Below are 113,021 nucleotides of genomic sequence, written 5' to 3' on the forward strand. Positions count from 1 at the left end.
TTTGAGGCACTTCAAGAACGTCATGATCTTGTATAAGGCAGACAACGCCCTGATGTGCAACGTGTTCGCGATGACTCTGCAAGGGGCAGCTCAAGACTGGTTCCACACTCTACTGTCCGTATCGATAGACAACCTCAGGGAGTTCCCCCTCATTTTCACAAAGGAGTACACCTCTTACTGGACGGTCAGTAAGCAAGCAGACCACATGTTCAACATGAGCAAGAAGCCAAACAAGTCTCTTCGAGACTACCTCAGAAGATTAAGGCTGAGAAGGCAAACATCATAGGATGCAATGACCTAATTGCATCCTCAGCTTTCAAGAAGGGCTTGTCAACTAAACACGTGCTACACTGTGAGCTGACCATAACTCCAAGCCAAACCTTGGCAGAAGTCTTTGCGACGGCAAAGTGCTACGCACTCTGGGACGATGACCGTATTGCTGCGAAGAAAGCCAGCAAGCAAGCTGACCACTCGATAAGGCAGGCAAGCCAAAAGAGCAACAGGTTTGAACACAAAAACCGAGATAAGTGCAGATCGCGGCCACAAGAGAAAGTCCCGGAAACAGAAACCTTCACTGAGTTTACTATCCCGATCCACCAGATCCTGGCACAAGTGAAAGACAAGCCGTGAGTGAAGAGACCACCGCCTCTAATGGGAGACCTTGCTAAAAGAGATACCAGTAAACATTTCACATTCTATGGGAAGCACGGTCATTACAACAACATCTGCATGCGCGTTCTCTGCTCATTGCATGGAATTCATCACAAAGAAGGTCATCCAGCAGATCGAGGGCCGTGATGCAGTTACCTAGAAACCTCCATAAAAAGTCATACAGATCAACATCATCCTAGCAAACTCCCAGGAGTCTGGGCTGACCACTAACGAGCACAAGAGAAAGATCGCCTAGGAGACTTATGTTTCCCAAGTCACAACTAGCGAACCCATCATCGGCTTTCAAAAAGACTTGATCGGGCATGATCTGCCACATAATGATGTCCTAGCTATCTGCATCCAAATTGAACAAGTTGTAATCGAGTAAGTTTACGTGGACGAGGGCAGCACATCCAACATTCTGCAACTATCTATTATCCAACAAATGGGATTGGAGCCCAAGATCAACAAACTTGCCAGATCGCTCACCGGCTTCAATGGGGCCACGTCAATCACTGTGGGAACGATTGACCTTGACATCCACTCACCCGCGATGGTCTACTTGCAGACCTTCATGGTAATCAATTAGGTCTTCCCCTACAACGGAATCTTGGGCCGACCATGGATCAGCAAGAAGATCACAAATCAAGCCTCGGAAGTATACATGGCGAAGCACCCAAGGATGATCTTGTACCTTGACAAAGTTAAAGAATTGTTGAAGGCATTTCCTACCTTCACCATCCAACAAGTGCCCTGAGCAGAGAACGCGCATGCAGATGCATTGGCAAGCATAGGATCAGCGCTGGATACTCAGTTCAGATGCTTCATCCCGATCGAGCACCTTGACCAACCAAACATAGAAGAGGCAGAGCAGCCAGACTTGATGCAGATCGATGAGGATCCTAGTTGGCAAGACCCCATCATTGACTACCTAGTGAACGAAAACTTGCCCATGGACAACTCTGAGGCTAGGAAAATCAAATAGAAGGCTGCGAGATACTACATGAAAAGCGACATGCTTGTTCGCAGATCATACTCCGGCCCTCATCTTACTTGCATCAAGTATCAGCAAACGCTCGAGGTTCTTTTCAAAATACATGACGGAGAATGTGGGAATCACTTTGGGGGCATATCACTTCCCTAGAAAAATCTCAACATAAGCTATTTCTGGCCTACCATGCACCAAGACTCCACAGAGTATTCTCGAAAATGTTATCGATGCCAACGCTATAAGCCAATCCCTAGCCTGCCAGCCGAGAAATACTATTCACAGAATGGTCCATGGCCATTCATGTAGTGGGCCATTGACTTGGTAGAATCTATGCCGACGGCACTGCCAAGAAAGAGATTATGATTGTCACCACTGATTACTTCACTAAATGGATAGAGGCCGACGCTTTATCCTCTACCAAGGAAGCTGACGTCGAAAGGTTTATATGGAAGAACATCATCTGCTGGTTTGGTTGCCCGCAGTCGATAGTCACTGACAATGGTACAAAGTTCGTGGGCAGGCAGATCACCGCATTCTTTGCAAATTATGGCATCAAAAAATAAGTGGGCCCCACCTCAAAATCCGTAATCACATCCCCTCAAAACTAGGTATCAAATCAACCAGGGAGTAGTCGATACGATTCTCATTCATATTTTCCCTTAATAACTTCCAAAAATACCCTTACCACTTTACCATAATTCCAAAACACCCCAAACCCTAAAAAAAAAAAAAAAAAAAAAATAAACACTCACGCCAAGAAGTTTAAAGACGCTCCAACCTCTTTTTCACGTTAGCATTGCAGACATAGTCTCCCAGAAGCAGCAGCAATGCCTTGTGCTATGTAAGTCATTCTATCTATCTATCTATCTATTTTCTTCTTCTATCTTCTGTCTTCACATTCATTGCAAAACAAAGTACAGTCATGGATAAAGAAATTGATGATATTGTCATAGTTGACCATGTTGGTAATATATGAATGAAGTTTGATAGTAGAATATCACGATGGTGTGAATGGCAGAATTTATTTCCATTGGATTTGGAAAATCCTGTAGTTGGTGCAGAAAATAAACTGAATTATTGTTCCTTGTATTTCTAATTCATATTTTTCCCATGTTCCTTGTATTTCTAATTCATATAGTGTTGATTTGTGTTGAGAAAACAAACATAGTTTGCCTACCCTATCTATCGATCTTATTAATCTTTATTTGTACCATACATAATTTGTAACTGAAAGCCTGTTTTTCAATTTGGCACTTTATCTTTCACAAAGGCTTGTAGTGTGTCTGCTTTTGATAATTTGAGTGAATCATATATGCAAGATCATAAGGTTTGATTGGTGGCATATACAGAACACCTGGAGGCTTCTTATGTGCTTTAAGGTCTTTTCTGAAGAAAGAAAATTACACAAAACGATATGGAAATGGCCTCCTTGCATTTGAATGAATGAATTCATTTTGACCAACAGCATAATGCAAAAAAAAAAAAAAAAAAAATCTGAGTCCAGCAGCAGCATAAGAATTTTTTCACATATGTGAAACTATTTTTCATATCACATATATATAGTTGTGCATGTCTACAACAACAAAAAAAGGACAATACTCTTCTATTGTAATACGCAGACTTTACCTCAAATGAAATTAAACTTTACATGTATTATTGTATATTTAATTTTACAATTTTAGTTCTTTGCAGGTGTCAATAAAAGTGACTGTGAGTATATGATATATCTTGCCGAGCACGAAAGCAACGTTTAGCAAAGCAATATCATATCCCAAATTAGGTAAGGTTCTTGAAATTCAACTTTCTCATATAATGAGGTATTGATATCTTGAATAATATATATTATTTAATGTCATGTAGACAAATGGCTGATTAAGTTTGTCCACAAAGAAGAAACTACGTGTTACTATGACATTGCTTGCTTTTCATTCATTCTTTTTTTTAGAGCAGGAAACTCGAAAATTTCAATATAATTACATGTTATTCATCACTTATGTAGTAGATTGATTGTTTTTCATGTTATGTTTTCCTATTTAGATCGGTGCACTAGATACTAAGTTATATCAGGTTTTGATAAGAGTTTAAATTAAGTTGTACCTTGAGGTCCAAAACCTTGTGGAATAAGAAAAGGTTTTGAAGCCTATTAAGGGGTCCTATTTATTTCCTTTTTTAGTGAACCGTTTTGGTGGGCTTGGAAGATTAGTCAAGTCGGCCTTCGGTGATGAGTAGAGACGACTTGACCTAGCCCTATATAAGCTCAAGGCCATGCTCTCATCAGACACGTTCTCTCACCCTATTCTCATAAAAAAAAAAGAGCTGAAACAGATTCTGAGAGAGAGTAGAAGTCTTGAGCCGTTCCTGTTCTTGCTGGGATATTGGCTCCAGGTATGTATTTACGTATTTCAGATTGTGTGAAGGATCTTGAACACGCATATGATAGAAATCTAACATTTCATGCCTTTGACATTGACAGTGTCTGTTACATGACATTGCTTGCTTTTCATTCCTTTTGATTAAAAAAAAAAGGTGTCTTTTTGTTGTTATTTATTTTATGGAGTAGATCATTTATCGTCATGAGTTCTATTGCTACTTCAAGTGGAAAAGTAAAGGGTGGAAGGGGACAAAATAAGCGCTATTAGACAACTAAGGAGGATAACACATTGATGGAATGCTTGATGGAACTCCATCAGAATACCAATTGGCGAGGTGACTCAAGTTTTAAAAATGGATACTTGAATAAATTAGAAACTATGCTAAAAGTCAAACTTCCGAATCCTGGGTTGAAGGCATCACCCCATACTGAATCAAGGGTGAAGACTTTGAAGGGAAAATATGGTGCTTCAGCTGATGCATTATCTTAAAGTGGTTTTGGGTGGAATGAAGAGGAGATGATGTTGGTATGTGAGAAAAGTGTATTTCATTTGTGGGCGAAGGTAAATCTAAGCATATCCTATTCTATGCATATCAAATTAAAAAATAGATATATTATGCTATGTCTTTAATAATTTATTTAAGAATACTAATGCCATATATATAAGGTCTTAAATATTGATAGTTTCGGAAATATTGGTGGTTTAAAAACAAGGAAATATCGATAAAAATTGGATAAAAACCACGAAAATTATGATAAATACATGGAAATTTTTAATGAAACTTTAGAAGAAGTTTATTTAGTCAATCATCTATTATTTTGATACAAAAAATTGGAAGGAAATGCATTGCATAGTGGGTTTGTGTGATTTAAGTTGATCATATTGCGATCTGACAAACTCTGTGACTTAGAAAATCTGAAGTAATTAATGAAAGAGAATTAAACACCCCTTAGGTACGGATATTGATACAATTCCTCTAATTATTTATTCTTTGTAATACTTCAGTAACTTTCGCTTAATTTATCATATTTTAGTTTAGTTTTAATTTTGTTTTATGAAATTTCATAAAAAAAAAAAAATAAGGAGTCTTTATGTCTCGTTACAAAGGACCTCGTTTCAAAAAAATCCATCGTCTGGGGGCTTTACCGGGGCTAAGTAGGAAAAAGCCTAGAGCCGGAAGCAATCTTAGAAACCAATTGCGCCTTAGTAAAATATTTTACACTTTATAAATTGCATGATAGAATACATGAGTAACCTTATTTCACGTTATTCGCTGGATATGGTACACGTTGTTATGTCTATTAACTTATCAAAAATTGAAAAATAATTAAAGATGTAAACCAACTTGATTTGTCATGAAAATTAGGCACTTTACCATGCTTAAAAAATAATAGTGAAGATTGAAAATTAACTAAGAACATAAATAAATTTATCCAAAGAAGAATTAAATAGGAAATAAAGAAAATGATTATAGAAATTTAAGTAATTAAGCAACAATTTATTTCACGTTATTCATTGGACATGTTACACATTCTTATATTTATTATTTATCAAAAATTGAAAAATAATTAAAGATGTAAACCAATTTGATTTTTCATGAAAATTAGGCACTTTACCATGCTTAAAAAATAATAGTGAAGATTGAAAATTAACTAAGAACATAAATAAATTTATCCAAGGAAGAATTAAATAGCAAATAATGAAAATGATTATAGAGATTTAAGTAATTAAGCAACAATTTGAGGAGAATTTAGTAATGTAAGTACTTATAATGAATAATAAAATAATCAATAACATTAAATGGATTAAATAGAAAAGAAATAAATTATATTAAGTAATTAAGTCACATTTCCCACTTCTCAAGTACTTTCACGTTTTCCTGCCTCCCTCTCCCACTTCCCAAGGTTTTTTTTCCTTTTTTTTGTCTAAACTTCCCAAGGTTGCAGATACACGCAACCTGCCTTCTCTCTCTCTCTCTCTCTCTCTCTCTCTCTCTCTCTCTCTCTTTCTCTCTTTTGGGCATTCACCCATCTCTCCCTTTTTATTTTATTTATTTATTCCTCTTCTTTCTCTTCCGTTTCACACACACACACTCTCTCTCTCTCTCCCTTTCTTCTTCTATCTCTCCGTCTCTCTCCGTCTCTTTCTCTTCTTCCTCTTCCCTCTTCTCTCTCCTCCATCACAATCCAAAACAGTAAAACATAAAGACCCACTCCATACCTTTTTTCCCTCTTCTTCCCTTCTCTCTCTCGCTCTCCTCTATCAGTTTTTTTTTTCTTTCTTCTTCTATCTCTCCGTCTCTTTCCCTGCTTCCTCTTCCCTCTTCTCTCTCACTTCATCACAATCCAAAACAACAAAACATAAAAACCCACTCCATAAATTTTTTTTGTACTCTTCTTCCCTTCTCTCTCGCTCTCCTCTTTCTGTTTTTTTTTAAAAATTTTTTTTTTCCCTGAGTTGAGTTAAGATTGAGTTGAGAGATAGAGAAAGGTTGAGTTTCGGAGGCTGAGGGATTCATCTGAAGCCTGAGTTTAATTTTGTAAGTTCATATCGCGATATTATCGATAATATCGCAATATATTGTCCATTTAAAACTGCAACTTGAACGAAAATATCGTTACTGAAATATCGGCGAAATTATCGAGGAAATTATCGATAAATTGACGATATATATATATATATATATGGAAATGTGCTAAAATATCGCTACCCCAAAAAAACGATAATTTGTTCTATGTGTATATATATATATATATATATATATATATGGCAAGTGGTTTGTATGACAAGTCGTTTCCACATTACTATGCACTTGGAGAGATATATAAAAAAGATCATGCTATTGGAACAAATGCTAGAAATGCTAATGAGGATGAAGAAGACGTTAGGTGAGATTATAGAAGTGTTCATCAGAATAGAAGTGTAGGTGATGACTTTATTGAGGAGATGTTTTCACATCCTGATGGTGGGTCACAATATGGGGGATCAGAATATGGGGATCTCAATTTGAGGATGTTGAGGATTTGGAAGATGATGAGAGAACCTTTACACAACCAAATCCCCAACCCTCAAGTGGGAACCTTTACACAACCAAATCCCCAACCCTCACAACAACGTGCCCAACAGAAGAGACCTGCATAAGATGTAGCAAGTGATCCAAATCATCCTCGTAGGAACGTAAATGCTTTGGATGACATGTCTAACAAATTTGGACTTATGGCTGAAGCTGTAGTAGGAATGTCACCTCAACTTGCAGGCTTGATTAATGTTCTTTCAACAGAGAAGGATCTTGCTGATATGTAAGCTAAACTATGTGGTGAACTGAGGAAAATAGAATTCCTATCTCCTTTGCAAGTATTTCGTATCACCAACGTTTTAGTCAAAGAACACGATTTAATGAGGGTCTTCTTTACCATGACTGATGTAGAAAACAAAAGATTATGTATTTAATGTTATGGAGCATGGCTTACAGTGATTGTGATTGATGGGTAATGGGTGAATGACTTTTGTGGAGATTATATATCTCTTTTTTTGATAGTATGAAGATTATGTATTTAATCGTATGAAGATTATGCATGTTATTATTATTTGATTGTTTACTAGTTACGTATGTGAAAGATACAGAGAGCTTCCATTGAGGGATCCCTCAAATAAGCTTATTTGAGGGACACCTCTTGTAGGGCCCACTCCAGATTGTATTTCACTAATCCAAACCATCTATTTTGTAGATACTCATTCAAAGATCATCTCTACAAAAAATCACTTGAATCCGATATCATTTGATCATTCAATTGAGTTCTTGAAATTTTAGTACTTTCTTGAAGCACCGTGTTCATTGATTTTGTAGGACACAATTAGATATCAAAACTGTTTCCGATTTGTCTAATTTTTTGTAAGGATGATCTATGAATGAAGACCTAAAAAATAGATTGTTTGGATCGTTGAAAAAAAATTTATAGGGTATCCTAAAGGGCATCCCTCAAATAAAATTATTTGAGGGATCCCTCAATGGAAGGGGACTGGTGAAAGATATATATATTTATTAAAGTTTATTTTTTTTCATTTGAAATTGGCTTTGAACAAAAATGTTATTAACATTATCATTGAACTGGGCTCTTTTTGTTAATCATAATTAGTTTGGTCTCCTTAGCCAACCATTATTAATATATAGACATTAGTTATATTCACATAAACCCTCCCTATAGACACTAAAATACAAAATCCAATGGGCTATAATTTCTACCCAATGTTTCTTAGATCTAGCAACGACCAAGATACAATAGTAACAATTAATCAAAGCTCCCTAATAATTACCATTAATTAGCAATTAATCAGGAATGAATGATGGCGGTGAAATCGCGCATCCATGGGCGACGGGAATGGCGCTACCTCCATTTGACAGTCAAGAGAGAAGACAAAGCAGAGCTGACGATGACGATGGAAAAAGCAAGTTTGGTCCTTTTCACGTTCACAGTCTCATGGACCTACTTACTTCTACGACTACGACAATTTCCCCCTACTTTGAACAATGTGTGTGAAAGAAAGCTCTCCGTCAATCCCCAAATATATTCCGAAATGCCGCATATCTCTGCCTGCAGGTTGTTTCTCCAACTTACCATTCAGCTCATTTTTTTACCACTTGAATCCCTATTTTAGTTAGATTAGAAATCCTTCCTTGTAATCTCAATTCTCATGGCCTGTCTGTCCTGGCTCAGTCTTTGTATGCATGGAGTCAATAGGTATCTTATCTGATTGATTGAATTCATTCTTTCAGTTCAGGGGGTGTTTTCTCCAAATTTATTATTTAGTCTTCATGGGTCTCTCAATTTTCATATATTTTGAAATGGGTATCAGCAATTTCTTACTTTTGTGTGATAATTTGAAGTGGGTCTTCGCTATTTCTTCGTTTGGCTAGATATTGTGAAATGGGTACCTATCCATTTCACACCCACGGTGGTCCCTCTCTCTCTCTCTCTCTCTCTCTCTCTCTCATGTAAACTAGTATGGCGTAAAATTGAGGACTTGGGTAGGTGCTCAGCAAGCTATGTGTTCTAGTTGTGCGTTTGAAGTTATTTACCAAGAAACATTAGTCTTCAAAATAGGGTCTCAACGATTCTCCATTCTAATGATACATTTGGAAACTATTCAGTTTTATATTATTACCTTTCTTTTTTTAATACAGAGTCTTTGGTTTGTTGGTTGAGATTAGATCGGACTAGAAGTGAGTTCTAAGCAAAGCTGAGATTCAATTACCAGATATTGGTCCGGCAGTTTAGCTTCATCTTTATGGCTTACTTTGGATTTTCTTTTGCATGGTTTAGAAGCTCATAATTTCCCATACAAACCAAAGATACAACTGGGTTTTAAATTATGATTGATTTGAACCTTTCCCAGATTTGGACACTCAGATATCACTTAAGTTTCAAGCACAAGGGTCTCAAGGTGGTGTGGTGCTCTGTAATGATGCATTGATGATTTCTACTGAGATGCTGCGTTGCTGAAATTCAAGATGGACAGGCGGAGTCGGCTATGGCGAAGGAAGTCATCGGAGAAGAGTCCCGGCGAGACTGAGAGTTCAGGATCGATGTCTTCTCATTCTGAAAGATTTTCTGATGATCAGGTAGATGGCGTTGACATTGTTCTGATAAAATTCAATATTTTGCCTTTTGATAATTGGATTAACCAGTTCTATGATATTTTGAAAATTCTGTAATTGTGATTAGTTGGTCGATACTTAATCATCATTGCTGCTTTCCATTGCATAAAACCATGTCCCCCCCCCCCCAAACCCCCCACACAAAAACACACACACATATATAGTGCTGGTTTCGTCGCTTTGATTATACAATTACATGTACAATTTCAATAGAAAGAATACTCTTTATCTTAGTAAATTTTGCTATTTTGCATGTAGCTACTTCTCATTACAAAAAATCCCACCTTTGTGTTCTGCCATTTTTAGATGATCCACTACATGACAAAGACAATGACAAGTTACGTTCTTAGTTAACGTGTTTGGAATACTAGTATTCCTTGTCAATCTATGAGGATACGTAATAGCCCTCCTGCTCTTTTATTATGTCACATTCTGAAGGAATTCTCCATATATAACCTATATACATTGAGCTTTCTAATTTTAATTTGAGAAACATGGAAACCGTCTGATACCTATTTATGTCCATGTTTTATGATGGCTAAAAAACAAGGCTATTTTTCTTAAATTTAGTGGTAAACTGCCTTTATCAGACTCTCTAAACCAAGGTGAAAAGAGCAAGGGAATGATCAACAATTAAAAACTTTCATATGTTTTTGAGTGCCAGCTGAATATTTGTTTTTCAGGTGCATGCATATTTGTCTGTTTAAGTGATGTGGTTGACTAAATTCTAATTTTTCTTTCTTTTATGTCTAAGGCAAATCCAACTCATACCACTCTATTGCCAGAAGTCACTTCTAAAGCTCCACGCAATGAAGAAGAAGATAATGAAAGTGTCGAGACTTTGACAGAGAAATTATCAGCCGCCCTTCTTAATAGTAGTGCCAAAGATGACTTGGTAAAGCAGCATGCTAAAGTTGCAGAAGAAGCTGTCTCAGGTTTGAAATTTTCTGGCTTTCATTTTGTTCCCTCGCATTTAACTTTACTTTGAAAAAGGAAACTAAGGATGGAAATTCCAACATAGATATCCTAAATAAGAGAAAACATGTAGACAAAATAAATAGATGCAAAACTGTTTATCAACTGCAAGTTCTTCCTCTTTTTGGGCACATTTTATTATGAATGGTATCTTTTTTGTCTAAACCCTTTCATGAATGGTATTTAAAGACGTTATATCCCTTTTATATTATACTCATGATTAATCTGCCATGAGTTGATTATGATGAAACAATTTTCATTTTCGAAGACCAAGAGTTTCAAGAAAGTCATTCTTAATGTTTCAAGGGGAGGTTCACTCATCTTATCTTTCTTCAAGTATTTCTAGAATGGGTGCCCTGAGTATATAGAAATGGAAAATATTGGGTGTTGCTGAGCTGTTCCGTTTTAGGGTCAATGGTATGTCATAATTATTTTTACCTTTTATTACATTTCCTTATTCTGAAAGGGAATTAGTTGTTTCTCTTTGCCATTCAAATGTTAGGCTGGGAGAAGGCCGAAAATGAAGTGTTGGGTTTAAAACAGCAACTTGAGGCTGCAAATCAGAAAAACTCAGCTCTTGAAGACCGAGTTGGTCATCTTGATGGAGCACTAAAGGAATGCGTGAGGCAGATTCGACAGGCGAGAGAAGAGCAAGACCAGAATACCCGAGAAGTTGTTGCCATAAAAACTCGTGAATGGGAATCCTCAAAGTCCGTGCTTCAGAGTCAACTTGTTGATCTCCAAGCACAACTTCAGACTGCTAATACTGAAGCTGCTGCCTCAATTGATTTTGATTTGAGCTCAAAGCTTGAGGCTACTGAAAAAGAGAACTCTGCTCTTCAACTTAAGCTTCTTTCTCGAGTGAAGGAGCTAGAAGTCAGGACTATTGAGAGGGATTTAAGCGCACAAGCTGCAGAAACAGCCAGTAAGCAATATTTAGAGAGCATAAAGAGGGTGTCCAAGCTTGAAGCTGAGTGCCGTAGGCTAAAAGCCTTGACTTGTAAAACATTGCCTGCTAATGATCACAAACTGTTTTCTACTTCCTCAGTATACATAGAATCTTTTACAGATAGCCCGTCAGATAGTGGGGAGAGGGTACTGGCAATTGATCCAGATCCACATAAAGTGAGTGGCTTGTATCCAATTCAATATGATCCAAGCCAGTCAGATTCACGGGCATCTGCTCAAATCACAGAACATGGTCAGTTTAAGAATGAGAAGGATTTTGGAAAAAACCTTATGGTCCCTTCAGTAGAAATCAATCTCATGGATGATTTTCTTGAAATGGAACGGCTTGCTGCATTGTCAGATACAGAAAATGACAGCTGTCATCTTGAGTTGGGAATTGGATATCAACCTCACACTGAAGAAAACCCTTTAAAAACTGAATTTGAAACCATGATTCAAAGGGCCACAGAACTTGAGAGGAAGTTAGAGAAGATGGCAGCAGAAAAAGTGGAACTTGAGATGACTCTGAGTGAGTGTCAAAAGCAGCTTGAGACATCACAAAGTCAACTAGTGGAGGCTGATATGAAGTTGGAAGACCTTAAAAGAGAGTTAGCTCTTGCAAATGACTCAGTGTATGCTGCAGATGAGGAAGTAAAGACTTATCAAACAATGAGAGTAGTGGCAGAGTCGCAACTAAGAGCTGTTCAAACTGAATTCAACTCCTTGCTTTTAAAAGTTGGTTCACTAGAAGAAGAGGTTTGGAAGGAGCGAAATTTGTCAGCAGAAAATGTGGCCAAATGCCTGAAACTGGAGAATGAACTATTTAGTATGAAACATGAAGCTGAGTGCCAGCGTGAGGTTGAGCTCCAGCGGTTGGCCAGTACTAATGGTGAATTGAAGATAAAGCAGGTTAGTTTTCTTGGACACGCTAAAACTTGGTGACTATCTTATTTTAGATATGCTAAAGAAACTAATATCTAGTACAAAAACCAATTTTCAGTTAATAGTAACTATAAATGTCGGAGTTGAAGGAAAATTCAAAACAATGTAGCGAAAATGAGAATGCTAGATCGATGGTAGGATTGGGTAGAAGAGAAATCTGGAAGTCTATATATTGGATATACAATGGGACGTGCTAGGGATAGTATAAGAAGAGTTAGGCTTTAGTGGTATTTGGATAATATACAAATGTATACCATTAGAAGTACTTTAATCAAACTAAGACTGGTAGTACAGGGCCATGAATAACATGGGAAGAAGTAATATGAAACGATCTGAAAAAAATAGATCTGATAGGAGATCCTGCATATAATTGAAAAGAATGAAAGATGAGAGTTCAAATGGTTTGACACAGTATGATGGGGATTATGGAAAGGATGATGATGAAATGAACCCAAAGGTTCATGGTGCTAAACACCATATAAATCTGCTCCTTCCTCATAATTATCCTCTGACAATATGTTTGCATACAAAATTACTGTGGGTTACGTCATCACAGTACGCCCAGATGGAGTGACTCTTCTTGTGGCCCGAATAAGTACAGGATGGTTGAAAGATCTCGAGTTGGATATAGCACAAACCCATGACTGGACAAAGCCAGTCAAGGCAAGTGTCCTCTAAGGTTGCAGACAAGCAGCTGAAGCACAACCTATGTTAGGATCTTTTGGTAGAGACGCCACTCTCAATGACATATGTGTTGTGATTAAATGGATTGGTCCCAAAGTTTAACTGCTTGGAACAGGTTGGACAACACATGACAAGGGTACCTCCAACTGATCCTAATACCTGCACAGGACTCATTAAGGCCAATGAAGACACCTAGGTCACTTCTGTTTACCCTTTGTGGGACATAAAAAGTTGAGAGTATTTAGGATCCCCGACACAGCCATCTTTTTCCCCGTGGCGGCATATGATGATCAAATCAATTCCATGTAAGGAAATAATGCCCAGTAGAGTGAAATGAGCTGTGATATTAGCATGATTAGATACGTATTCCCTCATTTTCTTTGCAAGAGGCAAAAGTCATACTGGACCCAAGATTTGATTACTACTAAAATATGACCTCTGTTTAAGCGGAAAAAAACCCAGGAGATTGGAGTGAGCCACAATATTAACATTACCAGATACTTATCCCCTCAAGGACTTTTGGTCATCAAGAGGCAAGGATCACAGTGGATCCAGGTTTTGTTTATGACAAAAATATGTCCTATCATCTTGGGTTGCCTCTTAAACCCCAGATACAGAATCGAACCCGTACATGCAAAGGAAACCAAATATATGTAAAGCCTTTTTTGCAATTAACTATGAATCTTGTGGGCACGGTCATCTAAGTATGACCATACTTGCAAGCCTCTGGATATTTTCACTTTAAATTAATATATTCCCAAAATAGTCCATATTACGCTTTATCTTAATTTATGCAATAAGCAAACTGATGTTTATGGTGAAACAAATTCTCTTTGTCCTCCTGTAAGTTAGTTGGTTTGAGTTGAGACTTCAAACTTTGTCACAAAGGTGAAAAAGAAGGAAAGGCCTTTTAATCTTAGTAATTCTTAGATACTTTCTTGATTAAAGTTCATGCTGAACATGAAAATGTACTTCTACTACCTAACTTTTAATTAAACAAGGAATTTTTCAAATGATACTTGTGTACAGATTTTGGAAGTATAAAAGCCAATTCTTTTTTTGTGAATTATGTAAGTAATGTGAGGTCCATAACAAGTCTTTGGTTGACTTGCATCTAATGACACGACAAGCTATGTGCAATTCTGAAATAAGAAATGAAAGATTATGATGTTACATCTATCTATTATTCTTCATATATGCGGATTTTGACGTGTGCTTGTCTGTGGCAGGAGAAAGAACTAGCATTGGCTGCGAATAGATTTGCGGAGTGCCAGAAAACAATTGCATCTCTTGGCCAACAGTTGAAGTCACTTACAACTCTGGAGGACATCCTGGTGGACTCTGAGAGCCCACCAGAGCTCATTGAAGAAGGAATGCAGTGCCACGTAAATAGTGCGGAACCACATAATTTACACCCAAACCTGAATACTGCAAGGGTAATATAAATTTTGAAAGCAGCAGATAATTGACGAAATCCTTAAGTTTGGTGATGGCGGATTGTCCTCTGTTACTGTTATCAGCAAAAAGGGCTTAATGGATTTGGAGAACTTTTTGCCAGAGGTAAGAGCGGGACACAATATGAAAAATAATTAAAAAATTATAATAAGAAAATTTGGAAGGGAAAAAAATATAGTTTCAAGTTTTCATTGTAGAGCTAGAGCAGGTATATTTTTTTGGTGCTGTAGATTCAATGCCCGTGAATCAACAGTTTGTATTTACATACGTGGACGTAGTGGCAATGTTGAAAGAAGGTATAGTAATATACATAAGATTTAAAGTACTTTCAACCACTTCATTGCTTTGAGTCTCTTTCTCTAGTCACACAAGCACTTAACATTATAAGAAGAAAAGCAATTCTTTATGAAAGTAAAATCACCCTCCAAGGATCAACGCAAATCCAAATGTATCTCTTCTAGCCTCAGTTTACTGCAAATTTCATACTGCATGGAAATATACTCACAAGCAGCAACAAAAGCATAATTGCACGGCTTCGCGAAACTTTCGGAATGCGTAGCTGTTGTTAAACAAATTTTAAAATTAACTGAGTACACTCTATGATCTAAGTACACCTTAATATATAAATCAAAATGTAAAATTAACTAAGTATACCCTATTTGACTACCAAAAATATTCATGATACACCCTAATATACTCTATCACACAACACCAAATCCATTCGAGAGCTGGCTGTTGAACACTATCAGTCCACCAAGCTCACCTTGCTGCCAAACTTACTGCTTAACCCACCAAAGCCGCCGTCCAAACTTCAAATTATGTAATTGATTTTTGATTCTCTCTTAAGTGTTGTCAAATATTAGACTCAATTTTACCTTGATTGTTTTTAATTATTAAACAAAGAAAGGAAAACTATGATTCTTATTTATAGCCCAATCATAAAGCGAAAAGTATATTTCTCTTGCATCTACAGCATTTCAGTTTGTTTTCTCATTTTCTGGAAAGATTTGAGATGTCCTGCTTGCTTCTGGTCATTGATGGAAATCAGTTGGGTAACATCTTTGCACATGTGCTTGTCTGTAATGCATTTGTTCATTTGTAGTTTTAAAACTGTTCTTATGTGTATGCAACATATACGTGCTGAGGAAATGGTTTTGTCTCTGATCTAATTTAGTTGACCAAACTTGTTGCCTCCAAGAAATGATATTAAATGGATACGGAGAGGATGAAATCATGCTTCAACTTGCCTAACTGCTTGATTATAATGAAGATGGTAGTTTATTCTCATTCTCATGCATTAGTTTTACTGAGATTCATGAGGTTTTCGATCCAACTGTGTCCTACTTAATATATGACTCTTAAGTGAGGCCCGTTATTAGCAATTGTGAGATGAATCAATAATTGCTATGTAGGAAATCATTTTGGGTTTTCGAGTTCACCTGTCAAAATGGATAATGACAGTAGTGATTGCCAAGAGGGCAATGAGGCTAAGAACATGCGTTCAGCCCGCTGTTTTCACAAAACACGGAATCTGTTTTTCGAAAACAGATTCATATCCATGTACAAATATTGAAAACGATACATCGACGTTTTCAGCGTCTTCTGAAAACACAAAAAAGGCTGCTATTCTTTATTTTTTCTTTGAACTTTTAAGTTGTAACTTCTCTCTCTGCGCCTTACCCATATATCTTGGACGTTGGTTCTCAGTCTCCTCACAACAACCGACTGTTCATTTCTCTTGCAAGAACTACAATTGAAGGATAACCCACAGCGACCATGAAGAGAGAGCAGCTATTCTAAGTCTTGCTTCTATTGTAATCTCCATAACATATATGTCCTTTAAGATCGGTGATTTTCTTAAAGGGATATTGCATCAGGTGTCTTGTCATTACACTCCCCAAAAAAATGGGTTAGTGGAACTAAAAAATAGGCATATAATTGAGACTTCTGTTACCTTGATGACTGCAGCAGCTTTACCTCTTAAGTATTGGTCACATGTCTGTCTGCATGCTAGTTTTTTGATCAATCGAATGCCTTCTAGGACTTTGGGATTTCGTTCACCTTATCAAAAATTGTTTCAAAAACCACTTGAGTTACAGTCCCTACGGGTTTTTGGGTCTGCTGTGTTTCCATATCTTAGACCTTATAATGATAACAAATTGCAGCCTAGGACTTGTCAATGCATCTTTCTTGGATATGCTAATGGTTATAAAGGAGTTATATGCTATAGCAGAGATTCATGGAGATTATTTTTGTCTAGGCATGTTGTTCATGATGAGATTGTGTTTCCTTTTAAGCTGATGCACTCAACCCATACCTCAAGTTCTTCTCCAGTGCCTAGTTCTCCTTTGCTTCTTCCAGTAGTTTTACCTATAGCCCCTGCCCTAACCACAGATTCTACTAATATCCCACCTTAGTCATCTCTACCACCATCCTTACATACATCTCTGCAGGATTCTACTTCATCTACTACTCCTCCTTGCCGTTCCATTATGTTGCCTGTCCTTACAGATGCACAATTACAAGTGATACTCCCTATGAGCTCTTCTTCTCCTCCTGATAACGGTCATCTACATCAAGCTTCTCACTCTACTTCTGTAACCTGTCAATCAGATTTGGTTCAGAGTGTTCATCCTATGACAACTAGACTCAAGGATGGTACAGTATCCAAAAAATATTACCCTAATGTTGCTCATTACACAGAGTCCATCGATCACTTCTTTGGTGTTACTTATATCGCTCATATTACAGATACCCAGTGAGCCTTCTCATTTTAGATTGGCTGCTTCTCAACCTCACTAGCAACAAGCTATGAAAGAGGAATTTGATGCTCTTATAGTTCAAGGCACTTGGGTTTTAGTGCCTCCTCCACCAAACATAAATATCATTGGTAGTAAGTGGATTTACAAAGTCATGAAAAATCCAGATGGGTCTGTGTCTAGATATAAAGTACGGTTGGTTGCTCAGGGTTTATAAAGTCATGAAAAATCCAGATGGGTCTGTGTCCAGCTAATATTATATTAAATCAATAGAGAAAATCAATAAAGAAATCCAGAACCTTTTAGTTTCTTCTTCATTTCCTCTGTTCTTACTTGCCTGGTTATCAGGGTGTACTAAGTTAATTTTAGAGTTCATTTAGTAATACTCTTTTTTTCCGAGTCAATTATGTAATTTATGGCCTTGTTACAAGAAGCTATTTATTAGGCCTCTCATTCCGGTCTTAACTCAATTCTTCCAATCATGCAATTAGTGACCAATTAATTAAAAGCATTAAGAATGGTAACAAGCACTCAACATGCATAGATAAATAGAACTAACAATATGAAAGAATTTAAGCATTCATAGCTAGGCTACATCAAAGCCCTAGTAAAAATAAATTAGTTAATGAAAGACTTATGGAGAAACATGATGATTGATGAAGACATGAAAGGCGCCGAATGCTCCAAGTAGAAGGCCAAGGTTGCACTAGCTCTCCTCTTCTTCTCCTTAGGATGTGTCGGCTATGGGTAAGAGTGTCGAGGAATTGGATGATGTTAGGATTGAGAGATCTTAGGGTGGGCTTATAACTAAACATTACTTTAAAAAGGTCCCGAAAAACTGTCCTAAAACAAAACAAAATCCTAAACAATTAAGGAAACAAACTAAGACAAAATCCTTCTTTGACTGAGAAACACATCAGCCAACTTGGACACACATTATGGGTTTGTTCCACTTCTGAGAAAAAAAAAAAAGAAGAAGAAGGGAATTATAGCTTTATCTCTTAGCTTTCCAGATATATATCGCACACCACTAGGAAAAATCGAGAAAGTCTTCAACTCTTCAATCTTCCACAGCAGTGTAGTTTTGATGGGGTTTCAACTTAGGCTGACTTGCAATTCTGGAGCATTGGCCTATTAGAAAATTATGAAATTTGACACAATGATCTTCAATGTCTTAACTTTCTTCTCCAATTTTCCTTGCGCTAAAATTATTCTAAAAAGTTGATGTTCCGTCAAAAACCTTCTACGAAAGCAAAAAAGTTGATTGGCAAAAAATCTCAGCTCCTCTTCTTGTGCTTTTCGGCATCTTTTCAATTAATCTCCAATCTTCATTTTCTTGTTGTTTTGAGCTCAATTTCTCATATTTTCACAAATCCTTCACAATTCTCACAAAATATAATAAAACAAACAATTTAATCTAAGAATAACAACTAGTAAATAGGTAAAAGATGCACAAAATGTATATAAAATATAAGCTTATCAATGACACTTGATCAATTCATCAAAATACAATCTATCTACCCACGACAAAAAATAAATCTAATGTATTTGCTGAACAAGACTATATGTTCTCTTGATAGAACTCAAATGTAAAACCATAAATGGAGAGCATAAAGCTTTGTTGAGCAAAACATGAGTTTTTAGGACAAAAATGAGTTATATTTTGATAAAAATATCCATTTAAAGTTCGTCATGTGATTACACGTTACCAAATCTAACAAAAGTTATGTTGGAATGCGACATCATATACCAAAATTATGCATAGACCAAAATATAAAGGACCACACTAATTGATTAGCCGACTCATTCTGCTTCATGTGCCTTTATTTTGGTGTAACCCCATTATGTCAATTGGTTCTAAAAAAAACATTTAATTTGGCTGAAGAAATTTTTTTTATTTGGCAAATGCTAGGAGAAGGAGAGAGGAAACTCACACACATGGGTACCATGAGGACTTGAAACCAGAACCTCTTAGGAGCACATCAAAGGCCAACTAACACACCATTGGTCCTCGTGAACTAAACATGATAAATAACTTTAATATTTTTGAAATGTTACAATATTAATAACTGAATTGAAATAATTTAATTTAATTTTTTAAATATGTATTGCTTACATGTAACCAACAAATTGGGCATCCATTCGTGCTATGTCAATCAAATTAACAGATATTTAATTGAGTTGATGGAATAGAGTAACGCGAAACAAGGAAAAACGACGTGGGGCAAATTGAGTCACTTGAGATTGTAAAGGGGAAAGTGAAATTTGAGTGGAAGTACAAAGGGCAAACATTAATTAAGCCTTGTTAGTTAGGTAATGGTTTCTTAAGGCCTCATTTGGTAGCATCATTTAACATTTTAGTTTTGCATTATTTTTAAGAAACAAATTAATAACTCTTTTAGTTTTCAAATGAAATAAGGAAAAATAAAAACTGAAAATTGTTTGGTGTCTGTTTCTCATTTCATTTCATTTTATTTTACCTTTTGCTTTTCCATTATAAGCAAATATAATAAAATTATCTTATAAATGATATATTCAAATTAGAAATTACTTGCAAAGTGACCTTTTAAAAAAATGATATTACCTCATGTTGAACCGAATCTCAAGAGGCACATCAACAAAGTTAGGAGGATGAACAATTTGCATTTCAAGCAAAGAAACTTCGTTTAAAACATGATTAATGTGACCCTAAATTAACTTGACTAATAGATTAACTTAAATTAAACTAAACTCACAAGACTACAAATACATAAGAAAGTTATTGCTTACATTATCCACAATACCTTAATTAGTTAAAGCAGATTTTATACTTGAAAATAATTTTAAAAAAACATAAATTTATAAAATGAAAATTTAGATGCCCGCTCAAGTTGCGTTTGCTGATCAATGGCATTAGCAACAAGATGCGTTGTTAGGACCACACACCAAAAAAAATAAAAAATAAATAAAAAAAGTTAGGGACCACATACATTTAAGTGTTTGAGTTTAACGAGGAGTATCAAGATTCTGGTTTGAGTTTGGGAATTTGAGGTTGGAGTTCTAAATTCTCAAATTGATTTTTTTTATTTATATACAAGCGATAACCTAACTAAATTAATTTAATCTTAGGGCTAGTTTGGCATTGCTGTGCTGTGAAAATAATCGCTATCAAATTTGCTGTGAGAGAAATCAGCTGTGAGAAAAAGCATTGGCGTTAGATAAAATTTTTGTTAAAAGTATTATTGGTATTGATTTTACGCATAATCAAAAAATGATTGCCGCATAATCATTAAACCCAGCGTCTCTTTGAAACTGATTCATGCATAATAAAAAAATGAAAGCAGCTAGTTAACTGCTTTTCCCTTATAGCTTTCTCTTACAGCAATTTTTAACAATAAGTGATTTTCTCACAGTTTACCAAACGGGTTGGGCTTCTCAAATTTTTTTTAAAATAACTTATTACCCCAAATAAGCAATGGCAAACGGGCACTTAGTGCGCTATGGGAGGGGGGAGGAGGCTGCCTTGGCCAATTGGCCTAACCCACATGATCTGCCTCAAATTCAATTTTAAGATAAAGTTTTGAATTTAAAAATCAATGTTAAAGTTTTAATATTTGAAGTTTTGAAATATTGAATTGTGAATTTGCACCCATTAATCAGGTGATGAAATTTGGTAGGAATTGAGAATAGAAACAACATAAAAGACAGTTGAGTGACAGAAGATGAAATTTGTATTATTGAATGAAATGTCATAATCTTTACCAGCTCTCCATCCAACTGTGCACGCATTATTAATAATTATATGATAGAGTGGGCGTACGTGGTTGACAAGAATACATAACAATAAGCAAAATAATAGAGGCTGGTTGAGAAAATGTGCTTTTCCCGGGAAAAGAAAAAAAGTTTCATCTTCCATTGTTGTGTGGAGTTTTAAATTCCAAAACCTTCTGAAAGCAACTCTTTCATTTCTCCCTCCCTAAACCCTCCAACCAATATATATAACTTTTACTCTCACTCACTGTTATTATCCGTGAATAAAGGGTAGTTGAATGTTAGGATCTTTCTTAGCTCTTCCCCCCCCTCCCTCCCTCCCTCTCTATAATATATAGAATATAGAATACATAGATTATAATTTACAGGCCTTGCCTTCTCCGCCATCCCTCTTTTTCTTCTCCCTCTCTCCCTCCCTCCCTCCCTATAAAGATATGAAATAATTGGGTTTACATTGTCCAAAACCAGAGGAGTTTAATTTTGAGAATGGGGTTGTTGTTCAAGAATGAAGGGCATGTGGTTTTCAAGCCTGCAAAGGATGTTGATCTAACTCCTGCCAGCTCTGAACTCTATTTGCGAGCCAATGTCAAAGGCACGTACTTACTTTTTCATATCAATTCAAAGTCCTGTCTTTCTGAGATTGTTGATTAGTAATCAGTTTTTGCTTTTTGGTAAACACTAGCTTAATCAGTAACTTTTCTGCTGAATGAATTGCTAATTACAGATACTATAATAAGCAATGAAATTATAAAAGCTAATCAGTAACTCTTAGATCAATATTGTTTTTGCTTTTCTTTTCTTTTCTGCTGTCTTTCACCTATACGGATCACAGGTCTTGCCCAACCAATCACGGTTGTTAGATACATGAAGTAAGAAGTCCATAGGAATTTTTAAGCTTGTATTGTCAGGTTGAGTTTCCCCTTTTATCCATTTTTCTTTTTATCACTCGAATTTTATTATAAAATATCAACACATTCGCTGAGTATGGAACTGATCATTGACATACATTATTTTAATTGATCATGTTTAGACAGGTCTTCACCAGTTGTTCAGAAAGACTAGTACATGGAATAACTCACAATTTGATTTTGGTTTTTTTTTTAAAAATAAAATAAAGAAAAGCTGGATTTGCTTGTTCCATGTGTGTTTTCTGTGGCTGATTTTCTTCAATCTGTTGTATTGAAGCATGTACTTTAATCAAATTTATAACTGTTTGATTTCTTCAAATTATAACTAAATGTCATTTGTTCTGCAGCTCCTCGTATGGCTGGATTCCTGGTCAAAGTGTTTGCCTGGTTTTTGGAGTCATGGATCTTTGGGACCTTGCTATTGTTTATACTGAAACGGGATAACTTAATTCATAAGGTACACACATGCTTTTTATTTGTCTCTCATTTCAAGTTATGAGGTTTCTGTGGTAATGCATCTAAGCAGTACATTAGGTCCATTCACAGGACTTTATGATATAACCTTTTGCAGTAATTTTTTATTGCAGTAATAAGGTACACCCTGTAGAATGCCAACTCTATGATAATTCACCCTGTAGAATCCACCATTAATTACATTAACATAAAAATTGCACAACACGGGTGCCACGTACTTTTGCCATAAAAACTTCAGTGCAAATAGAATTTAGCTGAAATTTCACTGACCACCTTGTTGTTCTTGGTATTGAAAGGAATGTTGTTCCTATTCCTTCCAATTAACAACTATGAGGAATGAGAACCAAACCAAAAAACTCCAAGTCTAGTAATTGGAAATATTAAGTCACTTATGCACAAATAGTACTGCAATTCAATGAAATAATCAAGGAAATAGCTTCTAAATTGCCAACAATGTCTTTGAACTTTGCAGCTGGTCACAAACGCTGAGCTGGAGGAGCCACCCGTCTATGTTCCCCTACATCCTTTTGATGGTATGTATTCTTGACCTTGTCTTTACCCTTAAATCTTGCTGAAAGTAACTGGTTTATCACTTTGTATCAGAATATCAATAAACCATCAATCAAATGTACATTTGATATGCTAAGGTACCAATTACAAATGAAAATTTAATCAGCTGCTACAAAAGCTGAAGCTTATTCAAAATGCTGGTTATTCACCTGACACTTCGATGGAATCTGATTTGATTGTGTAAACTGGCACTTACATTTCAAATTTCATCATCTGTTGTCTTACAAATAGGTTTTACGCACCTGATAAATTTTAGCTCTCACTCTGGAATTTGAAATGAGAATATACATTTTCTTTTAATTTTAACTTAAGCTTGTGAATGCAGATAAAGAAGAAGAAGATGTCAAACAAGTAGGGTCTGATTTGTCTCCACCCGAACTAGTTCAACAGGCAATTGAATGTCTGCCTGTGTCCTTAGAAAAAACATTAAATGGTTCAAACTTTTCTTTTCGTCATTGGACAATATCGGATTATTCAAGAGCCTATACCTCTGGAGAAATAACTCCTCGAACGGTATGTCATATTTTTGACACCTTTTTTTATAACTGTTATTTGCGCACTCTGTACATATCAGTAAATTGTTTTCAGAGCGATTTGAGTTGATCTTAGCCAAATCCCAAAGAGACATATAAGAGGTTATTTACCCAATTTTATGTTTTTGTTCGGACTCTTACCTTTACTTATCTACTGACAAGTTCCTAACAAAAATTGAAAAGAAACTGTATTCTATACTTTCATACCCTCCTGTGGCTTTTTGTTTTTTGTTTTTTTTTTCTGTTACTTCTACAGGTTGCAGAGCACCTTATAGCTGCCATCCATGAATCTTCCACTCCACCATTACAGATGTCATTCTTTATCAACTACAAAGCTGATGATATTCTAAAGCAAGCAACTGAATCAACTCTTCGGTATGAACAAGGTACTTGTAAAGACTAAATTGTATTCTTAAACACATTAATAGTACACCTGCATTTGAGATCAAATTAGGAATGCTTTACTACTGTACTTCCTATGGTAATAGTAAGCAGAAGCTAGAACAGCTCCCTTGTCATGAAATGCTTTTCTACAATGGTTGTGGAGTTCAACATAACTTGGGAAGTTTCAATTGCAAGTATTTGAACTCAGTATCTCTTGTTTTTGAAAGCATGTCAAGAATATGAGCTAACTGTTACTTTGTAACCGAATAAAAAACATATCTTGTACTTCTACAGTGGATCTCCATTATCTATGTTAATGTTGGTATTACATTTATCATATGTTGGATCAAGCCCTGCTATACATTCTTATACCATACGCATCCTGGTTCCTCTCTAGGAGTTCCTATTTCAGCTCTTGATGGGGTCCCAATTGCAATCAAGGATGAAATAGATTGCTTACCATACCCAACTACAGGTACCTTACATTTCAGGTTTTCCAGTGACAGTATTATTTATACATGTCAACCCAATATTCGTATCGTATGCATTATAACAATGAGTTTTTTAGTTCATATATGAGTAATAGTTTTGCAATCTAAAAACTGACTTTACTAGGAGGTACAAAGTGGCTGCACAACCTAAGACCCTGTACAGATGATGCATGCTGTGTTAAGTGCCTCAGACTATGTGGTGCTGTACTTGTTGGGAAAACCAATATGCATGAACTTGGAGCTGGAACAAGCGGGATAAATCCCCATTATGGGTAAGAAAACCCCACATTGTTTTCCAGAAACTGAATAATGCTTTATCCTATATTGAGGTCTGCCATTCTTATCAATATTCTGTTCTGCTCTGAGTCCATATCAACTGATGACATGATTTACCAGGCTACGTGCCCTTTTTGTAGCAAAATTTTCCCTATAATTTTCTTTGCTCATTTAATTCCGAGATCTCAACCACTATAATAAGCATGTTAATGTTTTATCTGCTGCCCTGTAGGGCAACTAGAAATCCATACAGCCGCAGCAAGATCTCTGGAGGTTCCTCTAGCGGATCTGCTGCAGTGGTTGCCTCCGGATTGTGCCCTGTTGCTCTTGGTGTTGATGGAGGAGGTAACTTCTCCCATAAAAGAAATTCATGTTTTAATCTAACAGTAGTCGTTTTACCTGATTTTTCAGAGACTTGGGGTTCAACATCATTATATTTACTAATCTTTTTAATGTGCAATCTTCACATATGGCTGATTGCCTCTTCTCTATGATGGCTGTAGGAAATTTAGCAAACTCGTGCTCAAACATGCATGTGTGTAGTGTTAGATATGAATATCGCGAAGTAACTGACAGGTGTATTTCATGTCTAATGTATGATTAGGATCGGTACGGATGCCTGCAGCTCTTTGTGGTGTTGTTGGCTTGAAACCAACATTCGGACGAGTACCTCATTCTGGGTAAATTAGTCTTTCAATATTTTTCTAGTAGACGTTTGAAGGTTTCTTACCATCATTACAGTCTTACAGACTGATTTGGTTTTTTCTTTAGTGTTCTTCCTCTGAATTGGACAGTTGGAATGGTTGGAATACTAGCAGGCACTGTTGAGGATGCATTTATAGTGTCAGTATTCTTTTTCATATGCTTTTCTTAGATGCCTTCTATAAGCTTGATGTTAAAGCTTTTACCTATCTGCAGCTATGCAGCTATTAGTTGCCAGCTTCCACCACGTCTACTTTCTGCATCGGTAAGAATGTTGTTCTGCAAATTTATTATAACTATTTGTTACCAAACAGAAAATCTTTCTGTTTTAAGTATTAATTAATTAGATTACAAACTTATTTGTTTTTCATAGTAGTCTTAACGTTCACCTTTCTTCACCTTAATTGTCTATCTCTGTTCCAGCCCAAAGTAAATTTTCCTCTGCTGAACTCAACTAAAACGATATCTAGTATCAAATTGGCGAAGTATGGCGAGGTTAGTGACCTGTTCTCAACCTGGTCACATGTATGATCAAAGTTACATTTCTATGGTCAATGACAAATCATTGCTATATATTAAATGTGAGTTCCTTCTAATATTCAGTGATTTGCTTGTGAAACCACTAATTGGATCAATTAGTGGTTTAATGATTGCAGTGATGATATCAGAGAATGCTGTTCAAATGCTCTGGAAAGGCTTCAGAAACAATATGGTTGGAAGGTACCGGCAGTCCATTGCTTGCTTTGGAAGCAATATAAGAAATTATACGCTTTTCATGATATAATATAGTCGATAAAGACTGTATAGACTACGTCCTAACGTTTTGATTTTCTTCTTCATCTGTAAGACTGTAGAGGTGACCATACCAGAGATAGAGATGATGCGCCTAGCACATTATGTAACGATCGGATCGGAGTGTAGCACTTCGCTTAGTTCGTTTCTGGAAAAGCTGTATGTTGTTGACCACCCCGATTTTCTCCCAACTATCCTCTTCTAACAGGCAATAAATCCAAATGCTGACATTACAAACTCATCAAAATAGGGATTTCAAAGAGTTAGGATGGGATGCAAGGGTAGCACTTGCTGTGTATGGTGCTTTCAGCAGTAAAGAGTATATAAAGGCTCAGAAAATTAGGTATGTGCTTCTTAATTAGCAATACCAAAAAGTACCATTCTTTGGAAAATATAGTGACTGCTAAAAGTTTCAAATACGAGTGTCTTGAAAAGGGACACTGATCCTTTATTTATACAGATAAAAAAATCCAAAAAAAATAAAAATAAAATAACACTGCGTGTATAATCCTAAACCCTATCACATCCTAGCTGCCATAGCTGTATGTTTTCTTTTGCCACAAATTCAATGCCTCACGGGCCTTTTCAGCACCCTTGTCCCTCATTTAGGTTCTGCAACTTTAGATGCTGGCATGCTGTCCTCTTTAATTATCTACCAATTGCAAACTAAAAGTCGAACTGTGATTGCTTTTCCATCATCTTTTACGAGTGATACAACCACCTCTTTTGCTCCTCTTATTTTTGGAAACTTGACCACTGTCTCAATATGATATAGATTTGAAAACACCACCTAAACTTTCTCAAATTTTCACTTTTGTTTTTGTTTACACTTTGAAATTATAATAACATGTATTTTTCTAAACGACGTTTGTTTCATTGTAAAGTTCTCTTTTTGTTGAAATTCATCCTAAAGATTTTTGTTATTGTCGAAGGATCATTCTTTTGTTTTGTTTTGACAATTCAAATGCTTTTATTTTTATTTTAATATATTTAATGTTGTTTAGAAAAACATGTAATCGACACACCGTAACAATTCTAGGCAATCAAACAATAGGTTATGAACACATAAGGACTGGAATCTGTGAGAATGTGAAGAATGTCTCACATTGGAAAGTTGAGAAACTTAGTAAGGACTTATAAGGTGTTGGGCTACTCTCTCTATCACCAATTGGTTTTGGGGTGGAACCTCAACTTCCTTCATGGTATCAGAGCGGGTTGCCCACGTGTGAAAGCCCAACGGTCACACGTGCTCCACGTCACCTAATATGTATTGTCCACGTATTAGGCTTAAAAATTCATCATATGTGCAGGGGCGTATGAGTTTGGTCATGGGTATGACAATACCATCCCTATCCTCGATAAGAACTCTGTAGCATATTAAAAGCCACAAGTAGAAAAGATGAAAAAACAACCCCCCAAAACAAAAACAAAAAACCTTAAAATTGTAGCACTGTAGCTTCATCAAATAATATGGGGGAAGGTTTATAAAAATTATAATGACTAAAATAGCTTCATCAAATAATACTTGCCCTTTATTTTGTAGTTGGAGGTTTAGTACTTCTATATTGGGTAACTTTTTGCTTTATATTATATATTTATTAAGTAAAATAAATATATCACTTATAAGGCCGGGTTCGAAGATAGGGATAACAATATCATCCATAGCTTGTCCTCAAACATGGATTTTTAAAATTCAGGGATCCCCGTACCTACTCCCGAAATCTTCCCCCGTTAGGGCCAATGACCCAACCCAATAGAGATTTTTGTCATCCATAAATCCACCAAACATTTGAAAAAGCCTCAAAGGTTATTGATAAAGAAAATAGGGATAACAACTCTAATCACTTAGCTAAAGTTGAAATAAATACTACCTCCAACCCTAGGATCACTTGGAATCCTAATTAAAGTATAAAACCAAAAGCAACACAGATCCAAAAACGACCTCAAAACTTTAAATGTTGAGCCCCGTACATCATGGTGAAGTAGTGAGTTTGACTCATCTCGCCATTCTCTTCAAAATAGCGGATAATAGGCCAAATTAGAGCTCATGGTCCATGTTGTTTGTTGTTCTGGCGTGCGTGTCATTCCAATTGCTCCTCAATCTCCTCCATAATATGTTCTACATCAGTCATGTTTTTATATAGTTTTAAAATATATATATATAAATGTAACCAGAAAAAAAAATGTACATAAAAAGGAGCAATCAGCATGTTGTTCCTTACTCTAATGGTCTAGAATTTAGAAGGGTGGTGTGGCTGTTGCTTATCGGAGATGAAGAAGATAAAAAAAAAAGAAAAAAAAGAAAGGAAAGTGGAAATGAGATTATGAAAAGAGATACACAATGTCGATGAGAAATGAAGAACAATACATACATAGGGTGAACAAAAGACATTGTAAAAATTCCTAGCCGCACTATCTCCCCCTCTCTGATTCCCAAATAAAAAACTCAACAGATATGGGAGGAGGAAGAACCATCACTACCCCTCTTCCCTTCTCCTCTCCTCTTCTCTCATGTCCTGTCCTCTCATCTTCCATTTTATTTTGGGTAAGTGAATAAGTTGTTAGATTTCTTTAATATGCATGTTCATGATCTTTCACGCAATCTGAAATACGTAAAGACATACTTGGCTCCATCTTTCTTGAGTACACGACCTCTGAACTCATTCATCCGCAACAGCAACAATTCCAGCAAGAACAGGAATAGCTCAAGTCTTCTGCTCTATCTTAGAATCTGTTTAAGCTCTCTCTTTATGATGATATTAGGGTTAGAGAACGTGTCTGATGAGAGCAGAGCCTTAAGCTTATATAGAGCTAGGTCAAGTCGTCTCTACTCATCACCAAGGGCCGACTTGACTAATCTTCCAAGCCCACCAAAACGGTTCACGCAAAAAAGGAAATAAATAGGACCCTTTAATAGGCTTTAAAACATTTCCTTATTCCACAAGGTTTTGGGCCTCAATGTATAACTTAATTTAAACTCTTATCAAAACCTGATATAACTTAGTATCTAGTGCATCGATCTAAATAGGAAACATAACATTCTCCCACTAGATCGAGCACTAGAGCACTAAGCTTCTGTATTCCAAAAGGTTTGATACTTTTTATTGGCCATGAGTTTAAAACAGTTAAGTCATTCCCTTCAAGATATAATGAAAAGCAATTAGACAAAATGAACTATAGACAAGCATTGCTCTCTTTATTAAAAATAGGTCATCCACAATCATACAATGCACCTACCAACGCGAACCTTAATATGTACTGATCCGTATTGTGAATCTTTATACTTTTCAGTACATGTACCCCTTTACGACTTAGCAAGAGTCAATCTGCAATGTTATTAAAACAATAGTATCTCAAAAGAGACCATAAACTAACATGCATAAACAAAATTGCATAATAAGTTTAAATAGCTAAATAGTCAAAATGGTAGAATTTATTTAATAATAAATAAAACTGTCAACCAAATTAACATCCTTAAATGCAAATCCCTCAATCCAAAAAACAACAAAATAAACATACTAGTAAAAATATCATAATGGGAACAAAATTCCTACTAGATTGCAGCATCAAAGCTAGGAAATAATCCCATGCTTTCAACATGTCTCAGAAAAGCTTCTAAAGGCAAAAACTTTGTGAACGGATCTGCAATCATATCTTGAGTTCTGATATGATCAAACCTGACTAGTTTGTTTGCTACCTTCTCCCTCACTATTAAATATTTTCTGTCAATATGCTAAAGTCCATATGACATCTTGTTGTTCATGCAGTGAAAAACAGTCCCAGTGTTGTCATTATATATCTGTATTGGTCTAGAAATCAAGTCCGCGCCTTAATATCTTTAATAAAATTCCTTAGCCATACAACATGAGAAGTGGCTTCATAGCTACATGGTTGAACTCAAAACACCGGATTGTTTAGTACTCTTCCAAGCAACAGCTGCTCCTGCCATCTTGAAAAGAAAACATGAAGTAGAGATGTAATTATCCTATGCTTTTCCAAGATTCTCATAAGCATAACCAACAAGCTCTGAATTCTCTGTGCATTTGTAAATCAATATATAAGCCTCTGTTCTCTGTAGGTACCTCAGAATATTCTTTACAGCTATCCAATGTTGCATTCCCTAATTTGACTGAAATCTCCCCATCGTGCTAATGCACAATGCTAGGTCTGGCCTTATACGCACTTGTGCGTACATAATGCTTCCAACTTAGAGAAGCGTACAGCTTGTTCCTCATCTCATCTTCTTCTTATTTATTCTTGGGGCAATGCTCCTTCTTTAAATCTCCTTTAGCTAATGAAACTTTCTATCCAGAACACATACTCGTGTCAAAATGCCTGAGTATCATTTCAATGTATGTTTTCTACAACATGCCTAGGAGACCTCTAGCTCGGTCTCTCTGAATTTCAATGCCTAACACAAAAGCGGCTTCTCTCAAATCCTTCATCTCAAAATTGTTTGAAAGTAGCTCTTTAATGTCTTTCAGTAAATTGTGGTCATTTGTAGCTAAAAGTATATCGTCGACATACATCACTAGAAAAATAAATCGGCTTCCATACTTCTTCATATAAATGCATTGATCGGCTATGTTCTCTTCAAAATTATAAGATGAAATAGTTTGATGGAATTTGAAATACCACCTCCTCCTTGCTTGCTTCAGTCCATAAATTGCCTTGTCAAGTTTGCAAACCATATGCTCTTTTCCCTCATTTGCAAACCCTTTAGGTTGTCTCATAAAATTTTCTTCTTCGAGTACACCATTCAGGAAAGCAGTTTTTACATCTATTTGATGTAAAAGTAGGTCATAATGCGCCACCAAAGCCATAATGATGTGGAAAGAATCTTTGGTGGAAACTGAAGAAAACGTCTCAGTGTAGTCAATTTCTCCCCTTTGGGTGAATCCTTTTGCTACCAATCTAGCCTTAAATCTTTCGATTCTTCCATCCTTATCCTTCTTTGTTTTAAATACCCATTTCAAGCCTACTAATTTCTGGCTCTTATGAGGTTCAACCAATTCCCATATTTGATTATTCTTCATGCTTTCGAGTTCATTCAACATTACTTCCCTCCATTTGTCTGCATTCTGACTCTCCATAGCTTCTTTAAAACTTGTTGGATCACCCTAATTTCCAATATCAAAATTTGCTTCCTGTAAGTACACATAATCCGAAATTGCTGTGGATTTTCTTGTTCTATCAGATCTCCTTAACAACATTGGTTTGGGTGAATTTTCTTGTTGTGGGTTTTCTACAGTTTGTTCTTCTTGTTGGTCAAGTGGTTTTTCAAACTGTGGAGGTTCCAATTGATCATTCTGTGGGGCTGGTGCGATATTACTCATGGGAATCAATGTTGTAGAATCTGGTTCAGCATTCTCAATCACAGCCATATCCCTTTCTTCTTCAAAAGTTAAATCTTCATTCCCAGTACCATTCTCTTCATACTCTATAAACTTTACACAACCAGTCTCAATAATTCGGGTACCATAATTTGGACAGTAAAATTTGAAACCCTTTGACCTTGTGGGATAACCTATAAAATGACAGCTAATCGTTTTAGGATCGAGCTGCTTTTCTTGAGGGTTATAGATTCTAGCTTCAGCCTTGCAACCCCATACATGAAGGTGTCGCAAGCTAGGCTTTTCGATAGTCCAAATTTCGAAAGGTGTCGTAGGTACGGAGTTACTAGGCACTCTATAGTTTGTTGTTTTGATCGCCTCTCTCAAAAAGCGTAGGCAAATCAGTTTTGGAAATCTTGCTAAGAACCATATCCTTCAAAGTTCGATTTCTTCTCTCAGCCACACCATTCTGTTGCAGAATTCATGGCGTTGTGTACTGAGCAGCTATTCCATTTTCTTGTAGATACCTAGTAAAAAGGTCTAGCACGTCTTCCTCCTTCATCAAACATCCATAATATTCACCCCCTATGTCTGACCTCACAATTTTTATTTTTTTCTCAAGTTATCTTTCTACTTCAGTTTGAAATTTTTTGAACAGTTCAAAAGATTGAGAATTTTCTGCTATGAGATTTAGATAACCAAAACGGGAGTGGTCATCTATGAAGGTGATGAAATAGTAATTTTCATCAATTGTTTGATGAGGAATGGTCCACAAATGTCTGTACGGATGATTTCTAAAAGATCACTACTGCGAGTTGCACCCTTCTTTTTAGTCTTAGTGAGTTTTCCTTTAACACGTTCAACACAAATTTCGTCATCACCGAAAGTCAGTGATGGTAAGATTTGTTCCTTAACAAGAATTTTCGTTCTTTCTTTTGAAATGTGCCCTAAACGTTTATGCCATAACCTAGTGGATTTTCCTTAACAATGATCCTGAGACTTCTGAGACTGTCCTTCGTAACCGTGTATATCAATATGGGTCCTTCATAAGGTCGACAACGTCGCTGCACCTTAACCTTTTGTGCTCCAATTCATCTTCGTTCCGCTCCTTAATTAGCTCCGCTATATTCTTTGCTAGAATGCCATTCGTGACAAGTTGACACGAGTGACACCTATTAAAAACCAAATGTTTCTCCTTTTTCCCAAACTTTTGGAGTCGTTCTATAGGATACATAAATGAACAAATAACATGAGTGAGATCATAATTGATCTCATTCATTCCGCGAATATCTTTAAAATCAAATATCCATATTTTGAAGTTTGATCTAGTGAATCTTTCAATTCGTAAGAAATTGATTGAGAGAGTGTTCAAAGCTGTAAGGATTTGCAAAAGAAAGTATAATTACTTTCCAAGAAACTGATTCTCATTTTTTTACGAGAAAACAGTTTTTTCCGTTTAACTTTATTCACAAAACTAACAAATAACATATGCAAGCTTCCTTAATTAAGTATCACACCTTTGTGGCAAGAGATTACTTATAGCTTACACAAATTACGTGTTATTATGTGCTATCATAAACAAATTACAAGATAGATTCTATTTGTTGAAGAAACTTATCGAGCAATTTAGGTATGATGCAATTTTGGTTATTTCTTTAGGGTTGGAGTATTTAGGTTTGGTTTTGTTACGAAAAATTTGTTGAGTCTCAGTACAAAGACAAGTACCTATCTAGCTCAGAAAATAGCCAAACAAACACAGTTCAAGAGAGAAAATCCTAAATTGCAGTGAATAGTAACTTCTTCCGTGAACAGTGTTTTAGGGGTTTTTGGGGTCTATTTTTGACGCAACATACATTTCGGAATAGGGAATGACCTAATTAACAAAACTCACTGCTTTGTTGTGACATATGGGTATTTTTAGGGTTTTAAGGTCATTTAGTAGGTCAAAAACGTGTTTAAAGTTTTGAAGGTATGAAAAATCAAATTAAACATGCTTTTCCATATTCTTTAATATTTTTTATATTTTAGAAAACATGTTTAATCCATCTTCAAATTTTAAACATAACCAAAACTCATCATGGCATAAACAGATAAGAAATCGTATTAGGCATGCTTGAAAAACAATTTCAGTGTGTGCAAATAACCATGTGCTCTAATACCGACTATTATATTTCTTTAATATACGTGTTCATGATCTTTCACACAATCTGAAATACATAAAGACATACCTGACGCCATCTTTCTTGAGTACACAACCTCTAAACTCATTCAACCGTAGTAGCAACAATTCCAACAAGAACATGAACGGCTCAAGACTTCTGCTCTCTTTTAGAATCTGTTTTAGCTCTCTCTTTATGATAAGATTAGGGTTAGAGAACCTGTCTGATGAGAGCAGGGCCTTAAGCTTATATAGGGCTAGGTCAAGTCGTCTGTACTCATCATCGAGGGCTGACTTGACTAATCTTCCAAGCCCACCAAAATGGTTCACGCAAAAAAGGAAATAAATAGGACACTTTAATAGGCTTCAAAACCTTTCCTTATTCCACAAGGTTTTGGGTCTCAAGTTATAACTTAATTTAAACTCTTATCAATACCTGATAGAACTTAGTATCTAGTGCACCGATCTAAATAGGAAAAATAACATAAGTCCCTTGGACATTTTGAATATGCTCAAATCAAAGTTCCCCATCACCTCTTTTGGGCTATGTCCTCAATCAAATTCTTCTTCCAAAATCATATCTCTAACACTTCTCATCGTATCTAAATTTATTTCTACCTCATATTTGATAGAGTTTGTTGCAACCTACCCAATTATTTTTTTTGCCATGATTGTTGGATTGGCATATATGTTTCTTGTTATGCGCAATTAGATTGTTGCAAACTATGTTTTACTCAATTCTATCACATGTTTTACTTTCTCTTAAAGACTATTCGGTGGGGATATGACTGGGATGACGCTTCGTTAGGTGGTCATGATAGTGTTCATGTAGGCTACTCGGTTGCTTTAGCGTTTCTGTTATGTTGGATTTGTGGGCTTTGATTGAGATTATGCTTAATTGTAGGGCTAGTATTTGTTGGTGCGGCTTTTGTTGACTTTAGTTTTGTTTCTTAGCATGTTAGTTTTATTGCCCTCTTGGTGCTTTGAATGTCTTGTTGGTGCCTTAGTTTGTATTTTTGAAGATTATCTAATAAAGTTGTTCTTTTATTAAAGAAAAATATACATACATTGATATAAAAAGAAAAAGAAACATTAAAAAAATAAAATTAAACATAGTAATTTTATGTGAAAATTTATTTATGCTCTTGAGACGCTAGTGTTTGTTTTAAAAGTTTAAAATCTTATGGAATGTTTGATAACCATTTTGTTTATAGTTTATAGTTTTCCTTTTTATACTAGAGTCAGAGGGAAATTAATATAAGGACATGATGAATGAAAAATGATAGAGGAATGGTGGTAGTAGAAAAGAGGGAGAAGTGAAGGAGAATGCATGAACCAAAATTGAAAAAAAGAACTACTGAAAATTGTTTTCAATTTTTACTTTTCATTTTGTTTCCCATTCTGTAATTGCTTGAGTTGAAATTAGATTTTTTGTGAGTAGATTATACACATATTTTCTCATTATACTAAAATTTTCTAGTTTTGTGATAGAACTATTGTGCAACATATAAGGGATAGACGACACATTAGGAGGGAAATTTTCATCTAAGAGTTACATCATGAGCAATTAAAGAGATGATAGTTCAAATCCATATAGTCACCATGACTATAATTCAAAGTATGGATGATTGACCAAATTATGGTTATCATCATAATTATTATGAATTCAATAATAATAATAGTCGTATGGCTAAAAGCTAAAATTCGTATATGATAAAAATAATTATTTGAATAGCCCAAATAACCAGTATTGCTACAAGCGAAGTTATGTCTATGAATATGATTTTGATTATATAATGGTTTGTACTAACTCAAGCTATTATTTTTATAATTAGGAGCCAAAATATGGTAATGATAGGCTAAAAAGTGACTTTGATTGTTGTCTCAACACTCAATATCATTCTAATGGCTACAAAGAGCCAAATTATGGTTCTTGTGGTTAAAATTATGGCGAAAAGTCAACCTATGGCTATATCCAAACGGTCGGGGGCAATACAATAATTCATACAATCAATGTGTTAGGCCAAAATATGTCCTAATGCAATTACGGTCTACTTAATGCTGCTAAAAATATTCTCAAAACTTATAAAGAAGTGTCCAAAATATTTGAAGAATTAAACTGTTTATAATATGAGCGTTTGGTTCGTTGCAAACGTCTCTAAAGGGAAGAAAGTTTGAAATCAAAATTGTAATGCATGTCAATCCACCACAGCGTGAAATATTTTTCCTTTGGTTCCAAGTGGTCCATCAATTCCCTCAATTGTTGAAAAAAACAATAGAAAATCAAGTTGATGGGTTTATGCTTATTACTGAAAATGATAGATAAGTAGAGATTTTGAAAGAGATGTTGGGTATCCTCCGAAATTGTTGAAATGTTAATTGGTTAGAGTTGCAATTAAGTTTGTTTATGTTCTTTATGTGCAAGTAAATGGTATAAAATATGGGCTAAACTTAAACTCTATAAAAATAAATGGATATAATTTCTCAATCTTTGTTTGATATCATTTACTTTGTTCGATTTATTATTAGGAGGGATAAATTTTTTAAAAAAAGGTATTGTGAAGAGAATTAGCTCAAAACTTTAAGCTCATAATGCATCCTTTCTGGATATCCTATTCATGGTAACGTTAACTGATACTACTTGGTGGATTTGTTTAATATTTATTTTTGACATAAACTAAACTTATTTACAGGAACCGACAGATGCAGTTCCACATGAATTTGTTTACTCAGGCAGATGTCATTGTTTCCCCGACAATAGGGTATTGTTTCCTCCTTAATAAAGTGTAATTCTAAGATAATGTCATAAACTAAGTTTTTAGTAGATGACATATGAAACATTAGATAACATCTTGATACCAACACCATACTAAGGTTTTGAGAGATATAGAGTGCATGATAAGATTTTCTAGGTTTCTCTCCACTTAAACGAAGCTCGATGTCATGCATAACAGGGTTACTGCATACACAATTTTGGATGATGCTCTGAACACTGGTGAGCTTGACTACATAAATGGAGGTATAAAATAACATAAGCCCACATATTTCTTCTTCAGTTTTGTTGAACCTAGATGTAAACAATCTCAATCTTTTCATGTTTTGATAATACTAAATGAAAGAACACTTGATTGACTCTAACCAATTTTTTTTTTCAGCTGCACTTGTTAGATATTCAATAGCTGGAAACTTTTTGGGATTACCTGCGGTGACTGTTCCTGTATGATCTTATCATTACTTGTCAATGTCAAACTTTCATATGAGTAGAATAAGAAGTTAATTTGCACTAATTTTACTTGGTAGGTTGGATATGATAAATCAGGTTTGCCAATTGGTCTTCAACTAATTGGGAAACCGTGGTCTGAAGCAACGCTTATTCACATAGCCTTCGCAATGCAGGTAGGCTATCATTATCTGCTTTAATTCTTTGGTTCTCTTTTTTTAAGTACCTTTTTTCTTAGTCTTGCTCCTAAAGTCCATATTTAAAAATGTGAGAAAATTCATATTAAGAATCAACACATAACTATACGCAAACCTTGATATTGTGAAGAGAACAATTGTTATCAAGTATGTCAAGAATAATCAATAATATGTCATCATTCTCATTCATTTTGATAATTTCCATCCTAGTTTGGTTAAGAGTTCAAAACTGACTATCAATAACCACCTAGAAGCTTTATTTTCTACATGTGGATGCTAATATGATGCATGCTTCATGTTGATGCCTATATTTGGTTCAACAACTTACCTTTTTAAGATTGAGGTCTGGTAATCCTTCCAAACCAACTTGGCATGACCAAACATGTCATCCAGTAGAACAAGTTCTAGTGCTTAGGGATTTCTACTTGGAATAAAAATTAAATGACAATATGTAATCAAGTGATACGAAAGATTTATGCGGTTCATCAATAATCAAGCTACATCCACAGGGTATTGGGTATTTTACTATTGAAGAAAGACATACAAAAGTACAAAGTGTTTGATCCTCAAAACTCATATTCCAAATACAGCCATAACACTCATTATTATGATGAACAAGATAAAATATCGATATCGTAGGGTTGAGTTCTCAAGGGAGGATCCCCTCTCAGGTTGGAGAGTTGTCTTTATATAATAGCTTGGAGATGACCAATTCCTTGTTGAAATAGGCTTCCTAGTTAGCCTTAAAGTATAAGTCAATCTCTTAATTAAATTCCAGTTCTTATGAAGCTCGACCTTAAGGTGATTTTACCAACATACACTTCCAATGTAAGCTGGTCTTAGACAGTGACTCTGGAGCAACGGTGTTTATGTAAGAAATGTGATATGAGTGTAAAGACACCTATATCCCTTTGTTTAAATCATGCCACATGTATGGCTACAGAGATTCATGGTTCGCACGTTTGTTTATTTCAACCTCTATAGTTTTAATTGGTGTCAAAAACTATTTATTGATCAACTATGAAGAAGCTTGAAGATTGAAGTTGCCAAAAATAAGTGAATGTGAGATATGTAGTGTAACAATGGTTGTTCCTTGCAGTGCCAATCAAGTCAGTATAAGGCTTAAGGTTTCACAATGTCCTCATATTCCTACTCTTTTAATAATGGTCACAACATCACCCCATGTTAGTTGGATTTCAATAATCATTTTTAAGTTGCACACTTGTTTAAATGAATTTGTAATGGGGCATGCATGTGTGAAGTGAGATAGAATTTACTAATGGTATTTGTTGATGGAAGAAGATGAGGGTGTAGGTTTAACATTTTAAATGTATATGTATTAAGGGGTGTCATGAGTAACATATATTTTATTCTTTTTATAGTTTTTCATTCTTCTTTTCATAGAAAAATTTGCCCTTAATTTACATAAGGTTAAAACTAGAATAACATAACTCCTGAAAAATGTGATATAATGAGCAATAAGGATATCTAACTAGAGGTACGCTTTCTTCCAAGTCTATGGTATTCAAATTAATTCATGTGGTTGAGTTTCATTTTAAATTGATCCTTGTATTCCTACTCTTTTAAGAATGGAACATCACCACATATTTAGTTAGACTTGATCAATCAATTTAAGTTACACATTTCTTTTACATGAATGTGTGATGGAGCATGTATGTTTAAAGTAAGATGAAGTCTATATATGGTATTTGTTGGTGGAAGAAGATAAGTGTCTAGAGTTAACCGTTTAACAGTATAGGGATTAAGAGGTATCATGAGTAACATAAATTTTCATTCTTATTTTTCTTAGAAAATTTGACCTTAATTGTTGCATAAGGTTAAAATTAGAATAATAAAACTCCTAAAACAATGTAGTATAAGGCGTAAATAAAGGTGCTTGACTAGAGGTACCCTTTTTACCAAGTTTATGCAATTTCTTCTAGTTCAAATTGATTCATGTATATGAGTTGTATTTTATTTTGACGACTTCAATTAATATAATTTTTTTTTAATGTTCTAGGACCTCTATGTCTCTGAGTACAGAAAGCCTGAGGTTTACTATGATCTACTCAATAAAAATTCAGTTTTCTAAGAAAGTCAGCAGCAAAGTGTAATGGTGCATACAAGACAACAAAATGTTAACACACAAATGTTTATTTAGTAATACAGTAAGACCAAGTTATGATGTTTATTATCCATTAATAATGAGAATTCAAGGGTAATGTTTTTTTTATTTGGTTTATGAGAATTCAAATTTCTAAGAAAAAGATTAAAGTAATTTTTTATTGAAGTGATGATAGGTATTATATGTCATTTGAGCTCATTGTCTGATATTTATATATTGAATAAAATATTTTATTTGTTTAAAATCTTTGCAAATGATAGGTGCAATTGTATCAATTTTAATACATAACGTTTTTATTATTGTGTTCATATTTTGTATCATAGGTAATTTTGGTTCATTAAATTAACCACTCAGAAGAGTTCATGATCATATTTTCCTTCTAAACTCAAATATCATTTCATGTCATAATGGGACTAGACAAGTTATTTGATTCAAAAGCACAAAAATTGTACTCTATGTTGAATGACTGGACTCAAACATCAAGTGGTCGACCTCACAATTAGGTTTTATTTGTACATAATGAGCCTCCTTACCAAATCAATGTAAGATCTTTCGTGCTCGAGTCATTAGCATATGGACCTGTTGTGTATTGTTCTAGGTAGACCAATGATGCATTAATAGGAAAGATAATAGTGGGCACATCAGTTTATAGTAAGGTTGATCATATGTTTTATTATGATATGAATTTCTAACTTATTTTGACTTGCACTGTCATCCACTTGTATTAGGATAGTTATTCATTTTTCTTAATTTGGGTGGGAGCTTTAACTTAACACAGATTGTTTTAATATTCATATTCTAACCGTGTAAATACTAAAAAGTGAGGAAGATCCAACTATTGGTGCTTATTATTGCTATAACATCTTCTCATGTTAGTACCGTTGTAACATCTCGTCCCAAAAATCATTGTTCAATTGATTATTTATTGTGAAATTACATTTTTGCCCTTTGGTGTAGAGGCACTTTAGTCACTTTTTGTTCAGGAAGGATTTTAGGGAATTGAGTGGCACTGTTATGTAGATGTCAACGATACGAGTTTGTTGACATATTGCACGTCCAATTCCGAGTTGTAACGAAGGAGGAAAGGTCTAGAAACGAAAAAGACGTAATGAGAAATTTCAAATTTGTTACTGCTATAGTACTCGCTACAATAACCCTAAAACCCTAGACCAAAAGTTGTTCCCCTTGTTAGTCTGAACACATTGGTATAGGTTTTGGCCGATGGTTTGGAGATTTTTCGTTGCTGAAAAATCCCTCAAGGCACCCATCACTGCTAGTGGCAGGTGGCGACGCTTGGGCCACTGTGTGGTGGTCCATTGTGTTCTAAATTGTTTCCCTTGTTGTCCTGAGCACGACGGTATGCTCGGATTTAGATTTGGTTATCGTTTGACAATCGAACGAATATTGCACCTATTATGCGATATCCGGGTTCGATAGGTTCGGACCATTCGATCCGTCCCAATTTTAAATATGTTGTTCTCTGTAACTCAAGGATCGTGTAGGAACTTGTTGATCGAGAATCGGAGACTCCGAGTCAATGATTCTAAGTTTAGGCAAAGCAATCGCCTTCTGATCATGCGATTGGCTTATATCCGACCGCTCAATCGAGATCAAACTTTTGGGAATTCTATAGTAAGCCTTATTGGACCTATACGAACTTTCGGAGTTGAAATCAGAGGTTGTGAGCCCCACAAGCCCAATTGACCTAGATGTTGGGCTTCGTTGACCCGATCGAGACGCTTTTGGTTAGGAGGTGTTTGTGGTTTGGTTGTTTGATTTTAAAACAATAATTTTTTTTCCTTTGAGAGTTTTATTAACTATTTATGAATTATTTTTTTATCGCTTTTTCTTTTTTAGCATGATATATCCATGTTTATTTATATATATATGTTAAATGGATTAATAATTGGATTGTGTTGCCTTCGGAAATATGGTTGCCTTAAGAGATATTGATGTCTTCGGACATCCTGGTTGCCTTTGGAAATATCGATGTCTACAGATATCCTGGTTGTCTTTCGAAATATTGTTGCCTTTGGAAATATTGATGTCTTCGGACATACAGTTGCCTTCGGACATATGGTTGTTTTCAGATTTGTCAACGCTCGTATAACAATGTGCCCATGAGTTGTGGGGAAGCCTAAACTGTGTGGTGCGAGGAATGCAGTCTCAGGCTGACCATGTGTCCCCTATGTTCTACGAGGAATGCGATCTCAAGCTAACTATGTGTCCCCTGAGTTCGGCGAGAATTGCCTCTTGGGTCGACCTCGTGTCTCCCAAGTTCTGCAACGATGTATCACACATGTGTGGTGCGAGAGGAATTGACGGTATATTATTGGAATTGATGGATTATGTTTGAGGTATATTTATGTGGAGAATAGTGCAGTACCAACGTGTGGTCAAGTTTACCGAATCTCTTCACCACCTGCTCATATTATCTGCACAGGGTTTGGCTAGGATCCCTAGCCACCTGCTCGACTTGTCTACACAGATGGTTAGCTAGTTTCCCTTTCCCATGTTGCCTTCAAATTGATGGTTTTCCCATATACCAATTGGTAGATGACTACAAGATATATGCACTATGCGGATGATTGTAGGTATGGCTTTCTAGTAAAAGGTTTGGTTATGTAAGTATTTGGATGTACAATGATATACTAATTCAACAATTAAGTACATAATTTCATGGCATGATATTAAATTATATAACTTGTTAAAATCAAGGTAAAGAATGATTCTAGAATTTCATCATTGGTTTGATTTTGATTATTATCAGTTAACATTCTAATTATGATTTGTGATTTAACCATTAAGTCATATCCTTAGTCTAAATATCTTGACTTGGTCAAACATGTTGACGTTGACTTTGACCGTTGACTTTCAACATCTCATCTTCTTCATATATTTCTCAAGTTTCTCGTTCTTCATTTGTCCTTCTAACTACATTTTTCTGTGTGCGATTCGTAGATTCCTTTTAGTGAGGTAGTGGGTTGTCTTAACTCCTCTGAGTTGATTGTGAATTAAATCCCACCATTTAATTCTTCCTATTAGCGAAGACCAATTATAATTGTACCTTACAAGACTTCCACAACCCATGGTTAATGCCTAGCAGCATGTCATGGCTATCCACACTAATTAGAAAAGGTGAAGAACCTATTCAAATTGGAATTGTCGTGCAATTGTGTGCTTCTCTATTAAAGTGCTCCTAATTCATATTGTTAGGGTATGGATACTTTTCTCAAAACACTAATATGAATTTTCCACTTATATGATTACATTGGTTATGTTTAAAAACTTCTTTTCTAATCATATACAATACTTTGCAAAGATTCCAATCATATCTTTAGAGCATTCTCTCTCTTCACTGAGAGCAAAGATCCATTGTTGTACATTCACTTGCCTCTGTGAGCTTGTCGAGAATCCTGAAAATAACATTCGAATCATTTTTCTTTCAATGGTTGTATAGTGATATCAAAGACAAAATACTCGTCCACAAGGCAACTATGATATCTCAGGTGTGAGGACTAGTTTGTACTATTGCAACTATGAGTTCTAGTTTGGCATGTGAGTAAGACTTCCATCCTAGAACTCGTGGTTCGATCGTGTTCAATGTACTTGTCCCTATAAGCAGCTACACACTTATCTTAGTGTCTCTACACGCAATGACTTGGGACTATTCATTCTCCCAATTGAGTAGATATAGTATTAACCGGAACGTTTAGGAAATGATGTAGAAGTATGAGAGGTCTCCTTATATCCAATCTCATTACATAACTCTCATACTATTTCATATTCCAAGGACTTGTTGTTTTATTTTTATGATAATAGACCAAATATCATGGTTGAAAACAACGATCTTGCCCATTAGCGATGGTGAAATATCCAGAAAGCAACATCACATGTTTGTCTTTAGGGAATATTTCTAACAATAAATGTTTGTGCATTTCCTTAACAAGTTTATGAGACAACCCTCCAGCTTAGTGCAACCAAAACGGTAACATCTAATCTAATTTTTACCGAGTTGGTTGGCCTACAAGTTGAAATTGAGAAGAAAATGACGGATGCTCCTATAATGCAATGGGTGGTTGGTTCAATATGAAATTTAATAAATATTGGGGGCAGTTTTAAATGTCCTCTAATACACAAGCTTCAGCTTATGTTTTCATTAATTTGAATAATTATTCTATTTTTTTTTGTGGTGTCCTCTAATACACAAGCTTCTACCACAACTACAACTCTTCTACCACCTCGTTTTTGTAGAATATGCCTACTCATGTGACAAGAAGAAGCTTCTTTAATTGTTTTTTGCATGTACTATTATGCTTCTTCAATTTTTTAATTTGAATTTCTAGTTTGATAAAATTTATTTTACTGCTGGATTGTATTTAATTAGAATTTATGAAGTTTGGCTTGTTTAACTTTCATTTCTTAGTTTAGGTGGAGTTTGTATTTAATCTTGAACTGCCCATGTTTTTCATTATTTGTTTGTGTTGTAATTTTGAACTTTGAATTGTTTCAAAGTACTTTAATTTGTTAATTAGGTTATTTATAAGTTGTTTAGGAACTGCCCATATTTAAATTCATTGGATAATGTTTGTTTTAAGTTGATATACTTTTGAAGGGAACTGCTTAGAACAAGCCCAACCTGATTCATAAAAACTAGGCCTAAAGTCCTTAAAATTAGGACCCATAACCATGTTTGCAACGTACAGATTAGGGTTGAACCGTTTCGATCAAAAGTCTCGGTCAAATCGAATCTCGGCAACCGAGAACTTTGGCCCTAATATCTGTCTCTGAATAGGCGATCTGCTTCTATCTGATTCGGTAGTCGGCTTTCCTCGCTCGGGTTGGTTTCCGAACCAAATTCACCCTAGTATTATAGTTGGGCTCGAATTGTGAGTTTTGGGAAGGAGAAGAGTGAGTTGGGTAGAAAATGAAAACGATAATTTCGAGTTTTCAATTTTTGTACTTGAGTTTGAATTTGTTTTCAAAAAATGAATTTTAGTGATTTGGAAAATGACATACTGAACGTGTTTTGGATAAAAAAATGAAAACGAGGACGTGAAAATGTAATCGAATGACCCCTTAATAAGTAATGCTACTCTTACCATATTTTTATACCACAATTATATACCACATGATGTGGCACCTTACTTGTACATGCCACCACATCACTTAATTTCAATTTTAAGTGTTCTTATTTTTCATCAGTTTTAATTTACTCAAATTTTATAATTTAATTCATTAATCATTTGAAACACCATCATCCACCGTTGCCATACCACCACCACCACCACCACACAGCTACTGTCATCATAGCCTCTTAGTCAACATGATTTCCTTCATGGAAAGATATATATACACATAGTTCTGAGTTCATTATGCATATCTTCAATACAAGAAAGAGATTGATGAGATTACAGTACCACTCACAACCGATGACATTATGGACTTCGATTTGAAATCAAAAGCATTGCTTCTTGGATTGATATGTCATGTGCACTGGCGGACCTAGAAATTTTTTAGCAGAGGTGCAATATTGACTAAGTATGAAAAATGGTTTTTCGGAATAATCATTTTCTCAAGATAATTTTTGGCGGCTTTTATTCCTTACACATCAAATAAGAAAATTTGATTTTATGGAATTTTAGTATGAAGTATATATTGACTTAATGAGCCATCATTTTTAGCCTAAATCGTATTTTGTACTAAAACCGATTTTTCATATTTTGATTTGGTGGGAATTTGATTTTCTAGTATTTTTATTTGAATCCAAATGTGGGATACTTCCTTATTTATATTGTAAACTTAAGATTACTTAAATGTTGAAAATGGAAATAAAGTAATCTGTACACCGGTTGAGCAAAGAGACAATTTGAAGCACCTACAATGGTTTTTCTAGCGAAAGGAGGTGCAGCACCTCCTTGCGCCTTAATAGGTCCGCCACTGGTCATATGCCACATTATACAGTATTAAAATTAATGATATAATCAATGACATGTTATATGCCACATCACATAGTATTAAATTGTGGTACCAAAATATTGTAAGAGTAGGCGTGAAACTTGAATCCGACCGTAGAGATTCAAGTTATGGGGAGTAGGGCGTGAAACTCAAAGGGAAGAGGCGGGTAATTTTAAGTAGAAGCAAAACAAAACCAAGGACCTTTCCGTAAGTTGGGGGACCCACCCACACACGCGCATTTACTACGGCCTACGGCAAAGGCAAAGGTAGGCCGTGTTCGTTGCGTAGGCAAAAATGAAAATCCCGCCCTTTTTTTTCTCTCTCTCCTCCTCCTTTTCGTCTTCCTTTGATCGTAACATGTCTTCTCTGAATGAAATTAAAATTATTATTTTCTAAATCATATTATTTGTAATTATTAATTATTTTGATTTTCGACCAAAATTTCCGCAAGCTCGAAAGTCCTCTCTCGTTCTTTCGCTCGTTCGCTGGCTCGCACGTTCACTTTCTCAATTCCTAGGGTTTCTGTTCATCCTCTTGAGGTATTTTCATTTTGCAGATCTAGTTTGGATTTATTTAAATTGCATCCTCCAGCTCTAGATCGCACTCTTTCTCTATGGAATTTGTTGACATTTGATCGTTTCATGTTTTCATTATGCTGAAAGGTTTTATTTTTTGTTTGAATTTGTTGATGTAGCACATTGAAGACTTTTTATTATTATTATTATCTGTTGTTATTGTTATGGCAAAATTAAAACACATGAAATTTGAACATTCGTCATGGAGAATTTGAACATTCGTCAGGGAGAATTTGAACATTCTTCATTTAATCCATGCTATAGCTAAAACTATAACACATGAATTTGAACAGATGAAATTCCTGTGGTTCAGCTATTGTACAAGGATGTTAGGCAACTCAGAAGATAGATAGATAGATTTATTAGTGCTCTTGTTGTAAGCTTATTTGAGAAGTAACGTTGATCATTAGTTTGTCCTCTTTGTTTTGCTTTTGATCCTGAGCAACAAGCTTACCTTGAGCCTCGAAATTGTTGTCATGTTATCGTTTTGTATTATCTTATTCGTCTATAATTTTATACTTCTAGAATGCCTTACAATGATTTCCCTCGCTCGCATGCCCACCTTCTCCCATTCTGTTAGACTCTTAGGCAGGTCAAATTTAATTATTGCCTTGTTTAATTGGTCTGTTCTGTGCATGCTAATCCTTTCCTTTCTCCTACATGAATTCATTTCACAATCAGGTTTCATATACATAATCTTTATGTTGCCGAGAAATTTCAAGTTTTTAATCCTGGAAAAGGAACGGTATTGTAATCTGGGACAAGAAACGATACTGGAAGTGAACAACTAGGTCATGATGGTTGATTTGGGCATTTCACTTGCAAGGGTAGCGACTAGCTTGGATGGGTATGGTCCATTTCTTTTGGGATGGCTGGTCACTGGGTCATTTGGGCTTCTAGCCATCATCTTTGCATTTCTTAAATGGCAGAAAAGGACATCTCTAAATTGGGTTAAAGCTGCAGCTAGAGCAAAGAAAGAAGTCTGGAAGAAGCTAAAAGTCCCTTTATCACATCATACGTGGATCGAAGATATGACTAATGGTGAACAGCCATCCACTTGTTGTGTTTGCTTGACTTCCTTGGTGTTTCTTCATAACCTAGGAACAAAAGCCTCTTATCGCACTCCTGTTCATCGCTGCTCTGTTTGTGGTGTAGCAGCTCATTTCTATTGTTCTCAGTACGCAGTAAGGGATTGCAAGTGCGTGGCACAAGCTGGTTTTACCCATGTCCGACACCACTGGTCCGAAAGATGGGTTAATGTGCATGATAATCCGGAGATCTCGGCCTTCTGTTTTTATTGTGAGGAGCCATGTGGTGTTCCTCTCCTTGATGCTTCTCCTACATGGCATTGCCTATGGTGTCAGCGCCTCATACATGTCAGATGTCACAACAAAATGGCAAAAGAATGTGGTGATGCTTGCGATTTTGGTACTCTTAGGAGAATTATTATTTCTCCTTTGTGTGTGAAAGAAGTTGGCCACTATAATGGAGGTGGAATGCTAAGTTCATACACAGATGAAATGCTAACCTCATCTGTTCGTCCCCAGAATAGAAGAAAGCGCCGCCATTGTAAGCATGGTAATGGTCAGTCAGCTAATGGTAACTTAGCCACTGATGCACCTGTGGAGTATGTGTTCAATGGATTTACTGGTATAAAGAAATCCCGTAGTGAGAAGAGTTTTGACTACTTGAAGAAGGATGATAAGGAACTGATTGTTAAGAGCAACCATAATGGGTTTATGCAAGGAAAGGGTGGAACTGTCACCCGTGGGCAAATTAAGAAATATAAACTGGTTGATTTGCCACATGATGCAAGACCTCTTTTGGTCTTTATTAATGCAAAGAGTGGAGGTCAACATGGGGCTTCTCTAAGGAGAAGGCTGAACATGCTATTGAATCCTGTGCAGGTAATGTTTGTGCCTTTTCAGCCTCAGTCACTATGATGAATTATTACTGTACATTGTTTTAGGCTGGAAACAAAAGGTGATCATTGATGTTTAATGTTATCCTGCTGTGTTACAGCTCGTAATTTGCGCTGTAGTTTGTATGCTTGTTTTTTCAAGTTAGTTATTTCTAAATGAATGGATAAGTTTCAGGAGGAACTTAACCCTTCTTCATGCTAATCACAGTAATCCTAAGCCCACTTGCATACCTCCTGTTGTTTGTGCACAAATTGAAGCATATAGATATAAGATGGCATAAATGCGTAAACGATTAGATACATGAACATCAAACAATAAAAATAGCTGCATTAGTACAAAATTAAATTTCCATATATTAATCCAGAGATGTGATTTGCAGCACTGTTCCCAGTAGTAGGATATCTGGCAACTTTATGTGGGAGGAGAGGCAAAAAAGATATTCATTGGATGAATTTTTGGGATTGGGAGAGTGGGGAGTGGTGGGACCTTACCTGTATTTTATTTTGGCATCTTATTCATTCCTCATTCTTGAAACATTAAAGCTTACATGCTCTCATCCTAGGCTGAATGGACCTATTACACCCCGCCTTCGCTCTTCCTTTTCCTTTGATTTCCCACAAACAGAAAAGCATAGAAGAAAACATAAATAACTTGATGTGAGGATTAAAATAGTCATAAGGGAGGAAAGTGCAAAATGATAAAATTTTCCCCCTTGCTAGGAGTACAAGTTGGATTCAAGATTTTGTAGTTTTCCCCACCTTAGGTGCAGGTAATTTATTTCCATGGTTATTTAGCAGTTCAAATCTTCTGCATTGCTTATTCAAGAGCATAATGTTAGTAGTAGATATTCCCTCAGTAAATCACCAATATTTGAATTCAATGATTGAGATGGATCCTGGATGTGCTAGAAATGGTTTTGCACTCAGGATATTATGGTTTATAGATAATTAGCTGAGCTCTATTTTGAAATTGCAGGTTTTTGAACTGAGTTCTTCCCAAGGGCCTGAGGTGGGTTTGGAATTGTTCAATCATGTGCATTATTTTAGAGTTTTGGTATGTGGAGGAGATGGCACTGTTGCATGGGTCCTTGATGTGATTGAGAGGCATAAATTTGAATCACCCCCACCTGTTGCTATTCTCCCCCTTGGCACAGGAAATGATTTGTCAAGGGTATTGCAATGGGGAAGAGGCTTCTCGACGGTTGATGGACAAGGTGGCTTAACCACGCTGTTGCATGAAATTAACCATGCTGCAGTTACAATGTTAGATCGCTGGAAGGTAAACATCAAATCAGAAGCTGATCCGAATAAAGTGCAGTCTAAGTTCATGATGAACTATTTAGGTATTTCTCTGAATGTGCTACTATCTAGTTATGGTTTGTGGGATGTGTTTGACCTTTTTCTCATTGTCTTTGAAAGGTATTGGATGTGATGCAAAGGTTGCATATGAATTTCATGTAACTCGGGAAATAAATCCTGAGAAGTTCAGTAGTCAGGTACCTGTATTCCTCTCTTTGGGTTTTGTGTAATTGTTTAATGATGGGTTTTGTGACACTTTCCCTTTTACAGTTTTTTTATCTCACATGTGTATAGCCTTTTTAATTTTGCGATTTTTCAATTAACAATTACAGAAGGCTACAAGTTGAGTTATCAAGGGCTCACATAATGATATGTTTCTTTTTCGTTTTTTTGCTTTAACTAAAGATAGAGAAGAAAAAATGAGATAAACGTGAGAAGAGAGATGATGGATGTCAATGAGAGAGCGAAAAATAAAAATGCGAATGGTTTATAATATAAAAACTGTAAACTATAAACAATTTAAAAATAGTTGTAAGTTTTAGTTCTCTGTGCACGCTCTCATATCTTTCTTATCTCTCTCAATGCTCATTTTCATCCCTCATTTCTGCCTCTCTCTTTTAATTTTTTTTTTTAATCTTTGATTAGAAAGAGAGGAAAACTGAAATTAAACACAATGATCCCAAATTTGTTGGACTAGGAATCCAAGTTTTTTTGTGCCTTTAACTAATAATTGGCTGGAATTTAATATTATTATAAAACTTTTGGCTGAACTCGGTTATCATTCTCTTGACCACAACCATGAGTATTCAAACAAGAAGGGCAATATGAATAATTTTTTTTCTTTCTTTCAAGTTATTATTGTTTGCTACTCAGTTCTGAGTTTCAGATGTGGAATTGCTTTTGGTTAAACGGCACATTTTCTAATTTGTGAGAGTTATAACCTAATATTTAAGAGAAAGACTGCTATCTTTTATTTGCTCTGTGTGATTTTGGCTTCACTGATGATTGCTCTATGAACAGTTTGTGAATAAATTACGATACGCTAAAGAAGGTGCCAGAGATATAATGGACCGAACTTGTGCTGACCTTCCTTGGCAAGTTTGGCTTGAAGTTGATGGGAAAGACATAGATATTCCAAAGGTGCACTGATTTTCCCACTCCCTTTTTATCAACTTACACTCCATTTTTTTAAAATTGTATGTTCTCACTCCTCTTTTGTTCAATTACACTCCCTTTTATCTTATAGTAAAAAGTATTAAAAAATAAAAGGGAGTGTAGCTGGATAAAGGGGAGTGGGAAAATCACCACCCTAATCATAATTGTGTTTTTCTGTTTTAAGCTGTTTTCTTTCATGTTTGAAGTGACGCCCTTTAGTCATATTTTTTCTTCTTCTGCTTCCAGGATTCAGAGGGTCTAATCGTACTCAACATTGGCAGCTACATGGGTGGAGTAAATCTTTGGCAAAACGATATTGAGCATGATGATGACTTCAGTCTTCAGTCCATGCATGATAAAATGCTTGAAGTTGTATGCGTATGTGGAGCTTGGCACCTTGGCAAACTTCAGGTTTGTGAAATTTGTATATTTTCTATTTTTATGTTTGAGTGTTTTCTGCCATGGAAGCTTTACCAAAAAATGAAACACGAAAAGAAAGTCTTACACATGCATTCTCGTGGAATAGTTTGGTTTTTCCATTTATTTTCTTTTTCCTTATATGTTAAGCTAGACTAGAAGCTTTTTCCCCGTAATAAAATACAAAAAACTTGGTATCAATATCCAGTTGTTAACAATCAAATCCTATCAAGAGAGCCCCAACGATGAATTCAAGTTTCAGGTCCAGTATTATCTACGACTTTATTTCGATGCAACCCTAATGTGGTAGTTTGAATGGATTTGATTTGAATCTAAAACTGGGTATTGCCTTGTTTATTGTTTTTATCCTTTTATTTTCTGAAATAAGTCCCACCTTTTCTTATTTTTCAACATGATTTCCTTAATAAAGAAACACTACAAAACAGAGAAGTTGTCTACTTGACAAGCTACACTACTCAACTACAACAGCGGCACAGTTAAAGCATCCTAACGTTCCATTACTGAATCTAAAATACAGCAGCACTCCAATCATCAAATGAAGCCTGAAAAGAACTATCCCCAATCTCTGAAGATACGCCCAAAACGAATTCTATTCCACAACAGGTCCACTTCCTCATACCTTACACCCGCAAAGATCCTTCTATTTCTCTCCATCCACACCACCCAAAAGATTGCTTCACAGAACATCTCCCTAGCAATATACCCCTCTTTTTTCTTTTTTTTTCCACCATAGAAATTACACCTCTCACCCAATAACGTAGCACAAGAAGCTGGAGTACCAATTCAATTGGGTGTTCCTAAACAATCTTCTCCACAAGGACAACGCAATGGGGCAATGGAGCAGCGGGTGATCTGAAGTTTCAGCAGCATTTTTCCATATCACACTGACCACGAGTATTCATCCCCCCATGAGATATAATTCACCCATACCTTAAGAAGTTTTTTCCCTTCCAAATTGCACTAGAGGGGCTGAAAAGAAAAAGTGAAGAGTTGTCAAACAAATTTTGTCCTTCCATGCTGAGTCTGATGTTGATTTTTCTGGGGACATTCTCTGTCGCTCATCTAAAATTTGTCCAATTTGTCCTTTCTGTTTTTTTAGTAATTCTTGGACTTTTATCAGCTTGATATAAAGATTTCCCTCCTTCATGGTGACTTTCAGAGGTGTACATTGTCCAGCCTTCCTTCAGCTTGATAATATGGGGAATGCAGTTTTTGGCCTTATGGCCTGTATCTCGAATTACTGTGTAGTATGCATCATTAACAGAGCATGATTAGTAGTGTACTGAAACAACCGTATTGCAGAGTGAAGCACCATATTATGCATCGTTTAAAGCCATTATAAATATATTTAGCCTCTTAATACTAAGTGATAATTTTTTTTTTTTTTGGGTGAAATATTGTTGAGATTCACATTTGTATCCTTTTTCTGTTTTTCCTTTTTGTTTTTTTGGTTCCAATCTTAAACGTCTGCTTACTATTTTGTTCTTGTTTTGCTGTACAGGTTGGACTTTCACATGCTAGGAGACTAGCCCAAGGGAAAGTCATAAGAATACATGCCTCCAGTCCTTTCCCGGTCCAAATAGATGGAGAGCCATTTATACAACAACCTGGCTGCTTAGAGATCACACATCATGGGCAGGTATGATTTGAAGACCCCTTTGATAATGTATTTTGAGGCACATAAATATGCTTGATCATCTAGGATTTGTTAGAGATGCATAACTTGTTCATTGTTTAGTATGTTTGATACAGTTTTTTGGCTTTTTCTTTCTTAGTGTGTTAAATGATTATGTTTAGGGTTGAGAGTTGAGGGTTTAGGTTTTAAGTTTCAGGCATTAAACCCTAATCGCTACATACACCTTAAAGTAATCGGGAAACTCTAAATTTAAAAGATAAAAAAAGAAAAAGGGGAAAATGCTGCTAAGAAAATTGAATGGCTGCTTGAGCGGTTGTGATGTCAACCCTTGTGTGTGTGTGTGTGCACCTATGGATATATAAATATATATGGTATTATTCACATTCAGTATAACCTGTTGGGAGGGCTGGGCTCTCATGGTTTGAACGGATTCCATATTCTTGCGCAACAGTCTAATTTATTTTAATTGCAAGATGTATATGCATGCATGTGGTAGGTTTCACACTATCTGCATATGTTTTCATGCATGCTGGTAGGAGATGTAAGCATGGATAGTTCTATTTTACTCCATTAATTGCTCAGTCTGGCTTCATGTTGGGAAAAATTTAAAACCAAAAATGAAATTGGTAGATAATGAATCTTGAATATTTTTCTTTTCTTCTTGTTATTGCATTTTCAGATGTTCATGTTGAGGAGAGCTTCAGAAGAGCCGAGAGGGCATGCGGCTGCAATTATGGCGGAGGTTTTATTAGATGCCGAATGCAAAGGCATCATCAATGCATCCCAGAAGAAAACACTTCTCCAGCAGATGGCCCTCCAGCTCAATTGATGTCACTCTGCTTCTCTTACCCCCGTCATCGAATTTTTAACAATCCTTTTGTCCTCCTTTTCCTTACCCTTATTTTGGGCTGGTTTAGTAGCCCTTGCCCACGCATTTTTGGAATTGCTTCTTTGTAGACCAAAAAATAAACCCCACAGCTCAGCTTCAAGGATTTGTCCTTTCCCCAGGTTGACAGCGAAACCACCAATCCAGTTACCCAGGTGATCTCTGATAACACCTCCAACTCCAATGGACCCCGAACTTCTCATGAGAGAACCATCCACATTTAGCTTTAATGCCTTTTTTTTTTTACTCTTTTATAAAACGTTTAAATTACGCATACACCCCTTGAGAATTAGCGTTTTCCTTCTTTTTAATAGTAGAGGCCTTGATCCACTCCTTGGTAGCAGACAGAATCAGCTCTCTAGGATTAAAAGGTAAATCATCCTTATTTTTGAAAATAAATTCATTTCTCCATTTCCAGAGGTGCCAGCAGATGACACCAAAAAGAGTTTTCCAAGGGATCTGCAGGAACATATTCTTAGAGCAAAAGTTGCTGAGCAGCCAGGGGTGTAGCTCAGCGTGGAAAAAAGGAACATCCTGATTACAGTTCAAAAAAAGGTTCCACACCCTTTTAGCTCTAGTGCAGTCCCTAAGAATATGTAAAGTAGATTCCGAATGCCAATCACAAATGCAACAAGCAGGGTCACCAATGAAAAGCCTACGGGCACGCTGCTCATTGGACATGATTTTTCCTTGATACGCTAGCCAGAAGAAGAAAAGAATCTTCGGGGGTAATTTGAGTTTCCAAAGGACTTTCCACCAGGGGTTCAACCACTCCATCCCTGAAAAGAGCAAGTTATAAGCAGACTTGACAGAAAAAAGACCATTAGAAGTAGTTTGCCAAATTTGACAATCCTCCATAGTACCCCCCAAGTCAGCAGGGCAACCAATAATTTTCTGCACCCAGTCTTCAGGGAGCACTCTTCTTAGCTTTTCAATATCCCACCAACCATCCATCAAAAAGTCAGATACCATAGTGTCCATACTAGAGTCAGGCCTAACCTCCACCATATGAATAAGAGCTTCATCGGCAATCCACTTATCCTTCCAAAAGTTAACATTGTCCCCTTTCCCAAGCCTCCAGATCAGACCTTTCTCCAGAAGTTGAGAGCCAAACACAATACCTTTCCAGGTGGGAGAGCAATTTTGTTTGAGAAGTAAATTGGGATCACAAGGGGAGTGACCCCTTAGGTATTTTTTCTCAAAAATCTGGGCCCATAAACCCTCATCCTTTTTTAAAAGTCTCCAACCAGTTTTAGCTAGCAGGGCTTTGTTCATATCATGAGTTTTTTTGAAGCCCAGACCCCCTTTACTCTTAGGTCTGCACAACAGATCCCACTGACAAAGATGAACCTTAGTCTTTTTGTCACTACCTCCCCAAAAGAAATTGCGGTTTAATTTATCCAGCTCATCACATATGCTCATGGGCAGCTTGGCAGTTTGCATGGCAAAAACAGGAATAGCAGAGGTGACGGCTTGGATTAGAGTTGCTCTACCTGCAGAAGAGAGGACTCTGCTTTTCCAGGAAGCAAGTCTGGCATGCACTTTGTCAACTAGGTTGTTGTAGGTAGTCTTGGTTACCCGAGAGTGAAGTAAGGGCATCCCCAGGTACTTACCCAAGTTATTCGTGAGAGGGGAACCACAAATGTGACTGATATCAGATGCTAATTCCTTGCTAATATTAGGGGAACAATAAATCGCCGATTTCTCAAAATTGACAACTTGGCCCGAGGCTCTACAGAATTCATCTAGACACTTCTTCATAATATGAGCTTGTCGGGGAGTAGCTTCTGCAAAGAGAATCAAATCATCAGCAAAGAACAGATGGGAGACAAAAGGGCCACCCTGGGAGGATTTCACAGGTTTCCAATTGAGATTCTTCACAGCTTCCACAATGAGGTGAGAAAACTTCTCCATGCAAAGAACGAAGAGGTAAGGGGAGAGGGGGTCTCCCTGGCGGATGCCATTCTTGGGGGTGAAAATCTCGGTGAGCTCCCCATTGACGCAGACTTGATAAGTAACAGAAGAAACACAATGAATGATCAACTGTATGAGATTTTCAGGTAAACCGACTTCCTTAAGAACTGTCATGATAAAGCTCCAGTTTAATCTGTCATAGGCTTTAGAAAGGTCAATCTTCCAAGCAATAAAACCTTTTTTCCCTTTAGTATTTCTGAATTTAAACATGAGCTCCTGAGCGATCAGGATATTATCAGATAAATTCCTACCTGGTATAAAGCTTACCTGATGAGGACTAACAAGCTTAGCCAAAAGAGGTCTCAATCTGGCCACGATCACTTTAGAAATTACCTTGTACAAAGTGCAGCAAAGACTAATTGGTCTAAAATGCATCATAGACATAGGGTTATCTATTTTCGGGATGAGAGTTACCAAAGTGGCATTCAAACCTTCGGGGATTCGCCATTCCTTGAACGCTTCGGTGACAAGGTCGAAAATATCATTACCACAAAGCTGCCATTGATTTTGATAGAAGCAAGCAGGAAACCCATCCACTCCCGGGGTTTTCAGGCTACCAATATTGAAAAGACTTTCCTTGACCTCATTGATATCAATACTAGCCACTAAGGGGTTGAGCTCGTCCTCCCTTAGGCTGGGGAACAGCTTAGGCATGGGAGAATTGGCGTTATTCGGCTGGTTCGAACAGAAAAGCCCCATGAAGTAGTCCACTGCTAAATCCTTTAGCTCAATAGCATTCTCTACCCAAGCTCCAGCACTGTTCATCAGCTTTTCAATTTTGTTCCTGCGTCTTCGGACAATAGTGGAGATGTGGAAAAACTTAGTATTTCGGTCACCCTCTTGTAGCCATTTGACCCGTGATTTTTGCTGCCAAAACAAGGCTTCTTGGTCTAAAATGATATTGTATTCAGTCGAGAGAGATTCCTCCAGAATGGTGAGAAATCTATTAGGTCTATGGCACAAAACTCGTTGGATACCAATGAGACGAGCGAGTAAACGAGCTTTTCTTTGCTTCAGGTGGCCAAAAACAGCAAGGTTCCAATGCTTTAGGGGTTCCACCAAACTACGAGACTTCGCAAGGGCCGAGCCAGACCCTTGATCCCATTGCTGCGAAATAAAATCATGGAACTGGTCATGCTTTAACCACATCGCTTCAAACCTGAAGGGTCTTCGATTTGGGCAAGACACAATGCGAGACTTCAAACAAATTTTGATGGGACAATGGTCGGATTTTGTCCAAGGGAGATGTTGAACAAAGGCCTCGGAAAACTGTTGCCTCCACTGCATATTACACACTGCTCTATCAAGTCGTTCAAAGACTCTGTTATTAGTCCAAGTGAACTTAGGGCCAGAAAAGCCTAAGTCAATCATGTTATTCTCATCAAACCACTTTTTAAAACCCCTGAGCCGGTGTAATGAGGTTCCCCCCATTTTCTCATCTGTTTTGAGCATGTCATTAAAACCTCCAGCAATAAGCCAAGGCATTTGGTGACAGTCAGCAACAAAATTCAAGTACTCCCATAATTTTGCTGTTTTGGTGGAACAAGGATTAGCATATACTCCAGTAAAGATCCAAGGGCTACGACCAGACCAAGAGACATACGCGGAAATAGTTTGGTCCGAGGTACCAATAATTTCAACCTTCACTTTATTAGCATTCCAGAGAAGCCACAGACCTCTAGAAAAACCAATAGGATCCACCACTTCAAAATTCGAGAAACCCAAAGATTTGACCATTTTAAGGGCCTTATCTCCTCCAATTCTAGGTTCACAAACAAACAAAATATCAATAGAATGAATTTTAATCAGCTCCATCATATTCACTTTGAATTTGGTACTTGATGCACCTCTAGCGTTCCAGCATAAAATATCCATAAAAGATTGTTGATATTGCAGATAACCTAGGGGCTAAACCCATCCATTAGAGACCAAGAGGCATACCTCTATCAGGCAAACCAACAGGATTTACCCCTTCTTTGCCAATGGTGTGATCTTGGCCTTCAGCAACGTCCATGCCTTCCACTGGACAGAAACTATCAGTTGCATCAGAGGCTAAAGCTTCAAACAATTTATCAGCTACCCTCTCATTGACCAATATATCATGCCCACCGGTAATATTTGGGGGTTGGTGTCCAAAGATAAAATCCCCTTTAGTAGATTGAACGTTCTGGTTTCTCACCCATTCACCAGACTTATCACATACTGACACCGCATCAGAAGGATGCAACACGCTTGAGTTAAGCTTTCCTTTGTTCGATTTTACAGTCTGAGTATTGTCTTTAGGATTCACTTTTTTTTGCTGATCAGTAGCCCCTCTGGAACTTGAAGCCATACTCCTGTTTGAGATATCTTTCATAGCCGGTCTACCTCCACCTTTAGTTTTGTTAGACTTGGTCTATATTTTCACCCCAGCATCATAATTAATCTTATTGGTCACCTTATTAGTTGGGATGACATCGACAAATGCCTCCGCGGTTTCTGTTCCAAACTCTTCAGAAATCTTCTCGAGAGCATCAAAACGAGAGCCATGGGGCTTAAGGCTGTTACTTCCCCCACCCCAAATTTTTGCACCAGTCGTGGTTTTCCTTCTAGGTGGAATGTTCATCCACGGGCCCCTCAAGTTCTCCACTACCTCTTCACCACTTTCCTTTTCCATATTAGTATCTTGTCCCACTTGTTCCCCACTTGGGTCTGATTGATTCCCTTCAGGCATTTCTGTAGTAGGCTTCCTTCTTTGCGTACAGCTATCACTTTTATGTCCATATAGTCCGCAATGATAGCAGATATCTGGCAGCCCTTCATACTCAATGTTATACCAAATTTGATTGATCTGTATAAAGGCATCCAGAGGCTTGGTCATATCTAGTTCAATACAGAGTCGAGCAAATTTACCTCTGTTCTGGCTTGTGGTGAGAGCATCAATTTTCAGTAATTTACCCAGTAAATTACCAATTCTCTTGAGAGCCCAGATATCAAAGCATTCCAATTGGATAGCGGATACTCTGATCCAGGCTGCCATACGGGTGATGTGTGCTGTAGCAGGGCAGAACCCAGTTCGCCATTTCTGGAGGGTTAGGTATTGCCCAGAGATAATCCACGGTCCTTCCGTCAGAACATAGTTCAAATCCTCTTCCAGATCGAATTGGACCACAAAATAGTCATTGACGAGATCGGCGAGCTTCCATTGACCCTTCAGATTCCACTTTTGTTGCAATCGGTCACGAAGGTAGTTGTAGGTGTGTGAGCGACCCAAAAGCTTGATGATTAAGGCATTCTTCCAAGGTTGGCAGAAACGGGTCATCGCTCGATCAGAAAATTGGATACTTGGGCCCCGCGTACCACGTGATATCTCGACATCATCTTCATCAGTCAGATCTACATAGTCTACCTCCAAAGAATCCACAGCAATACCAGTGTTTTTGGTTAGGTTCACTTGGTTCATAAGTCTATCACGAAAACTGCCATTCTTTAAAAAAGGGGGTGACACAGAAGTCATGTCGACCGCCGGCTCTAGGTTTACCATTGGGGTGAGTTCCTCATCGCCATCTGCATTCAGATCTTCTGACGGCCTTATACGCTTGGTAACCCTCGATATCTTACTGACCAACCCCGGAGAGCCCTCAGCCATGGCTCTAAAAAAGCAAAAAAAATGCTTGAAGGTTCACATTTAACATTCAAAAGTGAAATAATAATATGAGCTAGCTACCCACTTACTATTTGTTTGTAGACTTTGGTGCATAAGTTTATTCACGGGTGAATAGTGAATAGTGAAGATGATTGGATAGAAACATCACGGGTGCCATTTATTATGCCTATAAATAGGCAATCCTTCTGCCTGCAAAGGAAGATAGAGAAGACAGAAGAGAAAGGGAAAACGAAAAGAAACAAAGAAGAGGAAAGAGAGAAGAGAGGAAAGAGAGAAGAGGAAAGAAAGAAGGGGAAAGAGAAAAGAGGAAAGAGAGGAAAGGAAAGAGACAAGAGGAAGAGAAGGAAGAAAGAGGAAAGAGAGAGCAGAGAGAAATTCTCCTAGAGAGAAAATTCAGTGAGCCACACATGTTGTAAACACTAAAGTTGTAGCCATATTATTTTATATTGTGGAAAAGTTACTACTGCTGCTCTCCGGGGACGTAGGCATAGCCGAACCTCGTTAAATACTATGTCTCATCTACTTTACGTGCAGCTCAATATTCGCACATATTCCAGGTTATTTTTATAACAAATTTGAAATTATCAAAACTGCCTAGCTTAGCTTGGATAAATGTCAGGAGCTTCTCAGAGGCTGACATGACAAGCTTCTCTTCAAAATCCTCCCAGAGCAGAGAATATTCATGCCAATGCATGGACAAACTTGGGTATGCTGTGAACTAGTTGATACATAGGAAAATTCCCATAGAACATGTGGAAGCATTAAGGACGATCCAGAACCGAAAGCAATGGAGATTAACCAGCTGGTAGGATCATATTATCGACTACTTGGCTAGACGAAAACCTGCAAAGCTAATGACACATTCTCATGCGCTTAACTTTACATATACTGGGGGATGCAATTGTAGAGATACCCCAAGCCAATGACACATTCCCTTGCTTTTTAACTGTTCTACGTAGCAATGTGCTGCCCTGCCCTTTCCAAAAGTCAAGCTAAAGATATTCTAGAATCTAGTAGTAGATATTGTTGGAGTTGGCTTACCTTAAGGATGCGAAGGAAGAAGGAAGAGGGAGGCTCGGCTAGAAACTGATCGATCACCAAACTTTGAGCGATAATCGCTTTTGTCCAGTGACCTCCGGTGTGCGCGACGTGAAGAAGTGATCGATCGTTAGGGTCCAGCGATTAATCGCATCAGTAATTCTAATCCGGCGTGTTTTGGTCCAAACGCAGGTTTCAGGCAAGTTTCTTGGTCTAGTTTGACTAGGAGTTAATTTCTTATTCCTTATAACATTGTACTAAAGTCCTATGGTCTATAAATGGTCATTTTAGTGATAGGGCTTTCTCTAAGAATTTAAAAATGAGTTCAAGAGAGAAAATAAGGGCATCAAATTGGGTTTGAGCCAGGGTGAGAGAAAAGAGAGCTAGGGTTTGTGAGAGAGCAAAGGGGGTTCTTCATTGTAACTGAAGGGGTTGTGTCATACTAGCGAATTTCTTGGGGATCACCAAGAGGACGTAAGCACAACGTCGAACCTCTATAAATTCTTGTGTTCTTTGTGTGTGTATTTACTTTCAGTTGGTGTGTGAGCTTTATATTTGCGTGGGTTGTGTGTGGCAGTTGCATAGTCCATTAACGACAAGGTCTTGAAATGTTTTCGCACAACAAATATATATAATTCTCAAGTGTTTTCTTTTTCCCTTTTATTTCCCAAATATATATTTTCATATTGTCCTCACGCTTTCATTTCACTTGAAGGAAGTATTTGTATTTAATTTACGGGAATAAAATTCAAAAAAAAAAAAAAAAAACACAATTTAGAATAAGAAACTACTGGAGATTGATGAAAACCCGAGGATGAAATGATCAAATTAAGAACACAAGGTGACATTACTTTGAATTGATGTACTTAATTAATTATTGGAATCCCTGATGATCTGGCCCGCAAATGAACAAAACAAACGTTCTCTCTTTCTTTGTTTCTTTGTTTTTCTACCCCTTCCTTTCTTTGTTTCTTCGTTTCTACCCTTCCTTCCGTCCTTCCTTCCCAAACCCAAACCAATAGCACTAGCCTACAGCTTGAGAGGAACAAAACCTAGCAAGTCCCAGGCCTGATATATTGGAGTTAATAAGGATTAATTTACCAGCTCTAGAAAGGAGCCAAGCAGAAAAGCTGAAGTGTTGGATCATTACATCAACCTCTAATCATTCTCTAACTTGGACAAAGACAAGACAATCAACCAAAAAGATAAATTAAACAAATCCCACTGTTACCAACAACAGTTCTCCATCATCCTATCCGATCAAAACACATTTTAAACTCCCAAAACTTTCAAAACACCAAACCACAACCCAAACTAGGGCATCATTTTAAGTGCTCTTTTCCCCTCACTTCATATTGTGTTGTTAATCAGAAGCAACCAGCGGCGCTATGCTGGTTCTGGTTCAGGGAAGGGTCAATGCAAGGATCTTGCTTCAGAGCAATCCCTGCAGTTTTTCCTTATCCAAGCGGGTCTTGCAAGAAAATAGGAGTTCATATTGAGCTCCAAATATACGTTGGCGCTTTAGCCAAAAGAACTTCTTCTGCAATTCATGCGGTTGTGTTTTTATGACGAGATATTGTTTCTTGATTTCCATTTTGAACTGCTCTCTGGACTTTTTATCAATATGAGGTGATCGCAACACGGTATATAAGACTCGTGATTCAGGCAATGCAATCCTCCGTGTGGAAGGTGGAAGGCCCCACAAAAGGTTTGGGTGATGAAAAGATCGAATCGCTACGCATATCTTGGTCGCCATTACTTTCGATGCTCTTTCTTTTTGGCTGACTCCTTTAACAATCGTTAAACAAATCCTAGTCAGAGGAATGATAGCAGTCTAAACTAAAAAATGATTTAAATAAAACAGAAAACAATCCAATCCAACAATCTTCTGTTGGAAATATTAATTAACTATACTCATAAAACACATAATAAAATGAATAATAAAATACTATCCAAATTCATAAATATCTCATAATTATAAATATACCAAATGAATAGAAAATAGAGTTAGGATAGTCTAGCCTGTGATGATAGTCTAACCAAACAGTTAGTTTCTGCAACTAGAGAAAAAGAATGTCTCTTCACTGTAACACCATTTCTCCTATTTCTTTTTTTATTTATTTATAAATTTTGGTGTTAGCCATCAAAGTTCAAGAAACAATTATAACATGTTATGAAGGCAAGCAATAACAAATAAATGCAAAATTACTTTCTTATCACTGCAACACATTCATAAGAGTACATGTAGGAAGAGAAATCTGACATGCACTAACTATAACTACCACAGAATAAAACTTCCAAATATCACTTCTTATCGTCACAAAATATGATTTTAGAAAAAGTAGTTGAGCAATGTTCAACAGAGACATGATTCTAGTACCATTACAATACAAACTACATGAAACTGAACAGAAAAAGTAGAGCACACAACACGGACAATAACCGCGCAAATTTTACAACATTAGGTTCCAAGTCTAAGAAGGATGATTACAATGCTAAATAAGTTTTCAGTTTTGCAGTACTTCAAATCGCACACTTCGCATAAAAGTAAATTGAATAAACAGATTGTGGTTGACAAATTACTGAATGTAGACAAATAAGTATTCAGCAAATTATACCACTAAGACAGATTCTGGTGGGATAAATCTTGGGTTTTGTATTTGAACCGTTTATAATTTTCATAATAAAAGTTCCAATAGAACACAGTGACACATATGACCTCAAAACAGAAGCAAACAAACGAAGCAAGTAATCACACGAAGTTTTGTCCTCATAGAACATACATTTCACATCAGATTTAGAGATTATGTACAAAAAGTAACAAATCCTCAGACTTGAGTACCAAAAAAGTAAAATTAAAGGATCACAAGTATATAAAGAAAATGAAAAACAAACCAAAGTCGTTCAATCTCATGAAAAAGGGGAAAACCCCGAACTTATGAAAAACAAATGCCAAAAAAGAAAGGCAGGTGAACAACTTGTGAGGAACAAACCCAAAATTATAGATTAAACAAAAGAAACGAGATGTAAGACTTACTTGAATGAGAGCACAAAAATGGCGAAATCTGGTGGCGATGGGAGCAGCTGGTATTGACTCGGGGAGAGAAGAGGCAGAGCACACTACACTAGCCTCTCCTTTTTATCGCGAGACTTCTAAGGAGACGCCGCACCATGACCCATTTAGCATCTTGGGTTATCTTAAAAACTTGACCCGTTCCCTCCGTCTTAATTAGGGTTTGGCATTTTAACCGGTGAATCGATGAACCGTGTTGAATAAAAACAAAAATAAAATTGTGTTAACTAAAAAAGTCAGTTTAGACTCAAAAATCGGGACGAGTACTGATCCAAAGTGGTTTGTTTCGAGTAACTCCAAATAATATCTAAATATTTTAGTCCAATTAATACTTAAATGTCTTAGTTTTAATTAACACCTAATTTGGGGGCTCCAATTAAGACTCTCCCGGTCAACAAACCCTCGTGTATCATTTCTTCATTCATTTGGGCCTAATCTCCTGAAGTTTGGCCATTTTTAACTTCATTTGATCCTTTTTTGCTTGAGTACTTAATATTCAAATAACATTAGTAACTCCAAGTAATATCTAGATATTTTAGCCCAATTAATACCTAATTCTGGGGGGTTCCAATTAAGACTCTTAATCTCAACCGTCAAACCCCTTGTGGATCTCTTCTTGCATTCCTCATTTGGGCCTAATCTCTTGTAGTTTGGCCCATTTTTCACTCCATTTGATCCTTTTTCGTTGAGTAAATTGCTGAAAAATCCCCCAAATTAGATCCCAATCGAACTTAACTTTCCGAACTAACAAATCAGTCAATTTGATACTTGAATTTATTAAAACAGCCAATGTAGCCCTTGCCGTTAACTTTTTTGACTTTCATCCAATTTTTCATTAAGTAATAAGGGTGAATTTGTAATTTCAAGTAAAATAAAGTTAAATTCATAAAACCAAAATAATAAAAATAAAATAAGGTATTTAAAAATAATTTATCTCACTCAATAGTATAGTCACGTGGTATAACTTGTACATATATTATAATATTATAATATAAGTGGATATTTATTGATATTATTCCCTAAAATGAGAAATATGACTCATATCATCCACTCATATTATAACATATGTACAAGCTATATCATGTGGCCGTCCTCTAGTACGATTTTATAATTTCTCCTAAACATGGACTATAAATAAAAAGCTGTTTTATTTTCCTATCACATGGGCTTCACTCGACTTTTTTTTTTTCGTTAAACGCTTCACTCAACTTAATATATATAAATTTTTTATGTTGTAGTTGTCGGAAAATGATTATATGTTGTTTCTTCTTTAAAAGTTTTAAGATGCATTTACAATGTTTTTTTTAGGCTCTCTCACATATGGGTTGATAATAATATTTTTTCACTAGAAAGCAATAAAATTATTTTCATTTTTTGTTGTTGTTGTCAAAATCTGATTTCATTAAAAGCCAAAAAGGCAAGCTATCACCTCACAAGCCAATAGCACAATAGAACAGTTACAAAACCAAGAAGGATCCCTAATGTTGCAAATTCAAGGAAGGAAGCCTAATGTTTCAAATTATTAAAAACAAAAAACCTAAAACAGAAAACCCCTAATATGAGATTGTTAATCTATATATATAAAGCAAAAGGCAGAGAATGGTGAAACATTCAAAATACCAGAAAATGCCCTTGGTTAATGCAAACATTAAGAATTCAAATTATTAATTAAATGAGGATAATATGGTAAATTCACACTTTTTCATATTTAAAAAAATTAAAAGAAAAAGAAAAAGCAGATAATGGATCCTATTTTTATGGAACACAACTACCCATTATCTTTTTTAATTCTAAAATAAATTTACTTATTTTTTTAAAAAAACCTCTCGCAAGCGCGGAAGCGCGTGCAGAGAGGCTAGTACAAAATTAAGAAGGAACCGTAATGTTGCAAATTCAAGGAAGCAAACCTAATGTTGCAAATTATTAAAAACAAAAAACCATAAAAGAGAAAACCCTAATACGAGATAGTTAATAAGGAATGGAATTCCACAGACTTCTAGAATTATAACTGGGCTTTTCCATTCCCTCTTGTCAACCTTTTCACAGACTAACATCATTGATTGATTGATTGGAATCTAATTGTAGACCAATTTATTAGTCGTTATCAAGGGGCCATACATAAATTGAGATATATACAAATAATATTGGGGAAGGGGGAATTGAATGTAGTGTTGTGCTCGGAAGCATCAAAGCATCAGATATGACATCAATACAACAACCAGACAAAATATGATAGATATGCAAATAAATAAACCAAACAACACACAAAGTTGTATATGCCAAAAATACACATGAACCCTAATCCTATTTTTAACTTTTCTTCAAGCAATGAACAACAACCACAATGACCATAAGATCCGATAAGAGCTTCACTTGATTAAATCAATGTGGGAACACATATTTTTTGTAACCATTCAGAAGGTGACACGTGGAAGATGGAATATTCTTTAGGTAAAATAATTGTGCTAATTAAAATCCCATTTAATGAGCCAATTATCCTGATTTAAGATATAAATATCTCCCTAAATCAAGGATTTGATTTCCACAAAATCTGCTTGATTTCTCATATCATCTTATTTGTGGGAATTATTCTCCACATAAGGTAATTCCAAAACCCTAGCAAAAATACATAAGCCTCTCACGCCACCTCTCTCTCTCTCTCTCTCTCTCTCTCTCTCTCGGCTCACAGCACACCCCCCCCCCCCCCCCTTCCCTCTTCTCTCTCTCTCTTGGCGTCCTCATCTCCTCCTCTCCCTGGAGAGGAAAACTCCAAACCTTTCAATATAATTTGCATCTCCTTGAGATCATTTTACTGATTTAGGCATCGGAGGGTCTTTGGCCAACACCACTTAGGTGTTCTCCAATTGACCATTATTTTGCAGGGTTTGAGGAAGAAGACAATCAAGAGAAGAGAGAATCTTCATCGAATATTCTCCTAGGAGGAAATTTGCTCAAACAATCAAAATGCCCAAAATGACATTGGATCAGAGTTTAGTACCAAGTGGATCACTTAATGACATCAAAATCCCCATAAGTAGGGTTTTTATCCCACATAACCTTTTAAAGCTTTCATTTTAGTCCTCAAAATTTTCAAAAAAAAATAAAATAAGGTAGGTTCCTTAATCGTTTGGTTCACACATCAATTTGGTCATTGTCATCGCATTTTATAAAAAAAATTGTTAAAAATGGTCACATTTCATCACATGGCAATCTTTAAAGGGATTTTTCATCAAAATATAGCTCATTCCCCCAGTAGAAATAATTAAACTTACTTCATTTTCTCAATAAAGTTATTTGCCCTATATTTACGATTTCACATTTGGGTTCCATTAAGGAGAGCGAAAAGACTTGTTCAGTAAAATATGTGAGCTTCATTTTGTCTTATGAGAATAGGTTGTATTTTGACAAACAATTTCAGTCGACTGACTTCACCAATTTTTATTTTATTTTAGTTTTTTTATGGAATGCGATAACATGATCAAATTAATTATTTAAGGACAACATTGAAGGATTTGAAAGATTGAGAATTGAAATAAGAACTTTTAACAAGTTAAGGGGTCATTCATGATTAAAAAAACCCATAATTTCATAAGGTTTTAAAACTCAAATAGTCCCTAAACTTATACACGATTTGCATTTTGATCCCTTAACTAAATTATTCGTTCAAATGGTCCACATACTCTTTATTATTTGGCCATTTGGTCCTACAGTTACATTATGTCAATATTGTCGTCAAAGGTAAGGATAAAAAAGTCCATCCTCATCAAAGCCCATCCTCATCCCTGGCTAGCCACCATCTTCCCCAACTAACAAGGTCATCATCTTCCCAAACATGAAAAACCAATCAAACCCAACCAAAAAGCTAGAGGATCATAGAGAGAAAGAGGCAAGGAGAGATGGCCATCCTTCTACATCAATGTAATCCACCCATTCCACTCTATATAAACCCCCCAACCTCATTTCAATCTCCCTCAAACCCAACCAAAGAAAAAATCTTTAAGGTTTTTGGCAATAGCATCATATTCAAAAGCAAAAGCAATAATATCCCAAATTCCCTATACTCAAGCCAATGGCTAGACTTCGAGTTAAGCTTTAGTCTCTAAATTTAGGGCCTTATAGGCTAAACCAAAGTCTAAAGATCAAAGCTCTAAATGTAGTTGAATATTAAAAAATAAAAACTAAATATAGTTGAATATATTTTATTTTCATTGATCCACTCAGCTTGACCCGGTCAAGGTCTAAGACAAGCTTAGGCTAAGGCATTGACACCCAAGCCAGACGTAACTCTACTCGAAATCATATTTATACTAGAAATTACACATGCATGAGTGTGTGCCAATGGGTTTATTTTTTTAATGTTTTTTTTTTCTGAATTATAGGAGAGAAAATAGGTCTAATTGTATGTTCCATGAAAATAAAAGCATATATAATTCTTGTTGTGTCGTTAAAAGTCTACCATTTAACTCTATTGAACCCTACATAAGTGTGTGTTTAAACTTTATGGATGAACTCAAAAGTCCATCACTTAAAAAGCAATATAAAAAATTCATATAAATATGAATCCACTGCAATAGTCGATTAATATGTTTGCTTGTTATGTATAGTAATAAATAAAATAAGAAGAAGGTTAAAGCACCACATTATGGTAACGATGAGAATTCGAACTTAAGACCAATTGTCTGCAAGACAACTTAGTGTTCAATCCATTATTATTATTATAATGATGAGGATGGGTTTACATTTTACATCAAAAAATAAAATCATGTGGGTTATTCCTAACAAACCCTAATACTTTTTGGTTTATACCTAATATAAAAAATCTAGTTTTCGTTTTTTCACTTATGAATTCTTATTTTCTTACTTGCAACCTCTCATATTTATTTATCGTAACTAAGTCTATTGAATAAAATTCAATTAATTAACAAGTTTTCTTAACAAACTTGATCTACATATACATATACATACAGTCCTGATCTCTTGGACTACAGGGGTCCAAGAGATTTGTGGTCACTCACCGTTGGATGTAAATTCAACGGTTCACTCACTCTTGCACTCCTTTTAAATTTTTTTTTTGAACCATTGGATTAATATCCAACGATGGGTGACCACAATCTCTTGGACTCCTGTGGTCCAAGAGATCGGGACTGTACATACATAATCACATCATACATCAAATTTGGAATTCCTAAAATACATAGTAGTATTAGGCAGTGGCGGATCTATAGAGGCGCAAAAAGGTGCAACTGCAACTCCCCTCACCAGAAAACACATTGTTGATGCTGGAATATGCCCCTTCGATTGTGGCCATGAACTGTTTGAGTGTGTTTTGTTTGCTGCGCACACAGCGTAATTTTTTTTTTTTAAAGTCCTGGTGCAAACGACGTCGCTTTGGACCAAGCCATTATAATAAATAAAAAAATAAAAAACAAAGCAAAACAAAACCTGCATGCGTTGCAAAAAAGTGTTCTTCAGAAGAGGAAGCCTAATTGGCAACTGCTTCTACTTTGGATTTTTGAGTGCGTGCTGATATCATCTTCTTCTTGTTTTTTATTTTCTTATTCAACAAAGCAAACCCAATTGGCATTTCCAGATGTTGTATCAATCAAAGGCTTAGGCATGCACTATTTCTTTGCTTTAAAGGTGCCTTCACATTGTAGTCAAGGTATGGTTTTCTTTTCTTCTTTTTTCTTCTTCATTGAGCACCTGTTTTGTTTCTTCCAGTTTTTATTTATTTATTGTTTTTTAATATGCATTTTGATTAGATTAGTTGATATTGATTTTGGTTCAATTAATTGATTGATTTTAGTTAGATTAATTGATGATGTGATATGAATTTTGGTAAACTAATTGTGTAAATTGCATGAATTTTGTTCATACGAATTGATATACTATATAGACTATAGTATTGTTTACCTAAATTTTAGCCTTTTAAATACCCCTTTCGTGAAAAACTATTAGATCCACCGCTGGTACTGGGGTTGAGTTAAGTTTCTTTGACAACCCTAGTATTTAACTTTCTCATTCTTGTGATACAAGTATATAACCTATTGGGTGAAGAATTACGTTCTCATATGATATTATGAGATGTGGTTGTATTGTATATATAGAGCTCTTTACAAACAATGTCACAAAATAGGTTATGCCTCCCCAAAGTATCTTCACCAAGGTAGAATAAGAATGAGAGAATAAGGAACCAAGAGAAGAAAATGGGTGCTAGTCTTTTCTTCTCTATGGTGGCCGGCCAAGAGTGTAATGACCTGATCCTAAATAAATTAGTAAATACTAATTTATTCAGAGAAAATATCATTTTGCCCCTAGAATATTTTATTAGGTTTAAAGTTGACTTTTTGACCAGGAAGAAATTTGGGAATTTCGACTGTACCGTTGCGTAGAGCACGGCGAGATGAGTTCATAGACACGTGGTGGGCCAATGAAGACGTAGCGGAGAGCACATGGGTCAAGTTTACTCCGTTAATGGGAGTAGACATGAACATAAGCAACACACCCCAAACACCTTCAGAGGTAGCTTAGAGACCGAAACCGGAGGAGTATAGGCACATAATACATCAAGCGGAGTCTTGAAATCCAGAACCCGACTAGGAGTACGATTAATCAAATACGCAGCGGCCAAAACGCCATGTCCCCAAAGATGGTGGGGAACAGACATATCCAATATAAGCGAGCGAGCAACTTCAAGTAACTGACGATTCTTATGTTCAGACACACCATTCTGTTGAGGAGTGAATGGAGTGGTAGCTTGATAAATGATACCTTGATCACGGAAGAACTGGGTCAAGGTATGATTCACATATTCACCTCCGTTATCAGTTCGAAATACTTTAACATTGGTATGAAATTGAGTAGACACCATAGCACAGAAAATAGGAAGAATATAGGCAACATCATGTTTATGCTTCATCAAATATACCCATGTTAAGCGAGTGCAGTCATCAATGAACGTGACAAACCAACGGACATGAGAAGTCACACTGCCACGGCCCCATACATCAGAATGTACTAACTCAAAAGGCAATGCAGCTTTATTATTACTTAAGGGAAAAATAGTACGGTGGCTCTTGGCCATTACACAAGTCTCACATTTGAAGCTAGACTCATTACACGAACTAAATAATGAAGGAAACAAATGCTTAAGATAACCAAATGACGGATGTCCTAAGCGACGATGCCACAACCAAAGTTGTTGCTTGTCTTTGACACTGCCACCCTGGACTTTATTGGCGACACACCCACGAACTGCTGCAACCGGTAACTGTAAGTAATACAACCCCTCCTTATCCGTTTACCATGCCCAATCTTCTCATGAGTCTTGAGATCCTGGAAAAAATAATTGGTAAAATAGAAAGTAGCAGAAGCGTTACGTGTATCAAGTAAACACCCAACATACAACAAATTGCAATGAATATTTGGAACCAAAAGGGCATGGGACAGAGGTAAAGGAGTGAGGTGGATGGTACCTTCACCGGTAACTGGGGAAGGTAAACCATTAGCATTAGTAATATAGGGCTCACGAGGGTTACGAGACAACTCATCAAACATATTATCATCATAAGTCATATGATCAGAAGCACTAGTGTCAATTATCCAAGTATTAGAGCCCATACCTGGCATGGTATCAGAAGCACACCAGATTTGCAGACGAGGCCGGAGGACGGGTCTCATCTTGAGTCATAGTGCAGGCGGCCTTAGGGACGTACATACGAGCTTTGTAGTCAGCAAACTAATCGGGATAACCATGCTCCTTAAAGCACTTCTCAGAATAGTGATTCCCATTACAATGATGGCATTTAGGAGGATTGTCAAGAGAGCTAGGGGTACAACCAACAAGACGCGACCCAGCATAAGGAGAAAATTTTTTGGATGAAGGGCGACCTGTCTTTGATGTGCTGGGTCGACTTTGAGGGCCATGAAACCTCCTCCAAGCATAGCGGACTGATAGGTGTCTTCCTCCATGACCATGGCATAGGCTTCGAGAGGGGGTGGGATAGGACTAAGAGCAAGGATATAGCTACGAACACCATCATATGGTGGATCAAGTCCTCCAAGAAAATCATAAACTCGATCGGCTTCAAGTTCTTTTAGATGACGAGCCCCATCATCGGCACAACTATATTCATGTGGACGCAGAAAATCAATCTCCTGCTAGATAGCATGAAGTTTTTCATAGAACACTTTGACAAATTCACCATTCTGACATGTAAGGATGGACTGCTGCCGAAGTTGAAACAGACGAGAACTATTCTGAGTCATAGTATAGGTCTTCCGGGCGGCCTCCCATAGATCATAAGCAGTAGCACCATGTTCAAACAAGGCATGAATTGGCTTAGTCATGGAATTGAGAAGCCATGACTGCACCAGGCAATTATCTTCTTCCCATTCGTTATAAGCAGCAGAATCTGAAGACGGAGCAGGCTTCTTCCCATTGATCCAACTTGCTATATGACGACTAGTAATTGTAATACGTGCACCACGAGACCAAGAGGCATAATTGGAGCCATCCAATTTGTCAGAAGTAATCAGGGTAGAGTAATCACGCGAGGGACGTTCCTCCTTTGTTGCAGACGCACTAGCACTCACCACGATTTTGGAATCATCACCCATGATAGCAGCGGAAAAAAAAACACAACATGAAGTAGATACGACAAACACAGCACAGGCACGGACACAAGAACCCTAAAAGAAATTAGGGCATACAATAGAGCACGAGTGGGCACAACACACACAGAGGTCACCAGAAAGTCGGCTCTGATGCCAAGTGAAACCATATGGGTAGAATATTTTCAGATGTATTTCATTCTCTGAAAAGAGGTATTTATAATACAAGGTTACAAACCCTAGTAGGGTTATACTAGGAAATAAGAAAATACCTAATTACATAATATCTATACAAAAATAAAATAAATAAAATCCTAATAGAATAAGAAAGAAATATCCTAATATGACTAGGATATCTCACCAACACATTTCCCATTAATATGATTTTTTATTGTATTTAATTCCTAATATTCATAATAAATTCAAAATAAATTTGAAAAATACACTGAAAACTGCTATGCACTCACTGAGAGATTGTCTTCCCCCTTGAGCTTTGAAAATTTTAATTTTAGTTCTAAAAATATAAAATGACAACCAAAACTCAAAATTGTTTCTACATAAAGCACAATAGTACTTATAGTTTCCTCACATAACCCTAAGGGTTGTGTGATCCATTAGTGGTAATAAATTCAAATATATTAAATCCTGATTTTAGCCCTCTAATATCAAAGGCATTGTCGTAAGGAGTCCGAAGCATTTTTCGGTTTTTTTTTTCTCATACTTGTGTATTTTTTATTTTAAAATAAAGAATTTAGGATTTAGGGTATTAACTATTTTGCAAAATACTATAACTATAACCATTAGGACATAAATTCCATTCCGCCATTTGGTCCCAAATCTCTTTCACCTTCTCCACCGGATCATCCTGATAAAAACCGATCAGAAATGCATTGAAAGTTTCCACATTGGGGCTAATCCTAGCAACCCTTTTCACATCTCCCTCTAAAACTTCACAATCCAATCAAAAAATCTCCCTATAAGCACCTTGACGCTGTGAAAGAAGCCAAATCAGAGCAATGCAGGTGCTCAATCCAGGGCTAATCCCGCAAGATAACAACATTCTCACTATCTGGATTGCCAGGTCGATTTTCTTTTGACTCCAAACAAGCTTTGATCAGCAAATCAAACACAAAAGATGCCGAGAACAAATGTTCAAATGAAATACAATTATGACTGGTGAAAATCTTTGTACATGATATTACTATCCCTGTAACAAATTGAGTCCCATAATTTGTATGGTTGGACTTCCCCCCCCCCCCCCTTTTTTTTTAAAACATATACATATGAATACATTTATAGCTAAAACTACACAAAAGAAATTCGTAAATTGTTATCTATAGTCTTGTATAGTATAACCATGCGTGGTTGATGCTCTCGTGATGAATGACATGAAATGATGTATATTGAATGAATGAATGAAGTTACTACGCTTCTTAATGCTGAGACTACAGCGGCTGAAGCTTAGGTGTATTCAAGTACAGTACCAGTGTGATTGAATCCACACGATACTTGTAGTGCTTTCACATTCTTCCCAAAAGTAACCTTTGTAGGTCTTATGTAGTCAACATCAGTTCCATGACCCTATCAATCAAAGGAAATCAAATAAGAGTTTAATTCAAAGAATAATATCATACCAAAGCCCAACAAAAAGTTATAGAGGAGAGCTAGAAGCAAACCAATTGTCCTCCAGAAGAATGTCCGTCTACAGAAAATGTTCCATGGGAACCTCCCCAACCCCATGTGAAAATATTGCCTTCTGTTAACAAACACAAACTTACGTAATTAACTCCAGCTGCCTTAAATAGGGGAGAGGGAGAGAGAGAGAGACTACAGCACCAAGTCATGATAAAACCACATCATAATAGTACTAAAAACTGGACAACAATATAGATTGTGACATCGATAGTGTTCTTACAAAAATCTATGAAAAAAAATAGGAGGAAGTAGCATGGAAGCACAATAGGATTGGGCTACGTTTTCGCTTTTATGATAATGTTCAATAAGAAATTAACCTGTCACACAGTACAGCTCTAAAGAGAAAATAATTAACTTTGCATGCATGTAAGGTGGTACCACCGTTTTGTCACTGTATATAGATGATACCGTGGTGAGTAGTAGGAATGATAAAATTGCCATTGTAAAAATTAAAATATATCTGGATGAATACTTTCAGTCAGTAGAGATGAGTTTTGGAAATAGAAATAGCAATGTTCCAAAAAGGTCCTATTCCCCACTTATTTAATAGTTTGTAGGTTGCAGGGTGGGCTATAACAACATGTTTCTCTGTCCCCCTCTATCTGTCTGTCCACGTGCAGGATGGGGGCTGCACATGAGGGACGGTGTAAGCTTGATACACAATGTTGGCTCATTCCCGAACAGCTTAAGCTTTTGAAGCCAGTAGTTGTTAAACATGTGTGACGCAAAGTCAGTTTTGAGGGGGTCCAGTTGAAGTCGAACGAAAGACATCTAAAAGCTATGAATTTTATGTGACTGCTGTCAGTTAGTAGTAGGGAATTGGGCCAGGGTTAGATTTTGGCAAGACAGTTGGGTTGAGGTGAGGATAATCCATTGAAGAACTTGTTTCCCAAACTTTATAATCTGTCTAGTTATCACAATAAATTCATTCATAGCTTTGTTGATCTTTCTCTTTAGCCCTTTGGGACTTTGGGTTCAGGAGGAATTTAAATCATGAGAGGTGGGGGGAGAACTGCCTCAATGTTGCTGATACTGGAAAATGCTTGTTTACATCCTATGAGGGGTGCTGCAAGAGGGTGGAGAATAGAATCTTCGGAGAAGCTTTTTGAGCAAATTTTTTAATGGATTTTGTTAGTGATAATTTAGATTTTCCAGTTTTTATACCATTTGGTCTGATTTGGAAATATTTTATCGGATTGTGGCTCGTTAAAATGTGACATGTTAAAGGATAAGAAAGAATGTTTTCTTTCTCCTCGATGGTGGATGATGTATAAGGAGAGGCTGGGGGTAGTCTGGTTGAAGCTGTTTAGGGAGGTTCACTTGTGTTGGATAATTCTAGTGGGCAGTTTTTCTTTGTTATGTGAAAGGCATAAGGTGTTAAAAGGGCTGGTAAGAAGGTTAAAGTTCTTTCAGGCATGGTAGCTGTGATTTCAGTTATTTGGATGGAAAGGAACAAAAGGATTTTTGAAGATTATAGTGGCCATGTGGTGGAAGAGTTATGGGACAAAGTCAGATTTTGGTCTTCCATTGTGGCATCAGTCTCTTCAGAGTTTAGGGACCTATCTTCTTTTTCTTTCTTTTTTCCTTGATATTCTGACAGATTGGAAGTCAGCTGTGTGTTAATTTTCTGTTTAGTCTATAGTTTCTTTTTGGAGACTTGCTATACTGTTGGAGTGAACTGCATGTCTGTTAGGATTTTTGCTCGTCAAATATGTCCTAGTTGGTTTAGGATTGTTTTAGGAAAATTAGAGGTATACCGATTCTTGTCCTAGAGGGATTAGGAAAGAATTTCTGTTTTCCTTATTCAATTTAGGTTTTGGATTTCTAGAAGTCTATTTGGATTTGGATAAGTGTAATTTCCTAATCCACTTAGGAATTGGAATTCAATCAGCCTTGGGACATGTAAGCCAACTCTATATCTATAAATAGGGTGCGGCAGGGCTAATTTTAGAAGGGAAAAACAGTCAGAGACAGCCGAGAGTTTTGAGATTAGTTCTAGGGTTTCAAAAGTTCTGTAATCTCTATTATTAATCAAAGGAGCGGTGATTTCTCTACCTAGAGAAATCACAACTGGACGTAGGCAAAAGTTCTACCGAACCAGTATAATTCTTGTGTGTTTCTAAGTTTTCTAATATTTGCTAGTTTAGTCTATTGCCGTCGGTTACATTAAAGAACAAGATCTAGTGTGCGGATTATTTAACAATGTCCACTATGAAGCAATACTGTGTAAAGCAATAAATTTACATTTCTACTCCAAAGACGATGCAATCTGGTTTTAACCATAAATAATGTTCTTACCAGAAATTGCTGCAGTATGCTTCCAACCACAAGAAACCTGTATATGCACATTTGTTGAAGCTATCAGATTTAAATTATAAAGTACATTAAGCATATGAATATTAGATTTGGCAAGTCCAATTTTGGTTATTTATAGTCACTGAGACAAATTATCTTCTCATTTATTTCCCAACCTCATAACTCAAAAGATGATTAAGAGAATACCAAAAGAGCATCAGGAATAAAAGCATGCTATGCTGTTTCCTTGACGACAGGATATTTCAAAAGAGCAAACAATGTTATACAAGAAACCCAAAAGCATGCTATACCAAAAGAGCAAAAGAGCAAACAATGTTATACAAGAAACCCAAAAGCAATTAGTCTGAATAAAGTGAAGTGTAAACCTTGACGACAGGATATTTCAAAAAAGGACCCTGAACTCTTTCTGGCTGATGATAAACATCTGTAGTACTGAACACCAAAATATATGAATAAACCAATCAATAAACCAACAATGATATCAACATTCTGAATGCTGAAACTGTAACTATTAGCAGACTTGAAAAAATGTTTCAAGCAGCACTCAAAAATATTTGAAGCACATGTTGCAGCAAAAAAAATTAAAAAATAAATAAAAACTAAAGAAGTGGAATATACCCAACGCCAAGGCACCCATTTTCATTTGAACCCCAACTGTACAGGTCTCCACCACCTACATGAAAAGAAAAATGGCATAGTAGGATAAAGCACTTAGAGGCTAAAGTGCAACTGATGATTGGAGTGAATAAAGAGAGTAAAATGCAGAATGGAAAGGATGAAAATGCACAACTAATTATACAAAAGTAATTCTGAAATCTTAAAAAAAATTTATGAAACTGAGAAGGCCTGTAGAGTATCAAGGTACTTCCATATCACAGGCATCATTAATTCAGAAGAAGGAACGTGCAAACACTGGGTTTTTTTTGCCTTTACCACTGTCAACCCTATTAAGGAATAGGCAACTCAACTTAATGATTGTTTCTAAATAAAATATTTTGGTGCAGATATAAATGTCTTTCATCAGAAAAAGAAAGCGAGGAACTGAGCTCATTGCATGTTGTTGTAAATTGTGTGCCAACATCTCATGCGATGTGTTAAGACTCATCCTTCATGGGTCACCCTTAATTAATTATGAATCAATCTCATACGATGTGAGTTTGGTTGGTGATGGTATGAACTTGTTTTACCTTAGAAGATGGTGATGATAAGATGACAAATTATGAATGACAATAATGTTGATGACGGTGATGGTGAAAGTGATGAATCACTGATGAAGAATGGTATGATGACGATCAACTTAATTTAGAAAGATGAAAAGATAATCAATTACTTGTTAAGACGCATGTGTGATAGCCACCACATGCAACTTCTTCTGAGCTGGGCAGTTTGCTCCTCGGTCCAGACCCCTATTTTTCAGTAAAAAGAATTATGACCAAATTTGGCATACAAAGCATATTTCCTTATAACAATTGATTTTCCTATGATATGCATGTCCTGAATTTGAAAATTTATGAGTTTTCTTAACATCATTTTGTGGTTTGATTATAATCATTGGTTTAAAAGAATTTAAAGTTACTTTTCTAGGACTTTTTAGTATTTTTCTCTTGCTTAGGTAAAACAATTAAACTACACGAAAATTTTCAAAAGTATTCATTGTGGTTTACTAATAGACTTCAATCCTCTAACTAGAGACCTTCACTTTGCAAAAGCCAACATTATAATATAAATGCTTGTGGTGCACCCAGTAAAACCAGACCCTGGCTCTACCTCTGTTTATGATGTTCAACATCATTTAAAGCACCATCTTTGACTTACCACTTTATCTAGAGCTCTTTCATCAAATATGAATACGGATCCATTTTCTGAAAATATGGAAAAGCAAATGATATAACAACAATCTTTTAGATTCCGCACGCAAAGCCATACCACAAAAAAGGATCACCATAAAAAGGCCAAAAAGTACCATCAATGCATGCTGAATGCAGCATTCCAGCAGCAACTTTTTTAACCTATGCATTTATAACATTTAAGACGAAACAAAAACATTAACCAAGTACTAGCAGATATATTTAGGTATGGTAATATGAATCAGTAACTTGATAGTTCCGCCAGTATTGATACCTTGGTCCCTTCAAGTTTCTTGATAAGCCGTGGTGTATATTCGCTGCAAAAGGCAATTATTGGTATCAAAGAGAATATGGAACCCAAAATTATTAATAGATAATATGCACTTCCAGAAGGGAGACGTGCCCATGCAGCATGTCCAACACACTCTTTGTGTGCCCATTGTCTATAATGAGTACTTGATGCAGGAGCATCTAAAAGGCTTTCCAACACCAATTGGGCCTGCTAGCCAACTAGGCTAGGGTTCTAGATGATTTGGATGTTTTAGTTATTTTAACTATCACGTTTTATTTTATGTTATTTGAGTAGTCCTAATAGGGCTAGGATTTATTAAGTAATCCTCGTAGGGCTAGGATTTATTAGTTATCCTAATAATAAAAGGGTAGGATACTAGGAGGGCTGCTGTAACCTACTAGAATAGTCTTTTAAGATCTTTTTGTATTCAGTTTTTTAATCAATATAATAAAAGAACACCAGATTAAAGATTTTCTCATGGGTTTGTTACCTTAGAACTCAATTATCTTCATTTTAACTTCAATTTTATTGGTTCTCTCTTCTAGATTTCTTTTGTTTACCGCTGGGATCCCCATTCTACAGTAATTTGGCACTGTTACAGCTGCTGGACAGCAGCTCCACGCTACTGCCCTGCATGAAATTGGTATAGCACAGGTTTCGATCCTTAGACCTGATAGAACCCTTAACGTAGTTTTTATTGCTAAACAAACTAATTACAAATCAAAAATAATCAACAACATGATTCCCCTCTGCCTATTTTCTCAGCTTACATAGCTGGTTGCAGGCTAATCGAACTCAACTTCCTAACTAAATTCCTAACCCATTTGTTCATTCCAACGTACCAAAGAGAAAAATATGTCTATTTATATAGCTCAATAGTGCAATAAAAGAAATCAAATACCACCTGGTACTTTTGAAAATTCCTAGAATGCCTGATTCGTGGCCATGACCAAGTCTTCCAGAGCCTCCTCCCCAACTTAAGGACTCGCCTCCATCTGATGAAGGATGTATAAATAATAAATGAGGTTTAAACAGAAAAAGAATATAATGATTGTATGTGACTAGCAAAGTTGACCAAAAATAAAATCATATACCAGCAACAGCCACTGAGTGCTCTGATCCCAAAGCTGCCATCTTCATGGTGATTCCAGCCAAGCATTCAACTTTGGTTGGAAGAGAAACTACTTTTGCCGCTCCTGCATATGAAGAGAATCAATACAAGTTCCAATCTGTCCTGTTTTGCTTTTTCAATGGCTAAAAAACTGAGTTGGTGAAGTGCTTAACTAGAGTATAGAATTTCACAACTTAGAAACTAAGATGAACTATTAGAGAATCAATATAAAGTAGATTTTTTACTTTTTCCGAGGCCCAGTTGCCCATTTGAGTTCTTCCCCCACATGTACAATTCTCCTTCTGCTGCAGGACATATCAAAGTAGTTGATAAAGAAAAATGTATTTCCATTACAGGGAAAGGAAGGGAAAAAACAAAGAGAGGCAAGTCACATTCATCAAATGAAAATAAAATCCTGTATAACAACTTTCCGCGTGCATTCGATGCTGAAATGCCTATACAGGATCAGATAGGCAGTTCACTATTTCAGAAATGCAAGTCTAAATTACCATGATTTTACCAACTTGAGCATAATTAACAGTTAAAACATTGGTCCAAAACCTCTCCCCCTCCCCTCCCATGGGATACATCATCTCATAGCCAGAAAACCATATAATTAAATGCAAAATCTTTATTGCAATTTGCAAGCAAAACACTTACGGTTAATTTTGAATGGAAAATACCTGTAATGGCACAAGAGTGATGATACCCAGCTGAAATTTGAACAATTTCCTTGTCAATTCCAGAAACCTCTATGGGCTTATTAGTATAAGCTATATCATCATGAACTCCAAGCTGTCCAAAATCATTGAGACCAGTTGCATAAAGGCGGCCGGAGCGGGTTAAGAAGAGAGTGTGAGCGCCACCGCAAGCGATGGCTTCAAGGCATTGGTCGCCAAAGGCTGAGGGAAGCAAAGGGGCAGGCTTCCACTGAGAGTCCAAGCTCCCGAGCCCAAGCCTCCCATAGTCCCCGTTCCCCCACACCGCTGCGATCCTCTTCCCCTTCACTTCCTCCTCACTCCCACTGCCACTGCTCAACCACCTTCTTCTCACCAAGCAACCCAAATTCACTCTCGTCCTCGTTCTGCAAATCCACATAATTCCACACTCAGAACTAACTCATACCAGAAAAATGGAGTGCTACCACGTCTTCCTTCTCCTTCCTTATGACGAAGTCGTTTTATTCATTTTTCTCTCTGGCTTTCCCTCAAAACCCCCTCCAACCCATGAATCAGATTTTCTTTTGGAAAATTCTAGTGGGACAACACTAGTAATAAGGGCCACTTTGGGATTGCTTTTACTTATTAAAAAGTTGCTTACACTGTAATTTGAAAATAATTAACCATAAAGTAAAGCTTTTTTTTTTAATTAAAAAATAAATAAAGCAGTTTATATTTGGTAAACAATATTTTAAAAGTGTTGTTAGTACAAAAATTTATGTCAAAATCGTTTGATAAATTTTAATATGACTTTGTTGTAACTGTGAATAATAACTAAAATAGACATGATATTAAAAGTGTTATGTGCTAATCATGTGGTGGTAGTAGAGGTGGTGGTGAAAGAGATGCAGATGAAGGTGGTGGTGAAAGAGGTGGTGATGAAGGTGGAGGTGGTGGTTCTGGTGGTGGTGGGGATGGCGGTTGTGAAGGTGGTGGTGGTGGTAGAGGTGGTGATGGTGGTGGAGTTAGATGTGAAGGTGGAGGTAGTATCATTTTTAAAAATTAATGATGGTATTTTGTGAATTAAAAAAATTCATTAAAGGCTCATTTCTGCTTTTTTTGAAAGTAGCTTTGAAAAGAAACATAGAGCCTACTTCTAAAAGCTGCTGTCAAAAGCACTGGCGAACCTATGCAGGTGCAAGGAGTGGCGAAGCTAGGATTCTTAGTATGGAGGGGTCAAAATTTCAAAATCACTTCTACTAGGTTTTTCATCTTCAACTAGGAGGACCATCACTAATCTAATTGCAATAATTGTATTGCTATATCTTATATTTTATAATATATTACAAGAAATTAATAATTAAGTGGGGGGGCCAGGGCCATGGCAGGCCTGGCTGTAGCTCTGCCCCTGGGCGCAAGGAGGTGCACCTATACCTCCGATGGCCGGAAAACTCCATTATAGCTGCTAGAGTTGCACCTCTGTTGGACGCGCACAACCTGTTCGACAAAATGCCAAACCACTAGCCCAAACTGATTAGAGAGTTGTTTAATAAGCAAATTGGCTGTTTACAATTAGTATGCATGGATGGGATTGTAGGTTGCTTTCTTGGATCTTATCCGCTCACGAATGATTTGCTTAAACCAATAAGATCAAAAAGGCTATCTCCGAGTGGCTAAAAATAGTGCGGCACTTTCCTTCAAGCAGGAACGATGCAAAGCGCGCAGCGCGAGTTTTTTTTTAATTTTAAACGAAGTCTGACCAAAACGACGTCGTTTTAGATCAGAGTTTTTTTTAAAAAAAAAAAAAAGAAGAAAAAGAAAGGGAAACTGCTGGCCATTTCGTGGCTTTTTAAAGGGGTTGTATAATTCCTTACTTAATTGGGTTTTAATTGGGAGTTCCCTTTATTCAATTGGGTTTTGGGACTTCCTTATTTAAGTGGGATTATGAATTCTCTTTATAAAATACCAATTTAACATTACCCAATTTCATCAAAGTGTGTGTGCATTACAAGAATCCTATGTTTTTTTTTTCTTCTTCTTGAGTACGCCAATCCAAAATAAGTGGAATGCCTTTTTTTTTTTCTTGAGCAAACACCAATTTTGTTTATTATTTTTTTTCTTATTTAGCTCTTTGTATTAGTAAGATCAGTAGCAAACTCGAGGATGAAGAGGCTTACTTGTCTTTTTTTAATTAATTATGAATAACATTAATATTGTTTAAATTATAAGGATGTTTAGTTGTCTTTTTTTTTTTTCCTTTTTTTTTGAGCTGTTAACTTTTAAAAATTGCACCTCCACTAAAAAATTCCTGGGTCCGCTGCTGGTCAAAAGGCCACTGCTTTTAAAATAATCGGGATATTTTATTTTTACCAAACACATGGTTACTTAACAAATGGACCTAAAAAAATTTAAATTTGGAGAAGATATGTTTCATGCCTTGAAAATCAGGCACGTAACAATGCTACGGTATATTGACAAGGAAATATTTTTGCTCACCACTTTAACTCAAAGTGTACCCTTACCACCCTTCTCAACACTTGACACATGTCTATTGACATAACCATAGTTAACTTTATGCTTTGTATTTATAGAACCATGGTTATGTCAATGGACACGTGTCAAGTATTGAGAATGGTAGTAAGGATACACCTTAAGTTAAAGTGGTGAGCAAAAATGCTCACATATTGACAAAGCAATGTCATAATGTTGAAATCAAACATCATAACACTACGCTCTCAATAGAATTAGAAAGTAAGGCATTTGAGTTAGTAGAATTAAGATGTTGAAAACATTGCAGAAACGAATCATAAGGTACGCCAGAATAATCTAAACTTTATTTTTATTTAATACGAATCATAACACCACAAAATCTAAGTTCTAGCGGCAAATACAACACTCACCTGTCAGAGTGTTATATTTCCAAGTGTTCTCACAATACATTAAGCCCTTTTTGATTTTGGGATGGCATAGGCTGGATCAGAGTATTTCAATGACAATGGAACATTAAACTAAATATATATTTTAATGTGAAATATTTGCATAAGTACTAACCCCAACGATTATAAGAGTTTAACTTTACATGTAACCTCACTCAAAAGATACAAAACTGAAGAAGTTCAAAAACTCAACCCTAGACTGAATACATACAAGCCAAAAAGCTCAAAAGGATTTACAATATCCAAATATACAACACATTACAAAACTAAGATGACAAAAGATGGGTTTCTTGACTTGCAAGTAACGAGAAGCAAAGAAAAAAAGATTGACAAGCCTCCACCGCCAAGCCACTAGCCTAATCAATATCCAGAGAGTCGACTTGAACGTAATCTACACCAAAATATAGTGGTGAGCATTACATACGTTCATTTACCCAATAGAGGGGCACTATGGCCAAGTTTGAAAGTAATTTGGTTAAATTAATTGCATGTTAATATCGTACACTAAAAACATTTAAACCAATGCACAACAAAAATAGTTATTAGATTACAAATAATTTGATATGCTCACACAGCTTTCACAAATAGTTTTCGGGGTCCCAATAACATCAAATGATAAATAGTTTTTGAGATCCTAGTAACATCAAATGATGACCGATCCATAAGGCCAACTACTCTTACCATGAATGGTAAAGTAACAAGTGTCTGTTTTACTGGCTACAACTCATAGGCTATCCTAAGCTAATCATCGCTATGTGGGCCCTTAAGGAAAGATTGTGTTTTTCTCAAAAACAAAGGTTTATTTAGACATCTAGTTTATCAAATATTCATTTGATAGGCAACGGAAGACTTTAAATAAAATTCTAGAATCTAAAGACAAAACCTTTCGAAGGATCTTGAGACTCAAAAGATTGATGTGCCATATTGTAACATCTAGGAAAAAAATTTAAATTTTTTTTTAAAAAATAATAATAAAAAAATTTATTTATTTAACCTTAATTATGAGTTATAAAAAAAATTAAAAAAAGAAAAAAAAAAGAAAAGAGGCAACGTGTAAGCAAAACCTTCATTCTTCCCCCCTTTCCTTATACATTCCCTTCAAAAATCTGATCTTGATCTCAAATTGGGGTGAGTTGTTCGCCTATTAGGGATGAATCACCTAGTCTAGGCTTAGGGTAATAATTTCTTAAACTAAGATAAGATTTTAGAATGAAGGAGATGGAATTTGGGTGAGGAAGAGAAGGGAGAATAGGAGGAAGAGAAGAAAAATTCACTAAGGTGAGTCAATTTCAAAAATTTTGGTTTTAACCTTGTGGTTGTGTGATTCTTAAAGAGTAATTTGAGTCACATGAGCGTTAGGCAAATTGAATTGGAAGAGATTGAACTTCTATTTTCAGGTTAGGTGGATAGAGCAATTTTTCCAGTGTGGGTGTTGATTTTGGTTCCATTTTGAGTTTTTGATGAGTTTGATTGATAGATATGAAGTTTAGAAGAGTTTTAGAAGCCTAAGGAACAACCTAGGGATGTTAGAATGGTTGAAAACAACTTAGAACCAAATCTGGAAAATGTCATTTTCTGGAATTTTCAGCCCGTAAGCCTCACTTTGGCTCTCTTTTTCTCCCAATACTTTGAGTGTTTGAGAAAGTCATTTTGGGTTTTAAACTAGACATAGCAAGGAACAAAAACAAATCGGTTTCATTGAATTTGGTTGAGTTTTGATACGTCAAACACATGTGCAAAGTTTAGAAACAAATATGTTTTCTACATAAAACCAGCTACGAGCTCAACTTTGGAGCTGGTTTTCTCCTTCGTTTTAGCTCCGTTTTCAGTATGGTTTGTTGGGTTAGAAACTAGAGGCATTAAGCTTCAAAAACTAAGTTTGCCCATTTTGGTTGACATTTAGTTGGTCAAAATGTCTCACAAAATTTGGGATTTAGTCAGAAAAACAAGGAAAGTCTGTAGGATTTTTTTGGGAAGACGATGAACAATAACCCGAAAACAAGCCCACTCGCGGCTCCGGAGAATGGCGGTGCATGGCAGCTGTTCCAGCAGCCTCTGACGTCATATTCCATCCGACTCAATTTTTCGATCCGAGTATGATGGTATAGGTTTCGAGTCGTTTCGAGGGTTTTAGCTTGGAGAGTGGGGTGCACTCTCTATGTTAAGAGAAAAAGTATTTTTATAAAATTAGAATTTCTAATCTCATTTATGTTATTTAATTTTTTTTAAATCTAGGAACTAGAGAGAACCCGGCAACCTCCGAAGGGTAATTTCGTCATTTTAGCTTCTTGGACACGAGATAAGGTCTCTAACTTTTTCCCCAATGATTAGACTATATTACTTTTAATCTTGGTGTTTATATATAGTACTAAATATAAGGGCTAATGTCAAAACACCCCCTTCATGTTTGGGGTCATTCTCAATTTGGACTATGGGGGTTTCAATTTTATCAATTTACCCCTCAAGGTTTTAAGATTCGATCAATTTGCACATTCCATGACTTTTGGCCATCTAGTCTTCTGTTAAATGGATGACGTGGCAAGTGAGGGCCCCCCTTTTGTGGCTGAATGTGTCAATAAGAATTTAAAAAAAAATCCTTAAAACATCATTTTTTTTTTAACTTTTAACCCCCCCCCCCCCCCCCAAAAAAAACCCTATCTCTGTTTCCAGCCACCTTCTTCGACCCACAACCTTTACCCACTCTCTCCTTCTCCTCCTCTCTTGGTCAACAACCCAACATTCATGAGGCTCTTGATTGTTAAACCCAGAATTGCGACTGTTCACCCTTTCGCTATACAAACTGAAATCCGAAATCCACCTTCAACCTACCCGACGCCTGCTCTTTAAGCGGCACCAGTGAAAGATGGAAATTGGACTCGGATGAGGACCCAGACCTGCTTTTCGACTTCATGGTCTTCTAGAGCTCTACTTTTGGATTTGGTTGACTTATGTAGTCATTTGTATAGAGTACGAACATAATAAGTAAAGGCTTCAACCAACCTCAGTTATTGGGTATGGAAATTTCATTTGCAGAGCATGTTTGATATGGTGGTAGTGGCTTGATCAGTTTTGTGGGTGTGTGATTAGATCAGTTCTATAGTGGTTATAAAGGTTTCCTTTTTCTTTCTTATGGAAAAATTTTAGTGAATGACTTGGGTATGTATGTTTGTTGCTTGTATTCCATTTTGTGTTTTGGGGTTTAACTATATCTTCATTCTTGACTGTTGACTAAGAGAGAGGGAGGGGGACAAAGAGAAGGAAAGAAGGAGAGAGTGGGTTGGGGAAGAGCGGATCTGTAGGGATTGGGTCAAGGTCGGGAAGGGACTGTTGGGGTGGGTCGAAGAACGTGGCTGGGGGGATAGAGAGTTGGTTTTTTTTTTTTTTTTTTTTTTTTTTGGGGTTTGTTTTAGTTATGTTTTAAAAATATTAGTTTTTAAAAAAGAATATTAATGTTTATTGTTTATTGTTTTAAGGATTTTTTTTATAATTTTTATTGCCACATCAGCACAATAGTGGGTCCCACACTTGCCAGATCATCCATCTAACAGAAGACTAACGGTCAAAGTAATAGAATGTGTAAATTGATCAAATCTTAAAACATTGGGGAGGGGGGGGACCCCATAGTCCAAATTGAGAATGACCCCAAACATGAAGGGGGTGTTTTGACGTTAGCCCTAAATATAAATATTATTGTTTTGCTTGGTGGATATTGTTAGGTGAATACTATTGTTTTGTTTTATGAATGTTTATTGAGTATTATGTGATGTTGGATGAATATTACTATCTATGTGATTGAATTTGAATTATTATTATTTTTATTTGAATTATTATCATTTCGCAAAGATTAATGAGCGTTTGAGCTGCATTACATATGGATCATAAATACAGTTGTGTTGGGTTTGTGTGTAGTTTAAGATATATCTAAGGGGTGGGAGAAGGATTTAGATATATCTGACTAAAAAAAAAAAAGTGAAATATATTCAGGTGACGGGAGCATGGCATGAATATATTGAGGTATTAGGAGCAGGGCCTCTAATGAAAAGTGAAAGTTCAGAAATTTGTAAACAAAATAAACATGGAGTAAAGGACGGATGGGCACTAAATTATAAACAGTGGTAAAATGCATGGTATGAAACATGCAGGCTTGATGCCCTAAAGTATGAATTAGTGGGTTTAGAAGGGATTGAGTTCATGACATCATCGCATATGCATAACACATTTATCTTGTAATTGTTTAATGCATGTCACTTTGATTAGCGGAGATAGCTGGCTTTGAGAGGGGGATGTTACAGTACTCTACTGGGCATTAAAATGCTCACGCCCTAATAGATGATGCAGGTTCCAATGCAAATCCTGAGGAAGGAGAAGTTCCACTAGAGGACTAGATCAGTGTTGTTAGTTACTGTTTGTAAAATTATTAAGGAATAAATTGTTGGAATATTACTAGTGTGTGTAACTAACTATGAGCTTCTGCGACTCTGATTTTGTATTATTAAATAAGTTTGTAAAATTATTGGATCTATTTCTATCATATCATAGTTGTAAGGGTTTGTTTCTATAACTATGGTATGATTCATGCCTTAATTCAGAGATAATCCCTATTTTTGAATCAAGGCGTGACACACATAAACCACCATACATGAAAATAAAGAGAGAAAGGTAGATAGAAACTCACCCTTTAGAGCGCAACTTGAGTCCAACCCAAGTATTCCACCAAGTGATGGTGGTCGGATCCACTTTCTTTTATTCTTCTCCATGTCACAAACTAGTGACCTCCCTAAACTCCACACCATAAGAGGAGTTAGTGGTTCTAGCAACACTCCTCTTGAGACCGATTTTAGCTTGCCTAATAAATGGAGAGATTTGATGCTTTCTCTCACTTCCTCCTCACCTTTGCAAGTCTTGAAACCCTAAGGGGAGAATGAACTAAAAGGTGCATTTATAGGGCACATGGGAGCTAGAGATTGGACGACACAAAGAGGGTGGGCCTTTTGGTCCAACTTGTCCCATTTATCTCTTCACAACCCCCTTTTGCTAAAATCTCATGGGTCTTTAGTTTCTTAAACCATTTCAAGGCTCATTCAATTTCAATATAATTAATTTTCTCTTTAATCAATTGATCTAATTAATCGACTTAATAATTGATTTTGGCATCTTCCATTATTATCCAAATTACAAGCTTATGGGTGTGCAATCTATCAGGTTTTAATTAGCGAGATTGTGTGACATCATGAACTCTTTCTTTATCAATTGTGAATTAAAACTCCATTTTAATTCTCCCTTTGTGAGGACCTAGTTACGGAATATCCTCAAGGCTTCCACAAACTATGAGTGACGTCTAGCAACATATCACGGTTACCCAAACTAATGTATAATATATTAGGAGAACCCATTTAATTAGAATTACAACGCAATTCGATCCTACTCTATTTCCCAAATGTTCTTGATCTTGTTAATAGGATACATAATTCATGTCCAATCCCTAATGTGAATGCTCTTAGCTCTATGATTCAACATGAGCACAATTAGAAGACTCTTTCTTAATTGAGCTCCTACTACGGCCGGAGATTCCCAAATCATATCTTAGAACATTCTCTCCCACTTATTGAAAGTTGAGATCCCTTGTTAGTACACTCCCTTGCCTCTATGGACTTTTCGAAGATCATGACATTAACTTGAATCGAGCCCAGGGATGAGCTCAACTTTATGATACAATTAGAGACCGACTACGCATCCATAAGGCAATCATGGTGCCTCAGGTCTAAGGATTAACCTTAAGTTTTGCAACAGATGAAATCTTCCTTGACAAGTAGAACTTCCATACAAGAATCCTAGTTTGATCGCGTTCAGTGAACTCACTCTCTAGCGAGGACCTACGCACTTATCTTAGTGTCCACACACGAATGACTTGAGACTAGTCATCCTTCTAGTTGAGCAGACATCGGTCTTTGCGGTTCATCAATGCCCAATTGAACATTCCTATGACCGGGAACATTTTTGTTTGAGTTATCGGGAAAGGTCCCTTTGCATCTAACCTATTTAGATCACTTTTCTTATCTCCTGAATCCATAGACTTGTCAAATAGGTGAATGGTCATGTATGGACAGTTACCTGAGTTGACATACTTGCCTTTTTGTGTTAACCAAAATGGTTGATTTAAAAGAAGTTTCCATGAAAGATTTCATCTAATGATTGGCTTTCAAGGCGTACTTCTAACAACCCTTCTCTCTCAAGTCATCCTAATATGAACAATGTTAACGCACGCAGCCTGTGCCCATAAGAACATTATAATTGGAACACCATTAACTCACAATGTTGGTGCCTATAATATCATCAAAACCATGCATCCAATGACAATGACAAATTATGCAATTTTCTCATGCATCAATATCTATTATCATAGTATATGCATGAAAATACAAGTCCAGGAATGAGGCCACCTACCTAGATTCTAAACTGGAGCTTGCTCCCACAAAGTCTATCACCGAACCAGAACGTCGTTAACACCTTGCTTGGGTTATTGGAGTCCTTAGTCCGACAACAAACCACTTGTTAAAAGCTACCACAAGACATACTCAACTAACTAGGGTTAGGTCTAGTTACGTCGTACTAACCCTAAACCCTAGGTTGAGCTACGTGAATGTTCAACCCTAAGTGCCCTAGAATATGTTGGCGTGACTTGTGGATATTGACTTACTTTCCTTACACACCAAGAATTCCTATTATAATTGTAATTGATTTACTTTAATTCCTGATTCCTACTGTAAATAAATTTAGGAATTTATTATTTACTTGCCCATGCAGGTTTCGTTGTATTATAAATATGACCTCCTACAAGGAATTGCTGACTCTAGTTTCAAACCCCCGCCGCCGCTATGGGGGTTGATGATTTTTTCAACCCTCATGGAGGTAGCACCACCAACTCCTTCTCTCATTCTCAACCAACCATCGTTGAGTTGAGTGCCCAGATGGCTCCTCCCCTACAGATGTAGACTTTGACCCCGAACCCGATCCAGAATCAGGATCCTCTTTGGACGACCCCGACCCTGACCCCGACTATGACGACGACGACCCCGACTCCGACTCCGAAGACGACCCTGACCCCCACTCCGATGATGACCCCAACCACGAATTTGTCTCTGATTCAGACCCCGATCCCGATTTCGACTCCGACTCCGGCCCCGACTCAGTCTCAGATTCCAATCCAAATTCCTACTCAACTTGTATCCTATGCATCTTCCGCTGCACAGATTATGACTTCTAGACTAACGACCCAGACATATGGACCAAATTGCGCATATTGTGGTGATCTGAGACACACTTGTGAGACTTGTTTTAAATCGCATGGCTACCCCGATTGGTGGGCTACTCTTACAGATCGAGGACAATGCAATATAACAAGTAATGGTACTGGTTATGGATTCCATACTTCCGATAAGATTGATTCCAAGAGCTGGATAATTGATTCTGGTGCAACTGATCATATGACGTTTGACCCTGATGATTTTCTGAATACTACGCAACCTCGACGAACCTGTATTACAAATGCCAATGGTGTTACTTATCTTGTGACAGGGGCTGGCACTGTTGCACTCTCATCCTCTCTCACCCTGTCTAATACTTTACTTGTTCCATCTTTATCCACTAAATTGTTGTCAGTTAGTCAGCTTACTGAACAATTGAATTGTTGTGTACTCATTTACCCGAGTTTTTGTTTGCTTCAGGATATTCACACTAAGGAGATTCTTGGTCGTGGTACTAAGAGAGGGGGGCTATATTATGTCAATGACTTCAGTCCCGGCGTGGCTAACAGTGTGACACATCCCTTTGATAGCAAACAAAAGCAAATCTGGTTGTGGTATCGTCAATTGGGACATCCGTCTTTTAGTTATATGAAGCATCTTATACCAGATTTATTCTCAGGTTTCAAAGACTCCGACTTCACATGTGATACTTGTATTTTGGCTAAGAGTCATCGTGTGCCCTACCCGTTGAGTAAGAACAAGTGTACTACTCCATTTATGTTAATTCACTCTGATGTCTGGGGACCTTCGCCTATCATTGCTCCTTCTGGTGTTCGATGGTTTGTCACATTCATCGATGATTGTACACAGATGACATGGCTTCATTTGCTGAATAATAAAAACGAAATGTTTTCCCGTTTTCAGTCATTCCACAAACAGATGAAAACTCAGTTTAATGCTCAAATCCAGATTCTTCGCTCAGACAATGGTGGAGAATTTGTCAATCATGACTTTCAGACTTACTTCCAACAACATGGAATTATCCATGAGACGACTTGTCCTCAGACACCACAACAAAATGGTGTTGCTGAACGAAAGAATCGACATCTTCTTGAAACCGCTCGAGCACTTTTGATTGGCGCTCATGTTCCTCGCCATCACTGGGATGATGCTATTGTCACTGCAGTTCACCTGATCAACCGCATGCCTTTTGGTGTATTGACCTTTAAAACTCCCTTACAGGTGCTTGCGCAACACAGACATCTGCCCTCTGTTTTGGTACTCACACCCCGAATCTTTGGATGTGTGGCTTTCGTTCATCTCCACAAAAATTAACGTAGCAAACTTGATCCATGTGCGCTTCGTTGTGTTTTTGTGGGTTATGCCACTCATCAGAAAAGTTACCGCTGGTATCACCCTCCTACCCAACGAACCTATGCCACTTTGGATGTGACCTTTCTGGAATCTGAGCTGTTCTTGCATGACCCATCATCCAATTCTGCGCTTCAGGGGGAGATACGAAGTGAAGAGCAGAATTGGAGCAACTTGGAAAACAAAGAAATTCTCCTATGTACAGAAATGATTGATCATCCCAAGTCTGGAGCACGAGATTACTCTCTGTTGAAAAGCGACCAATCGCCCATTCATAGCAATCAATTGCTTGACCCACCTGATCCATGTGAAGATATTTCTGATCCAAGTCTCACACCTACAGACAATACAGAACAACAAGATGAAGACCCCCCTTCTAACTCAACAGTACCAACAGACCAATCTCCTGAGAATATCCTTGAGGTAACTACTCCTACTAGACTTGTGCATTTAGATGATAAAACTATTGGATATCAATTACCTTTCAGGCAAAATCATGGGAAGCCACCAAACCTGATGGGGATCGGGATCCGGACACAGGTCACCAACCACATACACGAGCACCGAAATCTAGGGCTAGTGCAAACTCACATATATCGTAGCAAATCCATGCCACAAATAAACTATTTTATTAATCATCAACATCTCTCCTACAACTATTACATTAGCCTTATTTATAGGCTTTACAAGACTTGGGCACCAAGGCTACTTGGTCCAAAAGTAAACTAATTAATTATAAAATTACACATAAATAATAAAAGATATCCTAAAACTACCTAAATAAGAAAATAACAATATATCATGAAATAACTAATTAAATGTAAAATATCTATCTTGATCCACCACTATGCTCCTGCATCAGACTCCCATGGTTGGAAAGAATTCGTCCTCGAATTCAAGCCTTTGATTGAAGAAAATCCAAATAGAATCTTCAATTGCTTCATATTAATTCTGGATCTTTTAGCATCCAATTGAAACCTTCCTTTCCAAATAAAAAGATATTTGGAATATTTCGTTATTCTTGGCTTCTTACTCCCTCTAGCAATGCAAATGTTTCTCTCTAGAATCTTCAACCGATTGACAAAATCAACCAGATTTTTGGCAACCTTCCAAGTGAAAATATTAATGCCCATAAAATCAATAATATCTTCGAAAGTTTTCTCAATTCTCATCTCTTCACTATTCTGGTCAATAAATTGCTTATCAAAATTGCTTTGAACACCCAAACAATTTTCATTGCAATTTTCACAGTTGCAAGGATCAAATACTGGAGGTAAATCCAAATTTAATAACTTCGATGAATAACAAGATGCACCAAAATTACCAAATTCATTTATACCTTCAAAGACACAATGAGAATAACCGTGCCCCTCTTCACTTGACTCACACAGCGGAGCACAATACTGAAAAGGGCTATCTCCCTCGTACTCCCCGTCGAGACTCTCACGGCTTAGAGTGTCGATGCGAGCTACTCGATTCAGATAAGGGTTCACACATCCCTCCCCGTCAGAACTCTTACCTATCTGGGTTCGAGCTTCAATGCGAGCAATGCGTTCCGTAAGTTGCCGTAGCATCCTCCTAATTTCCTCCATGTTGTTGTAGTTGTTAAAACGACCCTCCATCCAAAAACCTCCCCGATATAGCAGATCTTGAGCCATAGCTCTGATACCAATTGATGGGGATCGGGATCCGGACACAGGTCACCAACCACATACACGAGCACCGAAATCTAGGGCTAGTGCAAACTCACATATATCGTAGCAAATCCATGCCACAAATAAACTATTTTATTAATCATCAACATCTCTCCTACAACTATTACATTAGCCTTATTTATAGGCTTTACAAGACTTGGGCACCAAGGCTACTTGGTCCAAAAGTAAACTAATTAATTATAAAATTACACATAAATAATAAAAGATATCCTAAAACTACCTAAATAAGAAAATAACAATATATCATGAAATAACTAATTAAATGTAAAATATCTATCTTGATCCACCACTATGCTCCTGCATCAAAACCGTTATTCACCTGATATTGGCAAGACATCCAAGTATCCAATTGCAAATCATGTATCCATTGAGAAGCTGTCTGAACCACTCAAGACTTTTGTGCATCAGTTGTCTGCTATCCATATTCCAACCAAGGTTTCTGAAGCATTGAAAGATCCTAAGTGGGTCCAAGCTATAAAAGAGAAGATGAAAGCTCTTGAGAAAAATCAGACTTGGACATTGGAGACTATACCACGAAGAAAAAAGACTATCGGATGTAGATGGGTGTTTACTATAAAACACAATGCGGATGGATCTATCGAGCGATACAAGGCAAGACTTGTGGCAAAAGGGTACACACAGACCTATGGTATAGACTATGAAGAAACTTTTGCACCAGTTGCAAAGTTAAACACCGTCAGAGTCTTATTGTCCCTTGCAGCTAATTTGGATTGGCCACTACACCAGTTTGATGTAAAGAATGCTTTTCTACATGGCGAACTCACAGAGGAGGTGTACATGGACATTCCTCCTGGATATAATACTACTCAGACTGGAACAGTTTGCAGGTTACAAAAAGCATTGTATGGATTGAAACAGTCACCACGTGCATGGTTTGGACAGTTCACCATGGCAATGAAGAACAATGGTTTCAAACAGTGCAACTCAGATCATACTCTGTTTTTGAAACATCGAAAAGGGAAGGTAACATCATTAATAATCTATGTTGATGATATGATTATTACTGGGAATGATAAACCGGAAATATCATAGCTACGAGACTATCTGGCTACGGAGTTTGAGATGAAGGATCTAGGTGGACTCAAGTATTTCTTGGGAATTGAGGTGGCTCGATTGCAGCAAGGCATATTTCTCTCACAAAGGAAATATGTCTTGGACTTGTTGACAGACACAGGAATGCTAGATTGTAAACCTGCGGACACTTCTATTGTTTAGAATCATCATCTTGGAGAATATCTGGATCAAGTTCCAACTAACAAAGAAAGATACCAAAGGTTAGTGGGAAGATTGATCTATTTGTCACATACTCGACCAGACATTGCTTATGCGGTGAGCGTTGTCAGTCAATTTATGCACTCTCCAAGTGAAGACCACATGAATGCAGTTCTTCGGATACTTAGATATTTGAAGTCTGCACCTGGAAAAGGACTTATGTTCTCAAAGCATGGTAATCTAAATATTGATGGTTATTCAGATGCAGATTGGGCAGGTAATGTAACAGATAGAAAATTCACATCGGGTTACTTCACATTCGTGGGAGGTAATTTGGTGACATGGAGGAGCAAGAAACAGAATGTAGTAGCTTTATCCAGTGCAGAAGCCGAGTTCAGAGGCATGACTAAAAGGATTTGTGAACTTCTTTGGTTAAGAAAGTTGCTTATTGAACTCGGGTATAAACCTACATCCACAATGAATGAATCTTTTTTGTGACAACAAGGCTGCTATAGCCATTGCACAGAATCCGGTTCAGCATGATTGTACTAAACATCTTGAGGTGGATCGACACTTCATCAAACAGAAGCTTGAGGCTAAAGTGTTTCAGTTTTCTTTTGTGAATTCCGAGGATCAATTGGCAGATATTTTGACAAAGGCGATTTCCAGTAAAGCATTCCACAATTCACTGGATCAGTTGGGCATTGGCGACATCTATGCACCAACGTGAGGGGGAGTGTTGGCGTGACTTGTGGATATTGACTTACTTTCCTTACACACCAAGAATTCCTATTATAATTGTAATTGATTTAATTTAATTCCTGATTTCCTACTGTAAATAGATTTAGGAATTTATTATTTACTTGCCCATTCAGGTTTCGTTGTATTATAAATATGACCTCCTACAAGGAGAAGAATACACAGAAAATTCCCACAAACAAATATTCTCTCATAGTTTTCATATTTTAGCAGAATAGACCTGGCATTTGTGTCGTGTTCGTGCCAACCCGCTTTTCTTAACAGGTTGACATGACACAACACTACCCGTTAAGAAAACAGGTGGAAAATATCAAACACGAATACGACCTGTTACAATTCGCAAATCACACGATACGACTCGTTTCACCCGCTAAGAATTTTTTTAAAAAAAAATTGAAAAAAGAAATTATATAAAAAATGAAACCACGTACAATCAACCCTCTCCTCTTTCTCTCCTCCTCCCCCAATCCTAATTACTCAATCAATCTATGCAGAAATTTTACCCAAAATTAGGTAAAAGAAACTTGGAGAATTTGAGCTCGACGAAAGAGATAAACATATAACCTCCATATGACAAAACACACTCATTAATCAACATCCTCTCAACTTCACAAAATACCAAGCCCAGATCCATAAAACTAGAATTTCACAAAACATAATAAATGAAGACCAATAAATCACAATTGGAGTTATAAGATATAAGCAAATCAGTAGCAAACCCACAAAATAAGTAACAAATAAATCAAACCCACTAGCACGTATCTAGATTGTTGAGAAAATCTCAACCAAAAAGAAAATTGCCCAGCAAAAAATTCAAAATTCAAAGCTTGAGAGAGGTTTTGGGAAGGGAAGATTGAGATAGAGAAAGTGAGAGAGAGATGGCAAGAAGAAGAGAAGATGAAGTTGAGATAGAGAAAATGAAGCGCTGCTGTGCAGAGATGCTCAGATGAAGCGAAATGAAGAGATGATGCTAGGGTATGTAGGGATTTTGGAATATAAAATTATAAAATTACCCCCGGTTTTTGGTTCGTGTATTAGCAAATGAACATCGAAACGACCTGTTAGCTTGACGGGTGGCTAATGGGTCAACTTGATATCAACACAATCCAGTAACTTGGACCTGAATACTAATTTTTATTTATTTATTTATTTATTTTGTGAATTCGTGTCGTGTACATTATTGCCATTTCTACCCTATAGTAGGTTTAGTATTAGGGTTCGAGGCTTGAGAACGGTTTTATAATGGGTGAGAAAAATGCACGGGTTAGGGTTTCTAGTTCGAGGCATGGAATTAGAGTTTGAAGGTTAAAACCATTTTTGGAATTACGGTACAAAAAATATTCATTTGCCTCAAGAATCCCTAGAATACAACACTGAATCGCTAGAGCATCATACTCCCAAGTCTTCCTAAAACACGTTAATACCTAAAATAGGTTATTCACGCAATAAATTACGGGTAAGATATTGCGTTCTCAGATATATAAGCACTTCACTCTATAACTTACCGGTAAGATATTGTGTTTTCAGAAAAATAGGCTTTTCACTGATTAAATTACCAGTAAGATTTTGCGTTATCAGATATATAGTTGCGGTTAAAAAGGGGAGTACTAGCAACCTTCTCTCTAACCTTCTCCTTTGGACCTTCTCTCTTCTTCTCATGACAAGTGTCACTTTCCTTAGACTTAAAACAATGTCATTAATGCATCACACAAACTAACTTTTGTTTTCCAAGTTTACCCTTATTAAATGTATTAATTTATTTTAATAACAAGCTAATTTTTTTACAACTTTCTTATCACCTTGTTAAAAAATTAAATAAGAAAATAAAAACTGAAGTTTTTAATTTTTTTTTTCCAAAGAGAACGTGTGTTTTGTTAAAAACAAAATAAAGATGATAAAAATGTCATGTAACAATTTTATTATTTTTTTTAAATTCTAAAAAATGACGTTTTTCTTATTTAATTTTTAATAATGTGCTAAAGAAGTTGTAACAAAATTTGAATAAATTGAAGGAAATATAAAAGCTAATACATTTTAAAAGGGTAAACTTGGAAAACAAAAACTAACTTGTGTGATGCATTAATGACATTGTTTTAAGTGTAAGGAAAATGATACTTGTTATGAGGAGAAGGAAGAAGGTCCAAAAGAGAAGGTTAAAGAGAAGGTTGCTAGCATTTCTCTTAAAAAAAAATAGGCATTTCACTAATTAAATTACGGGTAAGATATTGCGTTCTTAGATGTATACTTTACTCTATAACTTACCGGTAAGATATTGTGTTTTTAGAAAAATAGGCTTTTCACTCATTAAATTACCAGTAAGATATTGCGATATCAGATATTTAGGCTTTTCACTTTATAACTTACTGGTAAGATATTGCGGTTGAAAAAAATAGGCATTTCACTAATTAAATTATGGGTAAGATATTGCGTTCTTAGATATATAAGCACATCACTCTATAACTTACCGGTAAGATATTATGTTTTCAGAAAAATAGGCTTTTCACTCATTAAATTACTGGTAAGATATTGCGCTCTCAAATATATAGGCATTTCAGTCTATAACATACCTATAAGACATTGCGTTGTAAAATATATAGGCCTTTCCATCTATAACTTACTAGTGAGATATTGCGTTTTCAAAAAAATAGTCTTTTCCGTTATTAAATTACCACTAAGATATTGTGTTCTAAGATATATAGGAATTTCACTCTATCACTTATTAGTAAGTTATTGCGTTTTTAGACATATAGGATTTTTACTCTATAACATACCGGTAAGATATTGAGTTTACAGAAAAATAGGTTTTTCACTCATTAAATTACTGTTAAAATATTGCGTTCTCATATATATATACTTTTCACTCATTAACTTAGGGGTAAGTTTTCCGAAAAATAGGCTATTCACTCAATAAATTACGGGTAAGATATTGCGTTCTCAGATATATGAGCACTTCACTCTACAACTTACCGGTAAGATATTGTGTTTTCAGAAAAATAGGCTTTTCACTCATTAAATTACCAGTAAGATATTGCATTATCAGATATATAGGTTTTTCACTTTATAACTTACTGGTAAGATATTGCGGTTGAAAAAAAATAGGCTTTTCACTAATTAAATTATGGGTAAGATATTGCGTTCTCATTTTATTAGCAGTGGAAATGAAAAAAATATATTTTAAAAATAAATATTTACATTACACCAACCTCAAGGTTACAATATGATTTCATCCAACACGAACCATTGGGTTTGTAAAGTACATTTAATTTGAACTGTTGGTTTCTTATCACGTTTTTGCACACAATTCAATATCCTTTATTGTTTCTAATTTGAACACAATTCAAGATCCATTATTGTTTCTTATTTGCACAAAATTTAAGATCTGACAAGATAGGATTTGATCTCATCTTCAACCATTAGATCAGATTCTCTTATCAAAGCCATCTTTACAATCGCTTCATCAAAATCATCCATCTTATCTGAATATCTTTCTCCTTCTCCACAATACAATAAGTTGACATAACTTGTTTGACATCGATTCCGAAGAGGAAATGAGGAAGGAGATATCGTCAAATGAGAGATATCATAGAGAAAGAACTCGAAGAAGGCAACACACGGTGGTTTGTTATCAAGGACATATATACCAAGAGAACGTGAAGCTGACCATATGAGCTTTATAAAAGATTATTTTGTACCAATCTTGTGTATAATGCATACAAGTTTGGAAGGAGATTTCACATAAGGTAGTCACAGTTCAACTAAATCTTAGAACAAGTCATGAACTTCGACCCTTACTTCCAACAACAATGAAATGCTTGTGGAAATCTTGGTTCCTCCACCAATCAAAAGTTGATAGCTGCCTTACATATGGTTTCATATGGAACATTTGTTAATTAGTTAGACAAGAACCTAAGAATTGCATAAACCACTTGTATTGAAAAATCTAAGGAGATTCAACGATACAATCCATGCAATGTACGGCCGGTAGTACCTTCAATCATTGACACCAGCCAACTTTGCAAGACTTTTGAGAAAAGGCGAAAAATGTGGTTCATAACCATGGTCATTGTTTCCCGATCTTTCTTTTCCATGTCTTCTTTGTGTGCATGTTCCATTTCTATTGCAAATGCTTCATCGCTTGCCTTGTCAAGCTCATCTCTTATCATGTCTCTCTCCATTCTCATTGCACCATGGAGACCGATTTGTTCCAAATTTTGTACATTCAGTGTTCGAAGTGCTCACTCTCTTGGCATTTGCCGTCTTTCTCCCAATGAGCCTCGGCTCCCTTTCGATTGGTGAGTCCACATCAACCGAGGAATCGTGGAGCAGCATCTCATTCAACACAATGCTCTGAACCGTGGGATAATTTTGAATCTCGGACAATTCTTCACAACCTCCTAACATTGGTTATTGTTGAAAGATTTTTTCCCTTGTCCAATGACACCAAACCACATTTGTACTTGAATAATCTATAGAAAAAAAAAAAGGTTTGGAAATCTATGAAAATATCAAACAATATGACAATAAATTTAATAAAATGCCAATTACAAAATGTTTACCTCATTGACAAGATTTTCGCTAGTTCAAACGTTATCCCTTGCTTTTGCCAACACATCTCTCCATTTTCCTAACCCAATGATTGCTAATTTTCCATGAATTTTCCTCCATGTATGACAATGCTTCATTTCATTGCCTATGATCGGGTAATGACCAACTTGGACCCAATACTCACATAACATCTTCCATGGTTGTCCATGCGGCTCCAACTTCGACGGAAGAGGTCATTTGTATTTTTACACAAATGGAATAAGGAAGTAGAACATAAAGATATGATATAAGTAGAGGAATTTTTATGAAGTTTTGGTGTGGAAAGTGAACAACATTACTAGGTATTTATAATAAAAAAAATTCTAAATTTTTTGGTATTCTTTCAAACTTTTTTAACGTTGGATGGAGAAAAAAAAATTGAATCAGATACCCCATAAGCCGTCCCGTTGCTTCGAACAATTGGAGATTTCTGTAGCCGACCGTTGGGCGCTTTTTGCAGGGCTGGACTCATGTGCCTCTCTTGTGGCGCACGTGCCAAAGGTTAAAAAAAAAATAAAAAATCTTCTTCATTGACGGTAGGCTGACAGTGCCTTCAGGCAGCAGCACGGGCTGGTCTTTCTTTTGAGATCACCCCGGTTTAATGGATCCCACTATTGCATGGGCTATATTTGCTTGGTGTGGGGGGTTTTTTCAGCCTAGGCCCCATTTTGCCATGGTAAACCCAATAGGTGGAAATGCTCTTAAAAGCTAGATATTGTGCACAAGGACTTCAATGAAGAGTCTGATTCCGCAAAGCATCAATAGAAGTCAAGCACAACGCCATAAATAAAATAAAAATATATAATAACCAATTTAATGCTAAAAGGGCAATGAAGGAATTTCGTCTAACTAATTAAGTTAAATAAATGTACAGCTGTCAGGTTTGGGTTTTTTTTTTATATATATTTTATTGATAGAAATTAAATGGTATAGTGTTTATCTATGTGCTAAGAATAGGTATATAACTATCAGTCCCCTTCTATTGAGGGATCCCTCAAATAATTTTATTTGAGGGACGCCCTTTAAGGTACCCTACAATTTTTTTCCCAATAATCCAAACCATTTATTTTTTAGGTCTTCATTTATAGATCATCCTTACAAAAAATTAGACAAATCGGAAACCGTTTCGACATCCAATTGTGTCTTACAAAATCAATGAACACGGTGCTTCAAGAAAATGCTAAAATTTCAATAACTTAATTGAGTGGTCAAATGATATCGGATTCAAGTGATTTTTTGTAGAGATGATCTTTGAATGAGTATCTACAAAATAGACGGTTTGGATTAGTGAAATACAATCCGGAGTGAGGCCTACAAGGGGTGTCCCTCAAATAAGCTTATTTGAGGGATCCCTCAATGGAAGCTCTCTGTATAACTAAATTTCTAAATAAAAAAAAAAAGAAAAAACAAGAGTAAATTGTCGTACACCCCTTCAACTAGGACCCTAATCGAACTTAACCCCCTGAACTAAAAAGTCAGCCAACTTAAAACCCGAATTAATTAAATTGGCCAATTTAGCCCTTGCTGTTAATTTTTTGAAATTTCATCCATTTTTCTGTTAGTAATAAGGGTAAATTGTAATTTTGAATAAAATAATGTTCAAATACATAAAATCAAAAGAAATAAATAATAAAACCAAAATGATAATAAAATAACATCTATATATATAAAGCAAAAGGCAGAGAATGGTGAAACATTCCAAATACCAGAAAATGCCCTTGGTTAATGCAAACATTAAGAATTCAAATTATTAATTAAATGAGGATAATACGGTAAATTCACACTTTTTCATATTTTAAAAAAGAAAAAGCAGATAATGGATCATATTTTTATGGAACACAACTACCCATTATCTTTTTTAATTCTGAAATAAATTTAAATTTTTTTAAAAAAAAGCCTCTCGTAAGCGCGGAAGCGCGTGCGGAGAGGCTAGTTATTTATAATTGGAAAGATTAAAAATAAATTTTTTTATAAAAATGAAAAAGAAAAAAGAACCCACCTTTTTTCCCACAGCCCCACCTCGTCAATTGCCACAACCAACCTCTTCCTCATCTAACTACCCATCCTAGCCTCATCCCCCTACCACAACCCATCTCAGCCACCCAATAGCCCTCGTTGCTGCCATCCTTGACCGCCTTAGCCCAACATAATTGGCACCTTAATTGGAGTCGGGGACTTCGAGAATTGGGTCCTCACCTTCTCCGAGCGCCATAATCAACCGTAGGAATTATCAGTTATTTTAAAGGCCTATTTCTTCCTATTGCATAACAAAGCGAGACAAGTATTCATAAAGGGAAATTCCCCAATGGACATCAGAAGATCCAGTAGAATGATATAAATTACTTATAACAAAGATGTCAATCCCTTAAAAACCAGTTTAAGAGAAAATATTCTTTTGCAACAGATTCTATTGCAAAGAGGGAAATTCAAATTCTCATCAATAAATATTGCTTCACATTCTAGAATGCAAAAGAGTTGCAAAGAGTTCAAAAGGAAATTATAACGGGAAATACCGCTAAGTGCCACTGCAATTACAAACTTAATATGCAAGTATCACCTTTACCCACACATTTTGCAAATATAACCTGTAAATACGTACTTATTGTTCACATAACACTTTTTCTCAATTTTCACTCTCTTTCTCAGAGCTCTCTCTTTGCTCTCTCTCACATAGCTCTCTCTTGAGTCTGATTTTCCTGTTACCAAAGTCCCTGTGCTCTCATGTTTCCTCCCTAGTTTTGTGACATGTGGCACATAACTTAACAAGAGTTTAACTTTATTAACTCTCTTTCAGCATTTTTTTCTTTAATTAAAAGAATTAAAATATATTATATTAGAATACACGTTTAACAAAAACACTTTGTAGGCCACTTCATCTTCTACGCTACACTTCAACCCCTAAATCTTCTCAGCATTGCAAAACTCAGCCACTTCATCTTTTCTACTCTACGAAACTCAGCCCTTGCGTATGGTTTGTTTTTCTACTTCCCTCGTTGGCTACTGGTTCATCAAGTAAGCACGCTTTGCTCTTCATTTTTTTTTCTTCTGCCTTTTGATTGCTGGTTTTTTAGCATCATATGCAAAACTTAGCTGCTTCATCTTGGGTATATAATTATCAAATGAATTGCGTAATGGGTATATAATTACCAAAACTCGGCCCCTGCATATATTTCGCTCGTTGGGCACTGGTTCTTGAGGTAAGCCAGGCTCTACTTCATAATTTTTTCCCCCTTTTTGGTTGCTGGTGTTGGAGCCATCGCACAAGAAGCTTTTAAACAATTAATTTGGATAATTATATACCCATTATGCAATTCATTTGGTTTCATTATTATTTTTCCCAGAAAAAGAGAAGGAAGAAGGTTGATTTGGCTGAAGCATATCTCCAGCATTTCGGTTCATCAGAAGTTAATTCCCATCCTGCCTTTTAAATTGATCCTATTTTCAAGCTATGTCTCTGGACACTTGACCACAAAGGCAATTATGGGAATTTTTGGGTGTCCAGAGAAGTTTTTGGGGTGTGTATCAAAAGCTAATCACCCTTATATACGTATGGATGAATGCTTTATTGGGTACTAATAATTTGGAATCTGTTAAATGGTGAAATGGTTAAGAGGGTTGGTTAGATGGGGATGCTGTCCTTAATGTTAAACAACTGCTTATGAATGGAGCCTTGTATGTTGGTCAAACTGTGTAAATGCTATTATTATGTTATATATCCAAAGTGCTTGCCTATAGCTCATGTCTATGAGTCTAGCTATTTTCGTTGTCATAATCATTTCAGATTTAAGCATTTAGTTTCTTGAAACATTGTTACTAGTTGTGGGTTCTGTTCTCTAGCCCAATGTGTGATTTGTAATTTCTGGATACAATGTGCATGTTTGCTTAAAGCAGATACCAGAATGTAAGTGTAGGTGGGTGTGGGTAGTGGGGGATCTTTCGTGGTTGGCATATGGCTTCTATTTGAAGTGGCTTCTATTTGAAGTGGTTTATTCTTTGAGTAATGATGCTTGTAGATTCTGTAAGAGTACAACGGCCTGCATCTAAAATCACTACGGACACAAAAATTGATTAGAATCTGTAACTTGATTTGTAGAAGGAAGAGAAATTAGAAGAGGTGCCTGAAATTACCCTCAGTATACCTGGATACTGATATTGAGGGACAGCACTTAGGTACAGCTTCATGTCAATACTATTTCATGAACTACCTTCCGCCGATTTAATATTGGTTTCCTATCCACTAATAACTTCTATTTTCACTTTTACATTTGCAGGTAGAATTGTGATTGGATTATATGGTCAGGTTGTACCAAAAACTGTTGAGTTTTACATACAGGCCATTTCATGTTGGTTTGTTTGTGACAAATGAAATGGCAAGAGAGCGGGGAAATATTCTTCTATTACAGGACAAAAGTTAACAAAGAGGAAGCTCATAGCCCAGATGATGTTCTAGTGAAAAAGGTGCAAAGAAGAAGGGATCAAATTCTGGTGAAAAAGGTTCTAGTGGTAGTCAAAGTAGTGAAGGTGGGCATGGTAGGCAGGAAGTGAACATTGAGAAGTCACCATTGTTGAGGTTCATAGTGATGGGAAGGAAATCATGTACTATAAAAATTATGTATTATTTCTCCCTGGAAATCTTTTTTATATGACCCAAAATTCTATGAAGTTTGTACGAGGTTCTGCATTATTAACATCATTGTGCATTCTTCTTCATATTCTAACATGGAGAGAGTTTACTGGAAAGTATGCACCATGATTAATGACTTTGTGGCTTAAAATGCAAGTAATATTTTCATTGAATGTAATACTTTAACACCTTAAGAAGGCAGAGATGCCAAATATCAGAATAAGTTCAAATGCCAAGACAGGACAAACATAACAAACGTTCTAAATCAAAACAGAGTTGTAACAAATTATGGAACCCTTGTCAATTTAGAGCTAAACAACCCAAATTCAACATTATGATGCTTGGAGACTCGTCACTTGAAAAAGGTAGACCTACTTCAACATTATAATTCTTGGCCTTGGCACTTGTGAATTGAGAACTAAACAACCCAAATTCTCCTTCCAATGGTGATTGTGCCTACACTCATACAATATATATATATATATATATATATATATGTCAAAAGAGCAAAATATACTCAATCAAGTAAATAATTATGATTAAGAAATTTTTTAACTAAATGCAATGCAACAAGTTGACCATGCTAACTGGAAATTCCATGCTTAAATTATTGACAGCAACAAGTTCCTACAATTGTTTGGGTTCAACCAATACAAAATACAATGAAACTACAGGGTAATAAACAAACAAAGATGAAATTAATAATGAATTTATCTAATACCTGTGAAAATTCTGATAGAGGTGTTGGAACAACTTTCGTAGTAGGAACACATTGAATCAACACTGCTTGAATGTTGCAACTCTATTTTTTGAGTTCTTCTCTTCTTTGTCAGCTTCTCCAAAGCACTTTTTGGCCTTTTAGAACTACCAACAACTCTTTCTTTAATTTTGATTCCTCTAACTTTAATAATATCATCATCAACATTAATACACTCATTTAACTCAGATCTACTATTAATTACTGGTGAGATCACTTCAGACGTTTCTTGACTTGATTTTTCTTTCAAACATGCATCTACCTCGTCAAAAGTCTGGTTCAATCGTCGTATAACAATTTCATATTCCTTACCACACCCTGCTGCCCTTGTTGCTAATTGAGTATGCAATCGACACAACTCTCTATAATATCTTACAATTTCTACCTTAGGGTCATTTGTACTTGAAGAGGAATTAATTTTTGCACTCATAGCCTTCACATTTTTTGTCCATCTCTTCAAGATGTACTGAGCTGGGATACTTTTAACATTTCTTGTAGAAAGAACCTTCAAGGCATGTGCACATAAGATTCCTGCAAACTCGAACTTCTTACAACTACACAAAGTTACATTATTTGTTGAGTCAAATGTAACTGTATGTTGCCAATTCTTTCCATACGGGATAACTTCATACTTGTTGATTGTTCCCATCTCATCATTGAAGTGCAAAGCACAATCATAAGCCTTACAGAGCTCATCTTGAAACACTTTAAACACTTTCGGTGTATACACATTTGCTGCATGCTTCAATATCTCCACTGGAAATGACAATGTTAGGGAACTTTGAATTGCTTTAAATTTAGCTTTCAACTCTTCGTAACGATGATCTTCAACCAACCTTTGGTAGTGTTGAAAAAATCTGAGCAAGTCATATTTGTAACTAACATATTTTTTTATACAACTATTCATGCTTTCACTCTGCTAGGTAGTAGTAATATCTGCACAAAAAGTTTGTCGCCCATAAACTAAAGCCCATTTCTCCCTTATTTTAAACAAGCGACTCAACCAATCATTGGCCACGAGTGTATATTTTTCAAGCATACTATTCCAAGAATTTAGAAAATCATCTTCATCCTCATAATCATATATGCAACTACTAAAATCTTTGCTAAAATCTTTGAACTTTTCAAAAACACCGCTAAGGTGTTTGGCTGCATTATGATAGATGTGCCAAATACATAAACGATGAGATGCTTCTGGCCATTTTAAAGCTAATGCTGCAGACATTACTGCATCTTGGTCTGTAAGAATGCTCTTTGGCTTTTTTCCAGACATAGCCTTCACAAAAGTATCAAACAACCATGTAAAAGTTTGAATTGTCTCATCATATAATAATGATGCACCAAATATAATAGTTTGCTTATGGTGGTTGACACCAGCAAACATTGCAAAAGGTCTTCCTTCTTTATTTTTTCCATAGGTAGTATCAAAACATACTACATCACTAAAATAATCATAATCTACCATCATCCTCGCATCAGCCCGAAAAATATTAGAGATCAAATCATCTTCATCCACTTGTATAGCATAAAAAAAAATTAGGATCATTCCATTGCATTTGTTGCAGATACTCTAACACACCACATGTATTTCCTAACTTCATTTCTCTTGTTCGTTTTGAATGTAAGTAGTTCTTGTAATCATCAGGAATAAATCCAAGACTTTCTTGACCACCAGCTTGTCTACTTAAAAATTCAAGAGCTGCTTTGGGAGCAATTCCTGAATTATCAGCCATATCAACTTCAGGTATTTGTGCAAGAGTGATCTTCCTACGAGACCTAAACAAATGAGTCTTAGACGAACTTGTAGTCACATGGTTATGCTTAGAAACAAATTCTATGACACGATACTTCTCATTCAAATGACAACTAATTTTCATCCTTGCTAAGCATCCACATATTGTCTCAGCACGATCATATTTCACATTGCAAACACACTTATCAATTTCACGCTTACCTTTAGTGAAGCAAACAAAAAGCCTGTGTCTCAACTGGCCACTTTTGAATTTGTGACAGCTACTTCTTCTAATACTAAAACCAATATTGTATGCATATGCATGTAAAATTTAAATGCCAAGTCTTCTGTCTCAAACTCCATCCCAATCACAGGAATTCGTTGTTTTCGAATGCTTAAATGAACCAAATCTATTTTTTTCATTACCTTTCATAGCTTGTGATGACTTTTCGTTGCTTTCACCTTCTGAAATATTCAAGCCAAGGCTTGTTTCACCTTCTCCATCTTCCATGCAATTATTATCCATATTCATATCCTTCGAAAATTGAATCAAACAAAATTTATACATCTAAAATATTTTTCATAACAATAAAAAATTTCAATTAATTCAATAAAAATTAAACAGAGCTAAGTACTATACAATCATATGTTCATATTCATATCCTTCAAAAATTGAATCAAACAAAATTTTTACATCTAAAATATCTTCCATAACAATAAAAAATTACAATTAATTCAATAAAAATTAAACAGAGCTAAGTACTGTACAATCATACGTTCATATTAGTTAATGATGAAACTAGAAAATGGACGTAGATGAAAACCAAAGTATCGAGCTCCAATCCCTTATATTTAATATCAGAAAAAGTAAACCAAAACACGCAAACTATCAGAAAATTTGTGAAAAGAAAAATCAATATATTTTATATTACTTGTTATTGTAGATAAAAATGAAGAGTCATCACAAGATTGAAACCAAATGAATTTAATTCAAATGAATTGCATATTGGGTATATGATTATCACAAGTTATATGTTTATAAGTTTTTCATACAATGCTAAAAAACCAGCAATCAAAAAGCAAAAGAAGAAAACATGAAGAGCATAGCGTGTTTACCTGATGAACCAGTAGCCAACGAACGAACTAGAAGAACAACCATACGCAGGGGCTGAGTTTCTTAGAGCGAAAAAGATGAAGTGGTTGAGTTTTTCAGTGCAGAGAAGATGTAGGGGTTGAAGTGTAGCGTCGAAGATGAAACGGTCAGCAAAGTGTTTTTGTCAAACGTGTATTCAAATATAATATATTTTAATTCTTTTAATTAAAGAAAAAAATGTTAAAAGAGAGTTAACAGAGTTAAACTCCTGCTAAGTTATGTGCCACATGTCACAAAATTAAGGAGGAAACATGAGGGCACAGGGACTTTGGTAATAGGAAAATTGGACTCCTCTCTCTTCGCTGTCTCTCTCTCTCTCTCTCTAACATGAGGGCACAGGGACTTTGGTAACAGGAAAATTGGACTCCTCTCTCTTCGCTGTCTCTCTCTCTCTCTCTCTCTCTCTCTCTCTCTCTCTCTCTCTCTCCCAGTTCTCTTCCTCTCCCAGCACTCTCTGTCAGTCGCTCCGCGAAACCCATCTCATCCTCTCATCTATCTCTTCTGAATCGCGAAACCCCCCCTCGACCCCATCTTCTAGGTCTGTCTTCCGAATCGCCTAAGGTCGCAACTGCTTGCAACCTCGAAACTTAACTCCATCATTGTTGATTGCTTTGGTTTCCTGCATTTAGTCTTCATGGTTATTTTCTTAATCTCTATGGGTTTCGCTAAAATTGGTTTTATTTTGATTGATATGGGTGTGGTTTGAATTTTCATGCTCATTCATATTAGTTTTTACCAAATGGGTTTAGATTGCTCTAGATATGTGAATCTTGAAACTTGGGGTTTTCCATTTGATGTGGTAGATTTGTATTGTCTAATTCTGATGATTCCTTGTTTCAAACCGTGAATGAGTTTGTTCTTTGTCGAGTGATTCTTGCATTTGATTTGGGATTTTCTTGTTTACTGTTGTTGTTATTCATGTTGTATTGCTGTTGTATTGATGTTGTATTGCTTGTCTATTGTGGTCTTATTCCCGTTTTATTGTGGTTTGAATGATGTTGGTGATTTATGCAATTGAATTCTGTGTTTCTTTGTTGTTTTCTTTCATCCAAAGAAGGAAAATTGTAGGTGTTCATTTATAGTCTCTACATTAGGCACATAAATCTTTATAGTGTGCTTTGCAATTGCAGTAACTTTTTTATGTCTCTAATTTGTACACAGATAGCCATTTATGCTACTATATAGGCAGAGTCCATAATCGTTCTTTTGATGTTCCATTTGTATTGTATTTCATATGTTCTCTTTTTGTTACATAGATGTATATTAGTATGGTGATGAGTAGATTTTAGGAGGCACTGATGCAGTTGGGCTAGTTCTTTTAGCATTTTACCACAAACCCTATATCAAGTTGATCTCGGGGGCATGAAATCCCTTTGACACTTGGGTGGTGTTCGGTTTCTGGATTGATGTACATCCAAATTTGGTAAAATTGAATTTAGATAAGAGTGGAGTGTGGAGAGAGTTCGAGAGTAGATAAGAAACTGAAATTTGGTAAAGAGTGCAATTGGTATTATTTCACATTTCAGGGGATTGATAGTTGATGGGAATACCCATTTCATTATGAAGTTTAATCCAATAAATCAAACATTGTCTTATAGATAGCATTATAAATGAAAGTGATGTATCAAATGAGATTTCTGGCATTTTTGATCAAACCTTATGGACAGAAAATATAAGAGGATGAAATAGGATCAACAGGTTATGGTAACTAGAAGGAATTTGTCTTTTTTTTGTCATGGCACACATTGGTGAATATACAACTTATGTATTGCATATCAGGTGTCTATTGCTTCTCTCTTGTACTGTTATCACTGATATACCTCTTGCCTTTTGCTTTGATCTGCCTTTGTATTGTGTGTTTAGTGCTTTGTTCTTGTGTATATACATATATTTCAATGGCTTAAAATTATTCGTTTCAGTAATGTAGGTATCAAATTTTGGTATGTAATGATCAAATCACATTCATGGCCAGATGTACACTTCACAATCATGAAGTTGTATTTTCCAATTCTTAATGCTCAGACCCGACATGGGCATGGACATTGACAACAAACCACAAGCAACCTCTTAGTGCCAGAAAATTGCACCTTAAATTCAAAGTGAATGCTATATGTCAGACAATGGCAACTAAAGAACGACCCATCCGACTACTATCTGTCCTCATATGCATACTATCAACTACATCATTTTTCAGTCCTCTATCTTCTATACTTACGAGTAAGAGAGCTAGTTTGGAAGGTGTTACCTCACAATTGTACTTCATAAAAATTTGGACATCATCATCATCCTCAATCTTTATGTGCTTCAACTCCTTCGAAACTACCAAAACTGAGAACTTTAAGCAGACCTTGTCTTCCCTGTTGTTTGTATTACCAATCTTATGCACACGATCCAATAGTTCAGCAAATGTGATGGTCCGTGGTACTTTTATACCTTTAGAGTCATCCCCTTCGTATTTGCACATCTTCTTTGAGGTTACCAATTTTCCAATGTAGCAACCAGATAACAATTGTCTCCATTTCTGACCATGACAAAACAACATTTCATTAACACATGAAGGCATGAGCAAATCACTACAATAAAACCAAAATAACCAAACAATACAAGATCAATACAATGATGAGAAAACAGCAATACAACGACAATAAAACAGCAATAAAATAGCAATACAACGACAATACACCAGCAATACAACATCAATAACAACATCAATAAATCAGCAATAAACAAAGAATCATCATAATCATACAAAAAAAATCTACTATATCAAATAGAAAATCCCAAGTTTCAAAATTCACATATCCAGAGCAATCTAAATCCATTTGGTAAAAACCTATATGTATGAGCGTGAAGATTCAAAAACACATAATCCAGAGCAATCAAAATAAAACAAATTTCAAAGAAATCCATAGAGATTAAGAAAATGACCATCAACACTAAATGCAGGAAACCAAAGTAATTAATAATGAGAAACCTAAAAGACAACCTATTAGAGGTCGGTGATGGAGTTGAGCTTCTGACAGGACCCAACCGGAATTCTCCCTCGAAACTTGTGTCTAATCCTGTTACATATTTCGGCACTCGAACGATGCCGGACCCACTACTAACTTTACACTTCTCACTCATAAATTAAGAAGAAAAAAAGAGGGTCAAGACTTCTACTGAAATTTCGGCAGAGTCTTCCCTGTAAAATGGACTTTTCCCAAATTAACACCTGCAAATAACGACAATATAATAATCCCAACTGGCAACATACATAAGATAAGGCACACACAAATTTCACAAGGCCTCCGGACTCAAATTCAGTCATAAGTGGGAAATATCAGAGCAACTATTGTGGTTAAATTTACAAAGTTAGTTTCCAAATAAACAACGAAAACAGAAAATGAAGTTTCCTACTAGATAGCTATGAGGACTTAACCAACGCCAGAGTAGCTTACGTGGTCGTCCAAACTCTAAGCTATCTACTTCCTGGGGACGCAAAACAGTAAAAGCGTGAGTGGACAAAAAGAAATTTTTGCTTGAAAGTAATTATACAGAACATACTAACCCCTCTGTCTTCGCAAACCTTTGAAATTTTACTAAAACACAAGCAAATTTATGTACAAGAACAAAATATAATAAATACACATGTAGGTAAAACGATCTCGGAAATAATTGGAAAGTAAAGTTTCAATTAATACAATCTGGTATTTCAAACAACATTTAAATCCAAAATACCGAGTAACTCAAAAATATAATTCAACAAAAATCAAGTTTTAAACCATTCTTTGAATTTAATAAGTCAAGCAAGCTCAAAATACAATTCAACTGAAATTCAGTCTCAATCCAATTCATACAAAAACTCTCCATCCAAGTATACTTATAGGGAAAACTGGCCAACCCTATGTAGTATATTGATAGGGTGGCAGGGAAAAAGCCTGGCCGGACACCCACATAAGCAGGTACAGGTAATTCATTGGCCGAACACCTACAGAATAACTAATAATAGCTGAGAAGTGCATCATTTATGTCCCTAAAATATACCCTTAGAGCTTATTTATTTTGGTCTACTATATTTTTAATTTGTCAAATAAAGTTTAATATTATTTTGCATTGACTTTGGCTAATTTTATGCAGGCAAATAATATTGGAATTATGTGGGCAGCTTACTGGAGTGCAAAAGAGATGAAGTAAAAGAGAAAACTAAGCTAATTGATTGGAGACTCATCACGTGCTAAGTAAGAGACCATGACTTATCAAAAGAGGAAGCTGACGTGCATGCATACAAAGCACAATCTCAAGAGTCTCAATCCAGAAACAAATCCACATATACCTATGTAATATGTATGTCCATATATATATATGTGTGTGTAAATACACCAACCCCTCACCATCATCATGTGTCAGGGGAAAACAAACCAATCCAAGGATCATTAAACTAGACCACATGGAGGAATCCTTAACAACCACGTGGCCAAGGATGAGCCGTCCAATTTGGAGACTAACTCTACCAGCACTTACAACCTAATCCTCAAGACTTGTACGCATGTGACAAGTTCTACGCACGCAGACTACCCAGTCAAGGGTCTACATATCCACTGCTTCCGGCAATTACATGCTGAAGGTGGTTGCCAAAACTCTCAATTATAGAACCTAAGCCTTGGATACGTGTCGCCATCATGGGGAATTGCAAAAAGTCACACATCGAAACTTTGTGCAAACTCCCACTTCACTTCACTATAAAAGAGGAACAGTGCCTTAGTTAAAAAAGGTAATTACTTTTCACATGTACTGTTATTCTGTCAAAATTACTGTGTACCACACTTGCTAACTAAAGCATCGGAGAGCCTTTGGCAGGTAACCCACCGGTACCCAAAGCTTGACGACTGCTTCTTCCGTCTTTCTTTTGCAAGATTGATTTGTGGCCGAAGACCCATCCTTGCTGAAGGCCCAGAAACCCCAAGTCCTACTAAGGACTCCACATTTCTTTTATCAAAGTTGATACCTGATTTTGAGCATCAACAATATAAATAGTGTGGCTTAGAAAGTTCTAAGGACTTACGACCTGATGCTCCTAAGGCCAAGAAGGCCAAATTAACTTAATCATATATTTGATAAAGTGGAATGGTGTGATTGAAGAGATGATACTTCCAAGCTTTCAAGTTAGGTTGGAAGCCAAGTTCAAGTCCAGATGGAAACCAACCCCAAGTTGGGACTTAAATCCCAAGTCCAAGTCGGAGTTTACACTCCAAGTCGGGATGGAAACTAAAGTCCAAATAGTGGTGGTAGCAAAACTCCAAGTCCAGGTAGAGAGCGAATTACAAATGGGCATCAGACCAAAAGATCGAAACACCTGAACACCTAGCCGGACTGTATGGAAAAAATCGTAAAAGACCCGTTCATGACTTAAAAAGTCAACAAACTAACACCAAACCAAATTGATCGGTTCCATT

General features: G+C 36.3%; 4 protein-coding genes and 1 long non-coding RNA gene across 9 annotated transcripts; 3 read left to right on the forward strand and 2 right to left on the reverse strand.

Moving 5' to 3' along the window:
• Positions 8,344-15,014, forward strand: LOC18779719 (filament-like plant protein). Of its 3 annotated transcripts, none has more exons than XM_007214565.2 (5): positions 8,344-8,612; positions 9,409-9,634; positions 10,425-10,605; positions 11,148-12,502; positions 14,449-15,014. In XM_007214565.2, exons 2-5 carry the CDS (start codon positions 9,524-9,526, stop codon positions 14,662-14,664), a joined length of 1,863 nt encoding a protein of 620 aa, XP_007214627.1. In that variant the 5' UTR covers positions 8,344-8,612; positions 9,409-9,523; the 3' UTR covers positions 14,665-15,014. The 3 variants fall into 3 exon arrangements, with proteins under 3 accessions (XP_007214627.1, XP_020418347.1, XP_020418348.1); XM_020562758.1 differs by lacking the exon at positions 8,344-8,612 and adding an exon at positions 8,622-8,753; XM_020562759.1 differs by lacking the exon at positions 8,344-8,612 and adding an exon at positions 9,022-9,040.
• LOC18781355 (fatty acid amide hydrolase) lies at positions 21,309-39,550 on the forward strand. The gene is made up of 20 exons (XM_007212804.2): positions 21,309-21,775; positions 22,439-22,548; positions 23,038-23,098; positions 23,461-23,648; positions 23,925-24,054; positions 24,450-24,527; positions 24,668-24,815; positions 25,052-25,164; positions 25,424-25,499; positions 25,591-25,662; positions 25,738-25,786; positions 25,945-26,016; positions 26,161-26,241; positions 26,369-26,472; positions 26,564-26,656; positions 36,498-36,566; positions 36,759-36,823; positions 36,960-37,021; positions 37,105-37,200; positions 39,242-39,550. Exons 1-20 carry the CDS (start codon positions 21,670-21,672, stop codon positions 39,311-39,313), a joined length of 1,845 nt encoding a protein of 614 aa, XP_007212866.2. The 5' UTR covers positions 21,309-21,669; the 3' UTR covers positions 39,314-39,550.
• LOC18779616 (diacylglycerol kinase 2) lies at positions 45,586-53,286 on the forward strand. Of its 2 annotated transcripts, none has more exons than XM_007213560.2 (8): positions 45,586-45,843; positions 46,561-47,786; positions 48,777-49,143; positions 49,220-49,296; positions 50,120-50,239; positions 50,501-50,665; positions 52,194-52,331; positions 53,008-53,286. In XM_007213560.2, the coding sequence occupies exons 2-8, from the start codon at positions 46,674-46,676 to the stop codon at positions 53,155-53,157; spliced, it is 2,130 nt and encodes a 709-aa protein (XP_007213622.1). In that variant the 5' UTR covers positions 45,586-45,843; positions 46,561-46,673; the 3' UTR covers positions 53,158-53,286. The 2 variants fall into 2 exon arrangements, with proteins under 2 accessions (XP_007213622.1, XP_020417085.1); XM_020561496.1 differs by lacking the exon at positions 45,586-45,843 and adding an exon at positions 45,865-45,966.
• Positions 60,945-63,118, reverse strand: LOC18780369. The gene is made up of 2 exons (XR_002271100.1): positions 62,910-63,118; positions 60,945-61,660 (listed from the first exon to the last, which is right to left on the reverse strand). It is a non-coding gene; the product is annotated as an uncharacterized LOC18780369 (long non-coding RNA).
• On the reverse strand, positions 72,707-80,068 carry LOC18779033 (ultraviolet-B receptor UVR8). 2 transcript variants are annotated; one of them, XM_020561497.1, is made up of 13 exons: positions 79,503-80,068; positions 79,065-79,121; positions 78,803-78,904; positions 78,613-78,703; positions 77,691-77,733; positions 77,533-77,578; positions 77,385-77,431; positions 76,900-76,975; positions 76,188-76,242; positions 75,935-76,001; positions 75,552-75,588; positions 73,235-73,314; positions 72,707-73,139 (listed from the first exon to the last, which is right to left on the reverse strand). In XM_020561497.1, exons 1-13 carry the CDS (start codon positions 79,915-79,917, stop codon positions 73,020-73,022), a joined length of 1,236 nt encoding a protein of 411 aa, XP_020417086.1. In that variant the 5' UTR covers positions 79,918-80,068; the 3' UTR covers positions 72,707-73,019. The 2 variants fall into 2 exon arrangements, with proteins under 2 accessions (XP_020417086.1, XP_007212607.2); XM_007212545.2 differs by having other exon boundaries at positions 79,065-79,124.

Source organism: Prunus persica, chromosome G4, assembly GCF_000346465.2.
Source record: "Prunus persica cultivar Lovell chromosome G4, Prunus_persica_NCBIv2, whole genome shotgun sequence".
Classification (NCBI taxonomy): domain Eukaryota; kingdom Viridiplantae; phylum Streptophyta; class Magnoliopsida; order Rosales; family Rosaceae; genus Prunus; species Prunus persica.

Coding starts and splice junctions, on each gene's coding strand:
- LOC18781355 (XM_007212804.2), top strand. CDS start 21,670: ATGGGGTTGTTGTTCAAGAATGAAGGGCATGTGGTTTTCAAGCCTGCA. Junction 21,776..22,438: donor TTTGCGAGCCAATGTCAAAG/GCACGTACTTAC, acceptor TTTGTTCTGCAG/CTCCTCGTATGGCTGGATTC. Junction 23,099..23,460: donor TCCCCTACATCCTTTTGATG/GTATGTATTCTT, acceptor TTGTGAATGCAG/ATAAAGAAGAAGAAGATGTC.
- LOC18779719 (XM_007214565.2), top strand. CDS start 9,524: ATGGACAGGCGGAGTCGGCTATGGCGAAGGAAGTCATCGGAGAAGAGT. Junction 9,635..10,424: donor AAAGATTTTCTGATGATCAG/GTAGATGGCGTT, acceptor TTTATGTCTAAG/GCAAATCCAACTCATACCAC. Junction 12,503..14,448: donor GTGAATTGAAGATAAAGCAG/GTTAGTTTTCTT, acceptor TGTCTGTGGCAG/GAGAAAGAACTAGCATTGGC.
- LOC18779616 (XM_007213560.2), top strand. CDS start 46,674: ATGATGGTTGATTTGGGCATTTCACTTGCAAGGGTAGCGACTAGCTTG. Junction 49,297..50,119: donor CTGAGAAGTTCAGTAGTCAG/GTACCTGTATTC, acceptor CTCTATGAACAG/TTTGTGAATAAATTACGATA. Junction 50,240..50,500: donor AAGACATAGATATTCCAAAG/GTGCACTGATTT, acceptor TTCTGCTTCCAG/GATTCAGAGGGTCTAATCGT.
- LOC18779033 (XM_007212545.2), bottom strand. CDS start 79,917: ATGTGGATTTGCAGAACGAGGACGAGAGTGAATTTGGGTTGCTTGGTG. Junction 76,002..76,187: donor AATGGGTGCCTTGGCGTTGG/GTATATTCCACT, acceptor TTTGGTGTTCAG/TACTACAGATGTTTATCATC. Junction 73,315..75,551: donor GCATACTGCAGCAATTTCTG/GTAAGAACATTA, acceptor GTTTGTTAACAG/AAGGCAATATTTTCACATGG.